This window comes from Crassostrea angulata, chromosome 5 (genome assembly GCF_025612915.1).
Source record: "Crassostrea angulata isolate pt1a10 chromosome 5, ASM2561291v2, whole genome shotgun sequence".
NCBI classification, from domain to species: Eukaryota; Metazoa; Mollusca; class Bivalvia; order Ostreida; family Ostreidae; genus Magallana; species Magallana angulata.
Genome location: NC_069115.1, coordinates 58794096 through 58928789, shown reverse-complemented (window position 1 = coordinate 58928789; position 134694 = coordinate 58794096). Strand labels below are relative to the sequence as shown.

Below are 134694 nucleotides of genomic sequence, written 5' to 3'. Positions count from 1 at the left end.
GTTTACAAATATAATGTAAAGAAAAGAAATTACCATTTCTTTGTCATATGTTTGACAAAATTACTTGTGGAAATAAGATAAACTGATACAATGTGTTTATAAATAATTTAATTGACAACAAAGAGCAACATTAGATTGAAACTTATTAGGGCTGGGACGATACTGTACTGAGCCGATTCGGTACATATCACGATACATGAGATGCGATACGATACATATCACGATACATTGCAATTAAATGAAAACATGAATAAAAGTTTAAAATTTATTCAACCTGCCGATGTATTACCGCATGTCCAAAGTTATTTTGTTATATTCATAATGAGCGTTGCAAAATTTACAAATTACTTTAGTCTCATGTACACTAGTTTTTCATAAACAAGTACTCCAAAAGTTTTCCACACTCCATATTTAGCTTCCTAACAGTTTTGACAACTTTACGAGGTTTTCCGCCATCTTTGTACTTTCATATTAGCCGCGCGGACTAAAAATAGCCGATATATGAAGCTCGGATATTTTTGAAAAATAAAAAAATTTGGTAAGGTATCGTTGTATTAATGGTAAATGTATCGATCCAAATATCGTCAAAATAAATACCGCGATGCACCGGTGCATCGGTGGATTGTCCCATCCCTAAAACTTATACCAATAAAACACATTTAAACAATAACAAGACTCAACCTTGTTAACAAAACAAAGAATTCTATCCTCTGTGACTCGCTTGTAACTTGATATATATATTTGACTTTCAAATTTTGACAGAGCATTAAAATCATCCATATTGACCATTTTAGACATTAGATAATAAGTTAGTTGAGGGAAACCAATTATCGATCATGAAAATCTCACCGATTCTCATCACTAGCTATACAGGAGATTTTGCGGTAATAAAAATCTGGATAAATGGATATATGGGGAAGATGGTGATTTTTCAAGTGAATTAAACATCTTAAAACAAAAACAGCTAGGGAAATAATTAAAAATAAAACACATCATTGTGTGTGTCTTGTTAATACACCTTGGCCTATAGTTTAATAGGGTTTAGGACAGAATGGCCTATAAATTTCCTGGTAAAGTTGACAAGTGTAACTTACTGCAGACAAGAATATATGCTTAAAACATGTTAAATTGGAGAAACAAATTTTTCTTTTTTAGATTTACAGTTTATACATATCTAATTTGTGTAAATCAGTCTGAATAATTCTCAATCTGATCTGATTATAATCAGATTTAATAATTTTGTACCTTCATGCAACTTTCTGTGATGTATTATGAAATATATTCAAGAGAATATAACATTCATCTTGTTCTCAAAGTTTAAATCATGCCAGAGTTACTTATATTGAACAAAGTACTTGCTGTAATACATTTTGACTTACCGGTACTTTCAAAGACATTAAAGTTTGATGTCCACAATTCAGCATGTCCAAGGTGTTCTTCAAGTTCAAACATCTTTAATGATACCCAATATTTATCCTTTGGGATATACATATGTCTGCAAGTATGAAGAATGTTCATGCTATTAAAGTTACACAACAGTTAAAAATAATACTGGTAAACCTGATGATAATATGTATCTATTTATTATGCTTACATAGAAACTGTACTTTCACTTTCATTTTAAGAATGGGTCAGTGATTGCCTCATCACTTTTAATTTGTGCTACACCTCAAGTATTGATAAGCAGTTATAAGAATTCCTAAAAGCTATGTTTATTCTTAGATATTGACTTTTTTCTCTTTTTAATGAAGTATAAAAGCAACTAGAGCCGGGCTCGTTGCAAAGCCGTTGCAGCTTCGTGTCGGAAAAGGATTGTCAATTATATGATAATAGTCATGATTTTATATGCTAGTGCTTATAAATGAATAAATGGATGGCATGCATCAGCCCTTTATTGAAAAGGACAGCAATTCCAATCCAGTAATAATGTTAATTCAGTCATGGAAAAACACGTGGCTTCTCTTTTTAATACAATTGGCAGCTTATTAATGGTTGAAAATGTGTGCGAAATACATGCATGGAAAATATTTCAGCAACTGCTTAACAGCAAATGCCATATCTATAATAATATTTTTTGTAGCAAAGAGATTGACCGATTAAAAGATTGTTTCCTATTTTTGATAAATTATTTTCTGTTAATTGTATTTCACACCTATTTCTGATAAATTATTTTCTGTGAATTGTATTTCACAACTAAACATCATTGGGATCTTGAACTTCTCAAATAGCCCCACTTTTTAAAGGATGAGACATTGAAAAGCACTTTGCCTAACTATTCACTAAAAAAAATTGTTCGAGGTCACAGCACAACCCTTACTTTTTCTGGTGAAACTAATTATAAAACCAGATTTGACACAAGAAGGAGACAACATAGAATAGACATCTGTTTCAATGATGTCTTCTGTGATCTTGACCTTTAATTAAATAAACTAAGTTTAAGATCACTGCACACTCATAAACCACAAGTACTGTTTGTGTGAAGCATGATCTAGATTTTTGCCATGAGAGAGAACACACGGTCCAGACTAACATGTAAGCAGTTGTATGCTACCCAGGTATATGACATTGACTCTCTACATTGACTCTCTACATAGACCCTTGCTTTAGGCCACACCAAATTAATTTTTAGATTCTCATCCCCGCCCGCCCCTCTAAAAATGGCCCGCCCTGATGTACCGGTATTTTATTTTGTTTTGAAAAAAAAAAATTGTGTGGAAAAAAAATCAGGCTCAGTATACAAAAAATTCAAAACATTTTAACGGCTGCCTAAACATGTGAATTACCATTTGATTCCAGTCATGTTTGTTATCATAAGGACACAAATGTCTTTATGCATTAACAGTCAAGTCGAAATAAAATGGATTTAAAAGATTACAACTGGGTTTGTGTACTCATATTAGGATTAACAATTTTTTAAAAAAAGAATAGAACAGTTGTTATTTCTTAAACATGGACGTGAAAACGTGATTTTAAAAAAATAATAAATAAAATCCGACCACCCGACCCACATTATTTGCTAATCAGGATGAGAATCATCCGACCACCCGACCCATATTTTTTGCTAATCAGGATGAGAATCTATTGTTAATTTTATATGGCCTTACCTTGCAAGTTGGTTGTACAAAACAGAAAGACATGTAATATATTTTTAACTATGCATGTACTGTTAGCAAAAGTATTTACTGGTACTAATGTATTCTTTGTTTTCACTGATACCATTATATTTTCATTGACAGCTAACTTTGATTTCCACTATATGCTTAGTATAGTGGGGGTTTTTTAAACAGAGATCTAGAAATTAAATCACCACAAAAACTGTTTTTTAGATCATTGACATGTATATATGGTCACGGTCCAGTAGTCCGAAGGTTCATTGGTCCTAAGGTTCAGTAGTTCGAATGTTTATTAGTACAAAGTTTTATTTGTCCGAAGGCTAAGTATTCCGAAGGTTCATTAGTCCGAAGGTTCATCAGTCCGAAGGCCCACTAGTCCGAAGGTTTATTAGTTGTAATGCATCACATGTGATTACTAGTTTGAGAAATCTTTTCGGAATTATTTCCATGCAGTAATTTTTCACGTAAGAATTCGTCCTAAGCATAAGCAAAAAAGTAGCTGAAATGATTCAATCTTAACAAGTTAATATTAAATTAATTGTTTTTAATAAAAAAAATTAAAGAATCTCAAAGTACATGTAGAACGTTTTAACACCGCTTTCCTTGAAATCTGTATTTTCTACTTTAACATGTTTAAGATAAACAAAGTCCTGTGTTACTTTTAAAATACAATGTATATTTTCCCCTCCTAAACATTTGTACATTTTTTTTATTACTTTGTTTTTCACTTTCTTTAAATTTTATTTTTTGGTTATTTATTTATTCGTGCATATTCTTTGGAATTCGTTTTGTTTCCATACTGTATATTGTCCCCCACTTTTACTCTAAATTGGGGATATAAATTTATCCTTGTCCGTTCGTTCGTCTGTGTGTCATTCTGTTTGTGCATTTCTGGTTACCATAAGCTACAAATTTAACAACGAATAAAAAAATCCTGACCCCTACTTAATTTTTATTCTATCCAATTGATAAAAGACCTCAACCCCCCTTCTTTTGCGGGAGATAATAAACATTTACACCAAGTGGCAGATACAAACTCATTGAATAAGTCCATTAGGTTTTGTTTCAATTTGATTTTGTTTCGCACTTAATAGGTACTTGGGCGTGCAAAACGTTTCATCATTTAACATTCATGTTATTTCTTTAAGGAATGAGTTCAATATTTATTTGTTTTATACGATATAAAATGGTTTGGGGCAGTTTACGCTTTATAAAGCGTGAAGTGGTTTATAAAAAGGCGTAAACTGTTCCAAACCATTTTATATCGTATAAAACTAATAAATATTTGAATTCATTGCTTATAATTTAATTTTTTGCTATTAACTGTACAGTAGATAAAAACGGTGATTTGACCCTTAAATGACATCAAATTGTACAAAATTCAATCCAAATGTAACGTTGGGATTGATACGTTTTTTGACGTTAGTCTTTCTATGATGTAGGCAACATTCTTTATACAATATAAAATAAATGTTTTAGCCAATCAGAAAGCGCGTTACAACCAAAATTAAACAAGATATCTGTGAGCCAATGCTCACTAGTGATACCCCCGCTCTGATGTGAATATGCAAAATAAGCAAAGTCTACATTTAACAGAAAGCTTGCATCCGATTGGTACAGAAATATATCCCACAATATGGCATGCCTAAACAAATAGTGTGTTAAAATTTCAAGCATCTGCGATAAATAGCTGCTAAGAAATCTTTGAGGAAAATTTGTTTGAAAATTTTGGCTAAAATAAACAAAATACTCATTTAACAGGAAGATGATGTTCGATTGGTACAAAAATATATCCCACGATATGGCATGCCTTAACAAACACTGTGTAAAAATTTCAAGCATCTCCAATAAATAGCTGCTGAGAAATCTTTGACGAAAATCTGTTTGAAAATTTTGGCAAAAAATAAACAAAGTCATTATTTAACAGGAAGTTGACATCCGATTGATACAAAAATATATCCCACAATATGGCATGCCAAAACAAATAGTGTGTTAAAATTTCAAGCATCTGCGATAAATAGGTGCTGAGAAATCTTTGACGAAAATTTGTTCGAAAATTTTGGCTAAAAATAAACAAAGTCCTCATATAACAGGAAGTTGATATCTGATTGGCACAGAAATATATCAAACGATATGGCATGCCTATACAAATATTGTGTAAAAATTTCAAGCATCTGCAATAAATAGTTGCTGAAAAATCTTTGACGAAAATTTGTTTGAAAATTTTGGTTAAAAAATAAGCAAAGTCATTATTTAACAGGAAGTTGACGTCTGAGTGATACAAAAATATATATATCCCACAATATGGCATGCCTAAACAAATAGTGTGTTAAAATTTCAAGCATCTGCGATAAATAGTTGCTGAGAATTCTTTGACGGAAATTTGTTTGAAAATTTTGGCAAAAAATAAACAAAGTCGTCATTTAACAGGAAGTTGACGTCTGATTGGTACAAAAATACATCCCACCATTTAACATGCCTATACAAATACTGTGTAAAAATTTCAAGCATCTGTGATAAACAGTTGCTGAGAATTCTTTGACGGAAATTTGTTTGAAAAGTTTTGCTAAAAATAAACAAAGTCGTCATATAACAGGAAGTTGATGTCTGATTGGTACAAAAATATATCCCACGATATGGCATGCCTATACAAATACTGTGTAAAAATTTCAAGCATCTGTGATAAACAGTTGCTGAGAATTCTTTGACGAAAATTTGTTTGAAAATTTTGGTTAAAAAATAAGCAAAGTCGTCATATAACAGGAAGTTGACGTCCGATTGGTACAAAAATATATCCCACGATATGGCATGCCTTTCCAAACACTGTGTTAAAATTTCAAGCATCTGTGATAAACAGTTGCTGAGAATTCTTTGACGAAAATTTGTTTGAAAATTTTGGTTAAAAAATAAGCAAAGTCGTCATATAACAGGAAGTTGACGTCCGATTGGTACAAAAATATATCCCACGATATGGCATGCCTTTCCAAACACTGTGTTAAAATTTCAAGCATCTGCGATAAATAGTTGCTGAGATAAATGCGACAGAAATTTTTGTTACGGACGGACAGACAGACGGACAGACAGACAGACGGACGGACAGACAGACACACAAGGGTAAAACAGTATACCCCCTCTCCTTCGGAGCGGGGGTATAATTATATTCATATATTTGCTATTGTTTTTTTTTTAAACATAAATTTTTTTATTCGATAAAACATGATTTCTATTTGATACGTTGATGCTTTATGTATAAAATTTTAGTTAATTTTTTAAACCTTATTTCAAAATTGGAGATGACTTTCGATGACTCTATCTTAGTTATCCACAAATTGCATCTATCTTATTCTTTATTCATATGATTTACTAGCAATTATGTAACTTGTTATTCCTATTCCAAAACTCCACTTCGAAAACACATCACTCCTATTCTGGAAATAAAATTTATGAGAACATAAGTCAAATTGAAAAGGCAGAAATCTGAATACCAGAAAAAAGTTATTATAAATACAGGTATACAAAAATTTCAAAAATAATTCTACAGATTTATACAGAGATAATAATTCATATCATAATTACAGTAGTCTCTTTTCATAGTATTTTGTGTTCTAAACCTCCAATAACTTGTAAAAGTGAAAATTTATTTATCAATCCTGGCCTATTTAGTAACTTTAACCTTTACAACATTTACTACATCGAGTTTCGGACTAATGAACCTTCGGACTAAAGGGCCTTAAAACTAATGAACCTTCGAACTACTGGGCCTTCGGACTAATGAACCTTCGGGCTACTGGGCAGACCCCATATATACATTTCAAAAAATTTTCCTAAAGTAATAATTATTGTTTTGCTGTGTGGAAAAAAAATATCATCATATGAAATACAAAGTTGCTTGCAAGCCAAAAAATATATGGACATGTTTCCAAACTGCACTTCATGCGAGTTGAAATTGACACATTACGCAGTAAATCTTCACCCCATGAATCAAAGTGGATGGTCTAGAGTCAGCTTTTTAGTGTCGTCATGCCCAAGATTTAACAGTTTAAAGGCCAAGGACCAGGTATAAATAGCAGCCAATCACAAAATGAATGGGAAATTAAATTTTCTCTGCAGCTTTCAGTTCAGAGAGAATATTTTCAAATTAATTGCATTATTCATTAATAAAAATTTCTAATTTTCGGTGTGGAAGTAGCTACCAAGGCAGTTATTAATTGACATTAAAAATTTTACAAACAAAAAAATATTAAAAGAGTATTCATCTTATAATGTTCTGAAGCAGCTCAAAACTAGTGATCGACATTGGAGGCAGAGATAACCAATGTTTTGTTTACACAGGAAGTGGCTGTAGCCATGTGCTCTGTAGCATGAGCAATGTATTGGCAAAAATCTTTTACCTTAGTAAGTTAGCATTGATTAAAAATTAATCCTTCACATGAATAACAGTGTTGGTGTGATATTTATTGAAATTTATTAAAAACCTCAAATTAAAATAATCACATTGCTTTTAGTTCCACATAAAATCTTCATGAGTCTGAAATAAAGATACATAATGTCCCATCCATGGTAGATAAATTGTCAACAATGCGAGTTAATTCATATGCAATACTTCCTATTTTATTAATACATCTGGGTTTTGTTTGATCTCTCCCAAAAATTCCTGTGTCAAAATTAAAATCAATCTATCTGTCCTTCCATTGGTGTGAGCTACTTTACTTTGCACATTCCAATAGTCACCATAGTTTTGTATGTGATGCACGAACAACACAAGCAATGCTGACATTCTTCAACCTTCAGTCTCCCGAACCAGACTTAATTATCACAAAGTCATCAAAATGTGGGTCACTGTCCTAAGAACTTTGTAATAAACCCGTTTTTGTTTTTCTCAACAAGAACTTCATTAAAATCCCAACTCAGTGTCAAAAGCTAACAAAATGTTTCTCCACGACATTTAGTTACTTCCAAACTAAAATATACATTTCTCCCAGCTTATTGTGATGTTCTGCCATTTTCCTCCATTTTCACTCTGGTTCTTAGTTCCCACCACATGATGATAAATATGGGGTAAATAAGGGGTATATGAATATAAGTTTGCTTGTAAGAGCAAATGAAAGTTTTATAAACATTGTATTTGAGTTCTCAACAACCAGCTCTTAATTAGTGTTCATATTGTCTTCTCACATCAGGTAGCCCCGCCTTTTTGCCCTTATAGGCTGAGGTGGCAGAAAATCTAGGTCGACCCCGCCTTTAAAGGGGCACCAAGCTTTAAGGAATGTTAGGTGTGGTCTATTTTTTTTTTCCTTTAAAGACTTCCTGCATTGCAAAAGAGGTCACTAGGTTTCTTGGTTACTACGGTCTACAAACCAATCAGATCCCACGCAATGGTCTATATAAATGACAGCATTGTCATAAATTAATTCAATTATTGTGATGCCAAGGACAAACATGTAAGGTTTTAAGTGCACATTACAAAGGTAGGATTATTTCAGCTTCATCAAGTATTTACCTTATCCAACTATTGTTTAACTGTAGCTAAAATGATGTAGCCTTCCCCCAATTTTGTGTTTGTTGGGGGGGGGGGGGGGTGGTGTCTGTATAAAACATCAGATCAAAAAATCGCTGGGGGCTACATGTACATTGTTGCATCTAACATTATATAGTAAATGAGTTTGAGGAAATTTTATAGGTTTTACTTCAATTTCAACCCATTTGATTACCTTACAGTATTGAACATGTTGAAACAACACAATCTTCCACGTCTTTTATAAATGATGCTTGATAAGTGGCTCCATATTATTCGCAAATATATATATATATATTTTTTAAGACAAGTGATTAGTGTGACATACACATACACAATTTATAAATCTGTGTCAACTAGCCCCAAACCAAACAAGGTTAGTAGGCGAACACATATTTTCCATGCTCAAGCTATTTGCTAAAAATAAGCAAAATTCTATATTTAACTTCGAAATTTCCCAGATTATAAATAGTATCGAAACTAATTCTAAAAATACTGAATCATAAAAATAAGTCCACGTCATTTAAAAAAAAAGGAAAGTACACATTTTTTCAATTCAACATCCTGTTTCAATTTTTCTTTATATAATGTCCCGATTTAACATGTTTAAACCTGCCTTGATTATTTAACAGGCAAACACATCGTCATTTGTCGTCACACATAACGTTAAGGCATGCTCTCGTGAACCAAGCATTTATGTGTTTAAATAAAAAGTAATAGGGAAGATATAACATTATATTTACCTTGATATTCTTATATACAGATTCTACGAAACCATAATAACCTCCAAATTCCTGTCTATAAAACGGAAAAACCCAAACCGGCGCGAGTTTGATCGCTGTCGTGGTATCGGAAACTTCAGTCACGTGACCTTGAACGAATGAAAACGCAGTCTAACAACCAACTGCGTTGCACATATTTAAACTTGAAATAATACCGACCAAACAGGTAGAAATATATATGTTTATTTACCTGTGATTGTGAAGATTAAAAACAATCGACGTCTTATGACGAATATATTTATATCTACATTATTAGGTTCGCACGTACACAACAAGGACATTAATTAATATTTTGAGTTATTCGAGGGTTATAAATTCCTAAAAAAAAATATGGTGGGTAGTGGAGCATATTACAAAATCGATATTCTCTACTGTAGAAATGATGGTAAATCTATGTATACATGTCTTTACTCTTTATTGAAATGACACTTTATAGCACAGTACTATAAGTAGTACTCTAAAGCGTTTCTCTATCTAAAACAATATATGATACTAAGGATTCTTTTTCTGAGCTTGAATAAACTATTAATTTAATATATAAATTTTCCTTAATCTTCCTGGGTTTTAATAATTCGTTTCATGGTGATATTAGTATATGTCAAAGCAGGCACGTAGCATCGGGGGGGGGGGGGGGGGGGGCAGGGTGGGGGGCCTGCCCCCCCCCCCCCCCCCCCCCCCACTTTTTTTGAGCAGCGAAGATTTTTCTTAAATTTACATACAAAAAATTGAATTAAGATGGAGTTGCCCCCCCCCCCCCCCTCTTTTAAGGCTTTTAAGGGATCATGTAAAAATTTGGATTGAAAATAAGTGCACTGAAGTTAAAAGTAACTGTTCTTTCTCTCTCTCCCCCCCCCCCCCCCCCCCCCCCCCCCCCACGGTTTAGGATTTTCAGGATTTTGGAAAGTAACTTTTCCTTTTTTTTTTTTCTTTTTTTTTTTGCTTGTCAAGATTTTTTGGATGAGTCTGCCCCCCCCCCCCCCCACTTTCAAAAACGATGCTACGTGCCTGCAAAGGCTTTATCAGATATACTGGTGCTATAAGTAAACTGTCAACGCAGACTTCCCGGTACTGGGTTTCTATTACAGTAATATTAGGAAACATGCAGGTAGATATAATGTTCATTGTTAAAGTAGCAGATGTCTTACGGACTCTGTAAAATAATTCTTTCTATACTACCACGCAAGTGCCTCAATCTTGTACATGCATATTCCATGCTACGTCCTGATTTGATCCCAAATTAATTCCTCAGATGCCCGGTGGAACGTAGTCAACTAATGCTGTTACCTTTCCAGTGTGTGTGTGTGTGTGTGTGTGTGTGTGTGTGTGTGTGTGTGTATATATATTCGGGGCGGGACCCATGGTAAGGTTAAAAAGACAATTTTATTTTAAAACAACAAAAATTGAGATCGTCCCTCCATGGTTACTATTCTCTTTAATGATATACCGGTATGCAAGTCGTACATGTTTATGAAATGTCTGATATTCTCAATTTAAGAGTCGGGACCATGTGGCCCTTATTATCAATTTTGACCCAATCAAAAAATTAGATCAGATATATCTGATTGACATTTCTTCGACAGAAAATCAAAACCACACCCTGGTGCCATAATGGATGCATTTTAAGGTGAAATATATTACCAATTTTCAACTATAGATGAGACAATTGATTATGTACACTTTATATATCGCTATCCTATTGTATTTAATATGTATATGGTCACATGGGGGTCTGCCCAGTAGCCCGAAGGTTCATTAGTCCGAAGGTTCATAAGTCCGAAGGCCCACTAGTTCGAAGGTTCATTAGTCCGAAATGCTGTGACGGTCGCAATAACTTAAAGCTGCTTGGTCCGATTTTATATCAAATTTTATGCACGCTTTTAAATGATGGCTATGCTTAGTATATGTATAATAATAGACATTGCAGTAGTTTTACCCGTCAATTATGCCAAATTTCAATGAAGAAAAATACGTACAAAATTTGTTAACAAAACAAACGACATTAAAAGGTACCTCGTTATTTCGCCTCATATTAAATTTCACCCCTGACGACGAGATGGGTACAAACCCAGATAGCATGTCTTTGTTGGGCCAACGTTGGCCCAACAAAACCAGTTACATTGGCCCAATGTTGGCAAATAAATGTTGGCCCAATGTAATTTTGCTAATCGGCCCAACATTGGCCCAACATGTTGGGCCGACATCGGCACAATGTCACATTTGTCATCTTCTGATATCGGCCCAACAGTGGGCCAACGTAGGTAACATATGACCAACACTGGCCCAACAGTGGGCCAACGTAGGTAACATATGACCAACACTGGCCCAACGGTGGGCCAATGTACGTAACATATGACCAACACTGGCCCAACGGTGGGCCAATGTACGTAACATATGACCAACACTGGCCCAACGGTGGGCCAATGTACGTAACATATGACCAACACTGGCCCAACGGTGGGCCAATGTACGTAACATATGACCAACACTGGCACAATGTTGGGTCAATGTTGTTCCAATATAGGTGCAACAATACAAATGCAACAATATATCACAATTTATATGATGGATTTATTTTGAATCCAGAGTGCACAAACCATGATAAAAATAATCCTTGAAATTAAATGACGGCCGTTCGTTATCTAGCTAGCATATGTTCACAGGGTAAATCTCTATCCACACTTTTTAAACTTAGTTACTCCAAAATAGAATAAAGTAATAATTCACTCTCTTCTGTATGTTTTGCTTCATTTATATCTTCAACTGTTCATAGTCATCCAAATAAAACACCGGTTTTCAAAAACATCAAATTTCGAAGTCAGTTGAAAGTTCGTCAGACTGGAAGGGGGCAGCTTGAACATATTCCCTTAAAATAAAAAATACAAATATTCAACATATGAAAGAAACATTTATTGAGACGTTAATGAAATTGGCTTAATAAATATCTGCAGTTATTTGAGATAAATAATACTTACATTTCTGTTTTATTCACTTGACTGTGGCTATACATTGAGCAAACTGTTTAGATATGTCCTACAAAATGTTAAATGGGAGCAGATTTGGCCATCCCAACAGATCAGATATCACAATAACCATGGAAACTGGCCAGTCTCACGCTGAGAAAACTCTGTCTTAATTGCTTGGTCAGTGAATGTGCTATTCTCTTATCTCAGGATCGGCAACTTAAATTCTACACTTTAGAACAATATTATGCAGCTGAATACATTTGCAGAATATCTTCATTTTAATTTTGGGCTTTCACAATTTTAAGCTTCTTTAAAAGAATAAAAATTAAACTTGCATTTTTAAACATGTTTCCTTTTATAAAGAGTATGTACATGTAACTATTGACAGTATATTTAGCTTTTAGTAATGATTCTATCTCAAAACATTGTAAAAAGAATAATAAAAAGAGATGTATAAACATATAACCACTGTTGAAAAGGTATGCGTGTTTTTATAAATGTAATCGACCAACAAACTAATCAGGAAATAAAAAATGTAATTAATAGACGTTGGATCATTGTTGGGCCGATATCATGTCTCAACTGACATTGATTGTAAATTTACAACATTGACCCAAAATGTTGGCCCGAAGTTGCGTTCCCAAGTAACATTGACACTCAAATTAGATGTGTCAAGTGTGCATTGGCCTAATGTTTGCCCAACGTTGCGTTCCCAACTAACATTGACACTCAATTTAAGTTAGATGTGTCAAGTGTACATTGGCCCAATGTTGGCCCAACGTTGCGTTCCCAACTAACATTGACACTCAAGTTAGTTGTGTCAAGTGTACATTGGCCCAATGTTGGCCCAACGCTGTGTTCCCAACTAACATTGACACTCAAGTTAGATGTGTCAAGTGTACATTGGCCCAATGTTGGCCCAACGTTGCGTTCCCAACTAACATTGACACTCAAGTTAGTTGTGTCAAGTGTACATTGGCCCAATGTTGGCCCAACGTTGCGTTCCCAACTAACATTGACACTCAAGTTAGTTGTGTCAAGTGTACATTGGCCCAATGTTGGCCCAACGCTGTGTTCCCAACTAACATTGACACTCAAGTTAGATGTGTCAAGTGTACATTGGCCTGATGTTGGCCCAACGTTGCGTTCCCAACTAACATTGACACTCAAGTTAGATGTGTCAAGTGTACATTGGTCCAATGTTGGCCCAACGTTGTTAAGCCAACGCCAACCTTACAACCTACAGCCAATGTTGGCCCAACAAACTCATGCTATCTGGGAAGTTGTATAACGAATTTGACATCGCTTTAAATAAAGGTCGAAATGATCAGACAAATTACAAATAAACATATGTACGTTTTGTTCGCTAATATTTCTAAAGTCTGCTTTCTTTACTATTGATGCATAGCATGCGGATTGAATAACCCCAATCATTCGGGGGACGAAACCAAGCGGTTTCCTTTTCTAAACATTCCCGTGATGCATTTTGGTTTGTTTTTTCGTTTGCCCAAAGAGAAATTATTTTTATTTACTTTGAATATTTCTTACTTTGAAAGGAGACTGATTCTGCTGGTGTAAATAGGAGAAAGTCCATAACTTTCTAAGATAAATGATTTGTATGAAAAAAATTTTGATACTGTAATTACAAAAAAATCGGACCGAGCAGCTTTAAAGAGTCAGGTTTGATTAATCAGCCTTAACGAGTTCTTAAAAGTTTCGAGCTCAAAATACAACGAAAAAAGAGTACTATAATGTGAATTGTTATCTCTTTATAGAGATATGTAATATTATTTTTGTAAACCGTTATACAAAATAATTTTTTTCTGATATTCAGATTTCTGCCATTTTAATTTATCGCTCGTTGCCCATGAACGTTATGTTTGGATTAGGAATAATGTTTTCCAACTGGCACTTAAAAAAAAAATAGGAAGAGCAAGTTAATTTATTATAAATCATATAAGATTAAAGCATACGAGCCATGCAATTTTCGGATATACCAAGGATGGAGTCATCAAATAGGTTGTTTAAGTTGTGTAAATAGTGATCAGATTGGTTCATTCGGACGATAAATCGATATCAGTACGTCAATTACTTACTAGTCTGTCTAAAAATTATTTGAAAACGGTTCAACATTTATCGATGCTCAATTAGATTTATCCTTGAAACAACGTTTTCCCTTAAATCATGCAAACTTTTAAGACACCAACCAGAGTGTGAGGTTTATATCCCCGTCCAACTCTGCCTTTCCGGACAAGGGCTTATGTATAGCGAAGCGGATCAGAAACTATTGACTTGGGAAGATGAAAAGCGGGGGACAATAAATAGCGTTGAAACAAAAAGAATCCTAAAGTATCTACTATACAAATATTTTAAACGGGGAAAATTTATACATTGTATTCTAAAAGTAGCGTGGGAGTTTATTTATCTTAAATAAGAAAAATACAGATTTTAAAGTGGTTTAAAACGTAGTACTACATGTACTTTGAAACTCTTGGAGAAATGATACTTGTACATACACGTACTTTGTTTGCAGTAAATTAAATCCAAAGCACCCACGTAAATTTTTGGTATTAAAAACCATAATATTAACGGGTGCGTCTTTTAACCCCAAGGAACCCCAAGGAACCCCAAGGAAACCCCAAGGAACCCCAAGGAAACCCCAAGGAAACCCCAAGGAACCCCAAAGAAACCCCAATGACAGAAATAAATAACTATTGATACCCAAGGGGGTCTAATTAGAGTGCAAGGGTCACCCCTTACCCTTGGTACCCCAATTATACCCCAAGGAACCCCAAAGATAACCTAATAATACAGATTTATAACTCCTGATACACCATAGAACCCCAAGGAACCTCAAAGATACCCTAATAATACAAATTTTAAACTCTTGGTACCCCTGGGGACTCACTGGTATTCCAGACACACCTGTAAGAACCACAGGGAACCCCATGCAGGGATATCCCAAGGAACTCGAAGAATACCCTAATAATACAGAATCATAACTCTTGATACTCCATAGAACCCCAAGGATACCCTAATAATACAAATTTAAAACTCTTATTAACCTTGAGGACTCATTGGTATTCCAGATACACTTCTAGGAATCCCAGGGAACCCCATGGATATCTCAAGGAACTCCAAGAATACCCTTATAATACAGAATCATAACTCTTAATACTCCATAGAACCCCAAGGATAACCTAATACATTGTAATACAAATGTAAAACTCTTGATAACCCTGGGGACTCATTGGTATTCCAGATACACCTCTAAGAATCCCAGGGAACCCCACAGAAATCCCAAGGAACTCCAAAAGATACCCTAATCATACAGATTTATAACTCTTGATACACCATACAACCCCAAGGATACCCTAATATGTAATACTTTAAAACACATTTGGTCTAGCCGAAAAATTGTTGTCTATAAATTTGTTTCGGACTTGTGATATTGCATTACATTCTAAAATATAATGAAATTCATCGGCTATACGTTTTTTGTAACAGAGAGGACAAAATCTTTCATTTAATGGGATACCTTCCCATCTTCCCACTTCAACTGGTAGATGGTGATTTGAAGTACGAAAGAACTATATATATGATATGAGTTAAATTTGGCCCCCATTATTCGCAATTTTTTAAAGTGTTTCAGGTACAATAATATGTTATGTTATATTTTAGAAAGGTTGATGTAAAATTTATTTTTCACCTATTTATTTGATTTTTTTGCACTCACTGGCAGAAAATGACGTCAGAAGTGACGCTATTTCAATCAAAATCAGTCAAAAATTTACATTTTTCTTATCTTTTTATGAAAGGGAAATATAGAGGGCATGCTTGAACAGGGAAAAATTTTTTGTCACTTATTAGCCTTGGCTAGATACACCTCTGATTAAAATATTTTGTTTGTTCAAGCATTCTCTTTATTTTTTTCTGAAAGAAAAACTGCTTGAAAACAAGCTGTTTTATCATGTTTTTGCTAAAAATGCAAAATGGCAGGAAAAGGTTGTCTTTACGATGTCATATTTCTAAATTCTGGGCAGTTGAATCAAAATGAACATTATGTAAAAACATCACATATATATCGGTACAAAGAAAAATGATGATGTTCATTTTAGGGGGCCATTTTAGGCCCATATCATATATATAGTCCTTTTACAAGAATTTTTCTGAATTTCATGGGTAAAATATTGAAATAGTTCCATCAGTCTGAAAATGTAGTCCTAAATGTACATGTTGTTGAGCATTTAATTCTTTTATATCATAAACACTATAGCCAAATTGTATGATGTACGTGATAATTCCTCTGCATTTCTTATAAAATTAACATTTATAGTTTTTTTCATTATTAAAATCAACAGCCCAAAACTTGAACCATATAATGTTTATTTTTTCAAGGTTCTTGATAAGGGACATAGAAGGGGTAGTAATGTCATAGTTTTCCTTCTCCTCAAAAGAATGAATATTGAGTAATTTTACATGAAATAAAAATTAGCTTGTACGATCAATCATGATAGAACAAACCCTTTTTAATTATCAAAATTTACTTCTATTACAAGTATCTAATTAATTTTTTTAACTTTATTTTAAATATAATCTAAAAAAAACTGCCTGTTATTTTTTTATTATTAAAAATTTGCTTAAGGTCAATAATTGAACAGACTATAATTTACCTGTAATTAATCCTTTGTTCTTTGAAACCCTTACCTGAGCACCATTCCCACTTAGCTAAAATCAGTCACCCATAAAAATTCAGAATTATAGCAAAGTGGGAAGACACCCAAAATTCACAAGGGTTGTCTACCAATAAACAAGGAGATGTAGGTGTAGGTAAATATATTGCAACAGTGATGGTGAAGCCATTGTGTATACATGTAAAGGGTTATGTTGGCCCTTTAATCCCTGTCCAAGAGCTACCACCAATATACAACGGGTGTCCTGCAATTAACAGGTATTTTGGTGCCTCTCAGGTGAACATTCTGCACGCATAATGGGTCAATCCATTGTGTTGTACCCACGAAGGGGAGATAGCCCCACTCCACACTTCCATGATCACTTCTCAAAAGTACTCCAATAAGGGTAACACCCCCTATGTCAATAGTAAAACAAGTTTGGGTCTTTGTAACTGAACAATATCTTTCTCCACTTCATTTGAAAATTTCACCGAAGAAACATTGTCATATTAAGTGTTCATATGAATGGTTCACCGGAAGAATTGCAGACTTCCTTGTGGTGACATAAAATTTAGTGCCCTATTTCATGAATTTGATATAATTTGTTACTGATTCAATATTGGCTGATCATCAGTTGGTAAGAGACAACAAATTCTGCCAATTAACGGTACTCGATTATGATTTTCAACCGATTTGACAACACTAATTGTTAAATTCATCCAAAGTGAACAGATATTGGAGAAACATTATTTTTATCATACCAGTATGTATTGGGGTATCACAAGTGTTCCTTGGGTTGCCCAGATGTTTTTATGATATTCCATTAAGTAATTGGGTATAATTGGGTATTAATTAGTAATATGTTTTACAGTACAACCATTGGGGTGGTTATTAAATTCTATCAATTGGGTACCTTGCAATTGGGGTTCCTACAGGTATCCTTGGGGTACCAATAGTTGACCTTTGGACTCCAATGAGTATCCTGGGGTATCAATAGTTATCAATTTTTACAATTGGGGTATCCTTGGGGTATCAGGAGTGACCCTTTGATTTTTAATGAGACCGGCCTTGGTCATCAAATTTACTTTCCACCATTGACTTTATTTGAAGTATCTATGGGGTTCCCAAGGGTATCCTTAATGGGTTCTCATTGGTATACTTGGGATTCATTTGGGTTCTTTGGGGTACTTATCACTTTAAATACATATGTATAACAGTAATATATTTACAAATTAATGTATCTGATGATATTTTTTTTAATTTAATTGTTTTAATGAAAAACCAACAAAATGACAATAATCCCACCCTTTGCAGTAAATGGAAATACCGGTAGCCAAGCAATGCTCTTCTGTTGATAAAACTTTGAATATCTTTCTAATAAGAGTCTTAACAGATGCAGTTAGTTGTTTCAAATTTTCCTCACTTTCTGCTATGGCCTATGGTACAATGGAACTCCATATCAGAAAATTGATCCCATAGGACTTTATATATGATTTTCTTTGACAGGCTTTTTAAATTTAATAAACTCCCAAAACATTACCATAATTACCATACTATGTAAAAATATGTAAGAAAGAAAATTTAATATTACAAACAATTTTAAAATTGCAGAAACACTACAATCATATCAGTAATTTTAATAAATCTAATTTAAATTAGATTCCCTATAGGGTCACTTCATCAATTTACTTGCATGACTAATAAATTTAAACAACTTCTAAAAATAGTTCACTTCTTTATTTTAATAATGATATTATTTATTTAGCCCCAAAGCCACTGCCCATTTTACAGATTATCAATTTTCCATACACACATGCTCCATCTAAACCATGGCTCAGATAATGGCCCCCTTGGGACAAATGAATTCAGCCAGCTCCTAAGAATTTATCATTGACAAGCAAAAATTCTGCATTGTCAGTTGATAGAATACTTATAAAAGATAAATTTAGTTAACGAATTTAGACAAAAAACCTCCATTTGAATGTATCTTATATAAATATATTTTAGGGTGTTTTAATGCTATAAATTAATAAAATCTGTAAGGATTACCTCCCTTACTTTTCAACATCAGTGAACAATATATAGAATGAGGAAAATGAAAACTGTCATAAAATCATTAAATCTTGTCTGATCCTAAAAAAATTACAGGTGCACATCTTCAGATGGTGATCAACATATGTACAAATTTTCAGACTGTTCCATGCAGTAGTAAAAAATTCTATAGGGGGGACAAAGTTGCATCTACAGAGAGACGGACAGACGGACGGACAGGGTGAAACCAATATACCCCCTTAAACTTCATTTGTGGGGGTATAGGGGTATAATGAGACTCCTGGGGTATCACTAGTTACTAATTTCTATTATTGGGGTTACTTGGGGTTCTAATGAGTATACTTGGGGTTCCTTGGGGTATCCTTGGGGTACTACGAGGTGACCCTTGGATTCAAATGAGACCCCTTGGGTATAAATAGTTATTAATTTCTATCACTGGGGTACCTTGGGGTGAGCCTTTGATTCGAATGAGACCCCTGGGGTATCACTGGTTAATAACTTTATCATTTGGGTTCCATGGGGTTCTTACGGGTTTCCTTGGGGTTCCTTGGGGTACCCTTGGGGTACTAAGAGGTGACCCTTGAAGTCCAATAAGACCCCTTGGGTATTAAAATTTATTAATTTTTGTCATTGGGGTTCCTTGGGGTATCCTTGAGGTTCCTTGGGTTTCCTTGGGGTTTCCTTGGGGTTCCTTGGGGTTCCTTGGGGTTAAAAGACGTGCCGATATTAACTGGTTAAATTTGAATAACACACATTTATAACCTATAAGATATTTGTCTCTTGGAATAAAGAACTTGAACTTGAACTTGAAACATGATTCATACAATGAAATGTACGAAGCAATTAGATTAACCACACTGCCACGCACTATAAAATGTGTGAATGAGAAGCAGCAGATACATGCATGTATTGTTGGCCTGATTTTACAGGGTACTAGCTGACCAAAGGACGCTGACTTGTTTGACAATGTACAACTAAATCTCTTCGATCTTGTACTCTAAGGTATTCTAAGTAAACAAGGAAGAAAATTTAATTAACTTGTTAAGATCGACAGCTTACGAGTACGAGAACTCGATTAAGGTTAATTTTTCCAGAATAATATTCCATAACAACTGAACTTTTAACTAAATTGGTTTATGAAAAGCATATATATATCAGGACAAAAAAATTAAAGATATTAATTAAACTTCTGTCTGTGTCAATGTTAGGCAGTGGTTAATCAGTGAAACAATATCATGCATATTTTACAATAAATGTGTGTTTTCCCCAAAAAAATATGTTTCCCCTATACGTTATTTCGTTCTATTGACCGCTTAAAATGTGTGGCATGTTTTTACGTACTAGATCAGGCACAAGCTTATCAAAAATCTGTATGACGTGTGTCTTTATTTAGCTGCAAATTTTACTGGAAATTTTATCATCTATTAATAGATCTATGGATTGCTGCGTACAAAGCAAGCTGACGCGGGCATAAAGTCAAAAGAGATAAAAATTCGCAAATATCAGCAATTTAAGAAGCACTATTTCAATTGATTAACGAAAGTCTCATAACTTGTTTCCGTGTTTCAGAATTCCTTTGAAATGCACCCCACTACGCATTTTCTTCATTCTTCGCAATAAGTTCATGCCTAAGTCAATTTTAAATCTTTTTGTCTCTAATTATCTTGTCTATATTTAAGTATTAAAATACAGGACAACAAAAGCATTGAATTCTTAGAATTCCTCAGTAACTTATTACAATTGTAGTATCATATCATATTTAATTCTATAAATGGAGTTGATTCAGAAAATTATACCCCAATATATTCAAATTTCCCTAATATTTTTCATTGTTACCACAGGATTAGGAATATCTACAGTTGCCATTTTTTCCCAAAAATCTAAGGGTATCTTGCTTCTTTAATAGTCCGTTAAACATTATGGTGTGAATTTAATCCTTTACTGTGCGTAGCCATCTACATAGAAATATATATTCATAAGAATTGGAATAAGAATAATAAGATATAAATTCAAAAATTGCAGTATATTAGAATTTTCATGAAAAGCGGAGAAAATACAGTATGCTAATATTATGTTTTTGAATTATAAATTTATATTTGAATTTGGCTAATCGGATATCCAGCATTTTGCATTTTACATCACTATACAACAACTACTACAAGTTAGTTAATTAAAGACGTTTAGTAGATTTGATAAGACAAATGTTTTAAGTTTAAACTTTATCACAATTTCAATAATTATCACTTACGTAATGATATTTTAAGTGAAGTTCCACTGTACATATTAAAAAAAACCCTGTTAACCACTTCAATTTCGTCATATATATATATATATATATATATGTGTGTGTGTGTGTGTGTGTGTGTGTGTGTGTGTGTGTGTGTGTGATATTGTTGATATATATATATATATATATATATATATATATATATATATATATATATATATATATATATATATATATATCGAAATAATAATTAAAATCAACAATATCACTTTTCTATGTTAAAATTTTAATTTAAGGATCTCGTCGAAATCCGTCGAGTACATAATAAGGTCACAAAACTCTAATATCTAGACGACAAATAGAATTAAGAACTAATATGAATTAATGATATACATTATTCGGACAGAAATTTTAACTATTTTAATCAAGTGGGCTTTGACAATTTTAAATATTATTATATCCAGTGAAAGACAATGTACTTACAATCATAATCCGAATATACAACGTTACTCATGAGTTACACTACGACCCGAACAACACGATAAAATAGAAACAGCTAAGTTTTATTTATTCAATGAAAGATTGATTATCCTTGGTAAAATTGTATAACAGTAAAACCCATATTTAAAGCGTTATTCTATATATAGTTTAATAAAATCCCAAGTTTGATGACATCAGTGGAACTCTACTTACATAAAGTATTTCATCGTATTCCAGGCTTGGGGCGAATTACATTGTAAAGTAATGCATTGCATTACCATTACTTCATGAATTTGGGCATTAAATTACCATTACCATTACTTGATTTTCTTGAAGTAATGCATTACATTACCATTACATGAGTAAAGTAATGCATTACCATTACCATTACTTTTTTTTTTAAAAGTAAAGCTAATAAAAAGTTTTTGCAAATGTTTCAAATATACAACACTCTTTAACATATCTACAGCTTCATGCTCAGTATCAGGTTCAAATTCAATGAATAAACAAGAGTCATTCTTTATTTGCTCAATATATAGTCATATTGTGGCAATATGAACAACATATTACATAAGTAAAATGATATTTATAGACATTTGGCATGATACAATATCAGATATGAAATAAAGACACGGGATAACATGCGTAACAAAAAACAATTTATGAAATAATGTTGCGGTTTTTAAAAGCTAAATATAGATATATCCCAAGATTACACAAATCTTTATAATTTTATAAACAGATGATTTTTCCCAGTTATATTTCTTAATATATTTTAATCGTATTTCTTTTTACGGAGGACACTTTAAGACAAAAGATTGCTGTTGCACTTATGATCGAAGTTTCAAAGGGTTCATCTTTCAAATGCATCCATCTTCCGGGCTATACTAAATAAATGTTTTGCAGGAGCAGTTAAAGTTTTGGCTGGAAAATACTGTTTGTCGATCTTTATCTTAGAATATATTATAATAAGTGCAATAATAGATTAAATACATAAATCTTGTATTTTCTATCAGTCCAAACTAATGTACAATGTAATTAATATACAAGAGAGAGAGAAAGAGACAGAGAAAGAGAGAAAATAAGTAAGATTATTTTCAAATGGGTTATAATATTGGAAGTGATATTGATTTTCATCATGGATGGACAGTGCATTCATTTTGCTTTTAAAAGTGCATGTCTGTCTCCTATTCTATTGTGACATAGCGAAGGGAAGGGGATTGGGGTGTTTAGCACTTCTTATAACAAAAGATTGTTTTGATACTTAGATTATCCTGGGGGCATAGTGTGTTGTTGACACATTTCTTATTGAAGTGCAAACTAATTGGAGTAAATTGTTTCAATGATTAAAAACTCTTAATAACAACACTCTTAAAAATGTTATGTAATTGTGCTGTTATCTTTAGTAATATAAACAATTCAAAAATGAATTTTAAAAAACCTTTTTTAATAAAACATGTACAATTAAAACATTTTTTTCTTAATTAGAATTATTTCTTTCTTCTTTAAAAATAAATTTAATCAAATTCAATTTCAACTATTCATTTATTCATCACATTTTTTAAAGTGAACATGCATAAATATGCACAGTAATGCAAAGTAATGCCATGTAATGCCAGCATTACACTAGATTTTGGAAAGTAATTCATTACATTAGCATTACTTGTAATGCTAATTTTGAGGCATTACACATTACTAGCATTACTTTGAAAACATGTAATGCATTGCAATGCATTACCATTACATTTAGCATTACCCCAAGCCTGTCGTATTCAATCTTCAAACATTCTATTCATCAAACTTCAGTTTACATAAGTAACAAATACAAAAATCTAAACCCTTCCTTGTTACGGGGATTTTTCTTTGACTTTAGGGCAACAATGGGATCACAATAAAGAAAGTAATGTAAAATACCATTAACTCGTACCTGTGTTCGGGGTCATGAAGCATTTTTAGACTTAAGTCCAAATTTTAATCATTTATAAAATTACAATTTGTGATAAAATTACATGTACACTTAACATTTGTAATTATCAACATAATATAGAGACACACTTTAAAAGCATTTAATTTTTCGAAGCATTTAATCACAAGACAATAAGACAGTGTACAAGTTTTGACTTTCAAGTCTAAGACTGCTTCACGATCCTGGCGCCAGGAGATAAGAGTCGTTATCTGACCAACCAAAGGTATCATATGCTTCACTTCTCAATGTACATGTATTATTTTGAGCATCAATGTTTTGAACTATGTATCAGTTTCCACTCGCATTATAACGTCAGTAGATTTAACTAAAAATAGATTTTAAAAACCCATGTTAAATATTCACATCAAGGAAATGACAACGAGTTTTTTTGATTCCGATAAACAGACATTACAGTGCAGTTTTCATTCGCAGAATAATTGACTTATATGTAAATTTTATATGACGTCAATTGCATGAATCCATTTTTTTGGGAGTGTTTTTTTTTATCACCCACTGGCCAGGATTCATCAGACTCTTTATGCATGTTTTAAGTTTTCAACAGTTAAGTATAGGGACAATTTCAGTGCTACATGTGTACGTATATCGTGATAAACAGTTGCAAGTGTAAAGTAAATGCCTTAAACTATCGTGAAATCAATCGTTTTGAGTAAATTCGGTTCAATTTAAGAGCTTTGATAAAAACAAATAGAGAAATTTACAACAAAATTGTAGAAACTATCTTCCTGTATAGACACTATCATAGAGAGCATTCGCTTCACATTCTTTTAACATCTTTTTTTTAAAACAATCAACCAAATATTTTAGACCACATACCGTAATTTGAGATATTTTAGCAACTGTCGAGCTCTAGAAGTAGCCTTGTCGGTATCATAGAACTAATGACTGAGATACGTAATGGTGTATTATTCACAGTGAATATTCAAATATGGTTCAGAGAACATTTGTGTGGGACCTGTGCCTTTGTTCAGAATATTAATAATTTCATAGATTAAAATATCCATCGAGTTTTAATTAACGATATAGAGTATATTTCATATGTTTCTTTTTTTCAGATGAAGTGTTCAAACAGTAAGTTGTTCGTCGTCATAGGGCGTCCTTGTCAAGACAACACAAACATCGCTGAGCCATTAACATCCAAGGATTTAACATTCTTGGACCATTCAGGCGCGACGGATCAGTGGATTGCCGTCATTATTTTTCTTGTACTGATGACACTTCTCTTCATGTTGTCCATATTTCTATACTTTTACTCAAGAGGTGATGAGGCATACCCAATGAATGAACATACACGTTTCGTGCATGTAGCAAGAGATGTTCCCCAAACTTGTGCTCAACACGGACCTGAACGCAAGTAAACGGCGAATACAAAAAAACGTTTGTATTTTTTTTATTCCATAAAAGATTAACTATCCAAGACTTGCCTAGATGGCCGATTGGTTGGCGCGATGGCCGCTCACTGCTAGGAGAGTGGGTTCCAGAGGTCGTGAGTTCAAGCCCCGGCAGGGTCGGAGGTGGATCTCTAATAGAGTGAATTTCTGTGTGTTTTATGTATATCTACATGTATATCCTTCACCATGGGCAGGTGTATGTTAATTATTTTGAAATGCAGACCTCAGAAGACAAATCAAAGTAGATGCATTTAGAATTTTATTCTCAGGCACTCAAACAGTTTCAAAAGCCATCGATTAATTCTTGATGCTCCTAAAACTACATGGGACGTTGACAATAGTGAAATGCTTATTTTTGCAATGTAATATTCTTCCTGTAAAGTAATATTCATGTGAGCAGAAGCTAAGAAACACATTATTTCCATTAAAAGATTGCATTGATATTGCTTAAAAACATTTATTTAATAATTATAACAAAATAAGAGATCTTTGAAATTCGAAAGACACTTTTTGAAAGCTTATATTTTTCAGAAAGTGTATCTGTTGTTATTGTTGTTATTGTTTTTTTTTTAATTTGTATTCTTGCTTGTTTAATAGGTATTTTTATATCTGGTTATGATGAATTTGTACACATATTTTGTTATAAAAAACTAATTTTATCTACATCATTGTATAATCGTTATTAGACTGTTTTAAGTAAAGTAAAATACCATCGGAGATATGTCACAGGGAATCGTCATGAATTCATCCTAAAAAACATATATTTAGAAATGCTCATTCATATATGAACAAGAAACCCCTTCACTTCAACTTTCATTGTTTTATGAAGTGAAGTAAACCGCTTTAATACTCTTTAACAGGAATCATATTCTTATAAACGTTAACAGTGAAATTAATTCCCAGATAATGCAAATCTTGAAGGGGAACGGTCACGATTTTGGTCAAAAATAATTTTACCGATTTTAATGTTTATAATGCTTCAGAAAAGCATTTTAAATATGCAACCAAAATTTGCGTGCCATTCGTTTAGTTAAAAGCAAGTTACAGCGCTTACAATTCCTTGTCATGTAAACAAAGCTTCTGTTTACATTTTGAATGCTGAAGTGAAAGTTCCAGTTTAAGGCTTAAAATGAATGTGTTAAATGTTAGAGACTGTTTATTTATGCTTAAAATGAATAAAAATGTAGACAATTCAGTTTGAAAAAAGATTTTTACTGGTATATTGAACCTATGTAAACAAACACAGGGCACGAGCCTTGTTTACATGACAAAGAATTGTGAGCCCTGTATCATGCTTATAACTCTACGCCTGACTCTAAAATTTCATTTGATCATTTCTAAAGCGTTGTAAATAATTAAAGCAGAAAAATAAAATTTGACCAAAATCGTGACCATGCCCCTTTAAGGTAAGGATTGCGGTTACAGGGAGATAACCCACATATTTTCATTGTGACGTAACACTAACAACCCTTTATTTCAACTATGACGTCAAAATTTACATGACGTCATAATTGATTTCAGATTCTTTTTATTTTGCGGGGTTTTGAAGTTTCATTGAATAAATAACAAAACATAAGCGTTTTATCAATTTTCACGAAAACAAAGTCCGCATCATATGGTTTTGAATAGTGTTTAAAAACATCAAATTACACATATATTAAGATAATTTTTTCCTAAAATTGGTGGACTTCAAAAAAAGGTTTCAAATAAGTTTTTGTTTACATAACAGTAGTTAAAAATTAAGACTTTTGTTGCATTTTATTCTATTTTGAAACAGTTAGAAATTCAAAAAAATGAATCACGATATATAAAGTGACATTATTTTTGAACAATTTAAGCATTAATAACCCTATAATTGTTACATATTACATGTATATATTTTCACGAAATTATCTACATTTCATTAACATGAAAATTTGAAATAATGAAATTTGACCTTTTGTAGTTATAAAACGGGACCGGCGAAATCATTTGAATTTCATTAGAAAAAAGACTTAAGTATAGCGAACAAAATGGTATGTTACTTTGTTATAATTCCTAAAAATTGCAAGCCGCAAACTTTACCTTAAAACGTATGGTTAAGTAAAACATGATGCCATGAACACTACCACTTTCATAAAACAGGACCCCGGTTTTAAAGCAAGTAATAAAGCAAAACCAACAGAAATGCAAGGAAAAATACTTCAGAACAAAGATCAGCATTTAACATTGAACCTTTATAATGCAGAATTCACCGGATTCAGCATGGAATGGTTTTTTGTGTTTATGTGGACCATTTTTATCTGATGAATAAATACCAGTAGTTATGGACGATTTTTCTCTATACTCGAAAATGGAAATCGTTTACTAACCTATACCACAAATTCAACAACGACAAAACTGGTGAGCCTTTTTGAAACACTTGTAACTCAGCATTTGGTTAAATCAGATAATGGGCTTCCGCTTTTAGCCATGTGTTCTTAATGCATTTTTTCTGGATTCTGGATTCGAATTTGCCAACAAGAAAAAAACATTATTTAAGAAATAAACAGCGATTTAAAAATTTCACTGGGATATGAAGTTGGTTGGTCACGTGATCAAATCCTGTGAAGCCCGAAGGGCTTCTCAGTAGATTTGATCACGTACCAACCAAATTCATAGCCCGGTGAACTTTTTAACATTGCTGTTTACTTCTTATATTTACGTTTGAAAAAGACAAATCGTTCAGAACTGTTAAAATAACCGAGATTTTATGTTTACAATAATCCAAGCGACAAGCGATAAGCGCGTGTTATGATCATTGTGGCGTCACGAAAACGTTCATACAGAATTGAACGTTTTCGCTTTTCTATAGGTTCATATAAGGAAGCATATTTGCAAATGTAAATATTATAGCTTGAAGTAAATACACAAAAAGGAACATTTATGAGGTCCACTTGAAAAACCACGTAATTGGAAACAGGACATAAATCAATTCTAAAGAATCTACAACATTCCACTATGACTTTACATACACGTTCATAATCACTAATAATGGCATAGATAAATATCTTATATTTTAAAGTAATATTGCATGAGTGTACAGATGTGATAAATCTAGAAACAATTTTCGATCAAATTTGTTAAGCATGCAAGGTATTGGCAAATGTACGTATATTCATGGATAATTTTCATAAACAAAGAATATATCTGTGTTTTGTTTGATTCTTTGTTTAACTTTTTTCTGGTGTGACGATATGTTCTTTTGAAAGATAATTTTAAAAAAATCAAAAGTGTTGACACTGTTTGGAACATTTTTTGATCGAAATACCCTTGTAATCAACAATTTTAAAGAGAACTTGAATAAAAACTGAAACAATATTCCTAATCAAATAAGCAGGATTGAGTTAAAGTAAATATGTCTCATGTCTTTTAGAAAATATTAACATACTATTGAATTTCTTGATGAAATTTTATTAAAAAAAGTTTTACATTTATGAGCCATTTGATTAGTGTCTCATATTCTAAAATACATTACACCACATTCGTGTTGTAATATTGTCAAGAGGCCTAGGGGCCACATCGCTCACCGAGCAACAATAGCCTTAACTCTGATCAAATTAGCATTACAGTATCAAAATCAAAATATTTTGACAACTAAGTACAGTAGATCTTGCACAAAAAATTAAAAAAAATCTACCAAGCCCCCTTGTTGTTATACTTGTAAGAAGAATTTTCTCTATTCCTATATAACAACCCCCCCCCCTGCTATGTGGCCCCACTTTTCTCTAGGGAATCATGGTTTGATCAAACTTTAATCTGCACAACCCGTGCTTTCACACAGGTTACTGCTTTTTGGACTGAAAACTTTCCCAGAATATTTTTACAGATTTTCTCTATATATTCCTAGGTAAAATTCATCCCCCCGTTGTGGCCCCACCCTACCCCTGGGGACCATGATTTGAAGAAACTTGAGTCTACACTACCTGAGAATACTTCCATAAAAGTGACAGCTTTTCTGGCCAAATAGTTTTTAAGAAGAATATTTTTAAAGATTTTTTCTATATATTCCTATGTAAAAATCCATCCCCCTCTTGTGGCCCCACCCTACCCCCGGGGACCATGATTTGAACAAACCTAAATCTTCTTTTTCTGAGAATGCTTCCATACAAGTTACAGCTTTTCTGGCCTAATAGTTTTTAAGAAGAATATTTTTAAAAAATTTCTCTATATAATCTTATAATAAATCCATCCCCCTATTGTGGCCCCACCCTACCCCTGGGGAACATGATTTGAACAAATTTGAATCTACACTTCCTGAGGATGCCTCCATACAAGTTACAGCTTTTCTGGCCTAATAGTTTTTAAGAAGAATATTTTTAAAAATTTTCTCTATGTAATCTTATGAAAAATCCATCCCCCCATTGTGGCCCCACCCTACCCCTGGGGACCATGATTTGAAGTTTAAGCTTTCCTGGCCTAATAGTTTTTAAGAAGACGATTTTTAAAAAATTTCTCTATATATTTCTATGTAAAACTTGATCCCCCCATTGTGGCCCCACCCTACCCCTGGAGACCATGTTTTGAACAAACTTGAATCTACACTATCTGAGGATGCTTTAGTATGAGTTACAGCTTTTCTGGCCTAATAGTTTTTAAGAAGAATATTTTTAAAGATTTTCTCTATACATTCTTATGTAAAAATCCATCCCCATTGTGGCCCCACCCTACCCCTGGGAACCATGATTTGAGCAAACTTGAATATACACTACCTGAGGATGCTTCCATACAAGTTACAGCTTTTCTGGCCTTAATAGTTTTTGAGAAGAAGATTTTTTAACATACCAACAAATTTTCAATAATTCAAAATTATCTCCCCTTTAAAGTGGGTGTGACCCTTCATTTGAATAAAATTGAAACCCCTTTACCTAGTGATGCTTTGTGCCAAGTTAGGTTGAAATCTGCCCAGTGGTTCTGGAGAAGAAGATGAAAATGTGAAAAGTTTACAACGCCAACGACAACGCCAATGCTAACGACAACGCCAACGACAACGACAGACAACGAACAAATTTTGATCAGAAAAGCTCACTTGAGCTTTCAGCTCAGGTGAGCTAAAAACGAGTCACAGTTAAGAAGTATCGAATAAATGAATTAGATAATCACTTTCATTTATGTGTGAAGTTTTCTTAATAAGAATGAAACTACAAAAAGTATTACCTCGTATGTCTTATATAGATCTACATGTATTTCTTTTATCAATTTAGTTCCCACTTCTTCAATTTGTCATCAGCACATTTCATTCCTCATGAGACAAAATATTCTTATTACAACATAAATGCACATTTATATATCGTTGTATTTAAAAATACAAACAATAAAAATTCTCTATGTCGTGATTAGATAAGGGATTTTCCAAGAACATAAAAAGAAACCAACTCCTTTTGTGAACACCAGTGATTATGTTCAAATTAAATTTTATAAATATAGAACAAGATCATAACACAATCATCCAAAAAGTTAGTACTTGTTTGGTTACTAATCATATTTAATGATATACCAAAATTTTCACTTTCGTTTTGTAAAAACTGTAATAAAAGCTGGTATGTGTTAATCCCAAGACGTAGTTTCAGATTATCATATGAAAAGGATAGAAAGCCTTTTCAGTGTAAAAAAAAAAAAAAAGGACGATACCTATGACCTTGGATTTTGCTGATGACTTAAGAGTTTGATAGCTTTCACTCCTTTCACCTAATTTACCTACCGATTACGCTGAAACATAATTTAAACTAAAAATATTCGCAGAAGTTAAATAGCACAACAAAATCATAAGAAAGCAACCGCACCTTAATTTTTCTCTACTATGAACAAAATGTATCATAGAATGTTGTGCATTAAGGAAAAATTAAAATCTGTTTTCAGATCAAGAATGACCAATTAAGTGTTGGGATGTATTCTTTCATATAAATGTAGTTGCTAAAGAGACTGTTACAATTAAATAATTCTGTGCCTATTACTGTTATGATGTAATCATTTAATCTACGAAAATCAGGGTATTGCTACAGATGAGTCGATCGTGTTACATATGTATCACTTTGTATATGTAATGCCTATTATATATACATAAATACACCTGTATAATGGTGGTGAAAACAATAATTAACATATTTGTGACGTTTCATTTTATCAGACAATGTGTACAATTCCGTATCCTATGCAATTATACTTAAATTCCACATATTAAAGTGTGAAAGTAAAGTGTGTGGAAAGCTACTGCAGATATAATATCATGAGTATTACTATGACGTTACAAACGTTGAACGCTGTTAAAATGCATTATCGCGAGCGAAAATCAATTATTCAACGTTTGCAATTCCATATCCTATGCAATTATATGAAGAAATGCTGGTGACCTTTATGTAATACTAGTATACCTATTACAAATTACACACCAATGGTTTTGAAATCCTTTGTGTTAATTCTTTCCTTAAAGGGGCATGGTCACGATTTTCGGTTTTTCTTGTTTTTAATGCTTTAGAATGCATTTCGAATAATCAACAACATTTTGAGTGCCAGTGATAGAGTTACAAGCAAAATTCATATATACAGAGCTCACAATTCTTTGTATGTTAACAAGGTTTGTCCAGAATTTTGTTCACATTGGTGCAATTTACCGGTTTTTTTTTTTAAGTTGATTTTTCTGCTTATTAGTTTTAACGATAAAAAAAGTTCTTGCGTTTGTCAGATTCATTTCAAGCCTAAACTTGGTATTTGCTTTTCACGTTCAAATGTAAACAAAAACGCGACCAGAGCTTAGATTACATAACAAAGAATTGTGAGCTTTGTATCTCGATTATAACTCGACGACTGACACTTGATGTTTGGGAATTGTCTTACTAAAGCATTGTAAACATTAAAAACAAGGAAGAAATTTAGAAAACTCGTGGTCAAGCCTTAACCCAAGCAAAACATTGAAACAAAAATATAATTGTGACGGTCAGACATGTTCGAATACTGGCGCCAGATATCCTAGTTGTAGCACCTGACGTTAGAGTCAGAATTTTAATCCAGGTCTGATCCGGCTTTATTTCTCCCATCACGTTAAATTTACTGCTGTGTCAACCCCTAAAAATGCTGAAAGTGACTTGGCTTTTACCATGAAGAAAAGGCTGGGATTATCTTCGAGGGCGTAGAACCTTTAACGGGGAGCTACTAAGGGATTTCACATCTGCAAAGGCATTTTCTCTAATGTTTTATGTCAATGTTGTACTACTTGATAAGTTTTTGTCAGTATTGGTGGGTGTTGGTAAAATCCATTAAATAGTACTAAATTATTATCAAAGTTCGAGAAATACCAGAATTTCCTGTTGAAATTGGTTTGCAACATGCATGCCTCTAATGTGAACTACATCAGAATCATCAGTAACATGCAAATCATAAGGCTTATACTATTGTTATGGCTTTACACAGTAGTATTGTAATTTGCAGAGGAAATGATCAACAACATAAAAGTTCGTGGATGGTGCATAGTACAGTAATTCATTGTTGCCTTCTGGCATGCAGAATTGCATACTGTGTAGCGTTCCTCAATCACTATACCTTGACAATAGGAAGACGACGTTACATAAAACTATATATTTTTAGGTTAATTATAATTTCATGAACACTAAGATATCATCTAATTTAGATGATATCTTAGTGTTCATGAAATTAAAATTAACCCTAAAAATATATTGAGTAATATATTTGTGCTACATTATTCTGATCCCTATTTACTGTACAAGCAAACAATATATACAACAGCAAACTTAAACCGATGTCCATCTCTGTCATTACATTGTTATATATATATATATATATATATATATATATATATATATATATATATATATATATATATATATATATATATATATATATAATATTTTTATATGTTCGATCGGGGTGGTGAATAATGACACTCATGTCCTGGCCTCTACTTTCTCTCCTGGAAGTTTTGTTTCCTGGAAATTAGAAGGGGTAAAGGGTAACAAAACCATCCATGCTCTGTCTCGTTAATGTAAAGTAAATGCAATATGATTGATTCAGTTAATGATCATTGCCAGGTTTAGCTGGTGGAATTATTTTTAGTTGTATCAAAGTTGTGAAACAAACATGTGGTTATCCTAGGGTTACAGTCAGTTTAAGCATACACAACATACACCACTTGAAATATCATACTATAGCATCGAAATCGCAGGGCTATCATCAGATTTTCATTTGTCATAACATACCATAGTATATCATAGCAAAGCATACAACATTATTTCAACTCTGTTTTTAATTATTTTATTTTAAAAAAAATAAATGTATACATTGAAGAATAGTGGTGAACTTTGGGTTTTTTTATTATCATTATTTTACTTCAAATGTTTGGAACTCTTCTGTATTTGGATGCGTTTTTGTTTTAATCATCTTGCATAACATGCCATAGCATATCATATCATTGGGCATTTCTTTTTAATTTCTCAAAGCATAACACAGCAAATCTCATAGCATTGCATTAAAATCTCATTGCAAGCCTAACATATAAATCTCAATGCATAACATTAAAGGGGCATTGTCATGATTTTTGTCAAATTCTATCTTTCTGTTTTTATTATATACAATGCTTTAGGAATGCATTTCTAATAATCATGTTAAATTTGAGATTCAGTAGTAGAGACATAAGCAAGATATAAAGCTAACAATTCTTTGTCATGTAAACAAGGCTCGTGTCCTGTTTTTGATTACATAGGTTCAATATACCAGTAAATCATCTATTTTTAAATTGATTTGGCTATCTTTTTATTCATTTTTAGCATAATTTTAGCGATTTTAATGATATTCTATAAAAATTTTAGAGGCATGGCCACTATTTGGGTCAAAACTTTTTTTTTCTGATTTTAATGTTTACACTGCTTCAGAAAGGCATTTTAATAAGCAACCGAAATCTGAGTGTCATTCGTTGAGTAATAAGCGAGTTACAGAGCTTGCAATTCTTTGTTATGTGAACAAAGCTTCTGTTTACATTCTGAATTTTGAGGTGAAAATTTCAATTTTAACCCTAAAATGAATAAACAGTTCCTGACGTTTATCACATTTATTTCAGGTTTAAAATTGAAATGTTCACTTCAAACTTCAAAATGTAAACAAAGGCTTTGTTTACAAACGAAAATGACAGAAGCAAGCAATTTTATAAATTTTCATTATACAATGTACTTTTTTAGTATACTTTATTCATTATGCATATTTTAAACATTTGATGGGTTTGTAACACATTCTATAGGTTCTGTGTGACATGTACAAAATGAAATCTTGAGAGTGTGATACACATTTAGCATAAATTCATGCAAATATATAAAAAAAAAAACCTGAATTTTTAAGCCAAATTTTGCGATAATTTTACATTAGAAACCCTATATTTAAAATTTGATATCGCTGACACCCATGTTTTATTGTGTCAAAATATTACTGATTACACATTTGGGCAAAATGGCTAAATCTTACAAAATTCTTGATATTCAAATAGTTTTTGTTTCAAATTAAATTGTAAGTGCAAAAAAGGTTAAACAAAACTGTATGCGCTTATTAAATTTTTTTTTCTATTCAGTCTGACCATTATGCATATTTAAAAACTGTATTTGTTTAAATAAGTTTGCTTCATTAAAAATACTGGCAACAAATCCTTATCAGGCTGAAGTTGCATTTTAGGTGCAAGAAGGTCAAATTAAATGGGCTATAACTCAGAGGGTGAAAACTGACCCCTGGTATTTGTTAGGTATGTTTTGTCTACTGACAAATTAAATACTTCTCATTATACACTTCTCAAGAAATTCTTGATACAACAACATAAAGGAGTAGGATGTCTTAAAGCATAGTGTGGCTGGTAAATAATATTGCCCGTGTTATTAATAGCATTAATAGATCAACCCAACAACCCCCTAAATATAGAATCTTCTATAACTTTAAAAATAGCAAAAAAGATTCGCCTGTATAAAGGATGATTTGGAGGAGGTAACTAATCTTTACTTCATAAACAGTTGATATATTTAACTGGTAAGAGTCAAGCTTTTTGTTTAAATCCTCTGTGTTACTTATTGTGATAAAGGCCACACTACGTTAAGTAAGGCGACCTACCTTGGTACGCAGTATCATTTTTTTTTGTGCAAATAGTCATTTAAAAACTACCAGAGACTGTAATTTTCTTTCGACGGAATAAAACAGGTGCGTTATCTAATTTTCATGACACTTTTGTTATTGTGTTGCTGGCTTAAGATCTTTTTTTCAAATCATATATGATAAAACAACATGTTAAAAGGATAAGCGGTACATCTGTTTTAAGTACCACTGCGGGACCATCGGCATAATGACATTTTAATTACATTTGTTACACATTACCTGGCTAGTGTTACCGTTGTGTTCTATTTTAGACACGGATGCTAATTTTATGTAAAGATTTTATGAATTATCGGCTTTTATTTTGATATTTTGTAATTTACAGATGGATTGTACAAGAAGCCGTTTGATACGGGTCATAGGACTTTGCAAAGAGAATGTAACCAACAAACAAATTACTGGAATAATTCAAGCCAATATTGTTCCATCGAATAACTATTCAGAAGCATCGGACGAATGGGTTTTTGTCCATTGTTGCCTTGTATTCATGATTATTACATTAATATTATCTCTTTTAGTTTACTTTCACTCAAGAGACAATAGTTCATACCCAATGACCGAGCATAATGGACAAGTGATTACATCCGTACCTAACTGTAAATCACGTGAACAGTATCTACAATAAAGAACGGCGCCAAACGAGCGATGCATATCAATTATATAATCGATGATAGATAAATCTATCGAAATGCTTGCCTCGGAAGTTACACCAAGTTCACCTGCAACTCTGATAACATTATGTTCTTGGACACCGAAATAGTTTCAAAAGGCATCGGTTATACGACAACTACATGTGAATTTAGACAATAATTAAAATCAAAGTGCTTGTCCCTGTACAGTGTAGATCTAATTACCTGACTCTGTGTTCTATAGAGTTAAGTGATCACTGAGTTAAAATACATTTTTGTATAAAAAAAATTGAAGAAATGATTGGTCATCTAAATTTGGTAAACACAGCCTTATCTATTAGAAACCTTCTGTTAAAAAACAAAGGACAAAAAAAACCCAGAGTGTTTTCATCTACTTGTTTACAACAGGAAATTTTAACTTGTCATGTCTAGTTTCATTGTTTTGTTTTTTTTAATGTTTTTAGTGAAGACGTAATTATGAAAACGGTACAAAAACAAAGTTTATGTTTATAGAACTTTTTTTTGGGGGGGGGGGGGGGTTCGGTTTTTTTTTGTTTGTTTTTGTTTTTGTGGTTTTTTTGTGGGTTTTTTTTTTTGTTGTTGTTTTGTTTTTCGTTTTTTTTTTTGGGGGGGGGGTGTTTGTTTTTTATTGGGGGGGGGGGGGTCTTTTTTTTTTGCTTTTTGTTTTGTTTTTGTTTAATGCTGTTTCCAGTCCAGTAAATAATTCAAATCAGGGAAATATTACAGCTTATCGATCTTAACTACTATATTTGGTTTCTTTCTATAATACAAACATAACTTGTGGACAAAATGCCGTTATGTGAGTGTACCAGTATGTCTTATGCTGTTCTTCAGAGTACAAAGGACTGATTCGAAAATAATGTAGGACAATTTTTAAAATGATAATTGGTTTATGGGAGATTTAAGAAAGAGGGCATAAAGGGGGTGGGAAGAAAAGATTTTATCGCAAAAGTGAGGAAATGCTTAAATTGAAGGAGACAATTTTGATTTTTTTGATTTGAAGGATAATTATCATTTGCCTATATTCATGATGTTTAATTTATTTAAAAGGATAACCGACACTTTCAAATTAATACCATGCATATAAGCACATGAAAATCCAAGAAGGTACATTCCATGAACCATAAAATAGTTCCACATAAAAACCTTGAATGTGCGAAATACGAAAATGCTGCTTATCTATCTGAAGCATTATTTGATATTCAAGAAATTGATTCTTTAAATTGTGTGTAAGCAAGTTACATTGTATTTACTAACATTGTCATATCGATCATGTTAACCCCGTGGAGTCACAAGTTTCACCCTGTCTGTGGGGGTGGGGGTAGTTCATGTGTGTGCGTGCGCTCGTATTATTAGAAATGAAAGTCCTTCTAAAACGAGGTAATTACGAGGATATAAATATTTAATGAATCAAATATTTTCACATTATTCATAATATGATATATTTGGGTGTGAGAGGGTCCCCTCGTATAACTCTCTAAAAAGAGAATTTACGATAAGGTGGGATCATCCAGTTCTATATAGACAGATTACCAGTAAAAGACCTTGCCAAAACATGAAAGAAAAATGGAGACTCTAGTTTCCGAAATTGATACAAAAGCAATGATCTTCCTGGGGTTGCAATATTCAAAGTAACTATAAAAACTAGGTTAAGTCCTAAGCTAACCAGAAATGTATTTTACAAAACAAAGCAGTCGCAGGGTGAAACTGTAGACACGTACTATACTACGATAGTTAACAACCAAGTGTAATTCATCAGTTAGTTAAAACTAAAAATAGACCTACATTTAAAGACTTTTAAGATTTTAGATTCTTAGTACGATAAGGTTCAAAGCAAATTGAGAAGTGCGAAAAATTTACGAGGACCTTTGGAAAAACCATATAATTTGAAACAGGATATAAATGAGTTCTTCATACTAACCGATTACAATAAAGAGCACACGGCGAGGATGACCGGGTAACAGAGGATACACACTTTTCCAAGGCACCTGATTATATCTCTAAAAATTTTTATAAGTCCGTGTTTGTCTGGCTCCTGTTCTGTATTTTTCATCTGGACTTTTGATTTTGAACACTGTTCGTTATCACCACATTTCATTTTTCTTTAGAAACTACCACAACCCTCTACAACCTCACATACACGTTTTTTCTTCTTTTAATCGTTAATGAGAAAAGATGTGTACATTCAATATTGATCAACTTGTAAAGCGATTTAGATATGTTCTCTTCATGGACAGTAAGAAAAATAAAGTGATCACAATTTATATTTTTATATTTTATAAGTTTCTTTAAGGGGATATGCGGCCATCTTTTACATTTGAGGATAAGAATGTAAACATATTTTGAACTGGCTTGTTTCTGTCCGAAACTGACCAAAATTATTGCCAGAAGATATACAACCACTGAATATGAGATTCTACATATTGTTTATTATGCAAATTATAATGCATACAAGAATAGGACAACGCCTTTTTTATCATTTATAACAGCTGTCGAACTGCGCAGCTAATGACTTATTTTGAAGATTTAAAAATCTGAAAAAGTATTAAAGGGGTTCATTGGTGTCCTTTCTACAACCATTTGTTGAGATAAAGGTTTAATTTTGAACATAAATGTAGAAACTTTGCCTCAAAATAGGGCACCCTATTTCTATCTGTCGGCATTAAATCTATTTTCAAAACAAGAAAAAATTCCAGGCTATACTTAGATTCCCGTGTCTGTGTAGGCACATCAACGTTATATTTTCATCGATAAAAATAAATGTCAATTCAAAACATCTGGGCTAAATGTGACAGTTCCAGTTTTTTTGTTATAGTTCTATGAGTAATCAAAGTACTGAAGTACTGACGGGAGTTGATTTTATCGATTATCATTTATTTTTAAATCAACTTATCTTGTGTGGCAAATAGTTTCTAGTCTGTATTTAAATTACGCACTTTTTTATAATATGAAATTTTATTAGACTTTTCCGACAAGAATTTAGAGAAAAACCCCATATGAATCATGTTGTGTAATATTTAATATAGATTTCAAACTATGTATTAGTAATCAAAAACAATTCTAAAAATTGTATGGATCTAAGCACTATTGATATCAAACTCTAGTCTCGTTCAACCAGATGCTCAGCTGTCTCCATTAATCTCCGACAAGCAACAGAGGCTCTCTGTTTTTCGGAGATTTACGGAGACAGCCGAGCGTTTGGTTGAACGAGACTATATATATTAAACTCTGGCGTAGGAATACATGAGACTACCTAAATAGCTTTATTGTTCGTATTATATAAAATCTGACTATTTTCAAAGTGTTTATAGATAAGTTTCCTTGAAAAACAATGCTACAGCGTATATAACATCGAATTTATCGATTATTTTTCAAGAAATAACTCTTGTCAGCGGTGATGATTTGTGCTAAGATCTAAACACTATTTCACTCTCGGTTTGCCAGAGTAACTGCATAGAAGAGTTGATTAAAATCAACTCCCAAAAATTAAGTTAAATCTTTTGAGAAGTAGGATAGGGGTCCAAAAAATTAATTGCCTTAAAGAAAAATATACATTTATTTTTCAATGAAATGTACCTCCATATACACAAAAAATTATTGTTTTTGAGACTCATTTTAAGAATAGGGTACCCTCTTTTGAGACAACGTTTCAAGTTAAATAAGCAAGCTTTGACCTTTTTTCAACAAATGGTTGTAGAGTGGACACTAATGCTTTCCTTTCATATTTTTAAATCTTAGATTTATTCAAAATTTATATACGGCATATTGCCCTTGTATGCGTAATTTGCATACAAAACATGTTGAACGTCATATTTATTGCTTTTGTATCTTTTGACGACAGTTTTAGCAGTTTTAGCCAGAAACAAACCAGTTTAAGAAATGTTTTCATTTTCTTCTCAAATGTAAAAGAAATGGTGATCATAAACAAATAGTTAATGGTACTTTTTGAATGTATTTTTGAAACAATTAATGAAAACTGAGTTTCCGAGTCAGTTTGTCAGTTGCTTTTTTTTGTTTAATAACCTTACTCTCTTTAACGCTCTGATATTTGAAAAACGGATCATGCAGTTTTTACAATATTTTGAACGGAAACAATTAATAACTTTCTTTTTATGTACTTTATGTGTTTTTGAGAAAGAAAATAAAATCAGTACATCAAACATGTATGTACATACCCTTATACACGTATATTAATCCCTTTATCGCTAGTTCTCCATAAAGTCATTATCACCTATCATTTATTATCTGAGACAAAAAATTGTGATACATATCTATATATACACTTACTTGACAAGTTCATATTTTAAATATACCTGTGTATGTCATCGTTAAATCAAGGGACTTTTTCATGGAACAGAAACTACCGCATTCAAAACCTCCTTTTTTGGTGAATCATTATACTACACGTGGTGGAATACTAAGTCACCACAAACGGACTTTGCTGAAAATTGACATATAAGGAAAAGCATTACTTAATTTTTAAAAAAGACCTATAAAACAATAAAGTGGATACAAACAGAATTTTAAGTTATGCTACCATTTTCTAGTTACTTCCTTTATCTACTACACACAAACTTTAGGATAGAATACTGAACCTGAAGGATTTTTTTAAAACATGGACTTTCAGTGAATAATTTATATTTTATTAATAGTTTTTTTTTCTTTTCATTTGTCTATTTAGTCAAGACACTGGTACAAACGACAAATTATTAATCCGGTGTCTTTAGGTTGTGTTCATTAATCTACCAAAAAAATGGCTTATCAGATTTTTTTTTTGGTCGTGATATACATGCATCAGTAAGCATATTATAATACCTAATGTACATATACCAACACTCATTCAATGGTGGTAAACAGAAACTGATATCGTATTTTTGAAGTTTATTTTTAGAAAAGAATGAGTAATTCGTAGAAAATTATTCATGAGAGATTATCGATGCAGACATAGTCTGCCAGATATACGTATGGGTTTAAATTTAGTTTTTATCTACGGGGAATATCCATTTATTCTTCCTGGAATGATTACTTTAAATGTACGTAAAATGTACGTCAATTCCTATTTCATTATACCGTATCAACAATTCTTAACAATACTGAATTAAGTTCCAAGTAAATCTTTATCTATATATATATACCATACTCTTCGAGTAAAATTTTTAAAAAATACTCTGTTATATGTCACAGTATTTTGGGGTCATCTTATTCAGTTAATAAATTACATACAACACATATGGAGTTAAGGATATACTCATTATGGTGCCATAATTGTGCCTTCTATTTTAAATGTCTCTATTTTTGGATAATGAACGTTTTTAGGTCTTGACAGGAAGAACATATAGATCGTTTTCGAACCACAAGATTTTTTTTCGGCCAATTCTTACTTAATTATTTCTTGACAAAGTTCAGGTCATGTTTTTGTTTACATTTGAATTGTTGAAAAATTCCAGGTTTAGACAAACGCTAAGAACTGTTTCTGTTCAAACCGAATTAGCAGATAGAAAAGTTACCTTGAAAATACTATTAACCGGTATATAATCCAATGTAAACAAAACTATGGCACGAACCTTGTTTACATAACAAAGATTGTGAGTTCTGTATCTTACTTATAACTCTACGACTGGCACTCCAATTTTGAATAATGTATTAGAAATGCATTACTAAAACATTGTAAACAATTGGAAAAGCAAAAACAAATGACAAAAACGTGCTAATGCCCTTTCAATTATCGCAAGCCTTTATATGATTATCATGTTTTAACATTTAAAATATTACCATATTGCATATGCATCATTTAACAAATCATTTTATTTAGTTCTTAATTCAATTGTTTGCACATTGGTCTTACATAAACAGACACTGCAAAATATTTATAACAAATAGTGACTGCAACTTATTCATACCAGAAGCACGGGTCAAATCAATCAGCCTTTAATATTATAGAAAACTTTCAATTAAAAATAACAAAAAATAACTGTGCGGTTAATAATATTTCCATCACACAGATAGACTCTAGATTAAATATTACAACAAAGTGCAAGTTTATGGGTATTTTTTTGTAAACAGCTGGCAAACAAAATGTAAATTAAAACAGTACTTTGTTTAATATATATATATATATATATATATATATATATATATATATATATATATATATATATATATATATTGAAACACAATAAAATCCACAGTGGTCGGCGAGTTATATACCATTATATAGCTTCTGAAGATTTTAAAATGAAAGCGCTTAAGCTATATTGAACGTTTTTCGTGTTTTCTTATTTAATTTATATATATATATATATATATATATATATATATATATATATATATATATATATATATATATATATAAAGCACTAAAAATGGCTAACGACACGAACAATTGAAATTGTCAAATTTTCGGGACAACCAGTCCCTTCTTCAGGACCAAAAAATAAATTACATGAGTACAAAACAAAGAAAACAAAATCTAAAGCTACTACTAAACTACTTAAGAAACTATAAAAAAGAACAGCTACATTATAAACATTTGTTCACATTCTTAAAGAAGGTGTTGCTACTGTCGCCGATCGCTCTAAAGTACTTTTTGTTTTCTTTGTTTTGTACTCATGTAATTTATTTTTTGGTCCTGAAGAAGGGACTGGTTGTCCCGAAAATTTGACAATTTCAATTGTTCGTGTCGTTAGCCATTTTTAGTGCTTTTTATATTCAGTTTACTGGCTTAGTATCTATATATTAGATCCGACACTTTAAAGATGCCTAGTGTTGTTGATTCTATTCAGTGCTTTCTATATATATATATATATAAATATATATATATATATATATATATATATATATATATATATATATATATATATATATATATATATATTCAGTGCTTTATATATATATATAATATTTTTCTATTTTAATTGTCATCGACATCAGAAAAATTAAGGTTCGGGGAAAAACACCAACTTCCACAATTCCTCAATATGAGCAAATGAATCATATCAGTATAGTACTAATACGTGAATGATGTAGTCTTTTAAAACAAATGGCATATTTTTTATATCAGATGTGTATACGTTTCTATTTTTTTCCCAAAAGCGGTTATTTGTTAGAAATAGAATACAAAGTGTTGAGTGGAATCTTGTTTATATACATATACTTTTATTGGTATTATAGAGCATATCATTAAATGCTGATAAAATCAAAGTACTGAAGAACTGACGGGAGTTGATTTTGTCGATGTTTATTTATTTAAAAATCAATGATATGTTATTTTGCATGACAAGTTCGTGTAGTTTCTAATTTGAATTACGCACATTTTTATACTATGAATTTTTGGACTTTTTCGACAAGAATGTCGAGAAACCCCCATATGAATCATGTAAAATAATAATTAAAGATAAAATTAATTCAATCAAACTATGTATCAGTGATAGAAATATTTCTCGAAAATTGTATGGATCCAAGCAATATTGAACTCTAGTCTCGTTCAACCAAACGCTCGGCTGACACCGTACGGAGACAGCCGAGCGTCGAGTTGAACGAGACTATATTGAACTCTGGCGTAGGAACACAGACAACTACAAAAAATATTTAAATTGTTCGTACCATTTAAAATCTGACTATTTTCAAGGTATTTACATGTGTAAATAAGTTTCCTTGAAAAAAAAACAATGCTTTAGGATATATTACATCGAATTTATCAATTATTTTCAAGAACTAAATCTTGTCAGCGGTGATGATTTGTGCTAAGGTCCAAACACTGTTTCACTTTCGGTTTGTCTGAGCAACTGCGTAGGAGAGTTGATTAAAATCAACTCCCAAAAAGTTTAAGCTGAGATTAAAAACAAGCATAAATAATACAATTCCCATACCTGTAAAGAAGTAATCACTTCCCCACCCTCAATAACTTGTGGATTTAGAGTCTTTGATCCCTGTCCAACTGTGACTGGGCTGTCACCTGACAGCAATTTAAATATGATACAAACACAGCTTGATAAGCTATGACAGTTTAGTGATTAGTCAGAAAACTAGAACAGGTGCTTTTTTCCTATTCTTACAATTTTTTAAACAAAAACGACGCAAAATTTCTTCATTCCCTCCCCCATTATCGAGAACATGTCATGCTTGACATGGTGGTATCACGTGTGAATACGACAAAACCTTTTTGAGTAGGTGAAGAAATCGTTTCTTAAGAACGTTGGATCCTGCGATCAAATGTCTTTTTTTCTAAAGTATTTTTTAGAAATCTACACACATAGCTTAACCAAAATTCAAAACAAAATGTTGGGCTCTATATGCTTCATTTAGCGCTATGTTGTATTTATTATGACCTTTCTGCACTGCAAGTGCAGATATTTTATTATCGGAATGAACCATGACATCAAATACAAATCTATACTATTTAAAAAAAAATTAAAATGTTACAATTTCTTCACCAAATTGATATTTTGACTTTTTTGCACTGATAATACGCTATTTTTTATCCATAACCAATTCAACATGTAATGAAATTATTTAAAAGTCTCGAACTTTTTCTCAAATTATGGTAAACTTGTCAGAAAAATCCTAAAATTTCAGAATATGAAACAAAAAGTATGGGTCTGTTATGTAAAATTTTAGATATGGCATGAAATAAGCTGATTATATGCAAAAATTGGGATTCATTTTTCCTTGAATATTATCAAATATGAGTTAAATTTGCCAATATGTGTCGATAGAAATATTGAAAAATTGTAAAAATATGTTTTTCGTAACAAAATGAAGAAATACTAATGCACAAAATATCTGGAAATTTTGTTTGCACTGAAAATAAGGAAGCTAAACTGACAGTACTCTAAAACAACTGAGTTATGAAATGTTCATTTTCTTTTTAAAAACCTTCCGCCACAAAATATAGCCCATACTAAATTCTGTAAATATGTTATTTTTCCTTTACTATTTTATCTAAGATAGTTTGATTGGCATTATAAAGTTTGAATTTATGAGTAGAATTAATATATGATGCATAATTTCCAGAGTAGAGGTGACCCAAAATGGCTAACGTTACCCCAAAACAGAGAAACGAACCTCTTTAAACAAACACAAACTGACAAAGTAAATTTCAACGGACTGAATCCACGGAGGTACTTATGTGTTGATACGATTTCTGGTGTCATCAATTTATACACCAAATTTTTATTTCTTATTATATATGTTACAAAACTTCGCGGTCAGACTTCGTAGATATGAAAGTGAATACAGTATGTTATTCACTGTTGTAGGAGAGAATGAGAGAAAGAGAGAGAAACAGACAGACAGAGACAGACAGACAGACAGACAAAGTGAAAGCTGGATAACAAGAAGATGAGACACTCTCGCCCCCAATAGTATTAGTTATTGTACAAAGTGGTTTCTTGTTAACTTTTAAAGAAGGTTAAATACTCCAGAATTTTATCGGAATTTTAAAAAATGGAACGTCTTTGAAACAGATGTAAATGCCAAGTGGAGGAATACTGGAGTGAAAACTGCGTGATGGTCTCAAGACTAGGTTAACCTGTTTATATGAAGATTATCATACATGCAGCTTGAGTTTGCGGTGTTTGTTAGTTTCAAAGAAGTATATTTATATATAGTTTTCAGCAATTGTACGGTTAAATATAAGCAAACTCCGTTTGTTCCCCAATTAAACGTCATTTGAGTTTATTGGACTGTATAGTACGTGTTATCACAGGCAAAGACACTGAAAAATGTAAATATTTGTGCCTAGTCATATATTTACATATACCAAGTATCATTCCCTCTATTTCTTAAGGAAACTTATAGTTAATTCATAGCTCTATAGAAACAGCCAGACTGAAATCTACACGCCCCGTTTATCGATTGGTCGAAATCTACAGCGACCTAAGAAAACTCACGGACTGCACGAAATAATCATGATAATGCCAGACTCAAAGTCACAAGAGACGATTTAGCTGTTTCTTTTAGCTAACGTACTTACGTACATTAACAGTAATTAAGTGAATTTTATTTACTTTTCATAATCAGTTTAATAAAATAAAATGCTTCCTTTGATGATTCATGCGGGTTATGAACGTAGCGATCATTGCAGAAAAAAAATTACATAACAGCTCGCTAACGCGCGTTATGTATTTTTTCTGCAATGTCGCTACCTTCATATCTCGAATGAATCATCAAAGAAAGCATTTTATTGTTTAAATATATTCACATCTACCGAGTATAATTCCCTCTATTTCTTTCGGTTAGTTATTGTTAATTCATAGCTCTGTTGAAACAGACAGGACACAAATCTTACAAGCCCCGTTTAAAGGTTGGTCGAAACCTACAGCGACCTAAGAAAAATCACGGACTGCACGAAAATCATGATGATGTCAGACTCAAAATCCCACAGGAGACGATTTGGCTGTTTCCTTTAGCTAACATGCTGATGTACGTGAACTAATTTAATAAATCTAACTTACTTTTTACAATCAATTTATCAAAAGAAAAATGTAAATATAAACAACAAAATGAAGTGTAACTTTCCCCCCGAAATATAACACCAACAGCATAGCGCAGTAGGTTAGAGGGTTCGCTTCGAATTTGAAAGACATGAGTTATAATCCCGCTGGGATTTTTAAATCTTTGATCTTTCCAAAAAAAATTTACAACGTATTTTTTGGCTAAATATTGTAAAATTTGAAAATTCTAAACAGGTGAAAGTATTTTAATTATAATGTAGTTTAATCCACATTGATATCGACAGGTGTCCCACACCTTCAAACCATCGAGTACGCTCTGTGTTTTAATACCTTAGTCGTAAAAACAAGTAGGTCAGGTGAAAACAATATGTCTATATTAACAAAACGTTGATATGTATGAAAGTTCATATTTCACATAACTTTGGGCTGATTCATTATAAATCGTATGCATGCCATTGTGATCGAGGTTTGGAGATTCTAAAAGTAAACAGGTAACATTCGCGATTGTTGAAAATGGTTTTCGATGGGTGTCAAAATTGAACTGTTACCCTCCCAAACAGGCACTATTTATGTAGCATCGTTTATGTTGTTTTTTTTTGTTTTTTTTTTTTTGGGGGGGGGGGGGGGGTAGTATACTTTTTACGTTCAATATCACTATGTCCTTATTTTCAATTCAATTTTTACATGGTCCCATAAAAGTGGGGGAGGGGGGGGGGGGCAACTCCATGTAAATTCAATTTTTTGTTTGTTAATTTAAGAAAAATCTTTGCTGCGCAAAAAAGTGCCCCCCCCCCCCCCCCCCGATGATACATACCTGCAGAAAACAAACCATTGTCAAACCGACGCGAAGCGAAGGTTCACAATGGTTCTAGAGGGATGTAATTTTTTCAACTGTTACCCTCCCAAACAGGCATTTTTTTTTTTATTATACTGAATGTTTTAAAGAAAACTTTAATGCTTTTATTTTTATTATTGATATGTTTTATTTTACTAGACTTATTTTTTGTTTCCTAAAACGGTGTTATTCGTTACATTAAGAACTTTTTAACAGTCATTTATAAATTTAATCTAATATAATGTTTTGCATACTATCTAAGAACGGTTTCGAGTGAAGAAACCTTCACTGTTAACATATGATTGGAAAGTAATATAAATCTGTGTCCTGCTATATTTCAGATACGAAAGAATTTGTTGTATGGAAATTTAACTTGTATCATATGAATACTTTGTAAAAAATAACTTCAAGCAAAGATGCACGGTAATTCAACCCTGTTAAAAAGAAACCGTAAGGTTTAGATTTGATTAATATCTATGAATATTTCACCCGATATTCTATTATCTTCCAGATGGATTGCTCGGGAAACCGTATGCTACGTTTACTCGGACTTTGCAGTGACACAGCTAACGATATGTATAGCAAACATCACTCTGAAAACTACCACGACAAGCCCCAGACATCACCAGAACCTCCTGATGTGGTTGTCCAGGACTACTGGGCCTTGCTTTGTTGGTTCCTGGTCAGCCTTTTGATAATAGGAATTCTCTCAATAATTTTGTTTAAAAGCAGAAAAGTCTATCCCCTTACCGAACACGCTGGAGCTGGACATATCAAACAGGGCTAAACAACAAACCAAACTTTAAAAACAATTTCTGAGAAAATGTAGCAAATGTAAGACATTATTTTTAATCATGTGAACCGCTGCATTTCTTGTTTGATGCTGAAGATGCATTTCACATTTTTTCTTATCTTTTTTTTCAATTCTTATGCCATCAAAATAGTTGTTATCAAGAATTAACTGAGGTGAATCGTAAACGCATTTTTTCCTGTACATCCAATTTATTCTCTTATCTGTACAAAATGCAATAAAACATTAAAAAAAATTGTTCGTCATGCCGATAAATAATTCAAAATTGTCTGCAGAAAAAGCCAATACTACATACCGGTATATTCCTGTAAATACCAGATTTAAATGTTCGTTGATAAGATTCTGACAAATATGATCTAAATCATTTTGAAATACAATTTATATTACTATGAAAAGTCTGTAACAGAATAACAAAGAAATTTGATATGAATTATTTTATTTGATGACCGGTGAATAAATATTTACAAGAAATTCTGGTGCTAGAGAAGAATTCCTGCTTTATTGGATTATATTTATATTTTCAAGTGTCTTTGCCTGTGATTACATTACATGTCGATTTTGTACTATATAACCCATAATACAAATGACGCCAAATCGAGGCGCCAGCAGGGTTTGCTTTTTAATATTTAAATATATAATCGTACGATGGCTTAAAATTATAAAAATATAAGTAATAAGGAATCATTCTTTGAATATTACACATGAGATGATAATTTCAGTCGTGGTGTGATCAAATCTTTCATAAAGCCCTTCGGGCTTTATTGAATTTGATCACAACCCGACCGAAAATATCACCTCATAATACTCAAAGAATGATTCCTTATTCCTTATAAATATCTTACTTGATGACAGATAATGTAACATCAGTGACTACAACAGATCATCCAATCATTACAATGGACTTTATAAACATAATTACATGTACTTCATTCAAGATTTGAGATTCATCAACTTCATAATTCTTGTTTCTCTTCATGAAATTGAATATTTCCTTTTTAAAACTGACAATTTTTTCAAAAAAATCACATACTGTTTAATGAAACATTGAACTTTGTAAATGCCATTAATACAAAACTTTTAAGTTCTTCCCTGAATTATACTTCGGCCAAGGGGTTCTGGAGAAGATGAAAATGTGAAAAGTTTAAGAAAACAACAATACCAATTGCAACAAACAATGGACTAATTAGCTCAGTTGAGCCTTTTGATCAGGTGAGCTAAAAAAAAGAAGACCAATCACACAGGTATAAAGATGGTTGAATTGTATTTTAGTTACATCAGACAGCCTTTTCACAGGTATTGATTTTATATTCACTGATATACATTACTGCAAACTCAGTTTGTCTTGGAATTCTTCATAAAAATAGTATAAAAATTCCAGATTTTGAAGAAATTAATTTTTATTGTCCAAACTAATACAAAAAAAACCTTGGCTCTTGGCTAGTAATACCTGGAGAAATGTTTTTATCTGTACCACTTGTAATGTTTCATTACAGAAATCCATCGATTATGGGAAAGACATGGTTTAAATAAAACCCGAGTTTTGTTCTGTGAGATGTAGCTCCATCACTATCACAAGACTTATTGCCGGCTACCTCGCGATCACTTTGAGTCTCCGTTTGTTGTCTCCGGAGGAAATTCCAAGGTCGGCCAACTAAAGGCTTCCGCTTTCTTTAAATTGATTTCAACCTTGGTTCCTAACATTTTCACTGAGCTTTTTTCTGGAATTATTTCCTAAAAACAAATCAAAAATAAACTTATAAACAAATAGAAACCAAAATGGACCAAACAATTACTTTTGAGTTTTCTCTTATTTATTTCACACCTCTCCTACCATTGATTATCCAACAATATATTACATAACCTACTTCTCTTAATACTAAATCTTTCTCAAAGAGACTCTTTCCTCCGTCGAACACGATCTTTATGACACAGCGTACTCTGTTGACCGTGATGGAACATTTTTCGGGAACGGCGACCTTGGCGAAGATGGACAGTGACACAGTGGAGGGGGTCTGGTGCCAGTCAAACCGACATGACTTCTTTTCTCCCTCCACCTGGAACAGCAATGCTTAATCCTTATAACAGCTGAATGTCAAAACCATTCCATAAATTTTATAAAAATATCAACTGCCAATGTCGCTTGTAACACAAGATTATACTGGCTAATAAGCTGGGTGTAAATTTCTTGACTTGAGCCGGCGGTAAATAAAGTGACACTCGAAGTCACAATGTATTAAATGCATAAATGGTCTATCTTGAAAGTGTAATACAGCTTTGCTTGTTTTAGATAGGAAATAAATGTTATTCAGGTTCAGTCAAGGGTGTACAGGAATTATTCTCAGTTGTATTCCACACACTCTTCAGTCGAAGGATAACTAATAATATAAAAATCCAAAATTTAAAGTTTAGATTGTTAAATACCAGTCATGAATTTTTTTTTTTTTAGAAATTTGAATGATGTTAATGTACATCAAGAGAGTTGACTTGTGAGGAAAGATGTTTAAAAAAATTGTGTGGATTAAATGTCTAGACTTTGTCAGCAACAACAGGTGACAGTCAAATACTAAATACATAAACCGGTACACATTAGTCATACCAATAGAATAAGCTAATTTATTAGTCAGATCAGAATAATAAGCATAAGACTTGCATTAAAGTATGAGTCGTACGAGTCTTATGGATCAATGGTACTGTCGAACCCTGATAGCTTCCCTACCTCTGGTTTGATCCATAAATGAGTCCCCGTTTCACATCCTTCCTGAGCCAAAAACTGGTCAAACTCGGAGGTCTTTCTGTTACAGCAGGACCAGAACTTCATGCTGAAACAACAAGAAATGCTCACACATAATTTTTAACAAGTACTCTTTGCTGAGACCGAGAGAAAGGAATTATTTATGATCATTATAATAGAGTATAGATAATTGTATTGTTTTGAGCTGGATGTTCATGGTGATACAGAGGAAATATTTCTCATTATTATAGAGTTTTAGGCTTGATTCTCAGATGTTGCAGAGTTACTTACCCTTCATGAAACACAGGATATCCCGGGTGGTACAAACATTTCTCTGTATCGCTCTCCTCTCCTTGGTAACACTGCAATCATCACACATTACAGGTAATACTGCTTATATCAATTAAATAAATAATATCAAGGTTTTAAAGAAAAAAATAATCTTTACATTAAATCAGAATTATTTGTCCATGTTTGATTATCATATTGTTTTTATTTTGACAGTCTAAGACTGATTATTCTCAGCATATAGAGCTATATCACCAACTTACTGCCTTACATCCATTGTTTTTGCATGAAGTTCCAACTTTTATTTCTGTTGTATCAGTTTTTTCTTAAAGAAATAAGAAAACATAAGTAATCAAAGATAACAGAGCTCACCAAGATGAGACATCACTTTGACGAGACTTGTTCAATATACATGTATTATAATGTAAAAAGCATTGTTAATGATTGACTTTAAGATATCTTATTAAATAATTGATTAAATCCTAGCTCTCTGATTGGCTGATATCCAACAATCTACAAAAATTACATTTTATTCAATTACGTTTTATTCACCTGCATGTGACCTAGGAGGTCAATAAAACACTTGATTTTCTCTGACTAAAAAATAGATCATATTTAATAAAATATTGTGATTCTTAATTTGTTTGGCTAGATAACACTCAATTTGATATGTCTGTATCAATTTGTTGCTGAATTATATACTAGTAATAAAACAATTATTGCTGGGTTTTTCGATCAATACGATGATTTAGCTGCCCTTAAAGTACAATATTCACCTTACCTTTAGCTCAGCTGTGAATATTGTACTTCTTGGCTAAGTCATCATATTGACATCATAAACAGAAATAAAAGCGTAGTATTGAATGGTATGACACTCGTAATAATTCATGATACAATGATGTATATGTATTTTTTCATACTGTATCATATGATACAATATTTATCTAACTATGCAATACGATTTCATATGATACAATATAATGAGAAAAAAGCTGTTAATGTGACAGCAAACTGGGTTTTCTTTTGTGCAAGCAGTATCCATAATCTATGTCAACCCTGAATTGGTGAACACTACCTAACCAGAGAAATGAAGAACTCTATATGCAATATTTTTTTCGAGGAAAATAGAGGTTCAACAGCTGGTACTTTTTTCATAAATTATCAGAAATCAAAATCCTAGTAATATGCACACCTCTGATATATGTACAAATTGATCTGCAAAAGAACAACTTTCTATCTTGAAAACTGTAGGAGGAGTTATCCGTACAATAAGGGTACCTTTTTGGCAGCCATCCACCCACCAGCCATTTTCACCATTTCAATAACCAGATTTTTTCTTTGGAAAACCCAGTTAAAAATGAAATTCAACTGTTTTGGTTCTACCATATGTCATATTGCAGATAGGGGTGCAAATGTCCAACTTTTATAAAATAAAATCTAAGAGATCAAATAACTGTGGAGAATTAAGGTACTTCACTACACCAAGACTTATACTTTTTAAGACACAACGTCACAAGATGGCGATTTAAATGTTTTGTTAAACTGTTTGTATCAATCGATTCAGATGTATATCGTCATAGCTCAGTGGTTAAAGTATCAGGCTTGTAAACCGCAGGTCATGTGTTCAAATCCGCCTGGGTCTTTTGTTCATGTTTACTGAATGAAATTTTTTAAAATATCACTTTTTATCTAACATTGCACATTTTTTCGCCTATTTGACATATATACTTCTTATCAATCATGCTTTCTATCATAATCAAGTAATTTTCTGCTGATTTGAGAAACTATTTCAAGGTGTAGTGAAGCACCTTAAGCTCTGCTACTTATAGGCCTCTGGCATTCCTACCTTCTGCCACCTGCAGACTGAGGTTTTCCATGTGTTTCTCTAGTGCTTGTTTCAGTGAGGGAGTCACATTTACAGTCAGCGGTGCCAGCGGTTCGTCGGCCGAAGGTCTGGTGGAGGGGTCGCGTGGTTTCTTGGGCTCTCGTATCTTTACTTCAATTACCTTTCTCATAAAAATATTGCCATGTAAAAGGTTAAGAAGATGAATATGACATTTATAAATAACTCTCTGACTGGAAGGCAAAAATATACTGTGAGGAAATTCAAATTTATGATAGTCAAAAAATTTTCAACAGGTATGTGTGCACATTTTGTTGATTTATTTTTATAAATATTAAATAATGATCAAGTTTTCTAAATTGTTGAAGATAAAATTTTGTAAATGAGGGGTATTCACAAAAAAACTGATCCATAACTGACAAAATTAATTTAACAGTGAGCAAATACTGGATAGAAAGCAGGCTCTCTCCCATACCTCGTCTTTGTTGGTATCTGCTGGGTTTTCTTCTTTGACAGGTTCTGGTGGTTTAACATTACTGTGCAATCCTTTTAAGCAACCCTGCAACATCATACACTCCAATAAAAGGTAGATAACATACGTGTACAGGAATAAACAATCAATGATTATTGATATGTAGAAATGGGTTAAGGAGTATGTTAATTAAGGAGAAATTAAATCATTGCTATCAATATGATCAATATTCTGAAATCTGTCTAAGCCTATCTTTGAGTTTAAAAAATGAGAAAAAAAAACATATACAAATTTCAAAATGAAGTGACTTCATCAAAGATTGCGCTTTTCTTACAAAAAAAGTGTGTAAAATAACTGGTAGATATCACTTAGTTAATTTTTATAAGATAAGAAATTGTCAAATGTTCTCCCAGAGCTGTGGAAATATTTTCTTGGAAGTCAGTCATTCGGACAGACATGTCATTAAACTTGGCCTGTTTGAATGAAATTATGCCTGTCCGAATACCAACAATTAAAATAATGTATGGAAAATTGAAATAAAATTTAAAAACACATACTGCAGGTTTCAAAACTGTATTTAATTGTAGATGTACTCAATTTCCAACAAAATAAATGAATAATAAAATTTTTGAGACACTATAAGAGTTGGGAATGAAGAAAATTTACTTCAAACATCTCGAACCACACTATAGAAAAGGTACCGGTAAGCCTATGATAATGTACCTCAATTGTATCCGTACGATGACACATGTCACTAAATCCAATTTGACGACAGGGCATTTTTTGTTTAGGTCCAAATTTGAAGAATATTTACCTCCAACTTATGATATTTGACAAAAAATATGCAAGATACCATTTCTACAACACAATATCTAAGAAAGAGAACCGAGCGTCTGCTTGTTTGTAAGACGCCATTTTGTTGGCAATCTGAGCCGGATCAAAGATTAATCCACACGCACCTGCAGTGTAAATAAGAGGTGTTGCAATTAACTTTCTCATGATTTCTTTTACTGAACACACTAAAAATTATTTTTAAAAAGCTTTTAATAAATAAACAATGTATTTCTTAAATTTTTAATCATTTGTCCCGAGACATGTGAAGCACATGTACCTCCGTTTGTGTGCATGTGGCCGCAGGGACATCGAAAAAATTTTTGCATATAATATGATTGAATTGCGTTTATGATATAATTTTTTATGTTTTATTCTTACATTTTATCTTATATTGTTTGATTCTTTTAAAATTTTGACCTTTTTACCGATTAATTACTGGAAAATAACGAAAAGATATGAGCGGCAATAATGAGTACTCGAACTTCCTGAAATTCGAAGGTCATGGACAGGGTTTTATTTTAGCCAGAAGTAAGTCGATATTGATGAGAATAAAATAAAAATGATTCCTCAAATTAAATAAATGAACAGTGCAGAGATTTGCCTAGAAATTTTTACATGACAGCTTACATGAAGAGAGTAATAAAGAAAACTTGTGTATTTTTTGGCAATAATGGGTACTCGCACGTTAGGGAAGTTGTCTGAGGAATACCGATGCATCAAGAAACGACACATCAACATAGGTCAAGTGGTCCGACATTTAATCAATTTATGTCGGTCTTGGCTAAATTAAGCCGGTCTTGCCAGCATGACCGACAGTATTCCACAGCTCTGTTCTCCTGATAGACAAATTAAAAAATGTAGAACATGTAGAAGTAATATCAAATGTCAAAACACTTCTTCAGAAAGTAAATACACAGAATATCACTAAAACCTCTTGCTGTCATGTACATATATTAACTGTTTTGGTATTTTTTAAAGTATGTCAAAGGGCTAATGCATAATTCATAGAATCTATGATCATATAAAAAAGTTCTGTAAAACCATTGATACAATATGGTAAGCATTTGTGTTGAGCTGATAGTGTTAAACAATAAACATTTACTGGTGTGTTAATTGAGCTGATAGTGTTAAACAATAAACATTTACCGGTGTGTTGAGCTGATAGTGTTAAACAATAAACATTTTACCGGTGTGTTGAGCTGATAGTGTTAAACAATAAACATTTACTGGTGTGTTAATTGAGCTGATAGTGTTAAACAATAAACATTTACCGGTGTGTTGAGCTGATAGTGTTAAACAATAAACATTTTACCGGTGTGTTGAGCTGATAGTGTTAAACAATAAACATTTACCGGTGTGTTGAGCTGATAGTGTTAAACAATAAACATTTACCGGTGTGTTGAGCTGATAGTGTTAAACAATAAACATTTACCGGTGTGTTGAGCTGATAGTGTTAAACAATAAACATTTACCGGTGTGTTGAGCTGATAGTGTTAAACAATAAACATTTACCGGTGTGTTGAGGAACTCTGTGAAATCTGTGCTCCTTTTTTTGCAACAGGACCAGCCCTTCAGTGCATCATGAAACACTGGTTGCCCAGGATGGTATGTGCAGCTGTCTGCAACATGTATAGACAGACAGACTCAAAACTCGTTACCATTATATAATCATGACATATGCCATTAAAAACATGCTGCAGAAATACATGTACATATTTTCATATACACATTACAAAATGCAATCAGTTAGAGTCCAAACTTATTATCATTTCACAATTAAATATTCATCTGAAATGGACAAAATATATTTTATCAAATATATGTAATTAGAAACTCATATCGGATACAATTAATATGCAAATGTACACATAAATTCGCTGAAGGACAAACAAGATCTCATTTGTGACAAAAATCAATAGAAATTTATTGCATGAAGTTTTTCAAAACACATAGTATTTCCTATCTTTTTCTCTCTACAATTTAATTTTAATTGTTTAGGCACGCTAAGGTGACGGTCACAACTTATGCCACTTCATTCTAAATTCGACAAAACTCCATTCGACAACTCTAACACCATGTCCACTATCATAACTACACGTACCCCCCCCCCCCCCACCTTTTCTCCATGTTTGATTTCTGTATTTTTTCTTACCTTCTTGGTTGTTGGTCGGATCGAACTTTTGTCCACATCCTTTATTGTAACAATGAACTAGGTCGGCCATTCTTATAAATGTTGATTATTTTGGTAGATTTCTGGAAGTTTCTTTGTTGGTGTGTCTATTGAGTACCGGTATCGGATGAACAGTGGTAGAAACTAATAGTAGAACCTAAACAGTAAGAATGAAAATTTCGGGAAAACAATAAGAAAAAAAAACCCTTCTAATTTTAGGACAGTCAATATTGATATTAACGAGGCCGGGTCTAATTTTTTCTGCCCTAGATTTTTGAATGAAATTTTTGACAAGAATTTCTACTGATATAATTATTATTTTAAGATAAAAAAATAAGACATTTACCACACCGTTTGTTTAAGGGGCCATCTCAAAGTTTGTTAATTTTTAACATAAGACCCTATGGGATTTTGCTTGAAATGTACCAATTTTGCACATTTTTTAAACTTCTGCCTTAGGGATTTCTTTTTTTGTTCTACATATTAATGTTATTGCTAAAAGGCATCAAATGGTCAAATAAAAAAACCCTTTTACCTCCTGGTTTGTTCCAGGTGTCTTATCAAAGTTATTTTTTGTAAATAACGTTCCCAGTTTGTCAGATAATGACTATTTTTTATTCAACAAAGACGGAAGTGGTGATCTTTATTGTTTTATTAAAACATTCAGACATATTTAAGTAATAAATAAATATATAACATCACATATTAAGGGTCATTAATATAAAATACATGGTTAATGTCTTGAAATAAATGAATTAAGCAATATTTAGGCGGGTTAAGAACACGTGACAGAGGGCTAGGCTTGCTGAACCCTCTTCACGTTTTCGACCCGAGCCCAAATATAGCTTATACTCTGAGACATTAATGTTTATTCCACAATATAATATCAATTTTACGCTTCAAACAAGCTATTTTCAACAAATTTCGCTGAATATCTGCAGTTGAAACTATCACGCCATGGCGTCAACAAAGCAAAAAGATGACGTCACAATACAAATGAAACGCTGAGCGAAAGGTGCGTACTCGTTCTGTACTCGGCCTCGTTAATGTTTGAACTCAATGGCATCAATAACTATTAGTAAAAAAAAATACATGTGCTGTTCAGTATTTGTATATCTTTTGATGCACACGTACCGGTAATTTAAATAATCAGAACTTGGCCTAGAGCAGAGACATAAAGTAATTGAGTAATCAGTCTTTCTGTACATGCTTTTGTCATCACTTGTCTGGACCATATTTTCTCTCTCTCCCTGCTTTTGATTAAGGGTATGCTTGTACATGGCCTTTAGCCAAGTTTCTAGGTCTAAGATCAAGGCCACAAGGGTACAGCAAAAAACAAACAAACAAACTTCGCTAGCCAAGGGTTTTCGGTCCACTTTGCTATCCATTTATGGGAAGCAAAGTGGACCGAAAACCCTTGGCTAGCGAAGATGTACACATTTCTGAACCATATTTTTTCTGTACTTTGCTCAAAATGGCTCTTAGTCTTCACCAATAGACTCAATAAATTGGGTAAAGAGTATGCAGTGACTTGATCTAAGTTTCTTAGTCAAAGGTGAAGGCCATAGAAAATCTCTTGCACAATATATTTACAGTACCTTGGCCTAATCTTGCACAAACTCTACCAAAGACTGCTCGTAGGCAAGATGCACAATGACTTAAATCAAGTTTCTAAGTCAAGGTCATATCAAACCCCTGTGTTCAGTCCATATTTGCATCATATTTTTTCATCTCCTTGATCATATCCACCTAAAACCAAACCTATTCTGGAGGAGTGCTTCTTGGATACAGGATATACGATATGATATTATAATACTAAGTTTCTATATCAGAGTTTAAAGGTCAAGGAAAATTCTTCTGGTGTACTCTCTCAGTTCTCATGCAGTCATAGAGTGCAATATATGTATCACTGGGAACAACATACCATGATTTATCTCAGTTTCCCATCAAGGAAGGTAGTAAATGTTATGATATCATGTTAAAAATCTGTCATGTGAGTATATTTACTATCCAAACCTTTCTCTTTTTTTTGGGGAGGGGGGGTGGGGGGGGGGGTGGGGTCACAAAGTGACATTAAAAATCACCCCAATTCCTTGTACATACAAGCCTGTTATTTAGATGTGGAATTGTCAATGCCTACAATTGTAAAGGATATTCATTTGAAACAGGTGATGAAAGGTCACTTTATCAACCAGGATGAAAACCCATTGTCTCTGGCACTGGGGCTTGTTTCAGGTGAACTTTTATTACACAAACAATTACTTGTGGTCTCTAGCATAGCACACCATTTCTTAAACTATTGAGCTACTAATTCTACACTTGATAAATTGACTGAGCATCAAACACTCACTATCATTGAAATATTATTTATTTTCCCTCTCTTTAGAAATTCATCCTTCAGTGAGTTCTCCTGGTTCAGGTTTCTCAAAACGAATCGGACACTTGGCTAGTGAAGAAGGATATGTAGAAAAGCATGTTTCTAGTGACTAGCAGTGGTTTTGTATTTTGGGCACCAAATTTAACAGGTTGTGAAAATCTCGTCTTAACCAGGATTCAAACCCAGGACCACTGGCGTACAGGTCAGTGCTCTAACAACTGGCCATTGAGATTGACTGTCAGTCACACACCTGTTATCCTGATGACCTATGTCTGCCAACTGCTGACCGTTGGTCTCTAGTTAGGCTCTCGTGAAAATATTAACGCTAATTAAATTCATCACAATATTTTTATTTCATCCTTCGTTTGAAATCAACAATTATAGAAGACTTCAACACTGGATAGTAAACTAGCTCCTGCACTTATTCTTTACCTAAGTGTGACAAAATTAACATGATAAGTTTAACAATATATATCTAAAATGTACAGAATGATATAGACTTTTTCTATAACATATGATGACATATATATGTTTATGACAAACAAATTCAAGCAATATGCGCAATATTACTGTAAAAAAAAAAGAAAGAATTTTCTAAAAAATCAATTTTAGTTTTGATGATTATGGTAATAACTAATGTCTAAATTTTGATGATAACAATGAATTTATTCATATATAATTTTCACATCTTTCTCTTCTCAGTGGGTAAGAATTTTGTCCTATAGGCCGTCATCCTTGATTTTTCACACTATGGATACTGGACACACACACACATGATCTCTCTCCTCCGGACAGAGTTTTAGTCAACACGATCACCGTTCTAACTATCACCTCCATCACTGCATTCTAGACATCTCCTGCTGAAGTCGCGAACTAAATGCCTGAGCCACTAGGTTCTGAGTGTCTATATATCTGTCCATACACATAGCTACACATTTCTGAAAAATAAAGACCATGAATTTTATTCATGTACAATATGAATATTGTCATCCAAACAAATTATTATCAAGAAAAAGACACTAATGACTTACATGTTCAGAGTTGCTCAGCGATGTTCCTGGTTTTGTGATGCACTTCTTGAAACATTTATTTGTCATTTTCTGTAAGTAAAATATTATATGATACACAGGTATATGAGAATTTAATAATAAGGGCTGCGTTTTCCTCACTGACAAGAACTTACGACAAAGTTGTAAATATTTTCAGTCTCATTGAATTATATTTAATGAATATAAAACTTAAACAAAACCAATTATATACAACCATTCCAATATCCATAATTATATTTTACAGCCATGAGAATAAAACAATGATAAGTTTGTGATTAATTAACATTCATTAATTTGGTCGTTAGTCATATTAAGTTCTTTTGTAAAACGCAGCCCAGGAATGCTAAATGTGTGAACATGTAATGTAAACAACTAAATACAATATCCCTATAGTTTTTTTATGACCAAATCACGAAAATATTGAAATATACAAATTTTGAATAAAAATCAATCTTTTTTTAAGATCTAAGAAACAAATTATATCAGAAATCAAACACTTTTTCTCATGTCCAAGTGCAAAAATTCAAACATAAAAATAAGAATTATCAAAGAAAACAGCTAGTGCATATGATAATGTATTTCCCCAGTTTATATATGGTGCAATTCTTCTTGTGATAAATAAAGCATAATCCAAAATGAACATCATCCAACTTGTACTCAAAAGATAAATTTAGTGATATGGGTTATTATTAGATTAAAACCACAAAACTGAGGGTTGTGCTTAACTTGTTAAATTGGTTACAGTTTAACACGGTTGTAGCGAACATGCTTATAATGAATTGAGGCTTACAGCGAAGTGATTTTCATTCCCCAAGACTTTATTACATGTTGTAGGTTTGACGGATATGACGAATTTCACTTATAAAGAAGTAAAATCGCCCGTCCCTGGCACTTCTTTATAACCGTGTTTTACTGTATGATAATTACATCAGCTGATCACATTTTTCAACAGTTATTTTGTAATGTGCTGCACAGCTTAGTTAATTATGATGAAGATTCACAGAGCATTACGAGCTAACGTGTTTTATCTTCTATTCAACACAGAGAGAACAACATTGAGATGTATTACATCACTGTAATACATGTATGTCACTGCACAATTGAATAAAAATACCTGGAGTAACTCTTGTGCGCTTGCGATGGCTAGCTGTTGTTTGACTTCATTCATAAATTCATCTCTCTTTGCTGGATCGAGTTTTGCGTTAGAACCACCTGAATAATCCATTTTAGTTTACTTTTGGGCCCAGATGACCTCTCACAAGCATGTGCTAAAAATTATTGTCAATGTTTAACATCAGCTTGCGAACCTATACAACTACTGCGTTTTATCAAACATCCAAATGACCAAAAAAATTTCAAAACTATCCGGTTGTCTTTTTTTACAGTGTTGATAATCTAAAAATGAAAATGACAGCTGGCCATGTCGTATGATCTTATTGAAATTATTTATTTACGTGGTGAATATGTGAAAGTTAGTAAGTATCGGTGCAACAGTGCCCGTAGATTTGCATTTCTTTCGTTATTTGTAAATATTTTATTTAAATTATGGGTTTGGTCCCGTTCGAGTTTACTCTAAAGATAAGTTTGTTGTAAAAAGTTCCAGAGTAACATGGTCAGATATGAAACTTGTCAGTCTCACGCCTAAAGGTCCTTGCATTGACGTAGAGCACATTTTATCTAAGCATTATATTCAGAGAATTTCCGAGACAGTTGAAACATGGATTAGGATACATATGTCAGTAGTTGTACATGTATCGATGTTCTTTTTCTAGGGAAAAGGGAAGTTTAATAGGTAGACTAGTAGAGAAAACGATGAGTGCCTTGACAATACTGGCTGAGGAGTGTGAGCTGCTGAATGATTCCAAGTACCGGTCGTACATCACTCAGGTAGAGAAGGCCCTCAAGAGCTTTGAGTACACCAGCGAGTGGGCGGATCTAATTTCTGCTCTCGGGAAGCTGAATAAGGTGAGGTTCATAGTTGTGGTTAACAGTGTCAAGTTGTCTGGAATTCTGTCTTTTGGAAGTATGAAGAACTTATTATTCTCTACCTGAAAGTAATTTGTCGATAATTGGTTCTTCTTGCAGGTACTAGTTGGTCACACAAAGTACCCAGTTATTCCCAAGAGAGTGACGATAGGGAAGAGGCTGGCTCAGTGTTTACACCCTGCTCTGCCCAGTGGGGTCCATCTCAAGGCCCTAGAAACCTATGACATCATCTTCAAATGTATTGGGACTCAGAGGCTAGCCCAAGATCTGTTCATCTACAGTGCAGGGTTGTTCCCCTTACTTGGGCATGCTGCCATGGGGGTGAAGCCCGTGTTACTAACGGTGTATGAGCGACACTTTGTGAGCCTGGGGAAGCATATAAAGCCCGGGCTGAATGGGCTGTTACTGGGCTTGCTGCCCGGTCTGGAGGAGGGCTCGGAACTCCTGGACAGGTGAAGAAGCTGGCAGTATAAGAACTGTCTTCTGTTTAATATTCAACTTCTTTGATGATCATAAATTTTAAATTATGTACACTGTGCATTGAATAAAATGATTTCTTTGAATATGATGAATATTAGTCTGAAAGATATTAAAGTTCGTAAAGGAAATTATTTTTTAAGATATTCTCTGATCAAATGTGCATTCAATTAGATTTGAATCACTAACATGAAGTTTGTCTGGTTCCGTTTTTAGGACCGTTGGTCTGTTGGATGATTTCTGTCAGGCTGCGGGACATGAATACTTCTATACCTGTCTGTGGGAGTGTGTGAAGTCGTGCCCCAGCGTGCGTCTCCCCGCCACCACCTTCCTCCTGTGTCACTACAACAAGAAACAGAGCATGGAGGACCAGCTCTACATGATGGGACTCAACATAGACCTCATGGTAACCATTGAACCATTGAACCGATTGTCTGTATGCGCCTCCTAGTAGTAAAAGTCAAACCCATCCAACCATTTGATTGAACCCAACCCCCTATTAATTCTTTAATAACAATCAACTCATACTTTCGGTGGTGTTTATTTATAAATATCAGTTATAGGATATCAGGACTATGTATGTGTTTGAAAAAATGAGGCCGAAAGATTATGGCTCTCAGTATTTCAATCAATTCTTGCAAAAGTTTTCCATCAGTCATAAGCATGCAGTTGTTTTTTGTCACACTTCTGTACCTCAATTTTAGAGCATGTTCTTCACACCTGTACATTCTAACATGAATTTGCCTTCATTTTAAGACTTTTTTCGGTGTTTTCAGGTGGAGGCTGTTTGTGGTGCCATACAGGACACAAATGTCTTGGTTCAGCGGAGCCTCCTAGACTTCATGATGCTGGCTTTCCCGATGCACAACGACCAGCTCACACGGGCGGACATGTCCAAAATAGTACTAGCGGTAGTGAATGTGGTCCTGAGGCGTGACATGTCCCTAAACCGCAGACTGTACTCATGGCTCCTGGGGTCAAATGTCACAAACATGGCCGCCCTGAACATTCCGGCCGAGTTCTCCCGGCACCAGACGGGGGGAGACAGTGTATCCACGTCCAGTGAGACCGACCTCGGATACTTCTACACCTTCTCCAAGGATCTCCTGATTCAGGCCCTGAAACAGAAGCTGTCCGACACGGAGGATGAAGAGGGGGACGGTAGGGAGGGAACCAAGCTCGGGGTGCTGCGACCATTCAGGATCCTGATGAGCTTACTGGACAAGCCCGAGATAGGTAGGTCAATGTTTAGAAAATTAGAAACATTTTGTACTTTACTGTCCTGTGCATGACAATCTTTGTTTTCAATATTGTTATATTTTTAATGATAATTTATAATGTAGTATTGATCATTTTGATTCCATTAAAGAAATCTGTATCCATGTGATCATAATACTACAAAAAGTCTATGTATCTACTTAGAAAAAATTATTAATGCAGAGGAAACAGTTCCATGGACTATAAAGAATTGTATAAAATTGTCCTGCATGCTATAGCCTTTTTAGGGTCTTCCGTTTTCAACGGAAGACCCTCTTGTTATTCTTCGGTTTCTTTTTATTATTAGGGTCTTCCGTTTTCAACGGAAGACCCTCTTGTTATTCTTCGGTTTCTTTTTATTATTAGGGTCTTCCGTTTTCAACGGAAGACCCTCTTGTTATTCTTCGGTTTCTTTTTATTATTATTATACTTTTTCTTTTTTTTTCTGACTCCTTCTCGGCTTTATAACTCAAAAAGTTTCCAACCGATTTTAATGAAATTTTCAGAGATATTGTGAAATTATCATCCCTCAATATTTTTAAAGTTTAAAAGAGAACGTCAGTTCCGTTCTGACGTAACGTCATTTTTAAAATTTTCAAAAAGTCATTTTGTCCGCGGCGTTTCTCAAAAACACTTTAAGATAGAGGCTTGAAATTTTCAATGGTTATGATTTGGTCGATTTACCTCTGTAATAAGGCTCGAAATGAAAATCTGACACTTCCGGTCGAAACCGGAAGTAAAACAAATTTTTCAAAAAAATGAATTTTCTGATCAAATCAAAAACGAATATGTGTTTTGTAGACATTATTAAGCTGAATCTAACACTGAAAGCCATTTTAAAATCGGACGATGCATTAAAGAGATATTGGGGTTTAAAAATTTATTTTTCCGGAAATTTTGATTCCGCGTCCTTGGTTTTAAAAATAGCGTAATGTTTATAGTTAAGTTAACTCGTACCAAAAATAATTGTTAAGTTGTACTTAAACACATTCGGATTTTTTTTTGTAAAGTCGTTCTTGAAATCAAATTGGTTTTTGTTAATTCGTACTTAAAATCATTCGGGTTTTGTTAAGTCGTACCAGGAATAATTCGATATTTTCATCGTTTTATTTTAGTTACTCTTGTTGTTGGTTTAAGAGCTCTGCTTCTTACAGGAACTTCCAGCTTTACTTCCGACATTAACGGAAGACCCACTCGTTGCTTTGCAACGAGCTTTGCTCTAGTTATTATACTTTTTCTTTTTTTTTCTGACTCCTTCTCGGCTTTATAACTCAAAAAGTTTCCAACCGATTTTGATGAAATTCTCAGAGATAATGTGAAACTATTATCCCTCAAAGATGTTAAAGTTTTCTTGACAACGTCACTTCCGTTTTTACGTTACGTCATTTTTAAAATTTTCAAAAAGTCATTTTGTCCGCGGCGTTTCTCAAAAACGCTTTAAGATAGAGGCTTGAAATTTTCAATGGTTATGATTTGGTCGATTTACCTCTGTAATAAGGCTCGAAATGAAAATCTGTCACTTCTGGTCGAAACCGGAAGTGAAACAAATTTTTCGAAAAAATGAATTTTCTGATCAAATCAAAAACGAATATGCGTTTTGTAGAGCTTATTAAGCTGAATCTAACACTGAAATCCGTTTTAAAATCGGACAATGCATTACAGAGATATCGGGGTTTAAAAATTGATTTTTCCGGAAATTTTGATTCCGCTTCCTTGGTTTAAAAAATAGCGTAATGTTCAAAGTAAAATTAACTCGTACCAAAAATAATTGTTAAGTCGTACTTGAACACATTCGGATTTTTTTTTGTTAAGTCGTTCTTGAAATAGGAAATGTTTTTGTTAAGTCGTACTTAAAATCATTCGTATTTTGTTAAGTCGTACCAGGAATAATTCGATTTTTTCATCTTTTTATTTGCGTAGTCTTGTTGTTGGTTTAAGAGCTCTGCTTCTAACAGGAACTTCCAGCTTTACTTCCGACATTAACGGAAGACCCACTCGTTGCTTTGCAACGAGCTTTGCTCTAGTTATTATACTTTTTCTTTTTTTTTCTGACTCCTTCTCGGCTTTATAACTCAAAAAGTTTCCGACTGATTTTGATGAAATTCTCAGAGATAATGTGAAACTATTATCCCTCAAAGATGTTAAAGTAATCTTGACAACGTCACTTCCGTTTTTACGTTACGTCATTTTTAAAATTTTCAAAAAGTCATTTTGTCCGCGGCGTTTCTCAAAAACGCTTTAAGATAGAGGCTTGAAATTTTCAATGGTTATGATTTGGTCGATTTACCTCTGTAATAAGGCTCGAAATGAAAATCTGTCACTTCTGGTCGAAACCGGAAGTGAAACAAATTTTTCGAAAAAATGAATTTTCTGATCAAATCAAAATCGAATATGCGTTTTATAGAGCTTATTAAGCTGAATCTAACACTGAAATCCGTTTTAAAATCGGACAGTGCATAACAGAGATATCGGGGTTTAAAAATTGATTTTTCCGGAAATTTTGATTCCGCTTCCTTGGTTTAAAAAATAGCGTAATGTTCAAAGTAAAATTAACTCGTACCAAAAATAATTGTTAAGTCGTACTTGAACACATTCGGATTTTTTTTGTTAAGTCGTTCTTGAAATCGGAAAGGTTTTTGTTAAGTCGTACTTAAAATCATTCGTATTTTGTTAAGTCGTACCAGGAATAATTCGATTTTTTTCATCTTTTTATTTGCGTTACTCTTGTTGTTGGTTTAAGAGCTCTGCTTCTAACAGGAACTTCCAGCTTTACTTGCGACATTAACGGAAGACCCACTCGTTGCTTTGCAACGAGCTTTGCTCTAGTTGTTATAATATTTGTTTTTCTTTCATTTGATTTCATTTTGACTATAGCCAACATGGTGATGTCAATAAACCATTGAATTGAATATAATGATGATGTATATGAAGAGGATTATGAGAAGATTATGCTATTATATTTTGCGTGATATTGCCTGAACATTTGATTTATAACCAATGCATTAAAATATTAGTCATGTAAATAGTTTGCCCTGTATTGATTAATACTTCAGATTTATGAACGTGCTTTTTTTTCTGCTTTGGTCAGGTCCTGTGATACTGGAGAGTGTATTACTGGCAGTGTTCCGCTGTCTCTACCGCGAGTGTGGCAGCTACACCAAGAGACGCCAGGAGCGGAGGGAGGGGGGCGTGTCCAGTAAGTCATGGAAGCTGGAGGAGGAGCGAGATGAGCGCACTCAGAGTGAGCTCATCAAGACCTCCAACCTGCTGTTTGGAGCCTTCGAGCCGTATTTTATCTGGGACTATGTGGCCAGGATGTTTGAGGCGTCCTGTCAGAAGTGTGTGAGCTCTAAGCGAGTCCGGCGAACTAATTCTGTTCAGGAGACGGACATCCCGGCCCTCCCCGAGCTGTGCACGCTTGTCGAGTACCTGCTGGACATCATATCTCTGGTCAGTTCTCCTTTCAGGACATAGATACCGTATACCACCAGCCTTGCACCCTATTCAGCAATTAGGTCAACAAATATCACCTGCAATGAATTATATATTTTACTGCTGTAGATGTGTGCTGAACTTAGACAGTTTATTTTTTAAGCAATGGGTTGTACTTCTGTGGGTTTATTTTCCTAACATTTGTGTTGCACCAGTGTCTGTTTAAGTTTTCTGTGGTGACAGGAAACGTCCCTTTACATTCTGTGTTGAAGTACTGTGAGTTTATTTTTTTAACCATTGTGTTGTAATATTGTCTGTTTTATTCTTCTAGGAAACATTCCTGGAGACTCAAACAGACCATCTGCCCGACCTCCTGTTCCGCATCACTAACACCATGACCTCGTACTGCGGGGACATCAGCGAGGGGGATATGTCCTGTACCATACATCTGTGTTCCAAACTCCTGTCCAAAGTGCAGCCCCCAATGAATGCCATCGATAATAATCTAGACGAGTCTGAGGTAAGGTGTATCAAACTTAACAATATTAACTGTGAAATATGTCTGTGGGGGTTAGTTTCTCTTGAATCTTTAATGATATTCATGTGAATTTTAGTGTAGACAATTTTATTGAATAAATTACAACTTATATTTCCACTGTGGGTAAGTATTAGCAGAAGGTACTTGTAAATTGGAGGGTAAGAGTCCTGAAAAGGTACCAAATTCTACGAAAGATGGTCCTCATAAAATTTATTAGTCTGATAAGAAGTTTAGTCAGTGAAATTAAAACATATGCATTTTTTAAAAGCACTTGTTGTTGTATCTGACTTTTTGTAGATCACTCCTGATTTTCCCGATGAAGTAAATTTACAAGACATTCAGAGGCTTCAGGAATCAACAGAACTGGAGAAGGAAAACCAAAGTGGTGAGGAAACAAAGAAACAGACACATGAACAAAGTGAGGACACTGACCATCCAACAGAGGGGCACTTGTCCTCGGGCCCCACCCAGCGGTCAATGAAACGACAGCGCTCCCGTTACCCTCTCAACATGATGCAGGCCTGCGTGGAGTGCTACCAGAACTTCTTTCACATGTACTCCACAACCAAGGTGCTACAGAGTGAGGAAATAGCACGGCAGTGCATGGAAAGATTGGTCTGTCCTCAGGAGGGCATGAGGAGTGAGGAGTCAGACTCTGTGCTAGATACTGCATCAGAGTACAGTTTCGAGGACCACGTTCCTTCTGCCATTGACCAGTCAAATTATCAGACTCTTGTCCCAGCAGACAGATTGTCAGAAGATGTGATCACAACATTTAAACATGCATGCAAACTTCTGTCAGAGTTTTCCAACTTTCCCATCTACTGTACCGACTTTCAGAAGGCACTGAAAAGATCACAAAGTAATGGTATATATTTATTGGATATAAAAAGGAAATCTGTATTGAAGTTAATGTTGCACTTCACTGTTACTGTAAACTCAGTGAATCACATTCCATTGATGTGATTTTTTTAAAGTTAAAATTCCTAAAAAAAATTGTTCTGAATCATTTGTTAGTTATGATATACGTTCTCCAGTTTTAATTCTAGCTGTAATTGATGAAATAAGTTCTGCTGTTTTGTGTGTATTTTTCATTGATGATTTATATATATATTCCGCTGTTAAGCTCTGCAGTTTTATATCTAGCTGAGGACGAGAATCTCCCCCGGTGGCTCTGTGATTTGATGACGTGTAACATTGCGGTAGAAAACTTTGACATCCAGACTACGACCATAGGGATTGTAATGGAGCTGATACAGCTGACTCGCTCTGTTGGATCGGACGACCCAGATCACTCAACCGTAGACCACTCCCCGACTGGAGGCACAGTGTCCGTGATGATTCTACCTGCTCTACTGCCTCGTCACCTGAAGTACCTGAACGGGAATACAGTCTTCTATAAGGTAAGACTTTGACACAATTATCAGAGTGAAAACATGGTCCTCTACAAGGGTAGACTTATACATGGCTCAAATAGCAAAGAAGGGATTTGCACGTGGATATAATGTCTATTAACTGAAAGTAATGTGAGTAGAACAAGTTAGTTTTTACCGTCCCTGTAAAGGAATTTATATACCTGTTTAGTAAGAGTGTTTTTGTTATAATCGCAGGTGATAGCGGAGATCCTGTGGGAATTCCTGGACAGTTCGTGTCCAGAGCATCACCAACAGACGGTTAGGCTGTTCCACAACCTGCATCAAGTGGCCCCGAGCTCCTGGGTGTGTGAGGATGTGATTGGTCGATATCTGGTCACAGACAATCAGGTGGGAATAATTAGTCAAATATTTAACTGATTCGCATACATGCCAACTTTTGAAAATCTCCATGGGGGATTTTATGCGCGACGACATTTTCCTAGAAGAAAATTTCGCGGCATTTTGTCGTGTAATTGTTTTGTTTAAACAATTGAACTCATAGAAATTCATTTGTTTCTTTATCTATTTAACATTATCCTAATGTGTTTATCAAACAATCTCCTCTTTCAAATGAAATCATAAATAAAGTACATAACTTTATTTTCATATATTAAATCAATCTTTATTAAATCAATCTTTAAAATCTCAACAAACAATAAATATTATGGTATAGCAGCTCAAAAAGCACTAAATTCTGCAACGCAGTTGGCAAACAGGACCTCTGCTCTTGTGACATCTACAAAATAAAATAATTAAATTAAATATTAAAAAGCATTTATGGGTCAAGTTGCTATAAAAAGTGAAAGAAAGTATTTATAATTTTTTCCTGACTTAAAATTGTTTATAGATATTATATATTAGCTTATTAAAAAATTTAGTAATACCTTCATCTTGCTCCAATTTTGATTTCACAAAGAAGTTGGTAGCAGCAGGTGGCTTGATGGATGGCTGTTTTCGTGTTCTTTGTAACATCATTCATTCCACCATGGTCTACCCTAAAATCCCTCAAAATAAAAATAAAAAATTGTTACTCATAAAGTTTAACATATCTATTCTTCTTGTAGATAATGTATTATAGCTGTCAATCTCTCCTATAGTGTCATGTGTACACAATAGAATGTACCCTGCCAATAAATATATTTAATTGTACTATATATAAGTTAAACATACCTACTGCACGGCAATATACATGGTTGTCATCCAATTACGATCCCGATAGTCATCCCGAAAATCGGGAATCTGCCTCCCGATATTGGGATAAAAGTTTCGTTTTCTTTTGTGGTGTAACCCCATTCTTGTCGAAGTTTGTGTAAAAACTTAAAGTGTGGCATTTTGCTTTTCATCCCGATACTTTCTGATTAATTACTATCAAAACATGCTCCTCATTAGGTTTGCAAACACCCAGACACAGGTAGCGTACAGGTAATTACATCAATTCACACATCCCGATATACACACACGCGGTACAGGTAAACAGCAATGGTGGTCATAATCCCGCTTTTTGATTGGTTAGCGCAGACAAGCAGCGCGGGATTTGAAATTTTAGATGGAAATCGGGACTTATTGTCGTAAAACGGGTAGGATTTTTTTAGAATCGTGATTTCGGGGTATTTTGACAATCCCGATCGGGATATCGGGATTTGTATTTTTGACGACGTGAAATCGGGAGAATCCCGCAAAAATCGGGATAGTTGGCATGTATGGATTCATTCAAGGAATTCAATAAATGAACACATTCAATAGCTGGTTCATATTCATAGAAAATATTTGATGTTCCATAAAAATATTTGAATTAAAATTGGACATTTGAAATATGATGTAATGTTAGTGATGAATAGAAAAAAATTTAAATAAGAATTAGATCCTAAAAAACTTCCACACCTAATCATTTTGAAGAAAGAGACACTGACTGCGTATAATAAATGATTTTGTATCATTTAATGGTGTAATGGATTGTGACATGTTGATTTGTGACAGGTTGAGAAGATAGAGGCCTTCAAGAGATTCGCTGTCTTGTGGCACCTGACCCGCAACATCAGGGACCACATCTCTCCCTCGGGGTCAGCCCGGAAGTTTGACAGGTAAGAAAAAATTTAGGCAACTCAAAAATACTATTAAATGGTCAGGTACTTGAAATACAGAGAAAAGTCTGGTACAAACAATGTATGGCAACTCAGTACTAAGATGATCAGGTATGGATAATGTAGGGCAACTCACTGCTAAATAGGCCAGATACAGAGAATGTATGATAACTCAGTAATGATATGGTCAGGATTACAGAATAAACGGCAACACAGTGATATAATGGTCAGGTATAGAAAATATAAGGCAACACAGTGATAAAATGGTCAGGTATAGAGAATAAATGGCAACACAGTGATAAAATGTTCAGGTATAGAAAATATAAGGCAACACAGGGACAAAATGGTCAAGTATAGAAAATATAGGGCAACAAAGTGATAAAATGGTCAGGTATAGAGAATATGGGGCAACACAGTGATAAAATGGTCAGGTATAGAGAATATAGGGCATCACAGTGATAAAATGGTCAGTTATAGAGAATATAGGGCAACACAGTGATAAAATGGTCAGATATAGAGAATAAATGGCAACACATTTATAAAATGGTCAGGTAGAGAGAATATGGGGCAACACAGTGATAAAATGGTCAAGTATTGAGAATAAATGGTAACCAGTGATGAAATGGTCAGATATAGAGAATAAATGGCAACACAATGATAAAATGGTCAAGTATTGAAAATAAATGGCAACACAGTGATAAAATGGTCAGGTATAGAGAATATAGGGTAACACAGTGATAAAATGTTCAGGTATAGAGAATATGGGGCAACACAGTGATAAAATGGTCAGATATAGAGAATGTGGGGCAACACAGTGATAAAATGTTCAGGTATAGAGAATATGGGGCAACACAGTGATAAAATGGTCAGATATAGAGAATATGGGGCAACACAGTGATAAAATGGTCAGATATAGGGAATGTGGGGCAACACAGTGATAAAATGGTCAGGTATAGAGAATATGGGGCAACACAGCTAAACTACTGTAAGACATGTATACTGTTGGGTATCTTTGCTAGCCAAGGGTTTTTGGTCCACACAGATGACTATTGGAAGGAATGTTTAGAGTGGTCTGTTGTTTAGTCATTTTTTGAAGATTTGGAGTAAATTTCTGGAAAGAATTAAACACCGCAGATTCAATAAATCTTGTATGGAAATTATGTTCATAGGGGAAGAATGAATGAGTATTGTAGAATAAAGGTTGTGTGTTGTACAGGTCAATGTTTGTGGTGTTGGACAGTCTGAGAGAGGAGGACAGTGCCGTGAAATCCGTGGCTACAAACTGGCTGACCCACCTCCTACAGCGGGGGGATATCGGGCGGATACTGGACCCCATACTGCACATGCTGCTGCACCCTGACACTGCCAGGTAAGGGGTACACCTGTATGAATAAATACAGGTCCAAGAAAACAGACCAAATGTTGGTAATGTTTGCTAATTTATCTGGTTATAGCCAAGTATGTTTTTTACCATTGATAAATATATATGTACATGACCATGTGAGGAATATAATTTTGTGGAATCAGATGTATCAATGAGTGTAAAAACAAAGTTTTCCATATTTGAGATCCTCAGGATATTTGCTGTTTGAAATAAGTACAAACTAAATCCATGGAAAAATATAGGCACCATGAACTATGGCTTCCACAATATGTTACCACCCATAGATGTTATGTCTGTTAGTTATTTTAATATTTAGACAATTTTATCAATTGTGTTGTTGTTTCAGGGTGTCTGTCCAGCATGTCAACATACATACGCCCCGTAAAGTCCATCTGTCTGAATCGTCAGAGGAAGGTTCGGAGGCTCAGATCTATGCAATAAGCAGCGAGGGAGGGAACATCATCTACCACGTGTCGAGTGAAGGCCGAAAAATAACCGGGAGAAAAGCCGAAAACCTGAAACAAATCGCCCTGGTGATGGGAGAACACGGCTCAACGTCACTGACGCCACATGACCAAGAACTCCATTTTGAAAGAGTCCGGCCAGACGATCTAAACCTGCGAATAAATCCATGGGGATCGGAGAGTTCGTTGGATCGATTCGATGGATTTGATCAGTCAACTCCCACTCAACAAGCAAACCTCACAAATGCCAAAAGATTAGATAAAGAAACCTGTTATAAGGAAGGGATTTATTTTGGCAATGAGGGAGAAGAACCGACAGAGGATGAGAAGGACAGTGCTCTGTCCTCGCTAGAGGCCGCTGGCTGGGTCATTGACATTGTAATGGACCAAGTGTTTGATCAAACAATGGTAGAAGAGAACAAGCAGATGACAGAGAGTGCCACTGAACAGAAGCCATTAGAGAGGACAGAGAGTGTGACAAGCAGTGAACTACAGGACCAGGACATTCTGAACAACATAGAGAGGAGAGGGCTGGAAATGGACTCACCCACAGGAAGTGAACTGGACCTGTCCAAAGCCACTCTCAGGGAGGACAAGGTTAAAACAGACATCCACACACTCCACATGCACATGCTTCTATACACACAGAGGTATGACAGCAAGAGGACATTGTATGCTTTGGAAATGCTCAAATCTATGCTGCAGACATGCCCCCGGCTGTTAGTGACAGCATTGGTGACGACTAGCATCAGTTCTGTGCGGACCAGACATCTAGCGAAAATACAGACCCTCCTTGCCAGGCACAGAAAATCTATCTTTGGGAAGAATTTCTTTGGAGAACTCCCATCGGAAGTTCTGTCCAGTTACAGAAGCAATATGTTCATAGAGGTCATGATCTCAATTTGTCTGTACTTTATCCGCAGCTATTTCCCAAACCTGATGATGAGCAAGTTATCAGTAGAAGAACTGAACTGTAATAAGGAGGTTCATATCCTAGCAACAGAGGTTTTAACGTGTCTTCTCTCTGAGCTGATTGCTATCATGAAAGACAGTGGGAAAAGCCTGATGTCGTATATCAAGGACTTGTTAAGTCGCTGTAAACTCCAGAAAGCAGTTCTCTACAGCTGCTTGGCCTCCGTCTACAACTCCAGAGTTAAGGATCCATGTCAGAGTTCATCCAACATCACAGAGGCCATTATTCTGTTTAACGAGGAGAACCTAGATCCGTCTTCCAATGAAACATTCCAGATCAAGCTGCTCAACCTGATGCTGGTCATGATCATGTTGGAGCACAACGTGCAGAAAATCCAAAAAGAGAATGAGGCTGCCGCTCCTCCGTCACAAGATACGGAAAAACAGGGCGTGAGTTTGCATCAGTCGATGATGAATGTTAAATTCAGTGCAGGACAGGCGGTTGTGCAGCAGCAGATGTTTGTGTCCTGTGTTCTCAGTGCTTTAAAACAGCAACACATGGCGCACATGCATAGACACTGGGTCGCCATGGTAACATCAAGTCTTCCGTATATGGGGAAGTCACTGCCCAATATCGTGTTGGTGGTGACATCACAGCTGTGTAAAAATCTAGAAATCTTAGCTACGTCATATAAACAAGAGGATAGTGGCTCCAAGGAAAGGTAAGAAATTTTGATGTATAATCAGTGTTTAACTACGTGTATAGAGCTATTTAATCAACATATTGTGAACAATTTTCATAGAGCATATAAGTTTTTACATATCTGTCCTCTTGTTAACAAACCTGCCTCTAGTGATGACTTGGTTACAGTCATACACAGTGTTAAAAAATAGAAGGCTTCTGTACAACTTGTTACTTAAAAGCTGCTTTTCATTTTGCTTGTACGAGTAATTTTACTTGAATGTGTATTACAGTACCCGACGGAGGTGTCTGCCGGTGGACCACCTCGTGAGTGTCCTGGAGGGGCTGACCACACTGTGTCATTTCTGTCTGCTGGACAGCGTAGCCCCTGTCTCCGTGGGCCTACAGACCCCCAGTCTGAACACTGTTACCATGGAGACCAGCAGTGCTGGACAGATCCTGAACAATCTGATCAATGTGTTCAACCCGTCCACTAACTCCAGGGTAAGGGCACTCTACATGTATATCCGAGTGAAAAGTCACCATTAAGAAGGATCTTGTTAAACGAAATTTAAACTGTAAATCAAAATAGAGAGAATGTTCTGAAAATACAGAACTAGTCTTGTAAGAAATATCTACTCAATGACTGATAATTAGAGAATGGAAAGTATTTAATACATGATGACATACAGGTATTGAAGGAAAACTTTCATAGCACTGAGACTGAAGTATAAGACCTGAGTTTAGAGGAATTGCTATAGTGGGTGCCACTCACTGATAGTAGAGTTGCTTTTTTACCTTTTTCTCTACTCTCTGTTAGGAGGTGAGTCCAGCGCGTGAATCAACTCCAGCCCCAGTGATGGAAGCACGTCGCGGTCTACTGAGCATCATGCCGCGTATCATCGCCTGCATGACCTCGCTTTGGCGAGCAGTGAATGTAGATGAGGATTCCAGCAATGTTCTGGAGAGTAACACTTGGATCATGGGCCGACCTAAGGTTTGTTTAGTTGATATCTATCAACTTTTAAGTCTCTGTGTAAAGGAGGAGGCCGGATGATGAAAGCATCCTTGCGCACAAAGAATTGAGTTTCTCCCTTTGGGGGTTCACTCAATGTGGCGATAAACCAGGGAAACCAGATTTTGTCATGTGGATAATTTCTGGGCATCTGATTGGCTTCTTAGATTTGTTTTGTGTTCCAAGAAGAGAAGTATTTTTCTACATTGTTAATTATCAAATACAATTATTTTTATGATTTATGTCTTACATTTTCACATTGATTTGAACAGAATCGTTCGGGTTTGTTTAACTATGAATGTAAAGGACTATATATGATAAGGGCCTAAAATGGCCCCCTAAAATGAACATCATCATTTTACTATCATTCTTTGTTTTCTTAGTACAGGTATGTATGTAATGTGTTTACATAATATTCATTTTGGTTCAAGTGCCCACAATTTAGATATATGACATTGTAAAGACAACCTTTTCCCGCCATTTTTGCATTTTTAGCGTAAAACAGCTTTTTTTCAAGCAGTTTTTCCTTCCGAAAACATAGAGCGCATTCTTGAACAAATAAAATATTTTAATCAGAGATGTATCTAGCCAAGATTAATAAGTGACAAAAATTTTTTTACTTGTTTAAGCATGCGCTCTATATTTCCCATTCGTAAATAGATAAGAAAAATGTCAATTTTTGGTTGATTTTGATTGAATTATAGAAATGGCGTCACTTCTGACGTCATATACTGCCAGTGAGTGCAAATAAATCAAATAAATAGATGAAAAATATATTTTATATCAACTCTTCTAAAAAATTAGTGAACATTTCATTGTACCATAAACACTTAATAAATGGCGAATTATGGGGGCCAAATTTAACTCTTATCATATATAGTTCTTTGATAGGTATTGATATGTGTCTTTCACAAAGTACAGGTAGTTCCCTTTGTATCACCTGTTGTACCTGTTTCAGGTGATCAGACAATGTATCCTCAGTTTCCTGAGCCCCCTGTCTCTCCCTCATGGAATCCACCTCCTGGGAGCAGTGGGCGTCGCCTGGAATGACCGTCGGAAGAAAACCACGCCAACCAATAAAAAGGTAAGATAGCAATATAATAAGAAACAGGTTAAAAAAAAACACCTCTGGTACCAAGGAAAAGTAATAAAACCATCTGAAAGGCAAAATTTTTTAGCAACAGACATAGTTTAAGAAGCAGGGGATAACAGGGTACATGTATTCAGATTAGCTAGCATATTGTTTTAGGTGTAATTCAAGTACACAGTTTCATACTTTGATTGTATTAGGTCTCCCCGTGTGAGGACCAGCTTTTACTGGTGGACCTGATCAGTGCAATAAAGGTGCTGCCGACGGACACACTAGTACAGACCGTCAACAAGGTCCTGAAGCAGCCGCCTCAGACAGAGATCGCCAAAAATAAGGTGACACGTGCTGCATATTCTTAAAATTCATGTTGAATTGTTAAAAAATTTTGTAGATCAGTTTTCATGGACTTTATGAGTACCCCAACATTGGAACCAACGGGTTTTCTATCCGTTACACTGCTTTCAAAGCAGTGTAACAGATAGAAAATCCGTTGGTTCCGACGATGGAGTACCCCTCACCAACGAATCAGTCGTGAACAAATTGTGAATTTGTATTTTGATGTTTTGTTTATAAGAATGGATAAAAAAAATTACGACATACAAACTCTAAAAAATTGATAATCAATGAAAATTGGCCCCCATGAATTTAAATGATACCACAGAAGATGTGCTTGATAATCTTTCTGACAATTAACGGAATCCTTTTGTACCTTATTTCACAGAAGAGTGTACCACTGGAGGTGAACATCCTGCAGTTCTTTTACTCCTATGTACAGCAGACACCAGTGACCTCATTGATGGACTCCTGGGGGTCCTTCCTGACACTGCTAAGGGAAGGAATGCAGCTTAACCTCTCCCCACCTGGAAAATTCCTTCTGTTTCAGTAAGTCACTATATCTCTGATATTGCAAACACTGAACTTCTCAGCTGTACATATCCTGCAGTAGACTTTACCAAGCATTCTCTCTCTGATATATTCTTTCTCTAATTATTATTGATATGTACCATATTTATTTTTAAGTCTTGCTTCTTCTGATATAAAAAAAAATTATAAAATTAATTTCTTCACTTCTTCTTTATCATAATATTAGAGATAGAAAGATATGTGAAATACAAGTACATCTCAATGTCTACTTGATACAGAAAAATGTATTACACGAAAGGAATTTGTTGTAATGAATTTCTTTGCTTATTTAGGATCCTGTGTGAGTTTGTACAGAAGATTCCTCAAATAGAGGAGAAGAAGAGTCAGAAAGAGCTACAGGAACTGTCTCAGCGAATCCTGGAGATGGTCGGCCTGATCGCCGGGTCGTCCCTGGAACAGACCACTTGGCTGAGGCGGAACCTGGCGGTGAAACAGACTCCACAGATAGCCGGCTCGGAAATTGACGACGAGTCAGGTAAGATTTAACTGAAATATAAGCCACATCAGGTTTACATAGTAATCACTGAAACCACACACTGCATATACTGGGCTCCGAAATCGACAACAAATTTGAAAGAGATAAGGAATTACTGAAACTGATGCTACAAATAGCTTTGAAATTGAAGACAAGTAATATCTGATGTACGTAGTATGCATTATTTATTAACATTAGATACGTATGATAGTTCACTGGGGAGATGATGAATTGTTCATTTTTTGTTTTGTAGAGACGGACCAGGAGATGATGGAGAGGAAGGTGGCCGACCCCAAACAGATCAGTGCCCTGGACTCAAAGTACAGCGTACAGGCCCTCTCACTGCTGGCCGAGGTCAGTGTTAAATCATAGATAATAAAATAGTACAGCGTACAGGCCCTCTCACTGCTGGCCGAGGTCAGTGTTAAATCATAGATAATAAAATAGTACAGCGTACAGGCCCTCTCACTGCTAGCAGAGGTCAGTGTTAAATCATAAATAATAAAATAGTACAGTGTACAGGCCCTCTCACTGCTGGCCGAGGTCAGTGTTAAATCATAGATAATAAAATAGTACAGCGTACAGGCCCTCTCACTGCTAGCAGAGGTCAGTGTTAAATCATAAATAATAAAATAGTACAGCGTACAGGCCCTCTCACTGCTGGCCGAGGTCAGTGTTAAATCATAAATAATAAAATAGTACAGTGTACAGGCCCTCTCACTGCTAGCAGAGGTCAGTGTTAAATCATAAATAATAAAATAGTACAGTGTACAGGCCCTCTCACTGCTGGCCGAGGTCAGTGTTAAATCATAGATAATAAAATAGTACAGGGTACAGGCCCTCTCACTGCTAGCAGAGGTCAGTGTTAAATCATAGATAATAAAATAGTACAGTGTACAGGCCCTCTCACTGCTGGCCGAGGTCAGTGTTAAATCATGGATAATAAAATAGTACAGTGTACAGGCCCTCTCACTGCTAGCAGAGGTCAGTGTTAAATCATAGATAATAAAATAGTACAGTGTACAGGCCCTCTCACTGCTGGCCGAGGTCAGTGTTAAATCATAGATAATAAAATAGTACAGCGTACAGACCCTCTCACTGCTGGCCGAGGTCAGTGTTAAATCATAAATAATAAAATAGTACAGTGTACAGGCCCTCTCACTGCTAGCCGAGGTCAGTGTTAAATCATAGATAATAAAATAGTACAGCGTACAGACCCTCTCACTGCTGGCCAAGGTCAGTGTTAAATCATAGATAATAAAATAGTACAGTGTACAGGCCCTCTCACTGCTAGCAGAGGTCAGTGTTAAATCATAGATAATAAAATAGTACAGTGTACAGGCCCTCTCACTGCTGGCCGAGGTCAGTGTTAAATCATAGATAATAAAATAGTACAGCGTACAGGCCCTCTCACTGCTGGCGGAGGTCAGTGTTAAATCATAAATTATAAAATAGTACAGTGTACAGGCCCTCTCACTGCTAGCAGAGGTCAGTGTTAAACCAAGTCATAGATAATAAAATAGTACAGTGTACAGGCCCTCTCACTGCTGGCGGAGGTCAGTGTTAAATCATAGATAATAAAATAGTACAGTGTACAGGCCCTCTCACTGCTGGCGGAGGTCAGTGTTAAATCATAGATAATAAAATAGTACAGTGTACAGGCCCTCTCACTGCTGGCGGAGGTCAGTGTTAAATCATAGATAATAAAATAGTACAGTGTACAGGCCCTCTCACTGCTGGCGGAGGTCAGTGTTAAATCATAGATAATAAAATAGTACAGTGTACAGGCCCTCTCACTGCTGGCGGAGGTCAGTGTTAAATCATAAATAATAAAATAGTACAGGGTACAGGCCCTCTCACTGCTGGCGGAGGTCAGTGTTAAATCATAAATAATAAACTAGAGACGAGCTCGTTGCAAGCAACGATTAGGTCTTCCGTCGTAGCTGCGTCATACTTGTGACGTAATACAAAAATTGATACCTGACCATGGTGCAATATTAGATGTGTAAACACTGTGTAAAAGAAACAAAGTACATGTATATATGCAAATACGTACACAGATCTTTCAAAGTTGTCTGAAGTTTGATTCGCCGCATGTTGTTTTTTTGCATGTGCATTTTATTTTGAGAAACTTATCTAATCATCATAAATGACTCAATATACACAGAATATGGACGACGATTATAATCACACAGTGGGTATGCCCGATATGAACGTAAAAAGACCAAACATTTTACTCGCATTTTTAATCGAAAGCAAGGGCCAATGAATCTTTTAGAATGTATGCGGAGATCCTCGAAATTTTACAGGGGGTTCTGAAGAATAATTTTGTTTTTTGAGGGGGGGGGGGGGGGGAAGGGGCATGCGCGGATAAGAAAAAATTTCCTGGGGTGGGGGTTGAGTGTCTGACGGTTATTTGAGTTTGCCTGGGGATGTCCGAGGCATATTTTTGTAATTTTATATTGTACATGTAATGGAAAGAAATTTTGCGGGGGTTAGGGTTGGGTCTGGAACCCTCACCCTACTCTTCTAGATTCGCGCATGGGGAACCGATGCCGGTAATTTAACGGTAATTTTAACCCTTTTTATTTAATTAATCATTTTCAAAATTATCGGAATTCCAATATTACCTTTAAACGCAGTTAAAACTTAAAATACGAACCATTTAGTCTCGGTGAGTATTCGGCCAACATGCGTCCGCGTACGAAAGAAATGGCAACATTCAAGAAATTTGGATGGACGATCTGGGTCCTAGGTCGTCCATCCGATTCTTTTTCAGACTAAGAGCTACAGAACTGCACTTAGAGAATGTCAAACTGATTATGTCAATTTATTTTGTCTCAAAGAATCAGTTTTTTTTCAACAATAAAGATTTACCTTAAAAACAAAAGAAATCGGGCACAATTTTCAATGTTAGCATTTTACAATTTAAAGGTCTAATAAAATTTTGAATGAAGTTTCAAGATACTACTCTTCGTTGTTTTATACGAAATATTGCATGGAAAAAAGATTTACATCGCATATATATTATAGAACTAATTATTTCTCTTTTTTATTTACATCAAAATAAATCCAAGAAAAAATCTAAATATTTTTTTCCTTTATATGTGTTAATGAAAACGTTGGTCAGCAAGGGCCGGTTCTATGTCGTGCAAGCACCTACTTAATAGATTGTTACACGGATCTACCACGATGACAAATATCGAAAAGGCAATATTGTGGGTGAAGGATGAAAGTGTAGTTTGTTTTTTAGGTTTATTTTTGATAATTATATTTATCTGGATCAATTTCCGTTATGAAGTCAAGCATATATTTTCATATTATTATTGACTTAAAACATGTTGGAAAAAAGAAATATTGTTTCAAGCAGTTAGTTATTATGCGCAGATCATGCATTCCTCTATGGTTTTCACAATTGCATGTATCAGTTACTACACGTTTTTGCTTACGGAGAAATAAATTTCCAAAGAGATGATATAGTTATCAGTTAAGTTCCAGATTGTCTTCTACACATGCAAGCACGTGTGTAATCCTGATTTAAAAATAGGTATAATGGCCGGGGGGGGGGTCATCGCAACAAAATTGTGTATTAGCGTACTAGAGTGTACATTGTTAATTAATGATTGATGTTGAATTGTTATTAACAAACAAAATCATAAATTCATAATAACATACACTAAAATGCCAGGGAGTTCTGCTGGACGCGATTTCATTTGTCTTCAATTAATAGGGTGTAAGGATGCCCGCCTACTTAATACATATGCTCACGCGTCAACCTATTAAAAATGACTGTATTTTGGATTTATAAATCGTTCTAAAACATTCGATCTGATATTTCGTTGTTAACAATTCAAAATTTTGAACGATTAAATTTGTTTTTATACCTACCCCGACCCTCACGGAATAATCCATTCAGATCAATGGAAATTTCATTTACAAGACTCCGCGCCAGAATCAGAATGTCTCATTCATTAATTTTTTCCTAGTTAAAGTGGACGAGTCCAAAATAGGAATAGAATAGGAATAGGAATACCATGTGAACATATGCCGTGAATGCAGTTTACTTTGCGTCTATTTTTTTTATTTTGAGAGTCCTTTTTATCATGTTTATCATGGCTTGAAAATGACGGAAGGCCCTTGAATGTTGTTATCTTTATGCAGGCACGTAGCATCCTTTTTGAAAGTGGGGGGGGGGGGGGGGCAGACTCATCCAAAAAATCTTGACAAGCAAAAAAAAAAAAAAAAAAAAAAAAAAAAAGACTTTCCCAAAATCTTCAAAATCCTAATCCGGAAAAATTAGTTGTTGTGAATAAAAGTGTGGTGGGGAGGGGGGGGGGGGCACCCACAAGCTTGAATTAATAATTGCCTGACGATGCATCTTTAATGTGTCAACATTTATATTCATAATTGATGAAAACGTTATATGCGATGTAATAAGCAACAATGAGCAAGATTGTTCAATTAAAAGGGCTTTTCACATTGCACGTGTGTAATCCTGATTTAAAAATAGATTGCCATATTTGAAAGGTCAAAAAAAAAGAGGGAGGTGTCATCGCAACAAGGTGATACACATTGTCTAAGTAGTACAATGTAAGTAATAGTTGGTGTTGGATTATCATCATTAACAAAGAATCATCAGTTTGGATTAATTAAAACAAATATAAATTCATATAATTGGAATATTTACTGGAGGGGCTACGTACAAGTAATTCGCCGAAGTGGGGTACGTGTGACCCGATTTTCGATCAATTGGGCGATTTCATTCATCTGGAAAAGGGTTTCACTCGCGTGTACAAATGTAAATGTACATCAAACAATTGCTAGTCAATTAAGTGTGTATGTTAATTGGATAGATTTCTTCTAAAACATTCAATCCAAAGTATAATATATGTAGTTATTAGTTGACACCCTCCCAATGGATCTATGCCGATGGATCTATCTGAGATTTCAGCTGTTGCGTGAATGGTAAAGAAAGACTTCGCGCCATAATACGTCTCATTCATAATTTTGGCTCGCCGATTAGTGGGCGAGTCCAAGTTAGGCCAGAGCACATGATGTGTAGATGGTCTTACCCACTCTATTTTCTTAACTGGTCATATAATAAATAGAGATATCATGGATCTTTCACTTTTGTCGGAGCATGTAATAAATGGAACCAAAAAATAAAGTAATTCTAATTGAATTAAATTGAAGTGAAAATGTAAATACCCCCTCCCACCTACGGATTAGGATTTTCAAAATTCCCCATTTTTTAAATTCCTTGTCACGATTTTTTTTGATAAAGCTGCCTACCTACCCCCTACCCCCCCCCCCCCCACCCACACACACACACTTTCAAATAACGATGCTACATGTACGTGTTTGAATATCCTTTCCTATATGGTTAGAAATAACAAAATGTCTTTGATTTTGCATCTAATATATAACAGTTCGATCCCTACCGTATGTACATTGTTCGAATTTGATAGTCCTTGCATTGCATTGCTTTGCATGTACAAAATATCTTTTAAAAATTCAACACCGAAAGTGTTTATCTTTATGGCTATTAATCTATATGTACATGTACACATAGCGTACACATGTGATTCAAAATACCCCAAACGGAAAAATTCACTTATTGAGTCTACATTTTATAGAACTTGCAAAAAATACATTGCGGGTCTGAATGTTTGTTAATGTGTCAATCTATCAATATACAGTTTATTAATTTTTTTTCGATTGCTGAGGCTACATCGTTTTTGATGAACATTGAACAACATTTTTTCCATGCCATTATTTCCACGGAAGATAGCGAGTACAATTATAAAGCACAATTTATTTAATTATCTCTTTAATATTGTGTACTAGTATGTAATAAATAATTTATAAATTGCTGCCGAAGGTTGTTTGGTATTTTCGTTTGTAGATGCATTGCAAGTAAAAAACGTGAAACGCGGGGCAAGTCATAATTAATATCCCTAATAACCGTTACTTAAAAATAGCGGTTTTGGATTCAAATATTATCGTATACGAATATTAAGTTCACTTTTTAAAATCATCTCCACGATGATAATATTATATCCATCGGAAATCAGTATTTTGTTTTGCTTTAAAAGAAATGTTCTATCGGGAGCAATCCCGCGTTCGTTTAAATTGCCAGCGTACATTTGTCATGTCAGTTATACACATTGTGCTTTATATGACGGCCGTGTATACGTACTATAGAAAAGTTGAGTTTAATTACCATGCATTCGAACCATTTTATTAACACATCTCCCAGTACTGAAACAATTCAAAATGTCTCTGTTACAGTAACACAGTGGGGCGTTAAACATGTGTACGTCCAGCTCTACAAGCATATGCACTGTCGTCAAGGCGACGGCCTGAATACAGCTAGCGACTCTTTTATCGATCGGTTACCTGAGTCTCGTAATGCATCTAAATATAGAAAGGGGCACAGTTATGAAACAAACAACAAAAATAAGGTCAAAGACGTTCATCTTTATGAAATGAATATGTACATATGAATAAAAACATTTGGGAAATTTTATGTAGAATTATTTTTGCGCGCTGCATGTATCAGTTAGTGCATTACAAAAAGCCTTTTCATAACCTCCTAAACGTGCGCACCCCCACAAAAATGGACCGAACTGACAACAATTGTTTCTGCAAATACTGGCTATAAATAACGAAACCATTAAATTGAATACCACGGAAGGATTCAAAATTAATTTCTTTACAACTTTGCTTCAATAATGCATTAGAAATTTTTATTCCTTTACAAGTTATTGACAAGAAACTTTTGACGCATCTAACTCCCTAATTATAGGGGCCAGCCCCTTTTTCTGTATACCGAATGAAAGGTCTTGGTAAGACCAAGATCTTTTAAATTACATGTTATAACAAGTTTTTATCAGGTAGAAAACTAACACGGAAAATACGCGAATTTTTTTGAATTTTTTTCGTACCTTTGTTTCAACATCTATACCACCCCTTTTATTTGCATTTAAATAATAAATAAAATATATCTCGCACAAATTCAATGTATTAGCTTCCAAACCAGCCCATCTTTGAGACTCTGCCAGTCATCGTTATAGCTAAACCCCCCTGGACAAAAGAAGTCGTTAAATTTTACTAAAAGGGGAATAACTCAAAACCGGATGGGGATTTTCCTCAACTAAAATATGCAACGACAACATCACGCGGCATGTTATCAGTCCTGAAAATTTCAAAACAATCGGTGAACAAACGAGCGAGATATTAAGGATCAAAGTTGGCGTCTAGAAGAAAAAAAAAAATAACTAGAGCAAAGCTCGTTGCAAAGCAACGAGTGGGTCTTCCGTTAATGTCGGAAGTAAAGCTTGAAGTTCCTGTAAGAAGTAGAGCTCTTAAACCAATAACAAGAGTAACTTAAATAAAAAGATGAAAAAAATCGAATTATTCCTGGTACGACTTAACAAAATCCGAATGATTTTAAGTACGAATTAACAAAAACCTTTCAGATTTCAAGAACGACTTAACAAAAAAATCCGAATGTGTTCAAGTACGACTTAACAATTATTTTCTGGTACGAGTTAATTTTACTTTGAACATTACGCTATTTTTTAAACCAAGGACGCGGAATCAAAATTTCCGGAAAAATCAAATTTTAAACCCCCATATCTCTGTAATGCATCGTCTGATTTTCCAACGGATTTCAGATTTGAATTTACCATGGCATGTTCTATAAGACTGTAGTATTGTATTATTTTGTTAAAAAAAAAATGAAAATTTCCAAAAATTAGAACTGCTTCCGGTTTTGAGCAAATTTGATGAACAAAATTTTAAACCCCCCAGTACATTATAAAATTGATACATCTATCATCAGTAAAAATTTCAAAGCCATATCTTTAAAGTTTACGGAGATTTCTTCCGGACAAAATCACTTTTTTTTTAATCTAAAAATGGCCGCCAAATTTGAACGGAAGTGACGTAAATGCTGAAACTTAAACATCATTTAGGCACGGTAACTTTACAAAAGCTCTGAAAATTTCATTGAAATCGGATGAAAACTTTTTGAGATATAAAGCCGAGAAGGAGTCAGAAAAAAAATAAAAAATAAAATAATAATAAAAAGAAACCGAAGAAAAACAAGAGGGTCTTCCGTTGGAAACGGAAGACCCTAATAAGAAATTTGAAAATTTTTCAGAATAATAGTAAGGTCTTCCGTTGGAAACGGAAGACCTTAAATAGTACAGTGTACAGGCCCTCTCACTGCTGGCCGAGGTCAGTGTTAAATCAAGTCATAAATAATAAAATAGTACAGTGTACAGGCCCTCTCACTGCTGGCCGAGGTCAGTGTTAAATCAAGTCATAAATAATAAAATAGTACAGTGTACAGGCCCTCTCACTGCTGGCCGAGGTCAGTGTTAAATCATAAATAATAAAATAGTACAGTGTACAGGCCCTCTCACTGCTGGCCGAGGTCAGTGTTAAATCAAGTCATAAATAATAAAATAGTACAGTGTACAGGCCCTCTCACTGCTGGCCGAGGTCAGTGTTAAATCATAAATAATAAAATAGTACAGCGTACAGACCCTCTCACTGCTGGCCGAGGTCAGTGTTAAATCATAAATAATAAAATAGTACAGTGTACAGGCCCTCTCACTGCTGGCGGAGGTCAGTGTTAAATCATAGATAATAAAATAGTACAGTGTACAGGCCCTCTCACTGCTGGCCGAGGTCAGTGTTAAATCATAAATAATAAAATAGTACAGTGTACAGGCCCTCTCACTGCTGGCCGAGGTCAGTGTTAAATCATAGATAATAAAATAGTACAGCCTACAGGCCCTCTCACTGCTGGCAGAGGTCAGTGGCTTAGAGATAGTACTTGTTATTCAGTTTTATTTAGGACATGTATGTGGAGTTATACAGCAGTTATAACTCATATCATATTCATCTCATTATTAGCAGATTGTAACCCACTGATTTCATGTACATGTACTTGTATTTTTAAAGTTACTTTTGAAGTTAGATGTAGTTTATTTAATTTTCACTCGGTTGTACAAGAGAGTTGATTTTTTCACAGCTGACGGCGCCACTGTTGGACGTTATATACAGCAGTGAGGAGAAAGACAAAGTGGCCCCATTCCTGTCTACTCTACTGTACAATGTGTTCCCATATCTGAGAAACCACAGGTAAACTCTTAGCAAGAGAGACCTCTGAGAAGAGAAGAGGGGTAATTATTTGTGTCTATCTTATCTGCCTGTTCTAAGAGACTAGAACACAGATTTTTCTAAAAAAAAAACAAACTTGTATTCTGACAGTGTTAATTCACTGTATAAAGGTGTTCACCTGCTATTTACTGGTATATCAGAATTGAACCCTTTTTCTTCCTTTTCTGACTGAGACTAAGGGTTAGACATTGGATCTGACTGTATCTGTGATCTATCTTACTTCCAGTTTTCCCAACATTCCAAGTTTCCGGGCCTGTTCCCAGATCCTGTCGTCAGTGAGCGGGTACCAGTACACACGTAAAGCGTGGCGACGGGAAGCCCTCGACCTTCTCCTGGACCCCGCCTTCTTCCAGATGGACGTGCGGTGCCTGGGATTCTGGCGGACCGTGGTGGACAACCTGATGACCCACGATAAAACCACGTTCAAGGACCTGATGAGTACGCCAATCGTTGAATGATATAGAGATATATAGGCCATCTGTTTAGTATTGTACTTGTATTAGGTTGTATACTACATGTAATGAGTATGTTATTTATTGTGTAATGGACATTTAGACAGGGACCACAAAACTTAGACAAGCTCTTTATCCCAGTCTTACTCTAACAAGAGAAAAATATAATGGAAAAGTGAGACTGAGATGGACAGAAATACAGAGCAATGTTAAGAAATTCACTTGAATTTGAACTTGGTTGGTCACAGGGTAAAATCCTGTGAAGCCTGGAGAGTTTCTCAGAGGATTTATCAAGTACCAACAAAGTTCATATGCCTGTGAACTTTTTAACATTGTTATTTCTTTCTCATGTTTATATTTGAGAAATGCAAATCCTTTAGAATTACAAACATAACTGTGTTAAGTTCATTATAATGAAACAGTCAAACCATAGGTTCAGATTACAGTTATGGCATTGTGACCTTTAACCTGATTCAAAGTTTACACATTCACATATAAATGATTTTGCTTTTAGTTGATTCATATAGGGAAACATGTGCAAATATTCAATAGACTAAGTGCACATGTAGACATTACAGTGGATAGTGTCCTGTGGGTCCATTTGGATTCAGCATTTGGCCTTGTTCTGAGAGTGTGTAACTATCACTGCCGACTATCTCGGTCAGATCAGTGCATACTTATATCCTTTGTGCCATGCTTGGTAGCTCATGTTTTGGGTTTTTTTTCTAAAATCAAACTTGTTTGGTTCATAGTGGAACTGGTATTTTCACTGAACTTGGCTCACAAAAGGCTCCAAACATTCTCATCTTGTTATTTTCAGCTCCAAGATGTTGATGATTTGTGTTACTGGGAATCAATTTGTGTGGTTCCAAATGGATCTGGTATTTTAAATAAGAACCAGTTCACATCAGGTGCCAAACAATTCATACATCCCAACCTTTCTCTGTTTCAAAATCTCCATGTGGTGTCTGAGTTGAGTTGTCTGAGTTGTCCTTCATGGTGTTCGTGTTTTGTGTTAGGACTTAATTTGTTTGGTTCCATATGGACCTGGTATCTTTTACTTATCCAGTTCACATGAGGTGCCAAACATTTTAACCCCAGTGTTCACCTGTTTCATTAGGTTGAAGTATTTTTTTATAATCAATTTGTTTGGTTCGCTGTGGACCTGGTATTTTTTTTTTAGAACCATTTCACACAAGGTGCCAAACAATTTCATACCATGAAGTTTTTGGGGGGAGGGGTTTCTCTCCAAAGTTTATAGGTAATTTGATAGAAAAAATCCATTTTATCTGAATGGATCTGCCATCTGGTAATAATTTCATAAATAACAATTCACAAATCTTCATTCTATTGAAACAGGGCCTGATAGAATGTTGATACAATCATGTATTTTGTTAGAAATCAATTTGATTGGTTCCAAATGGACCTGGTATTTTACTTGAACCAGTTCACAAAAGGTGCCAAACAATTTCATCCAATTTGTGTTCTTTATCATTTAATTATGTCAACCTTGCAAGATCAAGTTCCCCCGTAAAACTAAACAAAACTTACCCAAGTGTTCAAACATTCAGCCTCACCAAGTTTACCTTCATGGCAGTAGTTGCTTCCAGTTTTAAGTGAGTGTTGTCTGTATCTCCATGGACCTATCATCTATTTTACGATGTACAATAATCACATGTATCTTTGTCAGACTGATGTCTTGTCAGCTCTTTCAGTTGGCTTGTGGTTTATGTTAAGGATCTGATTTTTTGGCACACTATGGATCTGGTATTTCTAACTTCTGAGAACCAATTCACATAAGGTGCCAAAAAGTCAGTCCAGGTCGGCTTGAAGCTCCAAAGATTTCTAATTTTGTCAAGGAGTGGATTGTTTGGTTCCCAATGGATCTGGTATTTTGATTGAGAACCAGTTCACACAAGGTGCCAAACAATCTCATCCATATTTTTTTTCTGGTTCTAGAAGTTCATTGGACTTTTTTTTTAGGAATCAATTTTTGTTCCAGATGGATCTGATATTAAATTTTTACTTGTACCACTTTATATATGGTCCCAATCTTTCTTATCCCATTATTTGTCATGTGTATAGTTAGGAATAATTAGTTTGGTCCATTATAGAACTGGTATTTTACTTGAACCAGTTCACACAATGTGCCAAATATTTTTATCCAGTTATATTTCTGTTCTAAGAGGTGTTTTAGGAACCAATGTGTTTGGTTCCCAATAGATCTGGTATTTTAAATGAAAACTAGTTCACATCAGGTGCCAAACATTTTCATCCCATAGGCATCTTTCTTAGGTCTTTGTTAAAGGTGGTGTAGCAACTAATGAAGTAATCCGGTAATCCACAATTTGAATCTTTCTAAAGACATATTGCATGTGGAGATTTCATTTTAAGTAGTTGGAATATCAGAGGAAGTTGATTTTATAAAAACATATATTTGGCATCAAATGGTCTCGATTCTCAGAATTTCAAAACACACTTGGTGCCAAATAAATGCCTCTCTCCAAATAGTAATAGATGACATGATACCAGCGATCTTCTTCAGTTGTAAATTGACTCGTAGGTTTCCACAACACAGAATGACCTTGACCCTTTAGTGGTCCAGACACAAACTGTGCCAAATAACACTACAGCATTGTTGTATAGGAATATACTGTAGATCCCAGGAATGAATTAGACCACAGACAGTAAAAAGTTGTCTGGACTCGAACCAAAAACAAAAAAGCATTCTTGTACTTCTGAGCTTTATACAGCTAGGTCTAGAATCTTATCAATACTTTGTGGCATAGTTCTTGGGTTGAAGAGGTTATAGAGAGAAAATATTTGTCCATTTGATATAATTAAGATGATGTTCTGTACTTCAAAGTTATATTTACCTAGTTGATGCAAGAATATGGCAGGCAAGGATTCTGGTACATATTCTTGATATAGGCATGGTTCTGTAGACTCTGTATGATTTCTTCCATGGACTTAGTGGGTGGGTTCTATGGCTGACCAGTGGTCACTTAGAGGGTGGGGACTGACTCTTGGGCTCTCAGTCTCGGACTGTTTATTGGTCAGTGCCAGTGGTTTATGAGGATTGAGAGACCTGACCCCCCATATATACACATAGGCCCCCGAGTACAGGGTGTGGCTGACAGAGAGTAGTCCTTCCACTACTCACCCCTCTCCAGCCTCATTATCCAGGTGTCAGGTCATTTACAGCTACAGAATAACAGGTAGTTACACCTAATGACCTTATTACAGGTGTGCACAGTAATTAGGACAATTTATGCAGCACATAGAAACTAGTGTGTATCAGTGATGAGTAATGAGACCTATTGATATAGAGCTGACTAATTAATTAATTACATAAATTAGCTAAATTATTTAGCTACATATTATCTTTCTCTTTTTTTAGAACACCAAAATTTTGATGGAATTTATGAATTCCCTATTTATCAATTTTTATTAATTAATTTGATAACTCTCTATTCCACTATTTTTTTTACTTTTTTCATATTTATTATTTTTCACTGCACTCCATAGTGGAGATATTCATTGTAATACAGAATTCCCATGAACCATTTATGATATTATTTATATTTGTTTTTAAAATATTGATCATGCACTGATTTGATGACATTGTCTGAAGTTTTAATATACTCATTGGAATCATACTTTGTACTATAGATAAGCCATGTTGGGAACAACTACGGTAATTATTAACATGTGAAGCAAGCAGAAAATGATTCAAACATATTTAATTGATAGCTTAATTAATAGGATTTGGCAACATGCAAGGTCCCATAATATTCATAACTTAGTGTCCCTGTATTTTTAGGTCAGTTGATCATCAATCACCACTTAGTCCCATCTCTATATTGTCAGCAGAAGCTGTATATATCTATTACACAGCGCCTCTGTATTTGTAGGTCGGGTGAGCATCACACAGTCCGGTTCTCTCAACCTGTTCAGTTCCAAGGAGCAGGAGTTAGAGCAGCGTGCCCAGATGTTGAAGAGGTTGGCCTTCACCATCTTCTGTAGTGAGCCGGACCAGTACCAGAAGTCCATGCCGGACATTCAGGGTAAACGCTGCACAGCCGTGGGGGGAGGAAGGGAGGGTCCAAGGCAAAAGGGGGAGCTGTCATCTCAATCAGCAGCTCAGTGCAGAGACTGGCAATAATATTCATCTTAGTTTTGTTTAAACCATTGACTTATGATATACATGTATAAGAACTGATTATCAGTCTCTGTTTGTTTCCTTTACCATACATAATGTTTATTTTGCTTCAAGTGGCTCTATTATATCTTTTAGAGCTTGTAATCAATATCTTGTTTTTGTTCCTATTACAGAATGTTTAGCGGCGTCCCTTCAGGTGCCTCTCTACTCTTTATTTTGTATGCATTTAGCGAAGTCCCTGTTAGTGCCTTTTATACTGTGTTTTGTATGTTATAGAGCGATTAGCGGAGTCCCTGAGGGTGCCCCACCAAGCTCCCTCCATCATGGCTCAGGTGTTCCTGTGTGTGCGGGTCCTGATCCTCAGAATGTCATGCCATCAGCTGACTTCTCTCTGGCCAACTGTCATCACAGAAATGGTCAGTACTTTGTCTGTCTGTCCATCTGTCTATCCATCTATATAGTCATCACAGAAATGGTCAGTACTCTGTCCATCTGTCTATCCATCTATATAGTCATCACAGAAATGGTCAGTACTTTGTCTGTCTGTCCATTTCTCTATCCATCTATATAATCATCACAGAAATGGTCAGTACTTTGTCTGTCTGTCCATCTGTCTATCCATCTATATAGTCATCACAGAAATGGTCAGTACTTTGTCCATCTGTCTATCCATCTATATAGTCATCACAGAAATGGTCAGTACTCTGTCCATCTGTCTATCCATCTATATAGTCATCACAGAAATGGTCAGTACTCTGTCTTCCATCTCTGTCCATCTGTCTATCAATGTATATATAGTCATCACTAAAATGGTGAGTATTTTGTTTGTCCATCTATAGTCTTCACAGAAATGGTCAATAAATTGTCCTTCCTATCTCTCTATCTATATATACATGTTTATAAGAAATGTTCAGCCTTATGTCCATCTCTCTATCTATTTTATCCAATCAATGTTCTATTGACTTTTCTGTAAACAGAATTCCTTAAGACCAGAATTTGCAAATTTTAAGTATGCCCCTAATTTAATACAGAAATGCATCTCTACTTAAAAATGATATGCTTAACAAAAATAAAAAATAATAATTCATGAAATGAGATCTTCATAAACCTGTAAACTATTAGTTAATCCATCATTTGATGATGTGCTTGCAATAGTCAATTTAAAATTGTTACGGTAATTGTTGTTCACCTTTAAGATTAGTATTACTAAATAAAATTTATTTACAGTGTTATTTTCGCCCTTGTTATTTTTGCCATTTTACACATGCAAACAGTTTTCCTCTGCCTCGAAATTGCCCCAACGCAGTTTTGTTAAAAGAGAGGTAATTTGAAAATTGGAATTCAACTAGTCAGAAATTTGCCTGCTGACAACGAGGGCAAAAGAGGTGGAAAAAAAACAAAGGCAAATATTTCATTGTAACATGTAACTATAAAACACCTGTAGACACCTGGACTGTTCTGTGTTGTAGGTTCAGGTCTTTATGCAGATTGAGCAGGAACTGTCCAACGACACGGATGAATTCAAGTGAGTATCGCCCTCCAGGCTCCATAATCTGCCTGTTTAGCTTGGATAGGAGCAATGTCTATTTACTCAGAGACATAAGCTTATGAATTTAATGTATTACCAAAACTGTCTTTTCAATATTCAATGTATGATTTTTTTTTTGTCTTCTTCAAGCAGTATGGAGTAAGTATTGTCTCTCTGAGTAGGCGTTCTAAATTCTGGCCCTGGCTAAAACATGTAATCCTAACCCCTACAGAATCTGGCTTGCTGGTCTTGAGCAGTTTGACGTAATTCAGTTGTAACTCTGAATGCGATAATGAACCAGCTGTCCTTTTGATAAATGTTAACAAAATGAAAGCTTCTTTTGAGAGAGAGAGAGAGAGAGAGAGAGAGAGAGAGAAGAGAGAGAGAGAGAGAGAGAGAGGTGTTCAATAGCTAAAGACTGAGACATGACTGGTTGAAATATAAGAGATGTAAAGTAGAGAAAGATAAATACAGCAAAATGTTAGTTACCACTGACTTTGTCACTGGTGTGAGCTTATGTTGTATGACACCTGTGTATACACAGCAGTAGTTTGTTCATATGTACACAATTGATTTCACCAAGTTGACAGTATGTTTGTCTCTCCGACAGCGTGTATTTACGTAGCAAGAGCAGGTACAGTATGCCCAGACATTAGTTTGTCTGTCTGTCTGTTGTAAGCACTGTTTCCTTTTTTTTATCTATCCATCATGAACATCAGTTTATGGATACTCTCCATTTGACACAACTGTTCCATTGGCTTGTGTATCATTTGTTTGATTCATTTTTCACACAGTCATTATAAGAACTTTTGATTTATAGATTGAATGATTGTTTATTTTATTTCCATTTAGAATCATTTGCTATTTTTGTAAAATCTAGTTTTAATTAAAGTATATTGTTTAAAAATGTATAAACATATATGAAGTTATATCAATCAAAGTATGTTAAATCAAGGAAATAATATATCTTTGAGATATTACCCTTGATATTTATGAGTCATTGTTTAAACATTAAGAAAACCAGAAATTTAATGTGTTTAAAAACAGTTATACATCAACACAATTTTAGACAATAGTCACCATGATGATTCAACACAATTTTAGACAATAGTCACCATGATGATTCAACACAATTTTAGACAATAGTCACCATGATGATTCAACACAATTTTAGACAATAGTCACCATGATGATTCAACACAATTTTAGACAATAGTCACTATGCTATGATTCAACACAATTTTAGACAATAGTCACTATGATGATTCAACACAATTTTAGACAATAGTCACCATGATGATTCAACACAATTTTAGACAATAGTCACCATGATGATTCAACACAATTTTAGACAATAGTCACTATGCTATGATTCAACACAATTTTAGACAATAGTCACTATGATGATTCAACACAATTTTAGACAATAGTCACTATGATGATTCAACACAATTTTAGACAATAGTCACTTTTCTGTCCCCTTCCCCCTCCTCCCCATCATTGCATTCTTTGACCTTTAAGTTTATTTATAACAGAAATTTAATATAGGAGAATTGTCTAAGTTCTGTAGCTTCAAACAACTAAATCACAACTTCTGATCTAATTCTTGACTAATGGTTGCCTGTATCTAAGCAGTGTTCTAGATAGTGTGCATTATGAATTGATTTCTATTAAACAAGCTTAACTCTTAATACATGTATGGGCTGCAAAGCATTGAGAATACTACAAGACAAATTATCTGTACAGCAAGTCTTCTATTAATAGACACCTCTGGTGTCTGCAGTGTAGTCTGTGACTAGAACATTTTAGTCATTTTGTTTTAATTTAGGGTTGGAGTGTTTTAGTCTGAGTGTATTGATTTGAATTCTTTCAAATTAGCTGTGTTAGTGATGGTGAAATGCACTTAATAATTACAGGTAAATTAAATAGCATTTGTACAGGTGTAATTTACTTTTGGTTAGTGCTTATCTCTATATGTTCAAATTTTGTTAATGTTAAATCATTTACATGTATATTTTTTATCGAATTTTTGATCATTTTTTTTTTTTTTTTTACAAAATAATGATCATTATATAAAGTTGAAGAAAATTTTGATTCTATAAAGTCATGGAAAATTTATTTGCAGCAGTCTTTGAATTACTTGTACATGTATTAGAAAATAGATTGAAAAAATAAAATGATTGCATTTATTCATATTATTTCAAATAAAATCAATAGTGCAAAAATTCAGTAACATCATGATGGTTTCATGTGCAATTTATTATGAAAAAATATGACTGTATAACATGCATTGTAGGATAAAATTAACATTATCAACGAAATCAGTGAGATAGTTACATGTATAAAGAATATTAAAAATATGGTGTTATAAAATAATTGAAATGATTACAAGCCTTAGAAATTCATCTTAACAAAAGAGTCAATGAAATGGTTACATGACATCATGTATTACATGAACAACATAAGGCTAAAGACGTTGAGCTCAGAATTGGAAAATGGAAAAAAAACTCGTGAGCATGAAATTGTCCTCTCTTTGTTATGAACTCTGGTTATATACGAGTTTGAATATTACAGGACTCAGATAGCTCGGATAGCGGCCCTGGACTCGAGCTGGGCTCACCTTGGTAATGGACTGAACGCCCACAACAACCCGGCCTGGCTACAGCTCTACCTGAGTGTGTGTAAGCTCCTGGATCTGGCCCTGGCCCTGCCTGCCGATGTGGTGCCCCAGTTCCAGCTGTAAGTAAAGTCAAACTTCGATATCTCGAACTAGATGGGACTGTTAAAAAACTTCGAGATATCCAACTATTCCAGATATCTAAGTATTCAAGATATCAAGGGTAAAATACTTAAAAAATAAGTTGTTGGGACTTTCAAATCACTTTGACATATCCATTGTATTCGAGATATCAGTGTTCGAGATATCAAAGTTCAACTGTATATGGTGATTGGTCAACAGTATCTGTCCTCTTCTGACACAAGACTTTACATCATTGTTTAGCAACAGTCTCCAGTGCCCATCCGTGTATTTTCTCCGACACGAGAAGATGGGTCGGTTACATTGACTGTCGCTGCCAAAGATAGATATAATGGTCTCCCAAAGTCTGCCTCATTGCTTCTAAAATATAAAGCTCAGTAATTAGTTACTACAGCTGGGCTATACATTTCTGGTGAACACATGTTTCTGTTTGGCTATAGTGTTATGCTTACCTGTCTTATATGACTTTTTTATTTGTATACAGTATAAACATAGATTGTTTGAAGAGGTTTTATTTTTCCATATGTCAGAAATACTTAAACTCTGCATGTAAAAATATCTGCTACAGGTCTTAGGTACATGTATTTTGATGAAGCCCAAAGGATGACACAGAGAAGCAACATTTGTTTCGTTGGTTGTACATGCATTTGTTGGACTTTTCAGTTACCGCTGGGCCTTCATTGGTGGGGCGGCTGCCGGGAATGACAATGACGACAGTGAGGAGGAGGAAGAAGAGGAGGAAGAGAAGAAGGACAAGAAGAAGAAAAAGAAGAAGAAGAGACCTAAGTTTGTTCCCCACATTATTCGCCTGACTCGACTCATCAATGAACGGGTCAGTGAATCTCCTTGTTGAATGGACAGGTCAATGATGGGTCAATCCTGTGGAGTTGTAAAGCATATCTTGCAAAAAAGACATAGAGTACAATGTCCTTTTGTTAAGACTAATATGGTCATTCTTTTTAAAAAGTTGATTATTTGAGTTTTGAATGAAATAATATAGAAATGCCTGCCCTAGAAGTGAGTTCTAATTTCTAACAACTGTTTTATTATGTATTTCAACCTTTATATTTTTAATCCTTGAAAATATTGAAGTTTATTTTTCCTTTCCTTTTTCTGTTGACAGGTTGGTGGTGCCACACCCATTATGAAACAGATTCCAGGGAGGCCACTCCTGACCCAGACTCACCTTAAGTCCCTGTCGGAGTTACAGCCCTTCTTTAACACTCTGTGTCATGCTGGGCCCTCTGATGGTGACTATGTGGTCGGGAAACAAAAGCCAGGTCAGTACGGGGCTCAGAACGGCGTGGGTCAAGGTCATAGAAAGGGGATTCCCAAATCCAAGTCTTTCCCAGCAAAGATAGACAAGTGCCAGAGGACGGACAGTCAGTTAGGCGCCCAGCAGAAAACCCACAGGCAGATTATAGAGGAGCTTGTGGGCAGGGATTTCCTGGAACCCTGTCCCCTCCACTGAGGGGGACACTGAGAGCCCCAAGGTCATTGAATGGAGGGTCCCAAGGTCATTGAATGTTGTCAAATCGGCAGGTGATCTACTTCAAGGGAGACAAACCTGAAAAGGGATTCACTCGTTACAACAGGAGATGATGTGGATATAAAGACCATAACGGAAGCTTTAATTAGACATTAACTTAAAGGTGCTAAATGTATGTTTTCTCAACACAACTCGAAGCAGCCTACTGAACAAGCGTTTACCTGATATATCTCTGTGGTGAAGGACTCTGTAGTTAAGTGGGGTGTGTGAAGGACTCTGTAGTTAAGTGGGGTGTGTGAAGGACTCTGTAGTTAAGTGGGGTGTGTGAAGGACTCTGTAGTTAAGTGGGGTGTGTGAAGGACTCTATAGTTAAGTGGGGTATGTGAAGGACTCTGTAGTTAAGTGGGGTGTGTGAAGGACTCTGTAGTTAAGTGGGGTGTGTGAAGGACTCTGTAGTTAAGTGGGGTGTATGAAGGACTCTGTAATTAAGTGGGGTGTGTGAAGGACTCTGTAGTTAAGTGGGGTGTGTGAAGGACTCTGTAGTTAGGTGGGGTGTGTGAAGGACTCTGTAGTTAAGTGGGGTGTTATAGCAGTGTTTTGTAAAGACCACATGCTTAACCTATTTACAGGTCATGCAGCAGTGCCCATAAAAAAACCCCCACATATTTGACCTATTTTATTTTAATTGCATCAGTGCTATTATAATAGATCATGTGCTTTACTTTTATTCAATATAACAAGACACATTTTCTGTGATGAATTTAGTGGGTAGATGATTTTTCCTGGAACTTTTGGATCTCAAACTAGTCATATCATGTTATGTGCAATTTTTATTATATGTACATATGCTTTACTTCTCATAATTCATTTATATACCAGTGCGCTGACAAACATAATTCGATATAAAAGTGCCACACGTTAATAGATACAAACTTGAAATAGACTTACTACATGGTGAGTGCAATTAACTGCTGAAGGTCAATGTTTGTAAATTATCAATTTACGAGTTGATGAAGAGATTGCTTCAAGAATAGGTGATTTTGTCAACACTTTTTGATTACCATTTCATACCTGAAATCTTCATGGCAACATACTGGCAATTTCATGAATTTCCAAGTGTCTTACTGGTATATGTTTTTCTTAATGCATGAATTCCCAGTCTTAGGCCAGCACATGCTCTATTCCGGCGTGGAATCTTTACCAGTAATTGGACAGTAGTAAGCTATACACCTGTGTATATGTATCATAATTACAGGTACAGGATAAACACATGTATGTTACTGTGTTCTGGTTTTGAATGTCCTTCTTGTAACTTTGCTTTATTATTATTTTGTCGACAACTTTACCACAGAAGGTGTGAAGTTAAAATAAATGAAGCATAAGTTAAATTATAGAAACTTATCAATATTTGAGTCGTATACATCCATAAGATTTAGATATGAATTACAGCACTTGTATGAATCATAATTAATGGAAAGGTACATTTATATAAAAATAGCTCAAGGTTTTGAGCATCAGGTATATGAGCTTCATTGTTACTCTTTACTGGCCACGCAGTAATTGTGAGTGGCGGCCATTTACAGATGTCCTTCTTCATGTACCAGTGATATTTTCTAGTTACAGTAAAACACGGTTATAACGAACACGCTTATAATGAATTGATGCTTACAGCAAAGTGATTTTCATTCTGTGTGACTTTATTACATATTGTTAACTTGACGGATACACTGTATAACGAATTATGCTTATATTAAAGCAAAATTGCTTGTCCCTGGCACTTTGTTCTAAGCGTGTTTTAAGGGAGACAAAGAATTTGGTTCTTAAATATTATTTCATTATGTTTTTTTTTTGGGGGGGGGGGGGGGGGGAGACTAGTGTGTTGTTATCCGATAGTTGATTTCTTGCCAACAGATGGATTATCAGGTCTCTGTATAATGAGATAAATAGGAGTAATGTTCGGTTTCCTGGCAGAACTTATCAATGGTTCCTTCTATAAGAGATTGAACACACCTGTAGTGTCTTTTATTAAGCGCTTTATTTCACACAGCTTTGACTACCAGTTTGTTTTTGCTGTTTGCTTTTTAAAATGAATACTGTCTATTGTACATTACATTTTTATTTCAGCAAGTTTAGGTTAAATTAAAGCTTCTTTGTGGCAGCTTTTCTTTCTTTTGCAATTATGACTTCTTTTGTCATTTTGTATTGGGAATTTTTATGATTGACCAAAAATCAAAACAAAGATAGAGGAATAGATGACATAGTTTAGGGGTTTTTTTATTACCGAACCGTTCATTTTTAAGTCTAAAGTTATAAATTGTGATTGTTAAACTAGTGTATTAAATAAGTTTAACAAGGTTTTGATTTTTCGCTGGACTGGCAATATTATGTTATAATTGTTGACCTGTAAGCTTTGATTTGAATTGAACAATTGTGTGAACTGTACCTGTAATTCATGCAAGTAAAATGGATAGAGACGAGGCCATATCGATACTGTATATATATATATAATATATTTCTCATTAAATGACACACAAAAACTAATCCAGTGTTTGTTAGTGGGAGGTGGCATTAGACAGTGAGATAATTATTGTTCTTCTATAGGCTGTATCAGCAGTTAGTTTTTGTGAATGCATAATATGAACACTTGAGTCGTTTATCCTGCAAGTGATGTAATTAGCTGTGTGTTTGTTTATAGCATCTGCATTGTTCACAGTGTTCAGATCTTGCAGACTTTATGGTGAAAGAGGTGTTAATAATTAGATTGTATTGTTAATTATTATTTTAAATTTAAACTGTGATATCAAAATGATATGTTTCATTTGAAATAAAATTCATATAAAGCAATGACAGGTGTTTATCTTTGTCATTTCATAAATTGTATTTAATTTTTTTGTTTGGAAACAAAGAGGTTTGTAGATGAACATATAATATTTACACGTGGGCTTTATCAATTAATGATAGATTTGATCATGCATGACAGTATTTTATTACATCATAATATTCAAAGAATAAATCCTTATGATATAAATGAATGCAAATGGTAAGAATTTGAGAAAATTACTTGATGGTTATTTGGAAAAAAAATACAACGGATGTGTTCAAACTATGTTTTAATTTGACCACAGGTTCTGCTGCTCAATGGTTTTACGCAAAATTCTCCCAGTTAGAAATTATATAACAAGATAAAAGCTGCGGAAATTCTACAGAAACTATGGAACATATTTTTATTGTTACTCGAATATGTAATACTATCGGTACTTGGTTTCAGTATATTAAATGCTATTTTTGAAGATTGTCCTCTTTTAGACACAAACATGGTTGTGAATTTCCATATTTTCTATGGAAATCTATTTTACCGTACCAAACTAACAAACCACCATCTTTTAATTATCAGGTTTATTATGTTACATAAAGATGAAATATAAAATTGAAAAATGTATATTTTTTTTTATTTTATTCTAAAATAAAACTATTTAATAAAGGATGAACTTTATGGAGTAATATGTTGCAAGAAAAGATGTGTAGGTAAAATATTCTTTTCTGTAAGCTAGGTGTATCAACTTTATTTCTCAAACTATTTATAAGTATCCATTTCTGTTAAGAATGTATGATGTGTTTATATGAATGTCAATGTGAAAAATTATAAATTGCAAATTTTAAAAAAATATATCAAATGAAGAAATGAATGAATAAATAGAATAAAAGAATAAATACTGATCCCAATTGAGGAAAAAATTTCGAGCTCGCCAGGATTCGAACCTGGAATCTTCTGATCCGTAGTCAGACGCGTTATCCATTGCGCCACGAGCCCCATGATTGGTGGTGAGATAAAACAGGTTTATGAACTTTGATAGCCCCCCCCCCCCCGTCCTTAAGTGACACAGAAACGAATGTTTTAGTAGATGGTGGTTTGTAGGGGAAGGGGTGCTTATAAAAGGAACGTATAATAAAGATTATAATATATATAGTCACTTTCCGCTTGAACAATCACGGCGGCTTGGTATTGTCAGGGACGTTATACGTCCCTGGTATTGCGCGGTGTTTAAATTTTCTTTCGGACATTGAATCGTGTATATTTAAAGGGCCTACTAAGTAGTAAGTACATTTGAGTATGTTAAGGAAATGCGCCTCAGTACTAGTAACTATACCTATTTATAACCCAGGCACGTACATGTAACAGCGTTTTTGAAAATTGGGGGGGGGGGGTCAGACTCATCCAAAAAATCTTGACAGGCCAACAAATCCTAATCCGGGAAGGGCATCATCGGTAACCCACGGTTGATTACGCGTCGTTCCTCTCTACATCACCGGGTGATGTAGAGAGGAAGGACGCGGAATCAACCGTGGGTTACCGACGATGGGGAAGGGGGGCATTTTCCCAAGTCAAGGTCAAGGGTTTCAGATCCGCTCCAGTCTACGTAAATTTGAGCGGATGGAACTTCTAATTTGAAATACAGAAAACCGGGTGGGCTTTTTTTCTTTTTGTTATTCATTGATCTTATGATACGTCAAGTGTAGCTTGAATAGCTCAGAAAATGTTTTTTTAAAAACTCCAAAATCTGGGAGCTTTCGGGGGCCTCGCCCCCCCCCCCGGGCTTTGCCATGGACCCATTGGAGGCCTTAAGGTATTTCACAGACCCCCGGCCTTAAATTTCATTGAAAACCAACATTTTTCAAAGAATTGTTTACAAAGTCAACCTTCTAAAAAGATCTGTAGACAATGATAAATTCTGTATGGCTCATTATTTTTTGGCATAGTATAAAAATGTTTTTTCCAACCGTCTTCAACTTAGATTTCATGTTAACAATCCAACGTAAGAATTTTCGCCTTGCATATTGCAATAGAAAGATATTATACATTAAAGTTCTACAGAGTGTTAACCCACATATATATGCTGAATTAAATAAAGGATACGCAAAGCTTTGAATCATACACAATGTATGATGCTTGTTTCTGTTGGATATTGCGTAAAAAGCGCCTTAGAATGCACGGCCATATTGTACATTGGAGGACAAAAATATGAACATTTCTTGAATTACTGATTTGTTTCTGCTAAAAACTGAACAAAACTTTTGTCAAGGATCAAAAAGCAATAATTATGAGATTTTACGTATTGTTTTATATGCAAATTACACATACAAAAACCCCCAGGAAAATGCATTTGTAATCAATTAGAACTGCGCAGCTGTTGAGAAAAAGATTGGTCTCGAAGTGGGGTACCCTATTCTTAAAACGGGTCTCGGAAACTATCAGTTGGCAAGAAATAGGTTTGTCTGAGTCCATGGAGGTACGTTGAAGTTATATTTTCACTGAAAAATATTTGTCTATTTTTTTTTTTTATTAAATGGTACTCCACATACCTAGCTGAAGTACATGTAACATCTGCCGCCATAAATGAATTCCTTTCAAGGTTCGGATATATGATATACAGATTTTTACAGATCAGGCCAGGGAACTAACTTTACTAGTCAACTGTTTAGTAATATTTGTATAAAGCATTAGAATTCCATAATAAGACTAGGACTACTAGCTCCTTATAGACCATCAGCTAATGGTCAAGTGAAGCGTTTAACAGGACTCGCGTGGATGCTACTCATTGTTTTGTTTTAAAAAGAAAAACTTGCCTTCCTCATTTAGCGGGCGCTTCAAGATCCTGTATAAACCGCAACACTGGTTTTACATCTACATGCATGTAACATACTGATGCTGGGCAGAGAAGTTAACCGACCTGTGGGACTGATATTTCCCATCAACACCGGGGATCAATTTTACTCAGAAGATCAATACCTGGCTTGGCTTGTATTGCTCACGAAACAGCCAGGAATACCTTAAAAACTATGCTCTCAATTAAATTTCTGGAACATTTCTACAAAGTATAGGAGATGTACTTTCTAGATACAGCGAAAGTTAAATTTAAAAGCCGCAAGTTAAACAGTTAAATCCTACCTGGAAAAGTCCAGTCATGGCTACAGAAAAACTCTCCGCGTACGTTTATATAAAGTTTAACTACGAGGATTTTTTTCAGTAAATATATTTTTGACATTCGATCTGTTTTCGTTACCTACGGAAGACTTTATGATACATTTAATTTATGCATACATATGTGATCTTCACGACGAAAACTAAGAGACTGGCGAAGCATAGATTTTTCATTGCGCAAAACGAAATGAATTATATCATATTCTCGAGAGTAGATTAACCATTGTTAACGATTTGACGAAGTTTTGCTTTGAGGAGCTTGGACTGCGTCTATACTACAATATTAAGACTTCCAGCGTAAACAAATCGTTTCAGACGTTGGTTGAATGCCCGGCTTTACGTGGCATGCAAAGGGAATTGCAACATATTATCCTAAAGTACATATATTTTCAAATACAAGGGGCGCGTAAGATTATAAATTTGCAGGAATCGACACAAATCATTAAGGTGGCTCATTACACCCTGAAATAGTTTCTCAAATCAGCATAAATTTGTTTATGAACTATAGTTCGACGATTTGTTTACCATTTTAGTCTTTCATCTATTAAGGCTGTGTTCTGTTAAAACTTTTTAAAGCAACAACTAACGTGTAACAACTAAATTAGCAAAACAGCATCATGCTAGCTGTGTGTATATACAGTAAAACACGTTTAGTACGAATACGAATATAACGAAATCTCGATTATAGCGAAGTTTTTTCCAATTCCCAATAAAATTCCTAACAAATCCTTGCAAAATTTTATGGTTATAACGAATTCGATTTAACAAATTTACGGATATAGCAAACTGATTCTGAGTCCCGTCGAGGTGAATAATGATAAAATTTAACAGTTTTATAATGAAATTCTTTACAGTTTAAAAAATTTGCAGTGCCATTTAACATAAAAGTTTGAATGAATTTTTTTTTCCCACATAAATTCTTCAATTCAAACCCCGATTATTAAAGGTATCAATAGAGTGTATTTTCATTCTAAGCCTCAATAAAGAAAAATTCTAGTATGATTGTAAGAGGCCACCAAAACATGAGGTTTAAAACTTGAACAAGTAAACAAGGAAGACATGTGGTTTTGATCACTGATAATTTTTATTGCACTAAGACATAGCTGTGACAAAAAGGTAAAATTCATTGTAAAAAATCAGTGAAGAAACTGAACATACCTTTGAATTAAATAACAAAATGCTACCTACACTGTATTTCTGTATAAGTTAATACAGATAAAACATTTGCTGGCATTGCCGACAAATGAATTACCCATGTCAGTAACTGTTATATTCCTACGTACCAACGAAGTAAGCATTTTATTGTTAACATCTTTTTAAGAATTCAAATTTAAAGTGGATGAAATAAACTACTATCACTTTGTGGTAAAAAAAGATGAAAGATCATCATATATACACTGTGGACCTCTAACACATCTCCAATATAGAGTTGATTCAGAGATTTTAAGTCTTGCACAATTTTATAAAGATTTATCGAGAAAAGGGTTTACACCCTATCATGGACAACAAAGAGTTACCTTAATACAAGAGAGAGTACTTATTGGATGTAAATTTATGTATAAATCTATAAAAAATAATACTTGACATCCAAGTACATAATCATTGAAGTATATTCCCTGATCTGTAAAGAGGTCAGCAAATCCAACCCATTGTACAAATCAAGAAACATTTCTATGTCTACAAAGTCTTGTTGTACACTTCTGGAATGTTCTATATCACACAGATACATGTACAAGGTGGAAAAGTCATCTCCCGGAAGTATTTATCATCTCCAGTAGGTATTTATCATTAACAACATAAGTAATCAACGTTAAAACCTTATCTATAAAATAAATTAAGTTAAATTGGACTGTGGGTTTAGTTTCTGTACAGTAAGTTTAGTTTCTGTACAGTAACATTCGCGTAGCACAGCTTTGCCCCACAAAGCCAGCGTATTTCCTGACCACGTCGTCATGTTGGGTCTTGGTTTTGGGGTTCAGTAATTTGTACTGTTGGTAGGTCATGGCCATCCGCCTATGTAATATCATTACGCTGTCCAGGTCGACACGCCCGCCCTCATCCTCTGTAACATTCCAGTAGGTTTGGTTAGGGATAATGATGCATTAACAAGTATAATCTCTTAGTTCAATTAGCTGACACAGTAAAACACAGGTACAATTAATGAATTAAATTAGAGTCAGTTTCATTCAACATAGCCTTCAAACTTATTTTGTAAGGTAGAAACTTTATTTTTATAATGAATTACATTTGTAACAATATTTATTTTCCTTGGCATCTCCCTGACAGCATTTTTTGTCACTGTATACACAAAAGCACTTTTATTCTTATGACATTTCCTGTACATATACTGGTTGCAAATTTTAGAAGTAAATTTGTAGTGATATCCTTTTTGTGTTTTTTTTTACCTTTATCGGGATCAGCAAACCTGGAGTACCTGTTCTTGTCGAGTTTAGGTGAGCATTCCTCTATAGGGTGCCAGGAAAAGACCTCGGGGCAGAGCAGGAACGAAGGGTAGTACTGGCCCTACAGATAAACACATCAAGTTAGAAATAGAGAGGATAGTACTGGCCCTAAAGATAAACTCATCAAGTTAATAGAAATAGAGAGGATAGTACTGGCCCTAGAGATAAACTCATCAAGTTAATAGAAATAGAGAGGATAGTACTGGCCCTAAAGATAAACTCATCAAGTTAATAGAAATAGAGAGGATAGTACTGGCCCTAGAGATAAACTCATCAAGTTAGAAATAGAGAGGATAGTACTGGCCCTACAGATAAACTCATCAAGTTAGAAATAGAGAGGATAGCACTGGCCCTAAAGATAAACTCATCAAGTTAGAAATAGAGAGGATAGTACTGGCCCTACAGATAAACTCATCAAGTTAGAAATAGAGAGGATAGTACTGGCCCTACAGATAAACTCATCAAGTTAGAAATAGAGAGGATAGTACTGGTCCTACAGATAAACTCATCAAGTTAATAGAAATAGAGAGGATAGTACTGGCCCTACAGATAAACTCAACAAGTTAGAAATAGAGAGGATAGTACTGGCCCTACAGATAAACTCAACAAGTTAGAAATAGAGAGGATAGTACTGGCCCTACAGATAAACTCAACAAGTTAGAAATAGAGAGGATAGTACTGGCCCTACAGATAAACTCATCAAGTTAGAAATAGAGAGGGTAGTACTGGTCCTAAAGATAAACTCATCAAGTTAGAAATAAAGAGGATAGTATTGGCCCTACAGATAAACTCATCAAGTTAAAAATAGAAAGGATAGTATTGGCCGTAGAGATAAACTCATCAAGTTAGAAATAGAGAGGATAGTACTGGCCCTACAGATAAACTCAACAAGTTAGAAATAGAAAGGATAGTATTGGCCGTAGAGATAAACTCATCAAGTTAGAAATAGAGAGGATAGTACTGGCCCTACAGATAAACTCAACAAGTTAGAAATAGAGAGGATAGTACTGGCCCTACAGATAAACTCATCAAGTTAGAAATAGAGAGGATACTGTAAATTCCTTATATTACATGAGTAGTTAATTCCGTGATCCCGCTTGTTTGTGTCAAATTGCGAGAATATAAAATTGCGAACGCTGAACTTTTCTCCTTATTTCTTTAAGTTTTCAGAAAATAATGGCGAGATTTTAAAATCCGCGAAGGATGCTCCTCGCGATTTTACGCGGATATTAATTCCTAACCTTTAATTAGCAATTTACTGTAAAACCTTTCCAATAGATACTGTAAATTCCTTATTAAACGCTAGGAATTAATTTCTTAATTAATCAAAATCGCGATAAGCAGTCCTTGTGAATTTTAAAATCTTGCTTTTATTTTTCAGACAGTTTTGAGCTATATGATATGGACTGGACACAATTGCACAGACAGGCAGATGGACAATGTGACTCCTATATATACCCATCAAGACTTTGCTTGCGTGCGGTATATAATAAATGGAAGGAAAAGTACTTTCCCTATAAACTCATCAAATTATACATAGAAAGGATAGTGCTGGCCCTAAAGATGAACACATCAAATTATGACAATTGGAATGGACAGTATCACCTCTGAATCTGAATAGAATGGAGAGTATTGGTATTTGATTTGATAAGTAGTGTTATCACCATAAAAAGACACTGGAAAATGTAAACATAACAAACCACAATATACCAATATGTTCCCATTGTGTTTACCTTGTATCTCATCTTTGGACAGGAATGAATGTAGTAGCCCATGTAGTAATACTTCAGGTCTGGGGCCTTCTTGTTTAGTTCCCGAACAAAGGCTATCTCCCTGTAAACAAATCACATGACATAGTGTACCTATGAACATGAACTTTTAAGGGATAGCTGTAAACATGAGATGGTGTATCTATATACTTCAAAAGGCTCGCTGTAAACATGAGATGGTGTAGCAAAATACATGCACTTTTAATGGCTGGCTGTAAACTTGAGATGGTTTACCTATATACATGTTATAGAACTTTTAATGGCTGGCTGTAAACTTGAGATGGTTTACCTATATACATGATATAGAACTTTTAATGGCTGGCTGTAAACTTGAGATGGTTTACCTATATACATGATTTAGAACTTTAAAGGGATGGCTGTAAACTTGAGGTGGTGTAACTATATACATGATATAGAACTTTTAATGGCTGGCTGTAAACTTGAGATGATGTACCTATATACATGATATAAAACTTTTAATGGCTGGCTGTAAACTTGAGATGATGTACCTATATACATGATATAGAACTTTTAATGGCTGGCTGTAAACTTGAGGTGGTTTACCTATATACATGTTATAGAACTTTTAATGGCTGGCTGTAAACTTGAGATGATGTACCTATATACATGATATAGAACTTTTAAGGGCTGGCTGTAAACTTGAGATGGTGTACCTATATACATGATATAGAACTTTTAATGGCTGGCTGTAAACTTGAGATGATGTACCTATATACATGATATAGAACTTTTAATGGCTGGCTGTAAACTTGAGGTGGTTTACCTATATACATGATATAGAACTTTTGATGGCTGTAAACTTGAGGTGGTGTACCTATATACATGTTATAGAACTTTTAAGGGCTGGCTGTAAACTTGAGATGGTTCACCTATATACATGATATAGAACTTTTAAGGGCTGGCTGTAAACTTGAGATGGTGTACCTATATACATGTTATAGAACTTTTAAGGGATTATTATAATAATGGGATAGTGTACCTTTATACATGTACTTTTAAGGTCTAACTGTTAATGTGAGATTGTGTACCTATTTACATGTCCTTTAAGGGCTGGCTGTAAACATGCAAAAGTGTACCTGTATACATGAAATTTAAGGGATAACTGTAATTATGAGATGGAGTACATGTACCTATATACTTCTAAGGAATAGCTGTAAACATGAGATGGAGTACCTAATATACTTCAGAGGGATAGCTGTAAACATAAGATGGTGTACCTATACATCTAAGGGATAGCTGTAAACATAAGATGGTGTACCTATACTTCTAAAAGATAGCTGTAAACATAAGATGGTGTACCTATACTTCTAAGGGATAGCTGTAAACATGAGATGGTGTTCCGTATATATGAACTTTTATATGAATAAATATGAGATGTAGTACCTAGTATATACTTCTAAGGGATAGCTGTAAACATGAGATGGTGTACCTATTACCGGTATATACTTCAAAGAGTTGGCTGTAAACATAAGATGGTGTCCCTGTACATAAACTTTTAAGGGATAGCTATGAATAAATATGAGATGTAGTACCTAGTATATATTTCTAAGGGATAGCTGTAAACATGAGATGGTGTACCTATTATTTACTTCAAAGAGTTGGCTGTAAACATGAGATGGTGTACCTATTATATACTTCAAAGAGTTCGCTGAAAACATGAGATGGTGTACCTATTTTATATTTCAAATTGTTGGCTGTAAACATTAGATGGTCTACCTGTATACACTAGCTTTTAAGGGATAGCTATGAATAAATATGAGATGGAGTACCGATATACTTCTAAGGGATAGTTGTAAACATTAGATGGAGTACCTATATACTTCTAAGGACTGTCTATAAATATACCGGTAAACATATAATGTGAGATACTGTAAACGTACCATATTTAGCGTGTACGATATTTGGCGGAATATTCCTGAATGAACCTTTTTATCTTTTTATCCATTTTACATTTGGCAATGTACTTGATTTAGCAGCGCCGTTTTCCGCCAAAAAAGCTAAATAAAATAAACAGCTATATGAAATACGTTTACAGTAATGTATCTGAGTTTGTTTAGGACCTAACTGTAAACAAACAGAAAAGGGATGACTATAAACATTAGATAGTGTACCAGCTTAGTTAACTGTAAACATGAGAAGATTTATTTGAGAGCTGAGTGCCTGACTATAATCATGAGATGGTGTACCTGTATACATCCCAAGAATGATTTTAACATGAGATAATGAAACTGAGTATGTTCCTTAACTGACCATAAATATGCAATGATTTACCAGAGATATAAGTCATTGATATACTAACTGTAAACATGAGATGATTTACCTGAGAGCTGAGTAGGTCCCGAGACTAAGGAAGTCGTAGTCTGGGTCATAGTAAAGGTACACTGAGGACACACAGGAGGGCAGGATGTCGATGACCCCCACAGCAATGATCTGGCCGTCCAGCAGGTAGTGCTGGTGAAACGACCCATACCCCATGGGTGGTCCCCCCTCCCTATATTCCTCCTACACAAAAATAAGGCAAAGAATAAAACAGTCCTTACATAGATAACAACTTACTGTCTTTACAGTAAATAACTCTTTAATAAAAGATTGACTCAGTCCTTACACAAAGAATAAGTTACACAAATCATAAAGCAGCTTTTAACAGATAATAATATATATTCTTTTGGTTTGTTTGTGAACAATAAGTGCAAAATTGATCAAATACCATAATGATCATTTACAAGGAAGTATCACATATAAATTGCACAAAAATATACAAAGGTAATGATATATAAATATACGGAGGTAATGATATATAAATATACGGAGGTAATGATATATAAATTCATAATGCCTGGCTGAATATACTGTTGAACTGAAATAAAACTTCTTTTTTAGAATATATAACTAGATTTCTGCAAATGTCCTAAATGAATATAATTTTATTTACATTATTTATATTTAACTGAACAAGTTTCAATTGAGAGGATTAACCAACTTTTCAGATTTTTTCCCTCTCCCAAGTAAAGCTTAAGACTTGGTGCCATGTCTCAGCAGTGTTACTACCTCCAGCGGTCCCTCGCACAGAAAGTCGTCAAACTGTCCCATGGAGCAGTCACATTCATCCTCCTTGTGGATCCTCATCTGGTACTCCTTGAAGATGCCGTACGACTCACGGTGAGACTTTCGGAACTCGGAGGACGGGGGATTGACCCGCACTAACCTCACCTACAACACCAAACAACCTCAAATAAAATGTGTTTACCTCAAGCGGGGAGTCGCATAGAAACCTAGTGTACTGGGCCACACTGGGCTTGTTGGGAGGGTCCTTGTGGATTATCATTTGATAGGAGTGATACACGTTGTGGGCCGGGGTAAAGGAGCGGGTGAACTCTTCGCTGGCGGGCTCGGACCTCACCAGTCGAATCTGTAAATACAGCGCATCACCACTCTCAGATGGCATAAATTCAAAAGGGAACACTGACAACTTAACTTGCTTAGAGAGAAGGAAAGACTGGAAACCCTTATCAAAGATAAGCAAGAGGTATATTTTTAACACTTGTTGGCCCAAGATGGCCATATGAAAAGGTAACAAAATTCATGGGCATGATTAATGTGACCTTAAACGTCATGACTTAAACATTTTACAACCCTGACCTTTATGATCACAAAAGTCTGCAGCTTTGATCCTATCAGTGCTTTTATTATAAACTACTCCCTATTGGAAATAATAATTCACTGAATGTGTGATAAAAATATTTAAAGAGCATGTAATAAACCATAGATAGCCATAGATAGACCTAATGGGGAAAAATAATCATCTATCTATACATGTTTACAGAGAGAGAGAGAGAGAGAGAGAGAGAGAGAGAGAGAGAGAGAGAGAGAGATGAGACACACACAGAGGGTCCCTATACACTAACCTCTAGTTTGTGGGCACAGTTCTCAGTCTGCTCCGGTTCTCTCAGTAAATCCTCCAGTGTCTTCTCCTGAGATTTCTACAACCAGAAAATCAGAAGTTCTTTAGAAATAGCCAGGCATAGTTTTTATGTCTTAAATAGTATCTTCACAGGTGTAGCATCAACATATATTGATTTGTTATATTCAGTAGTATATTCTCACTATATAACTCTATATAGACGAATAGTCAATAATTGTAATATTAGCTCGTCCGAAAAATATTGACCGGTCAATATTTTTTTGATATTGACCGGCTAGGAATAAAATCTAGAGAACATTCCATCTATTTCAAATAATCGCCTCTGATTTGTTGATTCGTAAACGATGACGTAAATAATTCTTTGCGACTCCAAAACAAGGTGATGTCATAATAGACAGTCAATCAAGGCAAGTAAATAATGAACGCGCAATGCGACGGTTTGCTATCATAAGGGATATAAGGATTTTGAATTACTGTGAAGTAAAATCAGGTAGAATTCTTACGGTCGGAGGTATATCACCAGTGACCTTTTGATACTGAGGATATTTTGGAAATGAACTTTGCACAAAATGATTTCTTTGTTGAACTAAGAAAATTACGGCCATCTGTTTTCAATTACTTTCTTAAATTTTGGTTTGTTTCTTCATATAACAAAACAAATGTTGACTGTGTTTTCGGGCAACATTGATTATATTAGCCCCCTTGGGAGGAAAATATTGCCTCCAGCTTCGTGTCGTGCAATATTTCGTCCCTCGGGGGCTAATATAATCAATGTTGCCTTCAACCACAGTCAATATTTGTATAATATCGTAACATAGCAATGCAATGTGCATAGATTTAAAACACAGGCTCCTGACATTATACAATACTGTCAAAGTAAAAAATATATCCCCTTCCTAATTATACACAAGGTACACATTGCCACCATCTCAATTATTTCTCATAAGAAAGTCAAATCACTTGAAACTCATTGTGCTGTTTTGCAGTAGTTGACTTGGTAGTAAACTGAGTGACTGACCACAAGACAGGGAGGATAAAAATTAATTCTATTACCGAGTATCAGGCGTATTATTAGGTAGGAGGTGTATTTATAATAATGAGAATATATAATGTCAGGTGGTGTGCCTGTTATTTTAAAGTGAAAAACAATATGTATTTGACCAGAATTTCTTTATTTTAACTAAATAATCAATATAATATGGTGACCTGTGAAATAAACGTGTTGTTATCTAGGTCCAAATTGTTGGTGTCCAGGGATTTTCCCCGGAGAATGTAGAAAATACAACCCAAAAAAATATTGTAAACTTCTTGGATGTATTTGTTAAGGCTACAAATCATACTTGTATTTTTGCTGATATTACCCTAAGAGGGTCCATGAATGGAAAATAAACCCTTAGAACTAGTATGGTATTCTGATCTATTCATTCCGTTCTGTAACTGAATATTTATTGCCTACCTGTTGTTTCGACTGCTCTGTATTGTCTGCCTGTCTCTCTGTCTGTCCCTTTTCTGTCTGTTTGGCAAGTTTTTTCTCTCTCCTCAGATCTTTAGCTTTCTTACACTTAGGTTTGGTGGGGTCTGCCCCGAGCCCTTAAAGAAACAAAAATTAAAATTCATGATTTTTACAAAGTATACCATATAATCTACAAAGCTAGGCCTACTCTGTGGCAGTAAAGGGGGAGTAATTCAAATTCCATTTACAAAAGATCTATAGTCTATACCTGGTTTTGGTGTTTTCTTTATCTGCTCTGCTTCCATTGATTTGTCCTCTTTTGGTGAGTTGTGATTGACAGATGTCTCCTCCTTACTACTAGTGTCAGCTCCGCCCCCTTTTACTGACTCCTCCCCCTCCGGCTTGTCATGTTCCCCTTTCTTCTTACCGTGGATGAGAAACTTATTGAACTGTTTGATGATTTTTTTGTGGGACTTGCTCATTTTGAAATTTAGAGCGTCTTGTTTTATTGTGTAATGGGGACAACATGTGGTGTCCATTTTGGGTTTGTAGCAGTACTTTCCACTTCTACAAACAGACAACTCCAGAGATAGAACTATATTCCAGTGAAAATTAAAAAGTTAACCCCCCTTTTATTTGTTTTGTCCATGTTCTCAGTATATAATTATGATATGATATTAATAAATTGATCATTTCTCTCTCTCTTTCTCTCTCTCTCTCACCTTCTCCATCCCCTGTCTATAAGGTCTTGATAATCTTGTACTGTAAGTTTATGAGCCCACATTCCTACAGAAAAAGATAAACATTAAAAATACTACTTAAATATTAATAGAGTCATTTATAGAAAATTATGAATTCATAATAAAAGTTCATGAAAGATTTGCAATTTTGGAGTAAAAATATTATGATTGGTGCCTTAATGGAAGTCTATGAGGAATTTAATTCAATATAGTATACACTCTAAATTTAAGATATATTAAAATTATTGAGTTTATAACCAAAATTTCCACATGCAGCTATAGACACTAGAAATTTTACAAACTATTGGGTCATAAATGCATTTAAAAATTCTGCTAATAAAGAATTAAACGAGTTTAAAATACCAAATGATACAAAAAGTTAAGACAATTTAAGGAAGATAAGTTAAAGAGATGAAAGTCAAACAGATTTAGACATGTATGTGATAAGGTACATTTGTACTCCAGGGGGAATGAAAACCATGGAGAACTTGTGTTTAGAGACGCGTCTAATTTTGAGCCCGAATACAACTCTTGTCTTCTTTGTTTGGGTTGGCAACTGTCTTAGTCCGATAACAACAGCCGATTCATGCACGGAATCTGAATTATAAATCCCATTGACAATGCTCATTTTATTTGTTACCGTCAGAGACGTTCGAGTCGGTGCTTTTGCAGTATCCACATCTATGACCGGGGCGGTCTCCCCCTCCATACCACTCCACGATCCCTGGACCAACCGATTCTTCTGCCATATTGTGAAATTCCACTTTCGATATCAGAATAGATTTTCACTGCGAGCCTAAAAATGTCACTCTCTTATTCTATTCAAATTTCTTTTTACCAATTAAGATTTCACTGTCTGTACAAAAGTTCTATGCAATAGTATATGTTTAAAAAAAATTGAATTTCTTCAGGTTTTTTTTTTCTTATTTCATTTACCGCGGATTGGTAAGAAAAGTGAAAGTAGAAATGGCAGCTCCTGCAAAAACAATGTTAAGGAGATTTCGCCGTACTGGCGTTCTGAAAGAGCTCTCAAAAGTGACATCATTAAACTTTGCGAGGGCTGCACATTTTACCTACGTGCCTGATACTCCTCCTGCAGTTTATGGTATGATAAACCTCATTTTAATGTAACAGTGAAGTTTGGAGTTGAAAGTCATGCCAATGTCGACCAAATTTTGCAAAGTTTACTGTGTTTAAATCATGTGCAAAGCATCAAAACTGATGCATAGTGAAACGCATATCGCTTTCTAATATTTATAGATTGAAACGCCAATATCAAGTTGGTTTATTTTTTTGCATTGCTTATCTATTATGTAAAATTAAATGTAAATAAAATTTGATGAAGCGCAAATTAACTTATATGCAGGGTTGTGGTTAACAATGGAAATCTTATCAGGCACGTAGCATCAGGGGGGCCTGCCCCCCCCCCCCCCCCCCACACACTTTTTCTCGCAGCAACAATTTTTTTAAAATTTACATATAAAAAATGGAATTATCATAGAGTTGGCCCCCACTTTTTTGGGAGTATGTAAAAAATTGATATGTAAATAAGGAAATGAGGAGTGAAATTGAAGTTATAGTACGTATAGTGGCTGGTTAAAGGTGTGAATTATACACATTTTTATGGTACTCACTCTAACAAATAATAAACAAGTGAAAAGCTGTCAATGTGACAGCAAACCGGGTTTTCTTTTATGTAAACTGTATCCATAATCCATGTCAAACCTTATCCAGTGAAATGGAGTACCCTACATGTATATGCAACATTTTGCCAAAAAATGACTAAGTTCAAAAGCTGGTATTTTTTTCATAAATTATCGGAAATCAAAATCCTAGCAATATGCACACCTCTGATATATGTACAATTGATCTGCAAAAGAACAACTTCCTATCTTGAGAACTGTAGGAGGAGTTATCCGTACAATGAGGGTACCCTATATGCAATATTTTGCCAAAAAAATGACTAAGTTCAAAAGCTGGTATTTTTTCGATAAATTATCAGAAATCAAAATCCTAGCAATATGCACACCTCTGATATATGTTCAATTGATCTGCAAAAGAACAACTTCCTATCTTGAGAACTGTAGGAGGAGTTATCCGTACAATGAGGGTACCCTATATGCAATATTTTGCCAAAAAATGACTAAGTTCAAAAGCTGGTATTTTTTCGATAAATTATCAGAAATCAAAATCCTAGCAATATGCACACCTCTGATATATGTTTAATTGATCTGCAAAAGAACAACTTCCTATCTTGAGAACTGTAGGAGGAGTTATCCGTACAATGAGGGTACCCTATATGCAATATTTTGCAAAAAAATGACTAAGTTCAAAAGCTGGTATTTTTTCGATAAATTATCGGAAATCAAAATCCTAGCAATATGCACACCTCTGATATATGTACAATTGATCTGCAAAAGAACAACTTCCTATCTTGAAAACTGTAGGAGGAGTTATCCGTACAATGAGGGTACCCTTTTGGCAGCCGCCCGCCCGCCCACCAATCCGCCCGCCCGCCCGCCATTTTCACCATTTTAATAACCGGATTTTTCCGTTGGAAAACCCGGTTAAAAACAAACAAAATACAATTCTATTCGGGACAAACCGCTCATCATGTGGACAACCAGATTTTGAATTTCTTATTGCCCACATGAAATTTTATTTGTGTTGGTATTAAAATGGATGAGTTGATATCTATAACCCTGATATATAGCGACCATTGGGGAATGCAGCATCTGTGTAAGGTGTCATAGATAACTGGAATTGGCGGAATCCTATCTAAAGCTAGCAAACTCGTTCAATATTTGAATGTCTGATATCCTAATGTATTCTTTTATTATCCAGCTTTATCATTGTGGAATGTTTTAGCTTCTTCTTATCAATTATTTAGAAGATTTAATTAACCTTTTTACAGAAACTGCTCCTTTGCAGGGCATATTGGTTGAGTTCGGCAGAGTTTTAGAATATGGCTTCTGCAAAATCTAGTACATCGCTAAATGCCATGCAAATATGTATAAGAATGTGTGCATGCAGAAATACGCTAATTTAAGTTCAAATCCAGGCTAACTTGTTATAACTTATAAGCAATCAATTTTCAGCAAATATCGTACAAAGCCAAATATAATAGGTTTACAGTATAATGAAAGGGACTCAGTGAGGTTCACTGGTAAATGAAAGGGCATTATATAAATAATTTTGATATTGAACCAAGTGCTTCAGTGTATACCGGTACTCGTTATGATAAGATTTATATACACTTAACTAAATTTATTAATGTTTTTGATGAAATGAATTAATATTTGATAACAAAATTTAATGTTTCAACCCGTTTGTCTTTCAGGGGACACAACTCGTATGAACCTGGTCCAGGCCATCAATAACACTCTAGACCTGACCCTGGCCACCGACCCCACCGCAGGTGACCTACAAATATATCATTGTATACCATAAAGCTGGATTTCGTGGTTGCTTTATATTCAAGAAGTTAGCTCCCTTTGTCCAGTAGAGAGGAAGGAGAGAGTGAATTTGTCCTTTAAATCCATTCATTACTTTTCAATGAAAGTTGAATTCTAGTGAATAATTACAGATTTTATGGAGTAAGACTAACAATGTCATGCTGCAGATATTTAAAGGGGAAGGATGCTAAAAATAAATCGTACAATAAATTAGTTAATTATCTTCTACTTTAATTGTAAATTGTATTTATTTTCATTAAGAACACTCGGAACAATCAAGAAAACTGAACGCTTAATTAATTTAATTTCCTGCCGCTATGGGAGCTGCCATTAAACTTTTAAATTAATATATGATGGCACACCATCTATTCTGGTTTGTTTTATAAACATTTCATCAGTATGTTAGCAAATGGTGATATTCGCTCTAAATGACAAGTTCTGGAAAATTTGAAACAATATCAGCTTGAGACCGTTCTTTTACATTTGACTTTCCACTACATCAGACGGAGCATGTTCGTTGAAATCTTAAAGCGGAGGATAGTGTCGGAAATGGGGGAATCTCCAAGTAGATGCCGTGTTTCGTAGAAAATGTCTGCCGTCGTAATTTCGACATGGCAATTCCGACTTTAGAGAAAGTATTCAAACATCCCGATACAATTATAAGTACATACTTTTTTTGTTAGAGAAGAGCTTGACTTGGAATAAAAATTTAACCAAGGCTATCTTCATCTTTGAGTGATATAGGAGATTAATAGGTGTCATTTATTTCATAAAAATGCATATATTTATGCATACATGTACATGTATTTATTCTTCATATTGACGTGTGAACCTAAACATTACCAATTTTCTTCAGTCGATTAATTGAGTAACAGAAAAGCACTGCGTACATTGTATATGTAAACCAAGCCGGAATAGATGGTGGAACGTCAAAATAATTAATTGTTTTGGTTTTTAATACAAAAGAGTTCTTACTACATCATGTCAGCCAGCTCCAGTAAACACAATTTTTCTAACTTCAAACATCCATTAAAGCTTAATTATGTAGTTTATTTTCAAAACAGCATGACTACATGTAATAATTTAAACTACTTTATTAATATAAATAAAATATGTGATTGACTTTCCTTCCCCTTTAGTATTAGACATATTAAATGTACAAACACATAACTTTAACCATAACATTGGATTAAATTGAACATCGAGTTGTTGCTGTAAATTAAAGAAGTTATCTCCCTTTGGCCAGGAGAGAGGATAGGTGAGGGAGAGTTAAATCTATATTGCTTCAGATAGATTGTTTGTGTCAAATACTGGGATTCTTGTGAATGATATATCTAAGTTATATAATCCAACCTTTCTACAAATAGATATTGAAGTAAGAGGGACAGAAAGATGATGCTTGCTCCGTCTATTGTAGTGTGTGTCCACAAGGCATCTTATATTAAATGAACTGAACTCTTAATAATTACCTTGTTTGTAAAGTTGTATATTTTGTCTTAATTTTCTAAGGTTTTACCATGCTATTATCATTGTTATCATTTGTTTATTTCGTTTGTAGTATTATTTGGAGAAGATGTAGCTTTTGGTGGAGTCTTCAGATGTAGCAACGAGCTGAAAAACAAACACGGCAAGTATATAGCTTCACTCGTGCTTAAATATTGAGAAAATGTTTGATGGTGCTGTACAAGTGATTTTGTTTTGTGTTGTATTATACTTACAGCTAACAAAAAAATGATGTGTTATTGAGAGTGATTGGCATCATCAGTATTTCAAATGTTATTAGCTTTAACCTGGAAACATTTGTTTATAATAATGCTAAACTAATTGAAGCCAATTTTTCTTGTTCGTAAATACCAGTAATCTCCGAACTCGGTGTTTGGAAAGAATATTTTTAGTTATTGAAATTACATTTTGAAAATGTTTTTATCTTCCTAAAATTTCATATTGTAAAAAACATTCTTTTTGATGGAACATATGAATTCTTTGTCTTGATCTCAGGTAGATCAGAAATCCATAAAAATTGACTCTGTTCCCAAATCAGTTTACTGTAGAAGCAGAAATATTCGTTGTGGATTTATTTCGTTATTTTCATTGGCAGAATAAATCAATGAAATTAAATCAATGACAAATTTTTAAAACAAGTATTAATAAATACAGAGTTGATATACAATACATTTTAAGGGATTAGGACATGACAAATTAAATGCCAACGAAATTATATATGGTATAAAAACAACAACATTTTGACCCAACCAAAATATGTGCTTCTATTATAGCATTGAATGATTTATTTTTGACGTCGTCGTGTCAATAACTGCCGTCAGGTGAGCAGACAAATTGAATAACGCGCGTTAGCGCGTTATGATAATTTGTCTGCTCACCTGACGGCAGTTATTGACACGACGACGTCAAAAATAAATCATTTAATGCTTATATTTACATTCCCTTACTGAAGAAATCAATTGTTTACTTAAATAAATCGATATAAAGTGGAGACCACGGAGGGAGTAAATTAGTAACAGCAAGAACAGCTGATTTGTAATACCGGTTTAAACTGGTTTTTACAGAGACCGTTGAGATGAGATCGACGAGCATGGAAATATAATCCATGAAAATTAACTATTGAAATGTTGCTTTTAACAATAAAGTCAACTGTTTTGTTGAATAATTATAAAACATGGTGTTTTGACAACATTTATGAAATACATTTTTTAACAGATTACATAGAAATCACTGTTTGAGAACTACTTATGTAAATTACATGTAAATTCATACGCAGTGAATAGGTGTTGCATTTAGAGGCATTTAAACATCACGGAATTTAATGGAAAAACACAGTAGAATGTAAATATAGTATTTTATTACTAAGCATTTTATTTATGGTCATATTTAGTTAAACTGGTTCTTTCTATAAAGACACTCACATGAAAAACAGGTCTTTGTGTCTTTTTGGATGATATTCTTTTACTAAAGCCTTTATTGTCAGTAAGTACATTAGTACATAGTTTTGTAAGTACGTTAGTACATCAGCATTCTTTAACCAGACATCTTGCTTTGGTTGACAGGTGGTGACCGGGTGTTTAACAGTCCTCTGAGTGAGCAGGGCATTGTCGCCTTCGGAATCGGACTTGCTGTAGGTGGGGCCACCGCCATCGCTGAAATCCAGTTTGCTGACTACATCTTCCCTGCGTTTGATCAAGTAGGAAGCCAAGCTTTTGTTTGCCCTTTTTGTTTTGCATGTGCTCTTTACTACTTTTATAAAGTATGACTGATTCATATTTCATCAGATCACTAACGAGGCCGCTAAGTTCCGCTACCGGTCGGGTAACTTATTTGACTGTGGCAAGCTGACCATCAGGACTCCCTGCGGGGCGGTGGGGCATGGTGCCCTCTACCACTCCCAGAGCCCCGAGGCGTTCTTTGCTCACATCCCTGGAATTAAGGTACGTTACTAGTGTTATATAGTAGAATATTGAAAGGATGACAAAGTAATGGAATAAAGTTCTCCGTTAGTGTCGCATGGTAAAACATTGAAATCACTCAGGTCTATTCAAAATGTCATCTTTTTATAAAGAGTTTAAAATTATTTAGAAAGTTGTCTGTTTTTGAGTTTTTCTTGATCAACTACATTAAAAAACATCTACATTTTACATTTATAGTCTCATTTGTATTCATGCACCATCTGTGAAACTTTCACATTCAGATAATTGTTATAAATGAATGACCACTGTATTATTTTAGAGAAGAAGGTTCCTGGATTTTATATATCTACAATGGTATTGGATGACTAAACAATTATTGAAATCCATGAATTGCGTCTAGTATTCATTATCTTAGCTTTAACAATTAGACTTAATATGTTTTAAATTAAGAAGTATCGGTGTATTTACGCAGTACTTTGTCAAGATGGAAGAAACTTTTTTAAAAATACGTATTTTCTACCAATGTTAGAATGTTAATGATTTTATGTTTCTGTTAAAAACAAGCTGTCCTTTTTGTAACGTCAGCCACTTGTTAACATGATAATGAATTGTTTGTTTCCTCTTAAAATCCAGGGATGACCAGATTGTCGCTGTTACAGCGAATACAACAGATGTTGTTAGGATTTATAGATTGTTATCAACGAAACTTCTGGCGTATTATAGAGATAAAAGTAGAAATAAATTACAATGATGTACATAAATGTATTTCTTTTCATCACCATATATCAAACATTTGGATTTAGATGATTTTGCCAGAGATGAAAATAATAAGTAACAATAATTCAGTTTACAGCTAGAAATATTTTTCATTTAAACAAACATCTAACATAAAGACTATTTTTATGACGTAAAATGGAATAGTGATGAGTTTGTAAATTACTTTAGATCAAATCATTTTAGATTGAAAATTTTCTAGTATATATTAGAACTTTTATTTAATTTTTTTTATCTGTGCTCTAATAACGATTGATAAAATTGATTAAAACTGAAGATTTTCCCTCACCGCCAGCAATATGATTTTGCAGTACAACTATTTTCAATATCTGTAATTAGATGAATGAAGGACAATAAAGTGTCCTTTAATTTTAGAAGTGGGGATGCATCAGAATTTAATTTTAATTGAAATGGATGAGATATAATTACAACAGATGGGTCTTTGTTTACATACAGCCTGTCCCTGTACCATCCCTCTGAGTGATACTGCGGCAGCATATTTACTTACCGCCGCTGTGAATAGATACAAGAGATGGATGGCTTCCCCTCATCCATCAAACAATTACAAACACATCCCAGTCTGATGGATTGTCCTTTTTATAAGAAATTAATTTTTTCTTTTAATCGTGTATTTAAGTACCTTTCGTTTTTGTTTGCTGCATTCCATTTTTAATGCTCTTATATAAGGCCGACCAGGTATTGCTAAATGTTTCATCATTGTTATTTACCCAGAATCCAGTCAGGAAAAGTATCCCATCAATCTATTTGTCAAATGTTCTCTACAACTATTTCCTCCAGGATCTAATTTCATATATCATATTCATAAGATATATTTTTATCAATCATGTTATGTACAGAACTAAGTCCAGAGTTAACTCTATTTACCCACAAAATGTTACCCCGCAAGGCCCCATTAAAGCCTCTTTAAATGTACCCGCAGGTTGCTATCCCATGATGCCCCTATCAGACCTTCATGAATGTACTTACAATAACCCTTTCTACCCACAGGCCACAGGTTGTTATTTCTCAAGGTCCCTATAAGTCCTTTATAAATATACTAAAATTAACTGTATTTATTAAAGATTGCTTATCTAACGCGAGTACTTAATTCGTGATTCAAATGTTTTCTATCAAAAGGCGAGAATATAATATCGTGAACACCGAATTTTCATCAGTTCCATTTAGTTTATATCTGTCCAGTAAATTAAAGTGAGATTTAAAGTCTGCGAGATGTGGTTCTCATGATTTTACATGGATATTAATTCCTCGCGTTTAATTAGGTATCTACAGTATCACACTAGGTCCCTATCAGACCTTTATGAATTTACTAACATTAAATCTTTTTACCAACAGGTTGTTATCCCGCGAGGCCCCTACCAGGCCAAAGGCCTCCTGTTGAGCTGCATCAGGGACCCTAACCCCTGTGTGTTCTTTGAGCCAAAGATTTTGTACCGAGGCGCCATAGAGGAGGTCCCGACCAAGGACTACACCCTGCCCCTCTCTCAGGCAGAGGTTGTTCAAGAAGGTAAAGAACGTCCTGTCTAATGAGGTACCAGAAGGAACCCGGGGGTCACCCTGTCTGTCTGTTTGTCTGTTTGTCTGCCTGTCTGAGTAATAGAGGATGTCCTCACCAAAGGCTACACCCTGTCCCTCTCTCTGGTTGAGGCTGTTTTAGAAGGTAGGGATCATCCTTTCTAATGAGGTACCTTGAGGTTCCCAAATATCACCCTGTCTGTCTGTGTAAATACGAGATGTAATCAATATGATTTTCAACTGAGTTTTTCAAAAGTAAAATTTGGTTATTGAAATGGTGAAAATGATGGGCGGTAAGGTGGGTGTGCGGCTGACAAAAGGGTACCCCTACCAGGTTTTGAATTGTGACAGCAAAACCTGGTTTGGTGTCACAATTCTCTTGTTGATATTGGATGCATACATTTAAGAACCATATGATTTCAATCTTGATAAATCTCATGGCACATTTTTTTTATTATACTTTTTTGATTATATAGTAAATGTTAAGGATAAAATTCATAAAAATGATAAAAAAACAATGGTTTCTCCATTTGTTTTAAGTGACAGATCAAACCTTTAAAAAGATTCCTAAAACAAATGCTGGTTTGTTATTTCCCAGTCCATTTGTTTTGTTAATTATCCAATGAACTGTGCGATCTATGACATTTGAAGATCCAAATTTGGTCTTCATTTGTTTTACAATTAAGGAAATGTTTTCCAATTTGTGCTAATTTAAAAAAAAAATACTTAATGCCTTGAAATGTCAAAAAATGACGACCATGATTACTAAGCAGAATTATCCAAACAGTTTTGATAACTCATCACAAAGTTGTTCCAGATTCTGACATATAAAATACATGTACTGCTTAACTTTATTCCCAATTAATGCGCATACAGAGTAAGTAATATACTGTGTTCTTAAGGTATCCCACTCCTCAATGTTGTTGTATCAAGATTTTCTTGAGAAGTATATCATTGAAATCTGTAGACAAAACAAACTTAAAAAATACAAAGATAATGGGGGGTCAGTATCCATCCCTCTGAGTTATGGCCCATTTAATTTGACCTTTTTGCACCTAAAATGCAATTTCATCCTGATTAGGATTTGTTGTCAGTATTTTTGATTAAGCAAACTTATTTCTTCAAATTTTGTTTTTAATTATGCACAATGGTCACACTGAATAGAGGGATTACGAAAAAAAATTGTACAAAGCTGCATAAATTTTTGTGTGACCTTTTTGCACTTAAAATAGACAATTTCTATAATAGTTACAATTTGATTTGAATTAAAAACTTTTTGAATATCAAGAATTTTATAAGATTAATCCAGTTTGCCTAAATATGTTTTCAGTATCATTTTGACATAATATAACATGGGAGTCAGTGATGTCAAATTTTAGATATAGGCTTCAAAGGTAAAATTCTCGCAAAATTTGGCTTTAGAAAATTCAGACATGTTCTATATATATGCATGATTTTATGCTAAACGGCTATCATATTCTCAAGATTTGATTTTGTACATGTCACACAGAACCTATAAAATATGTTACAAACCTATCAAATGTTAAAAATGTGAATAATGAATAAAGTATAATAAAAAGAAAAGTATTTTGAAAATTCATAAAATTGTTTGTTTCTGTCATTTTCGTCTAAAAAGCCTTCCGCACGAAAAAATAGTTCCCCAAAAAACTTGTTTGTTTCTTGAATTCAAATGGATTTTCTTTATGAATGTTGTGTAATTATGAAATAATAATCTATCTGTGATGATAAAATCATATTCATTTCAAATATAATGATCATCTGCGCAATGAAATCAAAACATGAGGAGTGAGATACCTTAAGAACCTGGCCCCATTTGGCAAAAATATGGTGTGGTTTTTTTTAAGAGTTGGGAACTTATGTTATTCATTTTTGTTGTGTAATTCATTACCATGGTAAACAATTTGTGGAACTGGTAAACAAACATGTTTTCTTTGTTGAAGGATATGATGTATGCTCGTGATAATTTGATTACCAGGTAGACCTAATCTAGCGTATAATTCTTTAAAACGATTGGTCAGCATTTCACACTAAAAGATGAGGTGGGGTCCATACTGCGTCATGTCATGTATTGAACTTCACTGAAAAAAAAAGATTGCGGCCAGGGAATGGAGAAGTGGGAAAACAATAGAGTTCAAAGCAAGGTCTCCAGGACTGTACTGGGGACAGGGCTGGTATAGAGGCAAGAAATCAACTGATACATCAGATTTTCTCAAAAACTGCAAATCATATTAGCAGGTCTTGACATGTTGATTTGAACTCTCCATTTGAACTCTCCATTCCTTGTGAAGTAATGATACCAGAGGATATGAGTAGGATTATTCATCAAGTCTCGCACTTTTCATTCTTTCAACAGCAGGGGAATGTTTTTTAGTATGATTACTTTTCAATAAATTAGGATGTCCTGTTACACCTACGTTTATATCTCACCTGTAGTACTACCTGGTACACCATAATTCATATAAGTGTTACACTATACAGATAAGTTGTTCATGCCATTAACCCATTTCCTTCACAAACATCCGTTTTCAAATCCTGTTTGAATCGTTTGAATTTGTTCAAAAGGGAAATAGAGAAGCCATTATTGCATTAAGAAATCTGAATCAAAACAATGAACAAGCTATGGAGCAAGAATCGGGATGTGTATCATAAACTTCACTCAACTTGTTCCTTCAAAGATTATCATAGAGATAGGCAGAGGACATGTAGTTTGTCTGTTTTGCTTTCCACTTCTTTCACTGTGTTGTTTGCATGTACCTCAAGTCTTAAACTTTTGAACATTTTTTCAGATATTATCCTCACTAATTGACCAATTGCTAGATTTGGTGTAAAGTGCAATACTGTTGTCTTCAAAATGATCCTTTCAGTACTTGCTTACATCTTTCAATATCTGGTGCATTTCTGTTGATCCTTCTCAGGAATGTATTAAACTATGCCAGGGGGCTATTAAGGCCCATGGGCCTCTATTTTTAAACATTATGTATATGTAATAGTGCATCCAATTTTGTAATGGAAGTGGTGGCGAAAACCTGAGGCAGATGATAAGAAATCAGTTTGATTTTGTTTCTGTAACCTATGGTTGATGTTATTGAGGTCACCTTGACCTACATTTACCTGATCTACATTGTAGGTAATGATGTTACGTTAGTTGGGTGGGGCACTCAGGTCCACGTGTTGTTGGAAGTTGCCAAGATTGCTCAGGAGAAACTAGGCGTGTCCTGCGAAGTGATTGACCTCCGGACCATCCTTCCCTGGGACTCTGACACCATCTGTAAGGTAGGTCAAGGTCATTGGAAGCTCTGGTGGTGACAGTCCAGGGCAGGTTGAGTTTATTCTGGAGTACTTACATAGGCAAAATCTTCATAAATTTACAGAAATCATATACATTGCAAAGTAAATACAAGTTTAAAAGAGGAAGATTTAATTAGTGAAAAATAAAGACATTTCTTTATAGAAGCAATCAAGGTAGTATTCTGATTGTCACTGTGTGTGTTAAAGTGTTTGTGCTTGTGTTTGCAGTCTGTGGTAAAGACGGGCCGACTATTGGTTGCCCATGAGGCCACCCACACAATGGGCTTTGCTGCTGAAATAGCCGCTACTGTGCAGGTATTACTTGTGTCTTCTGATGTTTTCTGTCACAATTATTTGATAAGGGGTGTCTTTAGAAAATTCATAACAACCATATATTTTCAACTCTCAGTTAATTTGTAGAAAAGCTATTTTGTGTTTCACCTTTCAAATTGATCAATCTGTAAATTTTTAATGGGGGTGGGGATGAACTACGTAAGGAAGATGGGGTGTTTGATTTAAATCAGAGTAGGAGAATGACAAAAATCAGGATGTGAAGTAATGATGATGTTTACTGATTGTGTTGCAGTCGGAGTGTTTCCTGAACCTGGAGTCGCCTATCGAGCGTGTGTGTGGATACGACACGCCCTTCCCTCATGTCTTCGAGCCTTTCTACATTCCCGACCAGTGGAAGTGTCTGGAAGGAATCAAAAAGCTCGTCAACTATTGAATCGTTTGTACTGAAACTCTTTGTATGAATGAAGTCATTTTACAATCACAGTATTACAAGTTTGAGCCTAGTGCTTTAGCTGTCATGGTGATGAAACATCAGCCAATCATGAAGGAGCTTACAACAGGGATAATGCTTTGCAAACTGGACAGCAAATAGCCGTAAAGTGTCGTTATGAAAGAAGAAAGAGATTGAATGGTATAATTATAAGATAATCATGTGTCTGTGTGCCAATTGACTTTGTACTTTTTAAGTTTGTATAGAACATATCAGAATGACTTGTATTATGTACCTCTACATATTGATATACCAAAACCATTATTTAACTGTGGAATCAATTTTATTCATTGGGGTCAATGTTCATGGGTAGCCAAAATTTCCTTGGTTTTGTGGGGACGCCATTTTGTTGGCAGTTTGATTGGGATAATTATAATAGATTAATGAATTATTAAATAAACAAATGCTTGTGTGTACGTTTGTGGGGATACCACAAACATTGGTCCCCTACGAACAATGATGATTCCACAGTAGATATACATATGTGATATACATGTAGTCTCAATCAGTGATATACATGTAGTCTCAATCAGAATAATGCTCACCGTTTGCCATAAGATGTATAAGATACATAACATGTACTTAAGGAACTACAGTTATGAAATCAAAAACAGAGTGTGTCTTGCACGCATGTTTGCAATGCACTGATTCTGCAGGTGCAAGATTCTGCAGACATTTTGATTCTGTATATCGGCTGATGCATACTTGACCTGATTGAATAAAGATCAGTCAAGTAGTCCTGATTACACCATGATGCATTATAGAACTGTGAGAAATAAACAAACCTAAGTTACTGGTGTAATGGTCAAACCTATAGATCTGGAACTTATTGTCTGTGTTCTCTGTTTACAGAACTAATGAATCTCATGATGCCGACGTCTGTATGCTGTATAATTAACTGTAAAACAGAAACTATATCAGGACTGAGAGTATAAAAGGTAGAGGAAATTCTCTCTAGATCTTTCTAGAAATTTCCATGGTAAAGATTCTATTATTTCTGCTTACGTAAGGTAAATTGGTGTTTACATAACTTTAGGAAGAAATTATCATTTGTGTGCAGTGATATCTGTTTGTTTCTGTAATTTTCTGATTGGGTATATTTATGTCATTAAAAGCGGGCTTTAACAATCAATTTATAGTGTTCATTGTCTTCATTACCGTACTTTGAGGTCTTCCAAAGATTCAGTTATCTATGCATATATTATCAAGCTTTTCCATATCCATTTTGTTTACCCATGCATAGATGGAAATTTTTAAAGTAATTTTATTATGTAAATTTAAGAAATTTGAACTTTCCGAGGGGGTGGGGCATTTTTCTTCTTACACAAATCATAGATGGATTTTGAAGAAATACAATGAACAGCTGAAGGAGAAAAATGGTCCTAAATGTGCATATGTATTTTAAAGGCTTTCAAATTTAGGGCGAAGCTAAAAGTCTACGGAATGTAAACAGTGTACCCCTACCATCAATAATGATTTACATCTCACATGAAATTTTTTTTTCTTGAGTAAAAAAGGGTTTCTATAAGAGTACATATATCATGACAAAAATTAAGTACCGGTGCAAGCAAAATAAAACGAGAAATTCTGAAATTCATTTTTTTGCCAATTTATTGGAGGCCATATTTCACATCATCCTTTAGGTTCATCTTTTAAAAGTACATGAAAATCTTGCCAAGTTTGACCCATCTGAGAAATCAATCCCATTAATGTTGACCATGGGGATTTCAAAGAAATATTTTTGTTATTTTTATTTCACAAAGATGTGTAAGCTAACTTGAACCACGCTCCTACATTACTTGATAATGCTACCTGAAATAAATGGCAAGGTGTGCATTTAATGCAACAAACAGTTCAATCAAAGAGTCACAATTTCCAGGAAGAAAGAATCAGCATTTTCAGTGAATATGCACATGCATATTAACAACTGTGAATTCAATATTTGCTATTTTTCAGTGTTAAATTACAGATTTACCTTGGGATGGTAACTCCGTGAATATGCTATATTTATAATGAACAAAGACTGTTTGATTCAATATTGACCAGGGATGTTATTTAATTGCTATGTGATGAATATTTACAAAATCCACAAAAATTAAGCCCCATGCACATTCATGACTTGATTCATGGCGCAAGGTTAATGAAAATGTGGTAAAGGCTATCAAAAGAACACACGTTTAAAAAGGTCATAACAATAAATTAGCATCCAAAAGTTAATTATAGCAATAAGATCAGTCATTAGATGCTATATTGGAATCCAGGGCCACTAGCCATTAATCGGACACAAGATCTTGGTCATGTATTGCTATTATTGAGATTCAGGTCTCAATGAAGCAGGTATACACGGGGGTAGGTTCTATTAGTATCTGTACACCAGTCATTGATATAACTATACTGTTACCAGCAGTCACACTGGGGTAGGTTCTATTAGTATCTGTACACCAGTCATTGATATAACTATATACTGTTACCAGCAGTCTACACGGGGGTAGGTTCTATTAGTATCTGTACACCAAGCATTGATATAACTATATACTGTTACCAGCAGTCTACACGGGGTAGGTTCTATTAGTATCTGTACACCAGGCAATGATATAACTATATACTGTTACCAGCAGTCTACACGGGGGTAGGTTCTATTAGTATCTGTACACCAGTCATTGATATAACTATACTGTTACCAGCAGTCTACACAGGGGTAGGTTCTATAAGTATCTGTACACCAGGCATTGATATAACTATACTGTTACCAACAGTCTACACGGGGGTAGGTTCTATAAGTATCTGTACACCAGGCATTGATATAACTATACTGTTACCAACAGTCTACACGGGGGTAGGTTCTATAAGTATCTGTACACCAGGCATTGATATAACTATACTGTTACCAGCGATATAACTATACTGTTACCAGCAGTCTATTGTCAACGAAGTCAGCTAAATCCGCTCAGTTGATTGAGGGACTGCAACCATATCATTTCTTCCAAATACATACAGAGAAATTATTGAACCCTGTCTGCACATGACAATAAAAGTGCATGTCATGCAGTTTAGATTAGCAAGGACTTGAATAGGCTATTCAGACTGACGTAGTCGAGGCGTGATTCACAAATACTGCTGACTCCAGGGCTCCTTATCTAATCCATCTTGTATCAAATTGTTATTTAAGCTCTAAAAAACTTGTTTTTATAACTGATAATTAAGCTGAATCGACAAAAATAAAAGCATGGCATCTGTCGGGCCGTGCTGCAGCGATTGTGTGGGGTCAAGTGGATGCTTAACCTTGAACCTTTTTCAAGGTCGTCTACATGTTATAGTACCACTTTAAAACCGCTAACCCTGCAAGGAAGATGTATTCCATTAACAACGCACTTTTATGAATTAGACCATTCAAATTAAAAGTAAAGGTTGAAACTAAAATGTTTCGATTACTTTTAAGCCAAAAAGGCGACTTGAGAGTAAAAAAATCTCAAAGCATGGGAATTCAGTCAATTCCTAGTGCCAAAATTTCATCCCAAATAATTTGATAATGTATAAAACTAAATTACCATGTAGTAGCTAGGTCACTATATAGAGAACTCTAAAACAGATATTAAGAACAGTGTTGAAAAGGAGAAGTTACACAAGCAAAATCTCCTCTCGGTACTGCAATTAACTATTCATTGAGTAGTTATAGGTATAACTTGGTAACAGACCTGAGGTTTGATGCATTTCACTGATTCATGTAAATATTGGTCAGCTAGGCAATAAGGGTTCTTTGTAAAGCAGGTTTTTGGGGTTTCCTGAAGGCCCCGGTTAATAAATTCTGCTATAACAGAGAAACATGGCTCATAGGTACCTCTATATGTTGGCCAAGTCATGGAAACTATCTTGAATGGCCTCAGCAATTACATATCACTATGCATGGTACCATACTGTAGTGCAGTTGATTTTCTTTGGACATGTATGCAGGGCTGAATGAGTTCTGAAGTTTCTCTACTATAAAAATGTCATCTCGGTGACATTATCACTTATTGATTATTGGTCCCTGAGCATTCTCTTCTATTCATTGTGTGGGTTGTGTGGTTCCCAGTATCCCTATCATTGGGCAGGGCGGGGGTTGGTGGCTTCACTAGGTGGCTTTGGAAGGCCTATAACCCAGGAAGGACGGTCACTTTAATGCTTCATTGTTAGAAAAGCATCAATCACCAGGCATGTCTAAGGTGCAGGAAACTACGTCGGAAATTTGTCTACTTAATTAATAATCCACAAACGTAAATCACCACATATTGGGCATGCAAACTAAATGATTAAAATATCATCTCCTTTTAAATTTATGTGGCAGATCTAAGAAAGAAAGGGGATTTCCCTAAAAACACATTAAGCAAACCTCCTCCCTAGGAATTGAAATTGATATGCAGTGTGTTTCTCACACCCTAACAATAAAGGCTTCATTACTAGCTGGCCAGAGGGCCTCAATGCTCACCTGTCATTCAGTTGTCTTGGGAGTGAGAAATAATTATAACCCAATTCATGCTAAAGTGACAGTACCTGCACTGTTTCTCTAATGAACTGACAAATCATTGGTATTAACACGCTTTTGTAATTAACCTAATATGGTGTATACATGGTCCATAAATCCTAATAATTGGACCATGGACCAGAGCTCAAGATTCCCAAGTACCAGGCAGATAGAACTAATTTTGTACTACCAGAACGTAAAATTAAACTATCATAGGCTTGATGACCTCCAAAGATAATATTTTAAATGATTTGTTTTGGAACTCTCCCATAAATTTGTCACATGAAAGTAACAAGCCCTTTCACTGTGGTGTGAACCTTGAATTGAATACTATAAATTAGTAAGAGACATTTATTGAAACTTACGAGCTCTAAATCACAGAGGAGACGGATCAGTTGAGAGAATATAAGGGAGATTAGTTATCAACTTCTGGTTTCAGCATAACTTGCTGAATCTCATCATCGTAAAGCCCAAAATGTATTTATTACATTCATTTAATATCTGAAAAACCAACAAGAAGAACCACAATGAAATGGAGCAAAGCAGTTTTGAGTTGCTGCTATAACCTAAGCTGTACCAACATATATTTTACTTCAAAACTTTAGAAATTTAGTCTTTTATGATAGGTCAGTTTTTTTTAAAGAAACCATTTCCAATTTGCAAGTTGCATTGAAACAAATAGCTGAACACTAAATACATATCATTAGTTACTGTTAAAGGATGAATCAATTAAAGTCAATGAAATTTTTTTTTTATCAATTTTCTCTTTAGAAAAACACATGCAATTGAAATAGAATTCTCCATTCTTAAGTCAGGTGCTTGTTTGTCTTGTGACACCTGTAACCTTTGTAGTATTTTATGATGATATTTCTACTTCAATGTGTATTGGTTGAAATTGATTTCTCAACAAACCGACCAGTGCTAGCTAGTTGTGGTACAAACACCAGCACATGGTCAGCACACTGAGAATTAAGGCACTCACATAGCAAAATGAGAATAAGGTGTCAGTTACATTATCAGCATACAGAAAATTAAAAGCACTTAAAATATGATTAGCACACCAAGAATAAAGGCATTCACTGTAGTCAGCACACTGAGAATTGAAGGAACTTAAAATATGGTCAGCACACACAGAGTAAAGGCACTCATACAGCATATTGAGAAATAAAGGCACTCAAATAGTACACTGAGAATTACAGGACATGACATAGAAAACTGAGAATTAGGTGTCAGTAAGATGATCATCGGACTGAAAATTAAGGGCCTCACATACACTGAGATGTTAAAGCCACACACATAGCACACTAATAGTTAAAGGCACACACATAACACACTAATAGTTAAAGGCACACAAATAGCACATTAATAGTTAAAGGCACACACACAGCAGACTAATAGTTAAAGCCACACATAGCACACTAATAGTTAAAGCCACACACATAGCACACTAATAGTTAAAGCCACACACATAGCACACTAATAGTTAAAGGCACACACATAGCACATTAATAGTTAAAGCCACACACAACACACACTAATAGTTAAAGGCACACACATAGCACACTAATAGTTAAAGGCACACACATAGCACTCTTATAGTTAAAGGCAAACACATAGCACATTAATAGTTAAAGCCACACACAACACACACTAATAGTTAAAGGCACACACATAGCACACTAATAGTTAAAGCCACACACATAACACACTTATAGTTAAAGGCACACACAGAGCACATTAATAGTTAAAGGCACACACACAACACACATTATAGTTAAAGCCACACACATAGCACATTAATAGTTAAAGGCACACACATAGCACACTAATAGTTAAAGGCACACACGTAGCACACTTATAGTTAAAGACACACACACATAGCACACTAATAGTTAAAGGCACACATATAGCACACTAATAGTTAAAAGCACACACATAGCACACTTATAGTTAAAGGCATACACATAGCACACTAATAGTTAAAGGCACACACATAGCACACTAATAGTTAAAGCCACACACATAGCACACAAATACTTAAAGCCACACACATAGCACACTAATAGTTAAAGGCACACACGTAGCACACTTATAGTTAAAGGCACACACAAAGCACACTAATAGTTATAAAGGCACAAACATAGCACACTTATAGTTAAAGGTACACACACATAGCACACTAATAGTTAAAGGCACACAAATAGCACACTAATAGTTAAAGGCACACACACAACACACACTAATAGTTAAAGGCACACACATAGCACACTTATAGTTAAAGGCACACACATAGCACACTTACAGTTAAAGGCACACACATAGCACACTAATAGTTAAAGGCACACACATAGCACACTAATAGTTAAAGGCACACACATAGCACACTAATAGTTAAAGGCACACACATAGCACACTAATAGTTAAAGCCACACACATAGCACACTTATAGTTAAAGGCACACACATAGCACACTTATAGTTAAAGGCACACACATAGCACACTTATAGTTAAAGGCACACACACATAGCACACTAATAGTTAAAGGCACACACATAGCACACTAATAGTTAAAGGCACACACATAGCACACTTATAGTTAAAGGCACACACACAACACACACTAATAGTTAAAGGCACACACATAGCACACTTATAGTTAAAGGCACACATAGCACACTAATAGTTAAAGGCACACACATAGCACACATATAGTTAAAGCCACAAACATAGCACACTAATAGTTAAAGGCACCCATATGGCACACTAATAGTTAAAGGCACACACATAGCACACTTATAGTTAAAGGCACACACACAACACACACTAATAGTTAAAGGCACACACATAGCACACTTATAGTTAAAGGCACACATAGCACACTAATAGTTAAAGGCACACACATAGCACACATATAGTTAAAGCCACAAACATAGCACACTAATAGTTAAAGGCACCCATATGGCACACTCATATTGGCAGAGATTACAAACCTCACCTGCCTGATGCT

The 134694-nt window shown here is 34.5% G+C and overlaps 6 protein-coding genes, 3 long non-coding RNA genes and 1 other non-coding gene across 18 annotated transcripts in view; 3 read left to right on the top strand and 7 right to left on the bottom strand.

Annotated features, from left to right (window-relative positions):
* Positions 1-9521, bottom strand: part of LOC128182939 (uncharacterized) — a 32537-nt gene extending 23016 nt beyond the window's left edge. For 2 of the 3 annotated variants that reach the window (XR_008243491.1, XM_052851718.1), the window contains exons 1-2: positions 9372-9521; positions 1380-1495 (exon numbers count right to left, since the gene is read on the bottom strand). Coding sequence is in view for 2 of the 3 variants with exons in the window: in XM_052851718.1 (XP_052707678.1) it covers positions 1380-1491 (112 nt within the window). In the remaining variant the exon portion in view is untranslated. The remainder of the gene's footprint in view (positions 1-1379; positions 1496-9371) is intronic. The other variant, XM_052851719.1, reaches the window with a different exon arrangement.
* A 2439-nt stretch (positions 9522-11960) lies between these two features.
* On the bottom strand, positions 11961-13647 carry LOC128182940 (uncharacterized). The gene is made up of 2 exons (XR_008243492.1): positions 12383-13647; positions 11961-12273 (listed from the first exon to the last, which is right to left on the bottom strand). It is a non-coding gene; the product is annotated as an uncharacterized LOC128182940 (long non-coding RNA).
* Positions 13648-49326: 35679 nt separating this feature from the next.
* LOC128185087 (cysteine and histidine-rich domain-containing protein 1-like) lies at positions 49327-56562 on the bottom strand. The gene is made up of 9 exons (XM_052854764.1): positions 56403-56562; positions 55763-55869; positions 53420-53503; positions 52948-53107; positions 51365-51426; positions 51105-51175; positions 50799-50901; positions 49948-50136; positions 49327-49813 (listed from the first exon to the last, which is right to left on the bottom strand). Exons 1-9 carry the CDS (start codon positions 56470-56472, stop codon positions 49682-49684), a joined length of 978 nt encoding a protein of 325 aa, XP_052710724.1. The 5' UTR covers positions 56473-56562; the 3' UTR covers positions 49327-49681.
* A 2564-nt stretch (positions 56563-59126) lies between these two features.
* Positions 59127-61142, bottom strand: LOC128184436 (mitochondrial import inner membrane translocase subunit Tim13-like). The gene is made up of 3 exons (XM_052853889.1): positions 60961-61142; positions 59829-59897; positions 59127-59735 (listed from the first exon to the last, which is right to left on the bottom strand). The coding sequence occupies exons 1-3, from the start codon at positions 61069-61071 to the stop codon at positions 59634-59636; spliced, it is 282 nt and encodes a 93-aa protein (XP_052709849.1). The 5' UTR covers positions 61072-61142; the 3' UTR covers positions 59127-59633.
* Positions 61143-61202: 60 nt separating this feature from the next.
* LOC128183539 (protein dopey-1-like) lies at positions 61203-100406 on the top strand. 5 transcript variants are annotated; one of them, XM_052852588.1, is made up of 29 exons: positions 61203-61321; positions 61619-61811; positions 61932-62284; positions 62526-62715; positions 63086-63545; positions 66655-67016; positions 67330-67518; positions 67834-68404; positions 68683-68939; positions 69147-69299; positions 70929-71032; positions 72249-72401; positions 72763-74514; positions 74768-74978; positions 75295-75471; positions 76448-76573; positions 76780-76914; positions 77301-77461; positions 77776-77978; positions 78232-78332; positions 87025-87134; positions 87400-87611; positions 91540-91692; positions 92064-92203; positions 93257-93312; positions 93926-93949; positions 95890-96054; positions 96737-96905; positions 97197-100406. In XM_052852588.1, exons 2-29 carry the CDS (start codon positions 61659-61661, stop codon positions 97542-97544), a joined length of 7188 nt encoding a protein of 2395 aa, XP_052708548.1. In that variant the 5' UTR covers positions 61203-61321; positions 61619-61658; the 3' UTR covers positions 97545-100406. The 5 variants fall into 5 exon arrangements, with proteins under 5 accessions (XP_052708548.1, XP_052708552.1, XP_052708547.1 ...); XM_052852587.1 differs by having other exon boundaries at positions 61222-61317; XM_052852590.1 differs by having other exon boundaries at positions 61223-61317; positions 67834-68398.
* On the bottom strand, positions 69475-70437 carry LOC128183540 (uncharacterized). The gene is made up of 3 exons (XR_008243621.1): positions 70122-70437; positions 69836-69955; positions 69475-69687 (listed from the first exon to the last, which is right to left on the bottom strand). It is a non-coding gene; the product is annotated as an uncharacterized LOC128183540 (long non-coding RNA).
* An 894-nt stretch (positions 100407-101300) lies between the features above and the next one.
* Positions 101301-101373, bottom strand: Trnar-acg (transfer RNA arginine (anticodon ACG)). Its single transcript has one exon. It is a non-coding gene; the product is annotated as a tRNA-Arg (tRNA).
* Positions 101374-101574: 201 nt separating this feature from the next.
* Positions 101575-107728, top strand: LOC128185040 (uncharacterized). The gene is made up of 2 exons (XR_008243812.1): positions 101575-101657; positions 107386-107728. It is a non-coding gene; the product is annotated as an uncharacterized LOC128185040 (long non-coding RNA).
* On the bottom strand, positions 104605-114706 carry LOC128185039 (arginyl-tRNA--protein transferase 1-like). Of its 3 annotated transcripts, XM_052854711.1 has the most exons (11): positions 114550-114706; positions 113892-113955; positions 113438-113736; positions 113173-113306; positions 111700-111774; positions 111042-111203; positions 110843-111004; positions 110115-110296; positions 107738-107837; positions 105948-106065; positions 104605-105604 (listed from the first exon to the last, which is right to left on the bottom strand). In XM_052854711.1, the coding sequence occupies exons 1-11, from the start codon at positions 114656-114658 to the stop codon at positions 105420-105422; spliced, it is 1590 nt and encodes a 529-aa protein (XP_052710671.1). In that variant the 5' UTR covers positions 114659-114706; the 3' UTR covers positions 104605-105419. The 3 variants fall into 3 exon arrangements, with proteins under 3 accessions (XP_052710671.1, XP_052710669.1, XP_052710670.1); XM_052854709.1 differs by lacking the exon at positions 110843-111004; XM_052854710.1 differs by lacking the exon at positions 111042-111203.
* A 145-nt stretch (positions 114707-114851) lies between these two features.
* LOC128184969 (2-oxoisovalerate dehydrogenase subunit beta, mitochondrial-like) lies at positions 114852-128332 on the top strand. Its single transcript, XM_052854630.1, has 9 exons — positions 114852-115014; positions 117250-117327; positions 118923-118991; positions 120430-120563; positions 120652-120807; positions 122914-123085; positions 126242-126387; positions 126631-126717; positions 126989-128332. The coding sequence occupies exons 1-9, from the start codon at positions 114876-114878 to the stop codon at positions 127127-127129; spliced, it is 1122 nt and encodes a 373-aa protein (XP_052710590.1). The 5' UTR covers positions 114852-114875; the 3' UTR covers positions 127130-128332.
* The last annotated feature ends 6362 nt before the right edge of the window (positions 128333-134694 follow it).

Bases quoted from the DNA above. Each gene is read 5' to 3' on its own strand.
- LOC128184436 (XM_052853889.1), bottom strand. From the start codon at position 61,071: ATGGATTATTCAGGTGGTTCTAACGCAAAACTCGATCCAGCAAAGAGA. The intron at 59,898-60,960 runs GTATTTTTATTC...TTTTACTTACAG, and splicing joins GCGCACAAGAGTTACTCCAG to AAAATGACAAATAAATGTTT. The intron at 59,736-59,828 runs GTAAGTCATTAG...TTTATTTTTCAG, and splicing joins CGCTGAGCAACTCTGAACAT to AAATGTGTAGCTATGTGTAT.
- LOC128185039 (XM_052854711.1), bottom strand. From the start codon at position 114,658: ATGGCAGAAGAATCGGTTGGTCCAGGGATCGTGGAGTGGTATGGAGGG. The intron at 113,956-114,549 runs GTAACAAATAAA...CTTTTTCTGTAG, and splicing joins CGACTCGAACGTCTCTGACG to GAATGTGGGCTCATAAACTT. The intron at 113,307-113,437 runs GTATAGACTATA...TGTTTCTTTAAG, and splicing joins AAAGAAAACACCAAAACCAG to GGCTCGGGGCAGACCCCACC.
- LOC128183539 (XM_052852588.1), top strand. From the start codon at position 61,659: ATGAGTGCCTTGACAATACTGGCTGAGGAGTGTGAGCTGCTGAATGAT. The intron at 63,546-66,654 runs GTAGGTCAATGT...TGCTTTGGTCAG, and splicing joins ACTGGACAAGCCCGAGATAG to GTCCTGTGATACTGGAGAGT. The intron at 72,402-72,762 runs GTAAGGGGTACA...TTGTTGTTTCAG, and splicing joins CTGCACCCTGACACTGCCAG to GGTGTCTGTCCAGCATGTCA.
- LOC128185087 (XM_052854764.1), bottom strand. From the start codon at position 56,472: ATGGCCGACCTAGTTCATTGTTACAATAAAGGATGTGGACAAAAGTTC. The intron at 51,176-51,364 runs GTAAGTTGGTGA...TGATGATTGCAG, and splicing joins AAAACAATGGATGTAAGGCA to TGTTACCAAGGAGAGGAGAG. The intron at 49,814-49,947 runs GTAGGTTATGTA...ATTTGTTTTTAG, and splicing joins AAGATTTAGTATTAAGAGAA to GAAATAATTCCAGAAAAAAG.
- LOC128184969 (XM_052854630.1), top strand. From the start codon at position 114,876: ATGGCAGCTCCTGCAAAAACAATGTTAAGGAGATTTCGCCGTACTGGC. The intron at 120,808-122,913 runs GTACGTTACTAG...TTTTACCAACAG, and splicing joins CTCACATCCCTGGAATTAAG to GTTGTTATCCCGCGAGGCCC. The intron at 126,718-126,988 runs GTATTACTTGTG...ATTGTGTTGCAG, and splicing joins AAATAGCCGCTACTGTGCAG to TCGGAGTGTTTCCTGAACCT.